Genomic DNA, 144,179 nt, shown 5'->3' with positions numbered 1-144,179 from the left:
TATTAGCATATAATTCAGTTGAGAATGAATTGACAAATTTAGATTCCCCTTCTACACTGTGAGCTACTTTTCCTGGAACTGTTCATAATTCAGGCATATTAGAAGAATTCTTAAATATGTTATTTCATGGACTGCTGAATATTCATAACTTAAACCATGCATTTTCTTAAGGAGCTCAAAGAAGCTACATAATGAAATTTCTATTCATTGACTGCTTAATTTTCATGAAGATTTGCTTGTGTTTGTAAAATCAGAAATAAGATTTTGTTAGTACTTTCTCATCACTTTTAAAACTTGCTTCAGGAAAGCACACTGTTTTACTTCAGGAAAGCATACTTTACCTGGATACATGCCACAATACTCTAGCCCTATACCTCAGGTGAAAAGAAATTCCTGATAGCAAGTTAAAATTCTTCGTCATGGCCACCTTGAAATTTTAGTGGTTTTTTTGTAGGTGCATAATTAATAAGAGTTTATAATTTTTTAATTGGATTTCTTTCAAAAAGTATGAAAGAAGTGAGTCATTGTGCTCAATGTTTAGTGGCCCAATGCCACTTCAGTCATCACACACAAATGGCACTGAAATCAGCAATGAGCAAAAGTTCAGACTCTTTAAAATTAAAAAAAAATTCACCTTGGCAAGAGAACTGGGTTTTGCAAAGATCTAGAATATTTAGTGATAATTAAATGCAGTAAGAGGAATAGTCTCAAAGTTAATTAAATAATCAAAAACACTGAAGAAAGCTGTGCCAGCTCTATTGCTCTGAACTATTTCTCTAAAGGAATTGTCTCTGCACCAAACTGGGGAATGTTTAAGGCTTGTGGCCACTTTACATTGCCTGTAGTATATGCAACCTCTTTAGAGACTAACGAACAGAGAGGTGGATGTCTGCAGTGGCTGAGCCATCATGAGTGTTACAGCACCAAACAGCTGCACTTCATTGTGGCACAGTTAGACAAGAATGCCCTCTTAGGGTCATTAGCCCTCCTTGTGCCCAGATGCTACATCAGCAACTGGGTGCCAGGTGTGAAAAGATTAATAATGCATCTTTCAAAATGCAAATAATAAAGGATCTGTCTCTGCAAGAGCATGGCATTATCATGAAATTGATCAGTTTGTGCTGTTTGTGTTCTTTCTTTGTGCTGCCTGCTCTGCCCTGAAAATCGACCTTCATGCAAGTGAGCACCAGGGCATGACAGAGGGAGGTGTGTGCTAAGTATTATCTTGTGGCACAGTCAGGCCCATTCTATGTTCCAGTAAGAGATTTTGAACTATTCTGCTAACCTTACAATAGGCTATCAAAGTACTGCATTCACTGAAGAAGGAGGATGAGAAGGGAGTAGTTCCAGACCTGGAATATTATTGTAATCCATATCTATCTGTACCCAAAATTGTTACCATCTCTTAAGACCCAGCAGCCGGAAACAGAACCACAATGTCAGCAAGAGGGTGATGCTCTTTTAATGTCAGTGTCGCTCAGGCAGGAGCTCTCTTGCCTTTCCCTCTCGTTCTTGCCAGGAGAGCTGAGGCAGAGCATGGCAGACAAGCAGCTGCAGCACCAAGTAGAGGAAAATGAAAGAGTCCCGCTCCATACAGCCACCCCAGCCCGCCAGCAGTGCCCGGTTGAAGCGGGAGGGCAGGGAGTCCAAGTTACCCCAGCCAGCTGCATGCCACTCTTGCCGAGGAGAAAATGAAGTCCCTCCAAAAGTTCCAGCTGCTGACCCAGCTCAGGCTGCCAGAGAGATAAGAGGGGCATTTGGCTGGTTTTGGACTCCAGGTTTTCTTTTTGTTTTGTCCTTGTTCATCAAGGTTGGTTGTTTTTAGAGGAGAAGAATGAGTTTTTGTAATCGTGGAGGTTCATGGGTTGTGTTGTTTTTCTCTCTTTTTTCTCTCCCACTCTACACAGTCACATGTGGAGGGCACCATCTTCAGGGGAGCGTTTGTCCGTCATTTTTGTTTCTCCTTGTTCTGAAAATGAAGTCCCTCCAAAAGTTCCAGCTGCTGACCCAGCTCAGGCTGCCAGAGAGATAAGAGGGGCATTTGGCTGGTTTTGGACTCCAGGTTTTCTTTTTGTTTTGTCCTTGTTCATCAAGGTTGGTTGTTTTTAGAGGAGAAGAATGAGTTTTTGTAATCGTGGAGGTTCATGGGTTGTGTTGTTTTTCTCTCTTTTTTCTCTCCCACTCTACACAGTCACATGTGGAGGGCACCATCTTCAGGGGAGCGTTTGTCCGTCATTTTTGTTTCTCCTTGTTCTGAGTCTGTGAGATTCAGGAGCTTCGTAGCTAGTGTTTACCACTTTTCTTTTTCTCCTGTTGCTATTCCTTTTTTTTTACTAAACTGTTATTTTTTCATTTATATCTTCTCACATTTGTTTCTCCTTATTGGTGAAAAGGGAGGGGAGGTAAACTAAAAGGGGAGGTAACTCATTTGGGAGAGTCTGCCCCCTTAAATTGTCTTAAACCAAGACAGTCCAAAAGGTAAAAAAATATTTTAATTAACACTTTGCTTAAATACAGACCACATTCATGTTTCTCCTGGGTGTGATCACAGCCAAATAATACATATGTCACCATCTTCATTTCATGCCTCTGCATTATTAGATATTCCATGAAATTCTAGCCCAACAGGTAAGGATCACAAAAAAAAAAGGTGAGAGCCTGGATACTGCTGTATCAAACTTTGCAGTTAAATTCCTTACTATTGCCCTTGCCTGGCACTGACTTCTTTGGGGCAGTAGTATTTCATGTACCAAGTGGAACTATCTGCCAGCTGAAATACAACTTGTAATGCCTTGGGCCTTGATTTCTTTATATGCTATGAAAATATTAATTGTCTGGTAGCTATCTTCTTTCATTTTTTAATTAAACATTTTCCTAGGAACATTTTTATTCTTGCAGTGTGCCATGTATTGAATATTTTAAATAACCTTCTTCAACTAAAATTAATTGTCTTTCTGGCTTTTCCCCTTTTCTCTTATTTCTAAATTTTATTTCTCTGTTCTGCAATCTAGATAACACTGATGAACAAAAAAGAATTGTTGTAATGCTTTTCTGTCCAGCGTGATTTTTGGCTGAACCTTATTATGATGTTTAGAATGTTCATTCTTGTTCTAGTTATGTGAATATCTTCATATAGGCAAATTTTAATGAAAGCAAGACTGTTTCCAGTATCTCCATGAAGTCTTTGTTCTTTTATTCATTACACTGAGAGAAAAGAAAATGTTATCTAAAAAAACAAGTAAAGAGTGCAATGAACATGACAAAGTTTCCTGTGCAGGCTTTTCTGGTTTTGATAAGTGACACAAATAATTATAGAGTGCAGAACCCTCTCTACTCCCCTCAAAGTACAGGTGCTCCACTTTAACCAATTCAAATTTCAGAGAAGTCACTGCTGCTTTCAAGCTGCATGCAAAAATATAACCAAACCATACACATGTGCTCCAGGATGATTTTTGGTGTAACATATTCCTTTGGCATTTGGAAGTCTAATTATCCCAAGATTATGCACACAGACAATCATCCTGAAAAGTCAACTCATGCTACAGATGGAAAAAATTATGCCGTCATGTTCCTATGCAATAACCTACCCCAGAACAGGACCTGCATAGAAGATGAAGAATGACTTGCACTGGAAACAAAGTTCAAGACAGGAATTGCCAAGTTTCCTATGCCTTGCCCTTCCAGCAGCTCTCAAGAACTGCAGTGAAAAATGTGTTCACTAACATGTCACAGAAGTGGGAAAGAAACTGACATCTCAAGATTATCCCTAACCGCAGTATGTAGCAACAACAGACCAGTTCAGTTCCACAGAATTAATGAGTTTAAGGAGAAAAGGCACTTTCCTCTTGTATATAATTACAAAGACCTAACTTAATATCTTCGTGATCATATTGTGATCATATTGTAAGTTTTAATAAAGTAACAGAAGTAATTACAGCTGATTAGTGGTCTTGATGTAATGTTCTTAGACTACTGTAAGGCCTTTGACTCAATACATTTTGCTTACAAAATTAGATCAACAGAAAGCGAATATGAAATCTACCAAAGGATTAAAACTGATAATTTCACAAATGGGTATGAGCAGCTCCCACCTTCAGGAATCCACCTCACCTGCTAGTTGTTTGGTTCCCTTGGTTCCTTCTGTAGGTATCAGAGAAAATGAAAGAGAAACTTCTTCAGAGGGAAAAATGTGATTTACATGCTCAGAAACAGCCTTGGAAAGAATTACCTCAATTCCATTAGGAACTCTGGGAGATTGATAACTGAGATCACTAAAGATTCAATCCCCCAGACAGAGAAGGTAAAATAAATATCATTATTTGCTCAAGAGTGGACAGCAGCTATTATTTTAATATATGCTGCGTGATATATCTGTGATTACACAGAAGTAAGGACTTAGAGAGGACATAAAATAAGGTACTGTATTTCTAGAAGACATAACAGTGTGTGAAAGGCAAACAATAAGAACAGGTAACTAACACTAAGGGTAGATCACATGCTAAAATGAGCACCAGTGCACACATCCAGTATGGCTTTGAGTATTTTTTAATGCATTTAGTACATCCAAATGTAGCCAGTGCTTGCAAAACAGAAGAATTTGTCTCTTATTTTTTATCTGAAGACATAGGTATTAAAAGACCTATTCAGCTAATAGCTAATTCAACCTCCAAATGCAACAGCAAGATCAAAACCAGTCACATAAATCCTGTTTCACTAAACAGGATATTTATCGGGAATAGATAAGGTATCTGTATTTCTGTACTTGGCAGTGGTGCAAGACCTTCCAGCTCCAAGGTCTGCAATATTAGAAGGATGTTCATCATGTAGAAAATGTTTATACAAGTTCTATTGATCAGAAACTACCTCTCACAATACATATCCTTCAGTAGCTAATTCATTCAGTCTTCCTTAATAAAGGGAGGGTTGGGTTATTGCATGCCTTAAGTCTCTGTACCCACATGACAAACAGATACTTCATAATAGCAGATTCAGCAGTGCAGCAGGTAATTCTCTAATGAGATCAAATGATCTAGATGAAGTAAGCCAAATTTGGATCAACTGTAAAGCACTATAGACTAATAAAACATTAAAATAATTTGCTACTGATTATGGCAGACATCTCTGGAAACACTTTCAAGATTGGCTATTTTTCTAAATGGAACACTTTAGTTCATATGGGAATTAATTCAAAAATCTCCAATGGACTGTGTTATGCAGGAGGTCACAGAAAATGATCACAATGGTTCCTTCTGGCTTTTATGATCTATGAATCTCTGAACTTGGTTCAATAAAATGAGTACAGCTGCCTAGCTGCAGGCACACCAGATAATGGACTGAGCTTTCTCCTCACCACTGATATGTAAGCTCACATTTAGAACTCCCAGCAAGAAGTCCACTGAAATATATTAATATTCCTCTTGATACAGGTGGCTGGTGCATAATTCCAAAAAATATGTGTTGACTGTTTTATATTTAGACAACTTGGGCCTGAATTAAAAGAAAATTTAAGTACCTAGAAGAGGCAGTCTCCAGGGATGGGAAATGGTTCAGCAATGACTTGTAGTCAGTTCCAAACCCAAGAAATTCATGTAACCTTTCTCTGTAATGAGATGAGAGGTGTAGGCAGCCCAGAGAGGTGACTCCAAATCCAAGTTAGATGTCCAGGAGAGTTGGAATGAGTGAGGCCTGATGGCACCTTTCTCCCTTGCTGACTATGGTGTACCACAAATGCCTTGCATAGACTAAATAGCCAACGTGCAGACAGCTAGGTAGGTGAAACCTGAGAATATGTGATTACAGGTAGAATTCTCTGTCACACTCTCAGTGACTGCCTGACAACTGCAAGTATGGGAGAGTGTATATATATGTACACACACCAGTCATAAAATTAGAGATCACCATGACAGAAATATTTAAGGGACTGATAAGCCATGCCAGTTTCAAATTTCAAAACAAGGCTTGACTAGATTGCTGCTCATTAACAACACACAGTCACAGTGGTTGCTTCACAATCACTATGAATCATTATCAGGACATAGTCACAACTTTCAATCCTTACCAATCATATCTTCAATTAACTGTGCCTACAGAGTGCAGCTGAACTGACACAGTACAGTTACCTGGCTGACAGCTATGGGCCTTGACAGCCCATCTGGCTGTCAGACCAGGATGGCCATATCTAAGAGCTCCTCAATAAATCACAGAATCAAAGTCATAGAATGTTAAGGGTTGGAAGAGACTGTAAAGATCATCCAGTCCCAACCACCTCTACATGGGCAGGGACACCTCTCCCTAGACCAGGTTGCCCAAGGCCTTATCCAACCTGGCCTTGAACACTTTTAGGGTTGGGGCAACCACAATATCCCTGCACAACCTGTTCTATACAGTATCTCACCACCCTCATAATGATGACTTATGGCTCTAAATAGTCAACAAGTATCTACTGGGATTTCAATATACATAAAATCTTGCAAAAGCACTATATTGGAAGCATTTAACCTAGAATTTGCATAAAATAATAACTGCTATTTATTATAATTTCAGTTTTACTTATGTATAGTCAAAATATCCATATGAGCAAAAATGAGACATCCCTTGCACATGGAGGCAGAAATTTCTTTTTGGGCTAAATAAAATCTTAAGTTTGTTTGTGGTGACAGGGACTCCTTCTTCCTCAGATGTCCCAAGGTAGGTATAATTTTACCGTTCCTAATACATAACCAAGAGGTTATTTAAGCAGATGTTTCAGTTTTCTGCATTTACTAGATGGTATTGCTTTATGTTGAACCATGTAAGAAAAAGCTTTCCAAATAGATAGGTGGCTTCCATGTACCAGCACAGGTGCTATTGCCAATCCATTCTTGCTCACTGAAAGAGCTTGACTGTAGGGATGAAATTCCTTCTAGATACAGTTTGCTTGTCAGCAATCACGACAGCTCTCCTGCTGAACAGAAAGATGCTTCATTTCTTCAATACCTGTGAGAGTCAGGGAAGATAAACCTTAGAGAGCAATGAAAATTGTGGTGTACTAAACACTTTAAATCCAAACCCATAAAACTCCAATCAAAAGAGAATTCAAGAGTGACTGTTTCAAGGTTGTGGAAGGACAACAGCGTATGATTACAGATATGTGCGGCAACTTTTCTGCTGAGTTAAAAGAGAGTTGCTCACTGGCTTGATGAAGGAAAGGAGCAGGTGAGCTAGAGCAAAAGGAAGAATGCACTCAGTATTTAACATATCGACATCACAATGACAGCTCATACTGATGGACTCTGTATCTGCATCTGGTTATCACAAGAAAGCAAGCATAACACCAGATAAGGAACATGGTAAAGACACATCCCCTCAAAATGGTACACCTTCAGTTATAACACTGAGGTTCAGTTTTGAGTACAAATGACCTGAGAAATCATAGAATCACTTTGGCAGCCAGCTGAATAAACCCCTCTGGGCACTAATTCAAAATGTAAATAACATAGTGTGACTAATTCCTTTCAGTTTAGTCACTTTTCCTATACTTACTTAATAAAGAAGCAAAATCAGCCTTTCACATTCACTTTTCTGATGTGCTTGGGTCACTGACGAGAAAAAGTTAAAGATGAAAACCTTGCAAGGTCTATTGTTTATCCTGTATTATAAGAAATTGCTCTTAAACTGGATGGGTGAATGGATGTGTGGATGGATAAATGGAAGGAAGAATGGAAAGAGAAATGATGTATATGTGAACATACTTATGCGCACACTGCTTTCATGTGAATAGAAATGTGTGTACACATACACCAAAAAGTGAATTTGCTACAGACAAAGCTTAGTTCAGGCAGACCCTGAGGGAATGTATTCAAAAAGAAAAAAAATAAAAGGCTCTCAGTGAAGTTAGCTGACAAACATCCATTCCAAACAGATTCAAACACTGTGGCAGACATTTGTGTAAAATAGAGCAGTTTTCAGTAGTAAGGAAATCTGATGCTATGCAGTAGCTAAGGTAACACTTTTGAATTTAACAATCAAAAACAAAGAACTTAAAAAACCCAGAAGTTAAATAGATGCAGTATAGCATATACAGCTTATTAAGTCAGTCACAACGTTTCTGGTTTGTGCTGCTGTTTTAACCACAGACTTCTGATTTTTAAACAAAGCTCCTGATCTCATGCAGGGTTAGCCTAGATTTTAAATTCTGATAGGAGCACTTTCATATGTTAGAGAACACTCACTGGATGGAAAATAGATTGTTTTTCTTCTGTGATTATTTTGTTCCACAGATCACGGAGTTGCTTAAGGCAGTGGGACGCTCCCCTGTGGTGCTTTTTGCTTGGTGTTTGTCAAATGAGTTGCAGAATTGTTCATCCGGTACTAATAAACAATCTCATTAATGCTGTCAGAGCCCTGCTGCCTGTTCCAGCAAATCTGTCCAAACCTACATAGACTAGTCACCTTTACTGAAACACACTCTCTCCCTTGTGTGCAGGGAGAGCTCCTCCTCCCTGCTGCATTCCTTATCTCCCCAACTGTCTCTCTATGGTCTAGTGATTAAATTAAAATTTTAAAAAATGATGTAGCAAAACTAACGTACCAATTTAACAGGTGTGTATTGCTTTCACAGTTTACAATACAGTAAGGAATACAAACAATATGATCCAGGGGACTGATCATTTTTCATCCCTCTATTATTCATGGACCTTTTTTATTCACTGCAAACAGTCCATTAAAACTGTAGAGAAATACGATTAACCAGCAAAATTTCAAATCTCATTTAAGGGTACCTTGGATCTCAGTCCTCCAGGAAAATCATATTCGTTTGCTCTGCTAGAGCTTAAAGTCCCTCAAAAAGCAAATAAGTGTCAGGATTCATTCCTATTGTCTGGTTAGACACTCCTCAAAATTCCTAAACTTTGCCCATGAGGACATTTGTGTGGTGGATCCCTGGGAATTTCCACAGGTAGAAGGAAGGTGAAATAATAAACTACACTTAACCACACTTAACTACCGAAGCATCCAAGGTTTTTTGTTTCACTAAATAAAGATGTGGGTAGATAGTTCTGTTTTTCTAAGAGCAACATTTTTGAAAAGTTTAATTTGGGTTTTTCTTATTTGGTTATTGGTTTTGTCCCATGTAGAGTCTTTATATTGTATTTGTGCAATAGGCTTACAGTTCAAAAATATATTTCTCTGAGTTATGAGAAGAGGAACCATTAACGACAAAATGACAAGTCAGACTATCCTTATAAGAGAAGGTCTGCAGAAGTAAAAGTATCAAAAAAAGATGTACAGAGCATCTATACAATGCAAATATGAGATCTGAAGGCTCTTAAGCCTCCAGAGTGAACAAACTCAATGGAAGAAACATGAAAATAACAAAAGGTCGTTACAAAGAATGTTTCTGAACTGCCAGAAATATCAGCTGCTGTACTGAGGGCAGACCTACTACACAAAACATCCACATGACAGATTTCTTTGGGATCAGAGGAAAGCATTCATGTGTGTACATGTCAATATCATCCTTCTGCTTAGTCCATTCAGGTAGTGAAACATCAGGACCTTGCTCTTACAAAATTTTGATGAGAGTCGTTCCTTTCTGACTATGCTAGAGTGAATTCACAAAAAGTGATAGTTCTTTCCAAAGGATCAGGAAAATAAATGCTTAATGAGCAGTCAGGTAGCCTAGTTAGCCCTTCAGAACTTGCTCAGGGCAATAAGGGCATCTGGATTTTTGCAGGCTGCCTCAGAATTATTCATGTACATTGAAAAATCTCATTTATTTTATTCTTGTAAAATACGCTTGGCAATTTACTCATGTCAGACTGGCGTAAGAAAAATGATTCCTTACCTTTAGATTCAGATGCTGCTTCAGAACTGAAAAGCAGAGATTTAAAACTGGGCTGAGTTTCACTAATGATGTTTCATAAACTTTCCTCACGTTCTCATCTGAAACTGCATCCTGCCTGGCACAGCAAACCAAGGAGCTGTCATAGGACACCTAGTCACTGCCATGCCTAGATCCACCATTGCAAGATGGATTATTACTGTCCCTGCCTGGCTCTGTGGGGCATATGCATGTACCCACAGAAGCACGGGTGGGTTCAGTGTTACAGTCGGTAGCAAAGAGTCGAGAAGGGCATTTGCGTGCGTTCTGCCAGGAGCATTTATTGCTGCTACACTGTCAAAGGGTGCAGAGGCAAATACCAACATGATCCCGAAACTCACAGTTTTATCTGGGGGCGGGGAAAAGGCAGGACCAGGGAATGGGGACCAATGGGGAGCTCTGGGGGAGTGACGAGGGGTAGAGGCTGACAGCCAACCGGGGAATCAAAACTGGGATAGATTAACAGAACAGAACAAGCATCCTGGGAGAAGCCTTTTTGGTCACCCTAACATAAAGTGGTTCTTGTAGTACTAGGGACTTGTCTTACTGAGAACTCTCTGTCCCTTGTATGTTCACCAGCCACCACAATGGATGAAATAGGAAAGGCCTCATATTCTGCTGTCTCTGTTTTCTAACATGTTTTTTTTACTAAAAATATATTAAACATAGAGAGGTTTTCAATATTGCTATGTTTTAAAGGAGCGATAACAAGTGTAAACATTTTTACTAATTAGTTCTTAGTGAATACGTCTGCTTGAGATAAGAGAGAGATTTTGACTAAACCTAAAATATTTCTTCAGTGCCTTCATGAGTGGAATTCATGAGGGGAATTCATCTGCGTAAAAAGTCCATGAAACACAGGATGAACCCCAGGAAAACAATCCAATAAATCCCGTGTTCTTAACTGAATCAGATACTTCTGATATAATTTGGTGATTAGTTGATCGCCTTGTTTGCTACACACATGCAGTTTCTATCAGCTATCAGGATGAAATAATCCCAGTGCATGACTCTGCTGAATATTCACTCAGCTAAGCTATTTCAATACAGCCTAATACATAACAATTTACCAAAAGGAGTCAGAAATTAAGAAACAGACTTACCATCAAATAAAACCAATTTATTCCTCACCGATTTTCTTTTTATTGCCATTGTCCATGTTCTCTCTCACCATTCCTGCTCATTTTGCCAAATCCAATTTTGGTTTTTTTAATCTCTTCTTCCATTTCTATGTTTTGTCTTTTCTAGTTTTCACCCTTTTTTCATCGTCTCTATTTTCTTTTTTGCTTTTGCAATTCTAGTTTAAAGGCCTTCCTACACTCTTCATTTCTTTTCTATATAGTGATTAATTCAGTGTCTGCAATCTCCTGCCTAAATTTTCTACACAATCTTATGTTTAGACCATGCAGTTCAAGTATTTATTTTTCACTTTTTTATACTGAAATACATTCACCCATGCTCATGCTACATTTTTATGCTTTCTACCTTTTAATTGCTATAGACATTAGCAATGTACTGCAGATTTGTTGTTAAGATCACACAATCGCAGAATATTTTGAGTTGGAAAGGACTCACAAGGATCATCAAGTTCAACTCATAGGTAAATGGCCCATATGAGTATCAAACCCATGACCTTGGCATGATTAGCACAATGCCAACCATTTCATAACTAAAGAAAAAACCCAAAAACCAAACCAAACCAAAACATATTCAGATAAGGAAGTCTAATGTTTGATATGAATGTTTGGTAATTAATATTAATATTTTCAGCATAATTAAACAACAGAGGGGAAGACCTCAAACTTAACCTAATCATCACCTATAACCTAAAAAAAGATTGCATTCTCTATTAATACACATGTGCAACTGCATTTCTTTCAGTTCTGGACTGCACACACATGGCCTTGACAACTTTGAAATATGCAGGACTCCACAGCATGTCAGAGCCCAACACGAAGCTCTCTGCTTTTGCAGTGACTGCCACATTTCAGTGAGGGGACGTGCAAATAAAACAGCCTAGGTCTGGAAGCAGTAAAACAACTGGTCGGTTCTTCATCTGACTAACTGAAACCCATCTGCCCTTGCATGACTGAGCTAGAGAATAATGCAGCTACACTTCACTCCTTCTGGGTCCCAGGATCCCCTCTTCCACACTGCCACAAGTCTTACCTAAGCCAAATGTCTCTGTACTCACAATGAAGTTGGGGTCTTAAAAGGACAAGGGACATGCTCTTCTATAGCAGTATGGCTGATGGCTTTTGTAACCTGAAAAGAAGAAAAGTTGAACCCATATCAATAGCATTGATGCAATTTTGCAATATTTTATTAATATATATTTAGGTGTTAAGTATATTTATTTATTTATTTATTTATACCATTGAATTAATTTTGAGGGACCCTGAGAAATATGTCCCTAAATAAAGATGTCAGTGTGATGAGGAACATACCAGAACTGTATTGAATTCCACCTGGATAAATATCACTGAGGTGCCAAGAATTGGAAAATATCTTAAAATATCTGTCTCTGAAGAAAATTCACTAAGTTATCCTCATAAATACCTAAAAAGCTTTAGCTGCCTATGGAGGGTTATCCACAGCCAAGGCATCACAGCATATCACATTAACACAAGCAGGAATCTTTGACAGCAAAACCAACTATTTTGACAGTGTAGATGAAATCACCTCTGAGTTACATATGCAGGACTGTAGCAAACACTGCAGAAATTTGTAGGTACCCCTTCTCTTCAAAACTACTGTGCAGAATTGTTTAGTGTTATGTGAGGTAGGGTACCGCTGCTTATGTTAGGTATTACTGTATCATGGAGGGAAAATCTAAGTCTCATGTTTTGGTCTCCACTTTATGTTCAGTCAGTCTGATTCTGTCCTTGAGATTTAGACATAAAATTTTGATGCAGAAGATTGATCCATTTCTGGATAATATGTAAACTTCTGTGCCTCAGCCTCAAGACTCATCAACCCCATTCAAAAAAAGGCAGTATAATTTGCAACATCCTTCTATGTCAGGAAGCTACTCTAGCACATCAAGCACAGGACTACCTCCCAGGCTTGTGCTTCACCACAGTGCTGACTATCGCGTAATGCCTATCCAAGCATAGTATGTATGTCAACACAGCACTGCCCCACGGGACAGGAGAATATCCCTAATTCAGCACTGACTCATATAACAGCTGTATCTTTATTCACATAGAAGAAGCACAATCACAGAAATATTCCTCTGTGTGGCAGACAACGGGCAGCCCTGATAGGAGTGTATCTGTGTGACTCCACCACTCCGGCACCTGCAGCACTTGGCAGCCTCTGCTGTGTTTTTGCAGTGGGCTGACCTTGTCCATCTGCTGCTCCCTGCCCACCCAGCTGCACTCTCACTGCTCTCTCACTGCCTTTCCTCAACAGGATGGGGAGAAATAGGATGAGAATGCTCATAGGACGAGATAAATACAGGGAGGTCACTTACCAGGTACTGTCATGGGGAAAATAGACCTACCTTGGAGAAAACTAATTTAATTTATTGACAACTGAAATAGATTCGGAAGTGAGAAACAATGATTAAAACAACAACACCCCAGCCCTTGAGCAGCACCAGGGGACGGGGAATGGGGACTGTGGTCAGAACAGAACAGCTCCTTTCTGATGATCCTTCCTCCTCACGCTTCTCCCTTGCTCCTGAGTGGATTATTCCATGGGCTGCAGTCTTGCAGGATAAACCCCGCTCCAGCAGGGTCTCTCCAGCAGAGTGTCTGATGGAGCACCGGGGGCACCTCACCCTACTCCTTCTTGTCTGACCTTGCTGTGGCATTTCTTTCAGTGCTGAGGAATTGACCTTTGTGGCATTTCTTTGCCGTCCTTTAAACGCTTTTTCACCACGCGGCCGTGCCCTGGGGTGCGTGGGCCGGGACGGGCACGGCCCGCCTGGGCACCGACAGCTGCCACGGGAGGCCTGAGGGGCCGCAATGGCCATTTGCTGGCCTGTGGATCTGAACACTAAGGCACTGACAGGGTAAATGAGTTGTCCCAGCTCCTGACTTCGGCGTGTGATGGAGCAGCCTCAGCCGGGCTTTTGCCGCTCGCTCTGTGCCTCTGCCAGAGGATGAGCAGCCACCGCCGTAGCTCACGGTTATGCACGAATGCAGCTGAGCAGAATTTTCTTGACATTTATTTAAGCATCTTTAGACGTTTTTGTCACTTTGTCCATGACCAGAGAGATATACTTATTTCATGAAATGTTGCATGTTTTACATTTTGATTCCTTTGATCTGTTTAGCTCGCTACAAGGTCAGCAGCATGTTTTAGCTCAGTGCAGTGTCTTAGATCAAAAATACACCCTGGCGTATTCTGACAAATGTGCCACCAAAACTCTTGCAGCTTTCCTTACTGTAACAGCCAAATGGCTTGCAGTAGTGATGGCATTTACACCATTTTATACTTTAGGCCATACAGATTTCTATGTTTTTAGGAGCTGTATTGTGTAGCTTCTGAAGGATCAGATCTGTATGGGTTAAGATGTATCTTTAGGGAGTCCATGCATATCAATGCATTCTTCAGCAGCTCTTCAGTAAGTGTTTTGCTTCATATGTTCCCATGAAGAATTAACATAATAAGTCAAAGACAAAAAAAGTTACAGGAAAAAAATAAGAATGGAAATACATTTAAATGAAGGAGGGGAGGGGAGGGGAGGGGAGGGGAGGGGAGGGGAGGGGAGGGGAGGGGAGGGGAGGAGAGGAGAGGAGAGGAGAGGAGAGGAGAGGAGAGGAGAGGAGAGAGGAGAGGAGAGGAGAGGAGAGGAGAGGAGAGGAGAGGAGAGGAGAGGAGAGGAGAGGAGAGGAGAGGAGAGGAGAGGAGAGGAGAGGAGAGGAGAGGAGAGGAGAGGAGAGGAGAGGAGAGGAGAGGAGAGGAGAGGAGAGGAGAGGAGAGGAGAGGAGAGGAGAGGAGAGGAGAGGAGAGGAGAGGAGAGGAGAGGAGAGGAGAGGAGAGGAGAGGAGAGGAGAGGAGAGGAGAGGAGAGGAGAGGAGAGGAGAGGAGAGGAGAGGAGAGGAGAGGAGAGGAGAGGAGAGGAGAGGAGAGGAGAGGAGAGGAGAGGAGAGGAGAGGAGAGGAGAGGAGAGGAGAGGAGAGGAGAGGAGAGGAGAGGAGAGGAGAGGAGAGGAGAGGAGAGGAGAGGAGAGGAGAGGCAAAATATAAAATAGTTGCTGACTACGTTGGTAATTCACACAGATAAGGGAGAGAAATGCCCTCTTACCCAACCAGAAGAGAATCCTCAAATTTTATCATATTTTTATATATTAAAAATAAAACATCATTCATTATTTATATTTACATCTGTTATGTGTAGGTGTATCAGGTGAAAGGTGAGTTAGGTGTACAAGAGATGGCCACAGTGGTCCCTGGCCTTCACTGAAGAAGGCAGGACCAGGATGGCTTTAGATCTCTGCAAGCCTCCTTAAGCAATGCTGCCCCAGGGACATGAAGAAGTTAATACAATGTAAAGCAATTTTAGCCCTAATTTCCACCATTTGGTGCCAGCCCATCCCCTGGATTGTAAGACCATACCCCCTCAACATAGCTTCTTTGTACTCCATCAGATCACCTCTGCCACAGAAAACTCTTAGGTACTTGGAGAAGGAGGTATTTTGTCCCTTTGAACCACTCTGAGAGAAGATCAGAAACTAATCTAGACTATTCAAAAATGTGCATTTGTTTGCCCTCTGAAACTAGCACCAGACACTTGAAGTCATTTAGCTGAGAGAGGTATTTCCATGGCACTAGAATGGTTCAGAAATGTATTGTAGTTGAAATAAGTCATAAACTGTTATTGAATATATTCAAGAATGATATGCTATGGATTCTTCAGTGGACTGTACTGATAATAACAATGATTTTGAATGTAGAAATTATAGCTTTCTGCAGATGTAGGAGTTATACCTTTCTGCATCTTTACAGATTTCAAATATTTTCATTTATTTTCCTCATCTAAGATTTACACAAATCCTCCAAAAACTCAAACAGAATCCTTGAGTTGGTTTTCCACTGCTGACATTCTTTGACTAAATCTGTATATTGGATAAGACGCCATTCACTGCCAAAGGATTGCAAAAGGTCTTCTCTGAATATAGCAACCTTCAAATGTCTGTATAATACTTTAACTGCCCTTAATTTAGTAGCTGGACTGAACTAATTATCATGAACATCAAAAGGTTTCCAGAAATACAGTCATTAAATATTTTTTCTTTTTCATAGCATTAAAGAGCAACTCCTGGCTTTATTAGCATAAGTTTTCTCTATAATTGGGTGCTAATGATGGTGCTTTTTCAAGGATTTTCACAGCTAGTACCTTGGGGTGAGTAAACATATAAATAGCTCTGGTAAGCTTAGGGGCTGAAATCTCAGGTTAACAGCATCATTATAGAGAGGATATACAATTACAATTAGAAGTACTTCCTGAAATTATTGCTGGGGCTTTACATTTCCAAATGACTCTTAACATGACTGAAGTCATTAATATATGCCCAACCACTAAATAAATAAAAGTTATTTTCTTGCAGCTTCAGTAAAATTTTAAGTAACTATTTACTGAATTTCAGTGATCCTTTTTTTTTTTCTTTACAGTGAACATAAAATTGGAAGGACTCCTCCAGCAGCAGCATCCTCTCAAACAATTGGAATGTGAAGAAACAGGATCTCAGAGGAACATTCTTAAATACACACTTTCGTTTTCCATGTGTTTAATTAAAGACCATTTGCTCACTATAGTCACAGCTGATGCTTATTGGTGTCTTGAGTCCTATAATTTACATTGCATTCTACTTTGTACCCAAAGATTTCAGGGAGGTGATCAAGCTCCTGCTCTTCTTCATGACTTAAATGCATTGAGGGTAAGGCTCTTTCTTGTGACTTTTCATTCTGGTAGTGCAGGAGGGTATGGAGGAGTGAGGGCTGTCATTGATGACATTTAATGTGCAAGGTTTGTCAGTGATGGACCACTGTAAGCACTGGTCCTACCCTCCCTCAGTCTAATGGTAACACAAGCCATTATTCTTTAGGAAACCCATAACAGCCTGCTGTCACCGACCTCCAGTGTGCAAAGCACTGTCTTACACCAGAGACTCTCTCTGTCCTTGTTCTCAAAACATAATGACTTCTGCTTTGAGATTTTGGGAGAAGAACAAATCAAAATGTTATTAATGTGTTTTATGCACTGACCTTAACAGCAGTGACTTCAGCTGGGAAAACATTACTTTTTAGTATACATTCTTTCCTACAAAAATGCTTCATTCTCTGTAGCAGACTTCCCCCCACTCAGATAAGGAAGAAAAGAAGCAGCAAGTGACCTACAATTCAGCTATTCTCCAGACATCATAGGTCAGATTTCCGTTTATAACGGAATTTTAAATGCAAAATAACTGCCATTCATGTGAACTAGAAACTCTCTATTCTTCAGGAACTCTAACTTTTTTATCTAGATAATTAACTGGTTAGCCTATGAAATAGGAACAGTGGAAAAAGTAAATTAGAAAAGTTAATACTTAAAAAGTTCACCTTCAGATTTTCTATCTGTTTAGAGCATTTTATAGTGTACTTAAAATTCTTAACATTTTCTTCATTAAATGAAAACCTGAGAATGATTCTTTTATTTCTCATCAAAAACATCACTGAAAGGAATAAGTTCAAAGGAAACATCTGACAGGTGACTTGGTGACTTGTTTCTCAACACATCATGAGGTGTTGGCAGGTAGGGGAGTACTCAGCATGTACATGGACTGACATTAAGGCAGCCTTCACCAGAAAAAAACAATGATACTTTCTTTGCACTGTGGAGTCTTGGCATTTCCAAGGTTGCTGCAGAATGTTTCCTGTGGTATTGAATCACAAATAAAGCGTGCAAACTTATACTTAGTCCCATGCAACTGTTTTAATAAGCCATATAAATATATAATTTTTGCAGGTCATTTTCTTAACATTACCATAAAACTACTAACTTCTACCTCCCAATGCTGAAAATCTCAACATTCTAAAGCTTTTCTAGGGACCAAAAAAAAAAAAAAAAAAAAAAAAAAAAATCACAAATTTTAATTATTTTACTAAGCAAACTCATGTTGTGCTTTTTTTTTATTTTCAGTGTTTAAACAAAGCAACATTTCATTGTGACTGAAAAAAAAACCCCTACTTCAAACCAATTGCCCTCTATCTTTGAATAAGGTGCAATGATAACAATTTGTCAGACTGAGACCTGAACCTCACTCTTTACAAAAGAAAAGTTTGCTCATTAGAGTCTTTGTGCTTTTAGCTATAGGAATGCATCACCTTCTTTAACAATGCCCTCTGGTCAGCTGGCTTTCTGCACTAGGCATTCTGCTCCAGACAGATGTGGGGAATATTAATCATGACAGTGTTTTACCTCCTACTGCCCTGACCTTCACTGGGCAAAGTGAAGATCTCAGAAACAGAATAGCTGAAAAAGTAGATTAATTTGGGATGAGTCCTTACCATTTTGGGCCAGACCCCAAACCAGAATCAATCTAAAACCTCTGCTGAAGGCAACAGAATTGAATGTCTTCTGCCACAGCAGTCTCTGCAGGAGAAATTTACTTTTCAGTTGATTCTAGGATGCCTAAAGTATTAAAACCACTAAAGCTAGTGTATCAATATTATATGTAAATGCTACAATTTAGATTCTTTGGGAGTCAAACTATAACTATCATGATTGGCACCTTGCAAATTTGTCTGTAAATAAGGATTAATTTGATTCTTGCAGGCTAGTTCTCAGATAATTTGCAAACTCTCTTCTTCCTACAATTGCTGGATTTTTTCAGCACCGTACTAGTAAATATTGTGAATATATGAAAATATCCAGTCTTGATTTTTATTTTCAAGGAAGGTTCTAACTACAGCAAAAAGCACAAAAATATGTCTCCAATATTTAATGACATAAAAAATGAATACAGCAACTTAAAAAGAAAACAAAACCAAACCTACAAGAGTCCCCACAAAACCCCTGAATATTGAAAACAAACTAATGCTCTGGAATGCTCTTCATCATATTTCAGTTTTTGAGGCTGGCAATGCAGCTGCTAGTCCCATTTCACAAATGAAGAAACTGAAGCAGAGTTTTGGATTGATCGTGGTGAGGTGCTTTGAAAATGAGCCAAGTGCTAGGGTTCAGAGGCAGGAGAGACCACTGAGGTTCCCAAAAGCCCCAGATAAAAGTTCCAATTACATTCATTTACCTTTCAGACTTTATCATCATGTAATGAGCTATTGCATCAGAGAAAACTAATCAACTCTTGTCCTTTCAGGGTGAAAGGACAAGTAGTCACATTGTAGTGACAGGCTCAGTTTTGGAAAGCCAGAAACCCTCACTCTAAGCTAGCATGCAGTTCTACATGCCTTGTAACTCAGTGGAAAATCTCAGCAACAGATGATTGGCCAAATTCACGTGAAAGTAATATAATTTATGCCAGTGTAAATAATACAACAAAATCTCACAGATTATTTAAATAAATATGGTACTGGAAGTTGGCAAGAAGCCTTTCAGACAGGAGAAAAGAAATTTAATTGGAAAGTGTATTAATGACCTCTATTTTTGACAAGGAATAAGTCTTCATAAGACTCATCTCATCAATAGTTTGTGACTTCCTCAAAAAGCAGCCATGGCTGGGGCAGGAGCAGAACAAGCTGCCTCACTGATGAGCCTGAGCTCCTATTTGAAGGAAGAGCGATGCCCGTGACAGGAGGTCCGTGAAACTCTGACACAGAGGAGGAAAGAGGGGCTGCATGACTAACCAACTGTAGTCACTGCTCAAGACCGAGGAGCAGCTCCCCTCTGGGACACACTCCTGCATTGGCCATCGGGGGCTCTCCAGTGTGCCTGGGAGCTCAGGGCCCCAGATCAGCGCCCACCCTGCCTGGGAGCAAAAGGAGTGCCAGCTTCCATCCTCCCTGTCTGATGAGATCCTGTCACCAGATCCTGACTCCCCCATGGCCCTGAAAGCGAGATGCTCCACTAGTTTGTGTGCAGTGTACAAGTCACATTTACAATCTCCAGGTTTTTCTTATTGTAAGAAGCCAGAATCCCACACCTGTGTGGGAGTAAGGCAACTCTTCCCACAGGGGTGGTTCACCTCTGCAGGACGAGGACAATTTCAGAAAACTTGGAAGACCAGAAGCACCACAGCCCCTCAAGGTGCACGTGCTGCCGTGGCTGCCACCATGGGGGGCGAGGACCTTCCCAGCAAAATGGCACATGCACACGGTCCCTGTGTGCTCAGCTACTTCCCCAACTTCAAAAGAAAAAAAAAAATCTTTTGCTAAATGTTATTTTTTTCCCTTTCCTCCTTGTCTACAGAAACCTCCCACAGTTTAACAGCAGGAACCAAGGCCCCATATGGAAGAACTGCCAAGAGACTCTTTGGAGCAGCAGTGCAGTAGGAACATCCAACTGCACCCAACTCTGCATTTCCCTCAAAGTAAAACAAAGCAGTACTGCTGTTTGGGTTTAGAAGAACAAATGCTTTCCATGGTGTTGTTATACAAATCTCAGTTTGCAATACAATGGGTTTTTTACACAGTAATTAATTTTAGAAAACTGTTTTTAAATTATAGTACTTTTTATAATAGTTTCCCTGTGATAACCTAAAAATCCCAACAGTCAGTTTCATGCCTCTGAAGTGATTTCTCTTTTAGTTTGCTTTTATTTTAAGCATAATTTATCTTGTACTTCTTAGTGTATGCAATAAATAAAGGATAATATTGATCATGCATGTGTTTACTGCAGAGAAACAGTCTCATTTTAATAATTCTGCAAATAATACAGCTCTAAATGTAGAAATATAAGCCAGCAGTGTAGGCAAAGTTATAAGAAATGGTAAAAGAAGAGAAGAAACTGCTCATGTATACACACTATTATGTTTCTTCAGGCAGTTTGAACTAAAAAAGAGTTCCTGCTGGGGCTTTTTAAGAATAGAAGCAATTAACACAAATAATTCTTGACTGTTTACATTCTCAAGACCTTATCTCTCTCTCTTATTAAAAGCAATTGAAAAACTCCCCATTACATCACAAGACTTAAACAAGACCTTTAATTTTTCTATCAACTTTCTAGACTGTTATGTAGGTGTGTTGCTTTCCTGGCATTTGAGATAAAAAGAGAAATTATGTGGGTAGGTTTTCTCAGTATTTAGATTACCTTTTTTATGAACTTTTATATACACAGTTATGGGGATCAGGTCTAATCTTCCTATTAGCATTTCTGAATCAGACCTTTCTTTAATAAGATTGAGATACTAAGGGAAAATTATTGTAGCCTTCTCTAAATTTATCTCACAATCAGCTCTGTCAGTGGAAGACACTATAATTCAGTAATATTGCATTCTGGTAAGCTCTTCTTTTTTCCCAGAAATACTAGCTGAAATGTGCAAAATACAATTTTTCTTATACATTCTTAACCAAAAAATATTGCAGGTGATGAATAAAGGTAAGATATAGTTATTAAAATGCTTTGTCTAATGTCTCATAAAATCTTAGTATCTCCAAAATTTATTTCAATTGGAATAGTAATTGTACAAATCGTACAAAGTGGAAACTATTCAAATAGCCATAAATACACAACAGTGATAAATATAAAGGTTTTGATTTGTGGGAAGAAGTGTTGAAGATTCAGTTTTGTTTTAAGCTCCTCTGTCAAATCTGGAAAACAGAAGGAAATTTTGGAAAAAAAAAGATATCTTGAGAAATTTGGAGCTTGAAGTTTGAAATTTGATATCAAAAAGTGGTACAGTTTAAGGCACTTCAGTTTCATCCCTCTGCGTAAGACTCATGTAGATCAAAACATGAAAAAAATATGAAACCAGGAAAGCATTTACATCAGAACAGGTCAGGCTGATGGCACTGTCCTGCCACCATGTGACAGTATCCACTCCTGCCAGTCTGCAACACCTCCTTTTTCTGGCAGTGCCAAGCCTACAGCTGCCCAGAGGAGCTCTTGGCTGTTTGCACAGAGGTCGAGCACGGGATCAAACCACGGCTTCAGCCTATACTGTTCTCTGTGGCTACTGTAGCTTTTGTCCCCTTTTCTGAAGGACATGGAAGAATGTGCTGGATTTCTTCATTTCTTTTCCACTAATCTTTATTCTTTTAACTAATCCTGGTGATACAAAAGTCACATGGCCTCGTCCACTTTATGCTTTAAGAAAGGTAATAGAACCTCTTTTTGATGCTCAGAAGCCTTCAGTAACTCAGAAAATATAACCAAGATCTAATGCAAGAAAATATAAAAATATTAATCTTGGCTTTGTTGGCTCTCTTTCAGATAATTTCCCTTTTGTATCTAATTATTGAATTTTGACATTTTCATATCCCAAATTCAAGCCTTGGAAAGATGAGATGCCCTGAATAGTAATGGGTAGGTGCAGCTTGCTCACTGAAAGAATACAGACAAATTACAATATTAGTTGTGATTTTTTTCCACTAAGACTAGCAAATGAGTGTTTGTCATTGTCCAGGTTTTGAAGTAATATTTTAAGCTGGAGGAAACAACTAGACAACCAGAATTCCAGGGCTGATACATGGCTGCGACACTCATGCTCTGCATGTCGTCCTCCAAACACCTTCCCAGGGCCTCCTGCCGCCCGTTTGTGAAACCATTCACAGGAAGGGGAATTTATGCCCTAGGACTACACTACCAACTACACCCTGCTAAACAGACAATTTTGAATTAGCATAATGCCTTCAAATCTTGGAGAGCCCAGGAGAGAGACAAGCAAATCCTTCTGGGGTGCGTGTACACCACAGTAGTAACGCTGAGTTCAGTGGAGACAGACGACTTCTCAAAGCTGAGAAGCTGAAGCTGTGGTGGCTTCTTAATGCTGAAGATCACATATTAGGTCAATATTTTCAAAAAGATTATCATAGGTTTTATTGCTCTGGTGGGGACAGGGTAAGGTAACGTGTATACTGAACAGATAATGTGCAATATGTGGTTATGCGTGAGGCTTTTGTTTGAATTAAACAAACAGAAGCCATTAAGAGGTGTTCCTACTCCTAAATAGCCTCTATACTTTTAAAAAGATTGTTTCAAAACTAGCTGCCTGAATGATAGTAGCTGAGAACTGATTATATCAAAGGAATGTGTTTCTGCACTACTGGAGCTGCCAGTTTTGAGGGTACTGGGGCCCATCAGAACATGCCTTAGGGTCGCTCGCAGTGCAGCCCCAGACACGAGCACAGCACCACAGGCTTCAAACCTGCTCCCAAAGTTGGAAACAGCAGCAAAACTAGCAGAATAATTTGTGGAGACACTTTCAGTCCAAGATTGCCATCTTGTGGACAGCAATTGCAGAAGAAAATTTTTAAAACCTCGACTTGCCATCCTGTCATCAGCAGTCACAAATTTGACAAATTTATTGCACTCTAAAAAAAAATAACTATTTTTCAGTGAATCTTTAAGATCAAAATAAGGATGTTCAGCTCTCCCAAAACAATCAGAGAAATTTCAGTTTACAAAAAATTAATAATATTTGATGATACATTTTTTGCAGCATCAACATTTTACAATTACAAGGAACAGTTTTACATGCAAGAATTATCAATCCATACAGGCTGGGGAATCAAGGGACTGAAAACAGCCCTTATGAGAAGGACTTGGGGGTGCTGGTGGATGAGAGGCTGGACATGACCCAGCCATGTGCGCTTGCAGCACAGAAAGCCAAACATGGCTTTGGCTGTGTCCAAAGCAACATGACCAGCAGGGCGAGGGAGAGGGTTCTGCCCCTGCTCAGATGAGACCCCACTTGGAATACTGTGTCCAGTTCTGGGGTCCCCAGCACAGGAAGTACATTGACCTGTTGGAGCAAGTCCAGAGAGCCACAGAGATGGTCAGAGGGCAGAGAGCACCTCTGCTCTCAAGAAAGGCTGAGAGAGTTGGGGTTGTTCAGCCTGGAGACCTGATGTCCCTGATCATTGCAGGAGATTTGGACTAGATGACCTTTAGTGGTCCCTTCCAACCCATAATATTCTATTCTAGGACTATGATTAATGGTTTATAAATTTAGACATAAAAATTTAATTAAACCTTTTAGAAGGTGACTTGGTAAAGTAATATTGTCTCTCAACAGACTTTAGCTAGCAAAGCAGCTTTAATACAGGGAAACTGCTCACCTATCAAGTTACACAGGTAACAGATTCCTTTAAAAAGGTTAGTGGGCAGAAATTATTTTATTTACTCAATATTTGGATCTAAAATATTTTAATAGATCTGCATCCTACTTAAATATATTTTAGAATGCTGATTTAAAAAACCCTCCAAAAACAGTCTGTTCTCAAGGAAAGATGTGTGTAATAAGGAAAGATTTTAAACACAATTATCTGGACCGAACAGCATATATCCGATATACATGCATGATGCATATATGTATGTTTGATTTACTTAGGTTTGCCATTGCCATGCTTTTGAAACTGCCCTCCTGGACTCAGATTGCTGGGCTTGGAAATCTCAGGCACGCAGACATTCCCTACAACAGGGCACATCTGGAGAATGCAGGTTCATTGTGGGGAGCGCTGAGCCCCGCTCCCTGCTCTGTCATCTGCTACCAACGAGACTATTTCATCCAAAGATAAAAGCTAAGAGCACTGTTTCCTGTTTTCCAAGACCCTGCAGTGTGTGTGGCTCCTTCTTTGTACTGTTAATATGTAGCTTACAATGAGACCTCAAAGTGCCACATTTCACTTGAGAAGCCAATGAGCCTGTGTTGAAAGGGACCCTTGGTCAATAATAACCATATATTGGGGATACATGATATAGAGGGTATCAAACTGGGACATTATTGAAGATATACTACTTTTCTTTAAACATTTTGCATTTTATTTCAGAACTACAAAGGAGAAACAATAACAAGTTTGAAATCTAATCACATTGTAGCAATCCAGTAACAATCAATTACTATCAGCCGCATTTGCATTTTATTTACAGCTTCATTTTCGTAAATGGAAGCTTTCTTTTAATATTTTATACTGTACTGCAGTCACTTTAAACTGTGTATTAAATATATAATATCAGCTATTTAACTGTAAGAGATTTCTAGTGCAATTTTCCATAATATTTTATATAATGATCACTCATTCTCACTTAACTTTGTCTCAGCTCTATTTACTCTGTTATTTATTTGGTGTACTAATACACAGAGGAGATTCTAAGTAAACACACACAACTTCTATAGCAGAAGTTGAAAAACTGCAAATATATTCAACAATTTGTGTCCATAATAATCAGATTAATTTTAACAGTGAACATTCATTTTAACTTTCCAAGTTGAAATTATTCATACCTGATGTTCAGAAGCTTTAAAATTCCTCCTGTCTAAATTAAATGAAGAGAAATACTGTTCCACTTTTGAAAAAGAACCATGAATGTCTTGAATGGGCCATGTACCAAAGATTGTTGCATTTGAGAACATGCAACATAATGCCTCAGTGAACATCAATGCACGTCTGAAAAGCTCAGGTCTGTAATACAGCACACGTGGCACAGTCTAGAGCAAAGAGCGTGGTAGAATATATCAGTCCTTTAAAACAAGAAAGGCAAGCAAACAGGCTGGCTCCCTTCCACCAGGCACTAAGGTGTGGATTTGGCTGAAAAAAGGCACTGCCATGCTAACACACTCACACCTCAGCAGAATGACAATCACAGACTCCATTCAGCTGTTATCAAGGCTGTAAACATAGAAGAAGAGACTGCCAAAAGCAAAGACCAAACAAAAAAATCCGTCTCTTCTTGGTATGTGCTGTTGCAGTAAGCTTTGTCAGTTTTATTGCTTTATCTTATCAAAAGATTTTATAAGATAAAAACAAAATTATTGCTTTATCTTTATCAAAATTTATTCAAAAAATTTGCAACTTTTCATTATTATAAAATTCTCATACAAAGCACATGAGTAGGAGCAGATGTTATGTCACAACAATAACAAATATACATAAACTCATGTGATGTGTTTTGACATGTTTACATTATCACCTTTCTGTTAAATCACAGTTTTGAAGAAAACATCAGATGTGACATCAAACATCATAAAACAGAAAATAAATTGTACCTATAGAGAATAACTTAATATGGATATCTAAAAAGGCCATCTGCTCTCATTGTCCCTGTATATATCAGCTGAGTAAATCCAAAATTCTGAAAGTGGCTTCTGACACTAAAGACACAATCATTTAATTTTCTCCGGTTCTAATTCCTATTGTATCCCAATGTTTCTTCCAGCATGAAACATTAAGTGGGTCTATTTTTAAAGAGCTATCTAATGCAATACTAATGGCGTGAAGACCAGTGTTTCCACTGAAAAGAACATAAAGGAATAAAACCAATGAGCTCCTGAGATAAGCTACTTCTAGCTTGTACTTCATGTTACCACCCAGAGAGACACGTGGTGACAGAAAATTCCACACTAAATGGAAATTCCATTTCTGCCTGGTGCTGCAAAGAGAAATATGTAAAGAATCCTGCTGTGGACCACAGCTAATAATTCCTCAATGAAATTAATAGGAATATGAGGGCAGAATCACTGTTTGCACATTTGAGTAGTAATCTGCAAATGTCAAAATTTTAAACTCTTACTAGAAAACAACTTACGTGGAGTTTGCTCCTTTGGGAAACATGAAACATCATCATTAGAAATGTTTTGGACTTGTGTCTTGGTCAGCAGCAACACCTTTTATGCAAGGACTAAGCATCTTCAGACTGACTACAGCTAACACACTTTATTCATGCAAAGTAATTTTTTAAATTATTTTTTTAGCACAGAATAGAACCTGGTGCTTACTGGGAGTCATTTTCATCTATCAAAACAATAGAGATTTCTTGGGAGATTCTGTGTACACACATTAATCATCTTCTGGTCCATGTGTTTGCTGCAGGCACGTGCTGAAATTCACTTTAAAACCTCCATTGATTTAAAAATGTCACAGCTGTTTCTCAGAAATATGTTTTTCTGTAAAGACAAACATGATCTGCTTCACTCAGTTTAACAGAGCCTCTGTATTTATAAGGACACTAAACCATCATTGTGCAGAAGCTGACAGAGCAAAATTTCTTTGCAAACCAGCTCTAAGTTTTAGTGGGTTTAGAACAGGCTTGAAAAGACATTTCTGTAGCAGAGTACAGGACTTAAGACCCAAAGGCTCAGATTATCCACTCTTGCCTGGGAAGGAACACATTTTTAATCTCTCTGAATATTAAGCCTAGACATTTTTGTACACTCTACCTGTACAAGCAGATAATCTTGGCAGAAATACAGCAATAATTTTAAGCAGTGTCACAGCATGAGCCTTGCCTTTATCCCACAGGTCTATCACGTTATGGGAATTGTCTGTAACCCAAAGATGAAAATATATTAATACTGCATCACTACATATATTCTTCATACTTTTTATAGACATTTTTATGACTCATGTGCTGGGTTATTCGAGTGCAACAACATTCTGAGCTCCTCTCAGTTGCTAGTCAGTTCATGGAGGAAAAAAGTTAAAGCTGTGGGTGTTATCTTCCACGGTCATTTTGGGGCCAACAATACAAGCAAGTTGACCAGAACCCTACAGCAAATGCTTTCTGTCATAGCAATGATACCAGCTGCATTCCACAGAACTGACCAGCACAGGCAGCCTTGGGCTGCTCTCACAGAGCCTGTTCCTGATGAAGGGAGCAGGTGAAGGATGAGAAGCTGCTGCAGTGACCACGAAAGGCTGCATGACCCAGCACTGTGTGGTCACAGCAAGATGTGTGCTGCTGCCAGAGAAACACAGGTGACACAGAGGGATTCCCTGTCCCTGGGTCAGTGCTGCTGCGCAAGAGAGGTGTCCTCTGTATTCTGTTCAGGATGGACAAATACCCAAATTATACACTGTCCTCAAACAGCAGCGACTTTGAAGGAGAACAAATGTACCCCAGTACCCCAGTTGTCTTAAAAAAAATTATGGCAATAGAGCATAATGCAATGTAATTAATCTCTGCTGTTTTATTCCTAAATAACCCATGTTCTGTCCTCAGTACTTTTGTATTTGTTTATTCATGAAAAGGAAATTAATTTCAAAGTCCCAAGTAAGCTATCTTTGAAAGGTGGATAGTGGTTTTGCGCCCAAAGAACCCATAGTTCCATCTTAGAATCATGTAAATATCTTAAATGAACATATTCAGGATCTCTGAGAAGAGCTGACCATCTGTCAGGAATAAGGAGAAATCCCTCCAGATCTTGTTTTGGACAGGAGGCTGCATTAACCACCTGTCTGTGCATATGCCTTTAGGGACATTTGGGACCAGCTCAGTGTGACCTCTGTGCTCATTTAGATTTATTTTAACAGGCAATATGTTATGTTGAAACAAAACTGTCCCTGTGGCATCACCCATCAAAGAGAGTATCTGCAGCATAAAGAGCAGGCCTTCGTGGGGGAAAACACACAATTCTTTTCAAAGTTGTCAATATTCCTGAGGTTTTATTCAAATCATAGCTGGAATTTTCTCTGGGTAAAAGCTGGGTGCAATTAAAAAGGGCATGTTCATTGGAAAGATTAACATAGGATTTGGATGTGAAGTTAAATCAAGACTGACATAAGAAAATCCCCACAAAATACTATATTCTGCTAATTTCTGGTAGAAAACATAGGAATCTCCTGGGTTTAAGATACAGATGTTCAGATGTAAGAAACTTTCTATGAAGAAAGAGGTTTGATAAGGTTTTAGTGACAGCTAAACTAGATTTGTAGGACATTTTGCCTTTCCTTTCTGTAAGCCTCCAAAATGTTTCCAGGCACATTTTTTATCAGATTGATAATAAGAATTACAGTGTCACGCTAGGGTAAAAGATTTATATTTCAACCACACACAGCTTTCCTGTTCAGGGTACATTTATCAGCTGATAGCAAATCCATAATAATGAAATAATTCCCTATTAAAATTATAATAAAGTGCTACACAATGTCATTGTAAGTATAAAGATGTTCTTAAAGTTTCCACTACTCTATTAATTTCAGTATTAATTCTAATACTGATGTTACTTTAAATGTCAGTACTATCAAGTATTTCACAATTAAAATACTAAGAAATATGATGAGACTTGTTATAAATACCTATATCAACGTTATAAATATGGAGAGCACCAGGAACATGAAAATAGTGTTCAAACTAAAACATATTTGTGTTTAATAGATCGTGAGAAATGCCTTGAGCATGAGTAAGTGCAGTTTCCATGAAGTAATTTAGCTTTGATATTTTCCTTTTTATAACACAAACAAAAACCCCAGCAGAAGTAAGAAAATTACTATCTGTGTCACTTGCCACTGATTGAAGTATTGATGGTAATTCCATCTCATAAAACAGTTTGTCTTTTTATTTGAAAATCTGAAAAACCTTGGCCCTTTTTTAATGTGTGCCTTTTTAGTTTTCCACTTGGAAACATTTTACTTCAGAAATGGCCTATCTTTATTTTTAACTCCCTGCAAGAGGGAAAAAGTTAAAATGGTTCACATCAGATGTAAAAGTTTTAACCATAATGACATTTACAGAAAAAGAGGATTGAAATATTTTATACAAAAAAAAGGAAAAAACCCCAACATCCTGAAATAGTTTAATTAATTACTCTGTTAAGATAGAAAATTATAAAATTCCACAAAATCTGTCAGCCATCTAAACCTGAGCTGTGAAGGTATCAGCATTACAGAGCTTTTTCCCTAATGTCAAACCTAAAACATCTTGACAGCAATTGAAGCCTGTTATTTCTTCTCCTACACGAAAGTTGTTGCAGAAAAGAGTTCTTTTTTTTTTTCTTTAATCTACTTTTTATATGCTGCAGGCTCATTTTGGCTTCTCAGAATTAAACACCACCAGCGGGATGGACTATCAGATGTTCCTCTTTCTGTTGAAAATGAAATCTTTCCTGTTGCCTGAGAACAGAGCCAGCTTCACACTGCATGAAACCTCCAAACTGATGAAGATAGCAGGGCTGATGCTGCTTTGTCTTTTCCTGTTGCTACTGTTAGGAGAATTAAGAGCAAGAAAGGGACAGGAAGAACTGACTAGAAGAGTAACCTCATGAGGAGAAAATGGTCTTTGAATGTTTCTCACCCAGTTGTTATTAAAAATGTACGTGCTAAGTATATATGGTCTCTTTTTCTGCAAACCTCATTTATATAAGCCTGAACCTTGCAGTCAGACTTCTGTAATCACACTGCGAGAGTAGGACACGGCCATCATCCAGACCAGCAGTGTCAAAAAGCTGCAGTTGTCATGTTTCTGCAAAACCAGTAGTAGAGAATAAATCAACTAAACTATTCCTTGCTGGCTTTTCTCTATAGCTTTATGTCTTACCACACTGCTTTGTTTTACATCAATGTACAAGGGGGATGGGGAACAGAAGCAATGCTTTGGCCTCTTTAAGGGTCTTGGGAAATGGCTAGAGATTGCCTGAACCATTTGTTAGTTTTGATCCACTTCAGATGTTTGTCCAACATAAAGAGCACTCAGAATGAAGGAAAAGTCCCTGTGTGAACCCATTACATCATATGGGTTTACCTATACATGTAGACAGACATATAGAAACTGCATTATACAGGTGGAACTTATCAGAACGATGTTTTCTGTAATTATTAGATATACTTTCTTATTCCTAGACCTCAGCGAACTTTTTAAGTCTTTGCTTCAGACTCATATCAACAACAGAGTTGCAAATAATTGCAAAAAATTATATGCATAGATTCATTTGGTATATACTCTCAAGATACCTGAAATTGCTGCTTGTTCTGTTCCCTTTGAAGTAGGAATCCTTTTTACTCAACATATGTCCGTAGCCTTGTGATTCCAACTGACTATTTAAATATGAAAGCAAAGCTGTACTATTTTGAATCTGATAAAACAGTCACCACTAAGCCTTTGAGATCTGTTGTCACTTTAAAGTCTTCATTAACAGCAGAAGAGCAACTACCTTGAAATATCTGCTTTAGCATCAGATCCCTCCGAATTGTGCTGTGTTGGTCACACGTGCTCCAGACAAATGGACCTACAGCCCATCAGTCCAGTAAACACTGATTTAATGGAAAGTCGCTCAATATTCTCAGTAAATTTCAAAAGAAAACAGCAAATTCATTTTGATCTATGGGGCAGGTAGTGATGAATTAGCATGCAGAAACAGCAGCCCTCAGAATCAGGAAAAGTATGAAGTAAGCTCTAGCTGGTTGGATTGTGGACAGTGAAAATAATAGCACTCTGAAAATGGCCTAAACAAAACAAATTAGGATAACATAAATAAAAAGGTTAAAATGACATTCCCAAATTATGCTAATTCTGCAGCAGGAGTGATCTGGCAGTACATTTCAGCTCTACATTTAAAGTGTAACATCTTACAGCATTAGACTCTAATCCTTCCATGGGTAGACTTTTATGCTCATATGCTCATTCAGTAGATACCTGGATAGGACTTCTGTTGCAAGGAAATGACAGTTAGGAAAACAACATTTTTCAAATAAATTATTTTATTTGTTTCAGAAGACTATTCAAATCTTTAATCTGAGATAAAAAATGCCTTTTAGTTATTTACTTCAAGACTGTAAAAGTAAGAGAAATGAAAACAATGAAAATATCTACATGGTATGTCTAATTTAAACCCAAGCTTTTCACCAAAAGTTCTTTAAAATCTATAGAGTTAATTGCTTAACTGAGGGGCCCTTCACTCTGGAAAGTCTCAGAAGGTCTGCAAGGAAACCTGTCCATTCTCAGCATGCTTGAAGCCCTTCAGTACATAATATATTGCATAAAATATGGACTAAAAGACAGAAATGAACAGCCTTTGCCAGGTGAGTACATGATCTGTTTGGGTCAGCATAGTTTTCTTGTTCCAAAGCAAACTCGCAGAGATAAGCTTAAATCATCATGGTTAATTATTTTGCCTGTGATGAGAAAGGTCTTTATCACTGCTAAAGTTATTCCACTTTAAATAAGCAATTAAATATTTATCAAGCAATGAATCCAGACATTTTATATCTCGTGTTTGGCCTGCAGAGTGAGTCTTTGTGGAAACAGTTTAAAATTTGCCAGAGCTGAGCAGCTCCACCAAAAAATGAAACCATGAGTATCTGCTTGCACTGTAGACATGAGGGCAGCAGTGGAAATATTTGCCTGGCTGTGTTCGGATTCCTCGGCAAACTCAAGCAGGGCACAGAGTTGATCTCAGAGATCCATCCTGCATGGATACTGCCTACCAGGACCACAAGAGCTGCTTCCTTGAGAGGTGTGGGGGACTGACCCTGACTGGGAACAAGTGCCCACCAAAGCCACTTTGTCACTCACCTCCAGAACCGGACAGGAGAGAGAAAATGTAACAAAAGGCTCCTGGGTCGAGATAAAGACAGGGAGAGATCACTCAGCAGTTACAGGGAGAGATTACTCAGCTGTTTGGTCAGCAGATCCCGGGCAAAACAGACTCAGCTTGGAGAGATTAGTTTAGTTTCTTGCCAATCGAATCCAAGTAGGATCAGAAGAAATAAAATCTTTAAACACCTTCCCATCCTTCCCTTCTTCCCAGGCCCAATTTCACTCCCTATTACTCTACTTCCTCCCCACAGGCTGCACAGGAGGATGGGGAATGGGGGCTGTCATGTCAATCCATCACACATTGTCTCTTGTCACTCCCTCCTCCTCAGAGGGGGGGACTCCTCACACTCTGCCCCGGCTCCACCATGGGGTCCCTCCTCTGGGAGCCAGTCCTCCCTGCACTGCTCCAGCATGGACCCCTCACAAGGTCACAAGTCCTGCCCCCACACCTGCTCCAGCCTGGGCTCCTCTCCCCGTGAGCCCGCAGGTCCGGCCAGGAGCCTGCTCCAGTGTGGGCTTCCCACAGAACCACAGCCTCTTCTGGGCATCCACCTGCCCCGGCATCGGTCTCCTCCAAGGGCTGCAGGTGGATCTCTGCATCCCCACGGACTCCATGGGCTGCAGGGGCTCGGCTGCCTCACCATGGGCACCATGGGCTGCAGGGGAATCCCAGCTGCAGTTCCTGGAACATCTCCTCCAACTCCTTTTGTACTGCAGGGCTCTTTGGACTCTTTCACACATTCACACTCCTCTTTCCAGCTGTCGTGCACCAGTTTCCCCCCCCCGCCCCTTAAATCTGTTATCCCAGAGGCACCACCACCATCACTGATGGGCTCAGCCTTGGCCAGCACCGGGTCTGTCTTGGAACCAGAGGGCATTGGCTTCATTAGACATGGGGGAGCCTTCTGGAACCTTCTTACAGGAGATACCTCTGTAGCCCCTCTGCTACTAAAACCTTGCCACTCCAATCCAATGCAATGGATTAAATGGGCCCCAGAACATTCATTTTCAAAGCCAGTGTCAAAATTTCTCTATTTCATGCAAGCATGGGATTCAGCAAGTGACCTTTTTGATAAAACAAACTTTTTAAAACTGAAAAGTTGTTCAAAGCTTAATGACCTAGATTTATCCTTTGCCAGCAACTCTTCCTTAGAGAACAAGTCAGGATTTAATTATGTCCCACCCTAGAGATTGCCATGACCTTCTAAATAGTTAACTTTCATAATTTAGTCTTAGAACATTATAATCTTTCTCTGCCAAAGGCCTATTGATATTGCTATTGTCTACGTGATCCTGAGACATCACTAGCAGTAAGTCAACTCTGTGACTGCAGTTACAGTTGAAGGACACAGCAAACTCCATCTCAGTTGTGGACTGCATGAATCAAACCATGGCAAATAGTAAAAAATTGAGTGAAACCACTGATTTTATATAATATTTTTTGTACAAGTGCTCTATACTAAAAAAAGAGGTTTTTATCTAAAAAGCATTTTTTTACCAAAATAAATTGGACATGAGTCAGTTCTACTCTGCAGAATGCAGGCATATTTACTGAAGAATAAACTGTTTTAATTACCTTTACATTGTTTGTATATATTTCTTCTGTTTGATCTACTAGTTGAAGAATATTGTCTGGAAATCAGGACCTTCGAAGACTTGTATTTGTCTGTAATGTATATTGTTTTGAAATAGGTAATACAAGAAATCCAACCAAGCAGCTAATTTAAAATTTCATATTGAATACGTATTGTCACAAGTGTAAATGCTAGTTGTCAAAAATCCAGACTGCTTACTTCAGCAGGCCTGTTTGGGTGCACAGACCAGGATCCAGCTACACTGGTTCTTGTGCACCTTCCTACTCTCACATTGTGCAATGGTAAAAGCCCCATGCTGAAGATATCCTCAGTTAGTTCACCTCCTTCAGAGTTAACAATTTCATTTTCCCCCTCACAGCAGAGGAAGAGAAAGAAAATCAACTAAAGGGAAACCTGACAATGACTGTTAAAAACAGGCCCCTAAGAATTCTGAAAGATGAAGCAAGAGAGAAAATGGAAAGCAGGGCCACGTCCTCTTCATTTCTGTCTCCAGGCAGTTACTTTTACAGTTCCGCCCTTGGGAAAGATTATCAGAAATTATAAGGGATGAGCAGAGAGAGGGGGAGCAACAAAACACGAACAAGTGAACAAGTAAGCAAACAACCTTAACAGAGTAAGAGAGTTAGGTTTAGATTTTTGTTGCAAAAATTTTGGCCCGTGGCTGTAATTTTTCGCTGATGATATATGAATTTTAGCCCAAGCCTTAAGTTTGGGCAAAATTCAGCCCATTAAGGTATCTACACTTTGCTTCTGAAGGAAAACTATTTAACTAAGGTTGTACTCATTTAGTGAAAATGAATTCTGTTTGTGAAACATATATAAAGCAGTTTATGGTTTTACTGTGTTTTCACAATAAGCTGGTCTTCATGAGAAAAGCTTTCCACAAGAAAAATTATGCCTAAATTATGCCTAGTTCTCCTATCTCTTTGTAGTATATTTGTACTAAATGAGCAGCTCATCCATCAGAATGGAGTACTCAAATCCCTTAAAGACCTTGAGCTAATTCTGTGCTATCATTTGATTAAAACTCGGTGCCTCCACTTCTCCAAAATAAGGAATTTTTTTCTGTTTTAACTGCTTTAGCACGTATTTAGGGAATAATACTTAACAACCTTTTTGCCCGGAAATCTAGCAGTATGGAATTAACTTACACAAAATGTTAAAACATTCATATCTTTATCAGCACATAAAGAAATGGAAATGGATTTTCTAAATGAAGCAGAGACTGGTAAAACCCCATAACTTTAAAAACATTACAGATGAATTTAAACTCTTTAACTACACACACTATTTGCTTTGGTAGTCCCCAAAGGCATTTCCAGGATGCACAGTAGAACTTCTATTTATTTCAATCCTGTCATGGCATACATATACAGATTGGATACTGGGAACAACTGGTACCAGCAGTCAATATAGCAGTAAATAGATTAAGATCAATTAGCACCTGTTGTATAAGAAAAGGTTTTATATTGTGTTTCACATCTGCAGCACAGGAGTAGAAATTAGGTAGAATCAAGATTTATGGGTAGATGAGAGACCAAGATAAATAAATGTACTGAAGCAAAACTTTTTGATAAATTATTAATCTGGTTTTGGGAACAACTTTGATTTTCATTGAAGCATATTCATTTCAACAAGGCTTTTTTTAGAAGGCTTCCTATTTACAGAATGGATGGCTGGTTGGAGTAACAGCAGCCCAAGTTCAGTGTCCACAGGATGAAATGGGAATCTGAGTTTCCCATGTCCCATAGGGCTGCTCTGCCTACAGCACTATTGACTATTCTAACAAGTGGTTAGAGGACTACTGCCTTAAAATAAAAATTAAAAATTTACCATAACAAGACCATTGATGCTGATGCAAAATGAAAGCAAATTGAAAGAAATCTTAAACTTTTGTACTTTTTGCTGTCTAATCCCGACCCACAAGTTTTCTCCCTTTTGCTCTTCCTCTGCCCTCCCACATCCCACAGGCAGTGATGGAGTAGCTCTGCAGGTGTTTTGCTGCTAGCTGGGGTCAGCCCAACACACTCCTTTTCTAACAAAATTCACTGAGCAGCTAAGCCGGTGATTAAATCCCAAATCTATCAACTGACTAAAAAAGAAGATGTAATTTTGCCACTGAGGCAGAAATAAGTTCAGTTGGATTCCTAGGTCTGTCCCAGGCTTTCTCTGTGGCCCTGGACAATCTGAATTGCTACTGTCCTTGGTTAAGTCACTCAATTTCCAGCAATAGGAGTTTGACTGAAACTAATGTAATAGCAGCAGCACTAAGCCATGTACGGCTTTTGTCTGGATCTAGAACTGTTCTCCCTCTTGTTTGTAATCCAATTAATCAGTAAGAGGTTGTCTAAACTCATAGCCAAACAGCCTGTGGTTTTATGTTACAGAAAATCCCATGAATATCAGAAAAGATAGTGGTAATTGGATTATGTGTGCTTGAGAGGACCAACATCTACTGCAAAGGTTTCCTGTGTTCTCTTGCTCCAAATGCAACAGCTAAGGAGGCTCAGCTTCAGCTTTGCAACTGTGTTTGTTCTTTAGCTGGTAATTGTACACACACAGCTGACGTTAAAGAGACTTTTGAAAAAGCTAATACAAACTTCAGGCTGTCCCCAAAAGTAATTTTTAGAGAGACAGGTAATAAAACAGACTTGTGTAGTTCCTTAGCTACACCTAACCCGACTGAATGCGTCACTGTCAACTCTAGCAACCTTGGACACAGAAGACAGTGTCACACTAACCAAGATTAATAAAACTACTGAATACTAAATATAAAATAAGACCAGAGTTTTCAAAACTAAAACTTTTTGTTCCTGAGGTGTTAAAATGCTAATGGTTTATTTTTATGCAAGTAGCTTATATGAAGCATGGGAGATTTGATAGACACTTTGGACAATTGCAGTAATAAGCAGCATGAACAGTCTCTGGCATACAAGGCTCTGGAGGAGGTGTCATGTGAATATCTGCTGCTGTTACTGTCTTTGACCTTATTTGTTTTTTAATTCTAACTCTAAACTGAGAATCCTGCTCTCATTTTCTATGCAGCTTCCTTTTCCTTGCCTATAAATTAGGACTTTTAAAATAAAAACTATTTTCCTGTTGTCAGTTCTTTACCTCTTCCTTCAGTTTTCTTTACATTTTCCTTATATTTTCTGGTTGACAAGCATAATTTCTGATAAATCAAATAATTCAGTAACTTCTCTTAACTGCTAACAATTCTGTCTTAATCTTTATTTTGATGAGAAGTATTTTTCATTCCATTCCAGAAGGTCTTCTGAAAAACAGGAAAAAATTACAATATTGGATGACACATTTTATCTACATAAAATATCACTATCTTTATATAAACTAGAACTGTTATACCTTTTAATGATATGGCTTGTATAAACACCACCACAACAATTCAAAATATCATGAAGTAAATAATAAACAGAATGTGAGAGTAAGTAAACAAAAAGGAGAGCAAAAAACCACAGCGTGTTTGCTTTTCTCATCCTGGCAACCATTAATTCTGTTTACCTATTCTGACTTTATTTTAACATATGAACTGAGGGGAGAGAAAGGAAAATAATTCATAGTAGAATTAGACTTACAGAAATGAGGCAAGAAGTTTACCTGTCATGAGGCAGCTTAACAATTAAGAAGTAACAACACAGCATTGAAGAGACTTCTGGGCCATCAATGACCTGCTACTGCATTATTGCGTGATTCCTGTTGCAAAATTATGAAGTTTTTTGTTTTGTTTTCAATGCCCAGTTGCCTCTACCCCACTGCTTCAATGACCACGCGGGAGATCCATGCAGGAAGCTTGTTTGCTTGCTCCACCCATGAGTCCCCGCACTGTGTGATTCACGGAAGGGAGGCACTGATGAGCTGAGCACTGAGTGGGGATTGTCCAAATGTCTGCTCTTGTCTGTGCAGCATCTTGGGATGTTTTCTGTTTTGTGCTTCCTAGCAAGTGTTGGTTTGCTGCCACTCGTTCTCAGTGCAAGAGGAACAGCTGAGGAACAACAGACTTTTATTTAAGCAGCATTAAAAATCAGAACTATTAGAAAAGAAAACCTTGTGGTAAATTAAGCTGATCTCTTTGGTCTACAACATAAAAGAATATTATCTTAATTATTTTAAGATTATTATTTTAAATATTATATCAATATTATAAAGATTACATTATTAAATATTATTATGTTTCATGGTTATTTTTAATTAAGATAATTGTATTCTCTTATTTTCCTTATAAAATGGTTTCCTTATAAAATTTTCCTTGTAGAAATGCTAAACAGAAAACCTTATGCAGCAACACTTCATGAACACCTTAATCTTAAATTATTCCTTAAATGAGTCCAAAGAAAAGAAGAAATGACTGGTTTTCTTACAACTAAAGTAATTTACAGTTTTACAATACCTTTGTGAACTCTGCACACTGAAAAATTAGTCTTCCAAGTCCCAAAATACTACTAGTTTCATGGTAAAAAATTGCTAATGTTTTTCAACAGTTCCCTATTAATTATTGACAAAAATTACTCATGTTCCTGTAGCTCTCCATCTATCTGAGCATGAGCATCAAGTTTCCATGGCCCTAAAGCAAAATTATGAAACAAGTGTATTATCAACTTTTTTTAACAAGGGCTAGGGGTCAGAAAAAACAAACTGTCACAATCCAAAAAACACTGACAAATAAAGCCCAAAAATCAATCAACACAACTCCAATCCTTCATCATCTTTGTACCATCTATTAGCAACTCTGTTTTCCCATTAAAATGACAGGTGTAGATTCTTCTTTGTCCTCCTTGTACTTTCCATGTATTTAGATAAGCTTTTTCTGTGGTATTTTGGGGTTTTTTTATAAGGATGTAAAAATTCCTATCCTCATAAAGCCAAGTATGGAGGAGTGAAGGACCCAGTAACTGACCACAGGAGAGGAAGATATGTGAGCATTCCTAACCCATCATTGTAGGCCAAACCTACCTGGGACTGTTGCCAGGGAAGCTGAGCAGAGAATGCAGTTATATCTCCCTAGAATTCACAAAGTGAAGCCCTTCACAGCAGAGAATGGCTCCAAACAGCTGAGACAAGACCAAAAATGCAGTTTAATAGGGGAGATGAGAAACGTAGTTATCAATACATAAAGCTTCATATAAAGAGGAGCAACCAAAGACTGGACATGGAAACTATTCAAATCAACCCACACCTCACTGTATAGCCAGACATCAGCCCAGTAAGCTGAGACCTCCCAGGTTTGCTGACAGTGCTGCAGTGAAGGCTTCAAAACAGATGATCAAAAACTGAGCTGAGCTTGGAGGAACTGTGAAAATAAAAAGGCAGCAGAGCAGCACAAAGGCAGCAGAGCCGCAGTGTGATGAGAAGATACATGGTATCACAGGGATTAATTTTAAAAATTTAAAGAGTATTTTAAATTATTAAAAGAAAAATAAAATTCTTATTCTGTCATCTCTCTCCACGTAGTATAAGCAGAAAATAGAACAGGGTGACTACAATCACTGCAGTGTTAGTTTAACATGTGGAAACAATTGAAAAAGCTCATGAATAAAGTACAGCTGCTGAGATCTTGTATTTTCTTTCCTGACCATCAGAAATTTGATAGCAGTTTCTGTGCACAGCCAATAAAGTTGAATAAGTAGGCAGGTAAAAAAAAAAATTACAGCCCCTCCCCATCAAATGCCAATTCCCAAAAGTTTAAAAAGAGTTTATCATCTTCATGTTATTCCAAAATACTACTTTTCAAACTGTCATTACCTTGAATTTACTCTTTTTCTACATTAAAAGTTTTAGAGGACACAAATCTTCCAAGGAAGGATTGATAAAACAGGTAAGTCATAGCAACTGAATGATGTTAAACAAAAATCTAAACAAGGTAACCCAAAGGTGCAAAACAGGATGTGGACAGCAAATGTGTCCTCCATTTACATTTCATTTCTGTATTTTTTGTTACAGACATACCAGGGGTGAGAAAGTTTTTTCTCACATAGACAACAACCTTTACCTATGCAATCACACAACTGAAATGAATTTATTTGATTCCCTTACGCATATCCTCAAAACAATCTCCCCTTGCCAGCCTGCAGGACAGAGCAACTGTCTCATCTGGAACCTTCACCTCCTGGAGTATTTCTGTTAATTGACATGTTTGACTTGCACTGTGCTACCAGCAGCAACCACCTCTGAGTCCTCTTCTAGCACTACAGAAGGCAACTCCGAAAATAAAATCAACAATAAAAGTGTAAGAAGTTACTCACCTGTCATCTGCAATTAGACATGAGAGCCAGAAAATCCAGAGCTATCTGTCCTTTGTACTAGCTCTAGTTAAAACTAAGCATTCCCAAACCGCCCCACTTGCAGCAAGAACAGAGAAAGCTACTTTTGATGGACTAGAAATACTAGAAGCAAAAAAGACTTTTTGTTAGCTGGAAGTTTTAATAGCAGGATTTTGAAAAGGAAAAACTGAGTACTTCATTTGTGGGTGTGATAGTCTGTGTGCATTGCTCCCTCTAGTGTAAAAGATAAAAAATCACAACAAACATTCCCCAAAAAATCACTGGGGTTGGTAACAAACTTTTTTAAGAAAACATTATTCTCTAGTCACATTTTTGCCCTAAATATTTGTAACATAATTGCTCATATTTTGATACAAGAAAAGAAATTTTCACAACGTTTCAATTGACGATGTGGATCTCTCATGCTTCTATTAACAGGAAATGATCACACCAGAACTGAGCAGTGAATGCACAAACTTACACCTTATACTTACAACTGTAACACTCCCCAAGAAGTTGGCAAGCCAGAATGTGGTGTTCCTTTTTTTCTCTCCACTAGAATAGTGATTTCCACTCTATGTTGTTATTATTACTATCACAGAACCTGGTCTAAAATATAGTGAAGCACTCTCCGATGTGCACGTGTTCATCCCACTACTGTATCTGGTTAGGCCACAGAATTAGGAAATAAAGCAGCTTTGGAGCTCAGATTTCCTTTCCTGAGTAGGTATGAAATCCCTTAAAAGCACCCAAGTCACACCAAAGATTGGCAAGTCTGAGAAATTGTCTTAGATTTTAACCCAATCTCAAGAGCCACTGGATGACACTGGACTTCATCACAAGAGAATATGGGAACAGCAACTGACACTGCTGCAACCTCCTCTCAGACAGGATCTGGGGAGAATTCCTGGGACAGTTTCAATCACATTTCCAGAACAAAAATAAACTAGCCTTTCATGCCAGTTTAATCAGAAGAAGATGCAATATGCTTTGTCAGGATACTTAACAGGCTTCTTTTAATCAGTAAAGTTTTCCAGCTTAAAATTCTCCTAGGTGCATGCAGTCCCCTGTAAGACAAAGGCAGAACATTTTCCTTCTCCAAGGAACTGATGAAACAACCTCTGAACAGAAAAGCCATAAAAGAAAACTTGGAAGTCTGAGCAAAATTCAAACTAAAGTGAAGATCACTGAAGATGTGATTAAAAAAAATCATTCCAAAACAATTAAATTAATGCTGTGCTTTTGCTTACATAAGACGAGCTCTTTCCTTTGATGTTGCTAGCGTGAGAAGAAACTGAGAATGTAGGAAGCCTTCTAAAGAATCATTTTGCAACTGTATGTATACTTTTACTGGCACTTCATATTTCACAGGTATTAACATTCTTATCATACAGGTACCATCACCTTCCAACTTCTGTTGTAACTGCATTTCAGCTTTCCAAGGTCCAAGACAGAGAAAACGCCCATTTCTCTGTGCGCCAAAATGAGGCTGTGAATCATTATCTAGTTTTACCCACACAAAATTTGAGTGTATTTTCTGGAATCAGCCTGAAATAAAATCTGATGCAGAGTACTTTTTTGAAAACCCTTTAACAGAGTCCTAACAACAACAAGTGGTTCTACTGTCTCAACATTGCCCCAGTTAAGCTCCATTGCCTTTAAAGAATGGTTATATGGCAGATCCTTGAAGTCATTATACAGTTTTACTTAATGCAAGCAACCAGAGTTTTGTTTTTCTAACTGATGTGGCTGCTGTGGCCATGAGAGCAGCACATCTCAACGATGCTCCTTCCAGGGTACCTGCCATCACTATTCTCCCTAAAGCTGTGTTTGCTGTCAAGTCTGAGAAAACTATTTGCTTGACCATTTGTGAAATTTATCCAACTTATCCTTAATTATCAGAGTCCACCACAGGCAACTGGTCTCAGCTAACTGGAATACCTCCTATGCCAAGGGGTCAGTAAGGACAATGCTGGGTGCCACAGGAGAACATTCAGCTTCTTGGCCTAGTGCCTCTGGAACAGCTCAGTCATGGAGTAAGAAAACGGGCACTGCAGCAAAATCCCAGGGGCTAAATTCAGGACAAAATTTACAGTTGAGAAAGAAATTTTATTTCAAGCTTCTACGGGGGTATTACAAACAATAGAGAATAAAAACATTAAAAACTATTTAAAAATTAATTGTCCCTTTAAAATAAAGATTCAAGCAGGTTTAACAATGAAGTATGCTATTCAATGAAGTTTAAAAAAAAAAAGATTTAAAAAGTATTGGTTTTGCTGTATTTGCTAATCCTTTATAAAAAAGCTGGGCATAAATACTTCGTGCATTCATATGCATTATTTGGTGTTTCATATTATATAACTTGGTACAGTATTTACGATATCACTGCAAAAGAGTTCAAACACAGTGCATTTATAAATAATGGAGCCATTATAAATCACATTGCAAACATACCTTGCCATTTTCATTGTTACAAATTCAGTATCTCAGTGAAGGTAGGAATAAAGTAGCTACAACAATCAATATCTTGACTTTATTTTTTTTCTTTTTAATATAAAAATGCAGTTCTGGAAACCCACCCTCCTTCTTCCCCCTGCCCAAACATAATGCTTTACTTCTTAAAAATAAAAATAAAGTACTAATTCTATATACATCACATGTACCATACAAAAATGTATCCAAAGTTTCTATTGCTACCAAAGTGTTCTAAATTAAAAGTTACATAAATCCCCTCATTGGAAACGAAAGATTACAAGTTACCAAAAAACCAAATTACACACAAACCATCGAGTTATTTTATACAATTTCCAATACATTTTTCTCCCAAAGCAAGTTGTCTTCTCATGTGCCTGTATAAAAATGCATATCAATATATTTGTCAATTTTATTTTTCATTATAAAGCAAATTAATACATTTTCTACAATAAATAAAACACAGGGAGGCACACATATCAACAAAATTAAACCAATGGGAGATAAATGGGATATGGTTTTGACAGAAAGAATGTGCTTGCAGGCTTTAAGCCAGGTTTGTTTAAAACAATAACAACCTTAATTCATTTTGGGCAACAATGGAGTGTTTTTGGTGATTTGCAAGTGATGTACATAGTATAATTTTTATTGATGTCTTTCTCACAAAGTACCCTCCAAAATAACTCAACTTCCTTTCTTAAAATACATATTTGTAATTGTAAATTTACATCAATCTTAAATATGTGGTACTTTGTGCAAAGAGCAACAATTTACACAAACATTCAGAAGTCTTTTTCAGAAGCTACAGACCACGGAAGAAATGATACAAGCAGCACCATACTGTATATGATTTAGGCAAACATATATTTGATGCCATTTTGATATTAGGCTTTAATATCCACTAAACACCTTAAGCTGGAAGATGGTGCTTAGGTAACTTAACCTCAGAAAGAAAGAAAGAAAGAAAAGTAAAAAGCATGGAAAGAAACAAAACCCAATTCCCTCCCCAGCAAAATTATAAAAGGAATTAAGGAGCTACTTCTAAAATCAGAATAAGTTAAGTGTTGAATATACATTTATGTACAATTATGAACACTATGAACAAGACATTTTAACAGGTTTAGTGGAAAATCCTCCATCTACAACACAATAAAATAATTAATCAATATGGCAATGGTGATTTAGAAGAATTGCTCAACCATTTCAAGTTTGCAGAACTCAGCCACTGAATCAACAAGTAAGGGGTTGTATCTTCAATACATTCTTTTAGACAAAGAGGTTCATTATTAGAGTTCAAGTCTCTGTGGTATTTTTCATGCCTTGCTAGAGAATCTCTGTTAGTCAATATCACTGAAGTCACTGACTGGTTCTCCATGGACTCGACTCAGGTGATTCATAGCACGATCAAAAGCAATTCTTACTGCTTTTCGTATGCTCGAGTTACGTCCTTCCATCATTTTTAACTTGTCTATGGTCTCATCTATCCCAAGGGGAACCATTTTGGATTTGGGAAGCCACTGCCTGTAACAAAAGGGCAAAAAATAAATCTGTTAAATATAGAATAAAATCAAGAGGCTTGTCCAGAAATGTCAGGGCTACTATGCCGTATTTCTCATATTGCAGATCAGTTTTACCATCTTGAACAAAACAATAAAACACCTTTTAAGGTAGTGCTTACTTGCCTTAAATACTTAAAGAACATGAAATATTAAGAAAATCTCTTCCATAAAACAGAGGCTACATTCCAATTCAGTGGTATTTAGTGATTAAGTATCAACAGAAAAAAATTAGCCTGAAATACTGATGCAGTTAAATAGGCAGCAGCAACTAACAATGGGCATGGCTCAAGAGTCACCTGACACAGTATTGTTTGTCTTCATTCTTTCCCTTCCAGTATCACCAGGAGTTTTCAGATGATGGATTTTTGCCTTACACTTCAGGCATCTCAATTTGTTCCTTATGGGGAAAGCTGAACTGGCAAGGAAGTTCTGATTAGCATGCTTTTACCCTGCAGTATGAAATCCCACTAGCTCCATATTCAGGGTACTTTTCTGTTCTAAGCTCCATAAATATCTTCAAATTCTGGGCATAGAGGAGTGATAATGGAAAAATCTCTACATCCCATTCTAATTAAAGCATTCTAAATATTTACTTTAAAAGTATAAATTAAATTTACATTATTTTCATAAATGTTGATTGCAATCCTGTTTTCTTAAATTACACACACTAAGGAAAACAAAAATCAGGTAAATTAATAAATATCTATCAAGGTATGTTACTGTAGTCTGCAATCCCAATCCTACAAAAGGCAGAAGCCCTCCTGTTCAAAAACATTAGTTTGGGAAACCATTTGGAACCGAACCAATAGGAAATCAGACAGTCAAATCTGCAAAAATTTTCTTTTAAATGAGTAAAATTGAAATATTGAAATATTTTCATTCTCTTAAAGCACTCTAAACTACAGCCCTATTGTAGTGAGCATACACACTGAAATAAAATGTGAAGAGTCAGTACAAGGACAGAGACAGTATGGTAACAGCATGAAAAGCAGCAGTCTAACCACTATCAGTTTTACTACAGATCAGAGGAAGTTTTAAGAAGGTATTTTTAAAAGAAAGCTTTCCAAGTCCTCCAGATATAAGCGGTGAAGACGAAGAAACACATATGAAAATCCATAGATACTCGTATCACAGACTGAAGGTGACACACACCCTGCAAATGAATGAAAATCACAGACAGCAGTTCAAGACTGAAAGAGACACAACACAGGGAGAATTCTGAGTGCCAGAATAATCATAATAAAAGGATCATTACAAAAACAAGTTGGTGGGGTCAGGGTAGAGGGGAGGAAAGGGGATGGAAAAGGTACTGAGTTTTTTCCCGTCCATCTATGCAGAGTTCCCATTAGAGACAACTTTACACAGTATTTACAAGATTTAGGACCACCTGCATATAGAGACTAATCTGAAAAGTTTAAGCTGCAGAGGACTCCCCAGATCAAGAAGCAATTACAGCAATTACTAAGAAAGTGGCCAGGAAGAACATGCATTACACTGGTGACACCAGTAAGAGAAAAAAATGAGAAACAGAACGCTGAGTATGTTTAAATGCAGATGTTCTCTGCCAACAGAGGCATAAGAAGGCAGGATCTTATGGAATTCTGTGCAACCGAACAAAGACAATTATGAAGAAGTACCAATTAATTAAAAAATAATTGAAGAACACAGAAATTATGCTGAAAGATCTAAGGGGCAGAAGAGCAAACATCACTTATAAGATTACGCAGGAAGTTATTTAAGTGATAGTGTACTGGCACAGAGAAAGTCAGGAGAATGGCAGCATCACCAGACACCAAATACAATCACCTAAAGAGGAAACTGATACCTAAAAGTAAGCAAATTCAAGAGAAAAACTGAGATATGGACAGATTTACAGTTAGCTTGACCTGTATGGAAACTTGGAGAGGAGAGGGTCTACAGAGAACACAGAAAAGAAATACACAGTTTGATGAGAGGTAGATGAGAAGCTTCCATGTCTAGGAAAAATCCACCAAAACCAAAAACTACCCTAACAAAGAAAAGAACACCAAAAAACCTAGTATGTCTCCCCATATTCTCACAGAAAAACCCCACCAGCCCTAAAACCAAAGACCACCCGGGAGGGAAAGAGAATGTTTTGTTGGGTGAATTATCCTCCTTCAGGCTCTACAGAGCATATTGCTAATACCAAAATAAATGGAAAAAGGGAAGGTTTCATGAAAAAATTTAGAAAAGGCTAAGAACTTTAAACAAAAATGTTAATAATGCATTTAACTGAAGACAGGTTAAAAATTCAAAGAAAATGCACTTGAGTAGACTGGGGGGAGAAGTGTTGTAATTTGGAAAGCAACAATGAAGGATGATAGAGATGTATGTTAGACTGTTGCTTTTAAAAAACCTATGAAGCAATTTTATCGGTCAATAAACAAAAGCAGCTTGCAAATAGAAAAGACTATTTAATGACTTCTATTATTTTCTTCCAAACTGACCATAAAAAGATATCTTTCAGTGATGATATATACACCTTGGTCCAAAATGATATATACCTTGGTCCAAAACCAGACTCAAATATGAAATTTTAACCTTATAATTTATACTTCCATAGGAATGATATCCATGGAAAAATAATGTTTCAGTTTTCTTCTGGACCAAAGGTATGTTTTTAAAATTTTAAGTCACTGCATCAAACAATACATTTCAGTAACATACCAACTTCTTTTATTGTCAAAAAATAGTACTAAGAATAGTTTCTCATCTGATTTGGTCTGCATTTGTTCTCCAATTTTCAGTACATCCAGAGGTGGCACTGGTATAGTAACACCATTGTGATGGCCAGCAACACGAGGCATCTTAGGGTCAATAATCTGTAAGAGAGAAGAAAGGACAGTTCCTCATATTTAAAATGATGTAATTTAAGAAGGTATTACAAATTAAGTTAACAAGAAAATAGTAAAGTAAACAGCCACTGGATATAAACTGACTTCATGTTACACACAACTTTTTGACATAAGCTGAACAGGCATAGTGGAGACCTAGTGGCAGACTTCAATGAAAACACTGAAAAAAGCATTTTTCACCCATATCAGTTCTTCTTAAAAGTCCCATCTGAATTTTACTTAATACAATCGAGACTGACAAGCAGGTTTTAGAATGAAAAAGTCAAACCAGAATTTCTAAAAGTTGTAACTGACCTCAAATTTTGGGGTTTGAAATTCATATACCTTAAAGAAACAACCTATTTTAAGGTAGAAGTATTTCTGTAAAATACATGCTCCATACTCAAACTCTGCAGCAAAAATCTTAAAAGGAAAAAAAAAGGGTATCACTTTCAAATATCTTGCATATCCAATTTAATAACTCAGTCTTCAGCAAAACATGCAGTTACAGTCACAAAGTCTTTCTAAACAGAACTTGAGGGAGAGAGGGAATATGCTGCTAACATTAAACTAACCACCCTGATGGAAAAATTCCTTGGTATGCAGATCACAGCATTATGAAGTGCTTAGCTTCCACCCAAAGAAGGGTCTTTACTCCATGCCTGTTCTACCCATCTCCTACTCTACAAACTCCTGTTGTTTTTCTAGCATCCACACTGGCACCAATCTTAATCCACAGTAAACTGACTTTGGGAATTGAACACAAAGCTAATACTGTGGGGAGTTTGTAGAAATCAGAACAATTTTCTTCTCTTGATGAAGGTTTAACTCCTCAATCAACTTATCCCACTCTCAGAAACACCAATGCTGACATAAAAAAGAAGGCAGAAAAAGAACCCTTTGGTCTTCATCAGCTTATATCTAGTGCTAACACCTTTCAAGAGACAATCAAATCATCAAATTTTCAGCATCTGAGCCAAGTTAGCCACTGAGAGCACTCAAGCGCTCTGAATGTCACCTCCAGAGTTTTTAACCTGACTCCGTATGATTACATTTCATGTTGTCCTTAGAACACACATATTAAAAGTCAGGATTGTCCAGACTCATATATAAATCAAGCCAGTGTATGAACTGTTCATATAACCCCAAAGGCCTAAAGCCAAACACCTTATCAACATTTTCTCTTGCAAGCCTTGATGTAAGTAGAACTGCATCTATTTCTCCCATATTAACAGAAGCATATACATCTCCTATATTAACAACAGCTTTAAGTTTCCAGTACATCACTCACAATTGTCTGCAATCAGTCAGTTCATTCCAACTATTGAGTTTTTTGTTTCTTTAATGAGCTGTAGAATCAGAAGTATTTTTATACTCATCTTGCAGCAGAAATAATATATAATGCAGAAACAAAGACTACTGAGACAAGTATGCTGGTTTTAGCAGGGATAGAGGCAATTTTCTTTGCAGTAGGTGGTATGGCTATTTTATGGTATAGGTGGCATGGGGCTATGTTTTGGATTTGGGCTGAAAACTGCACTGACAATATAGAGATGTTTTTGTTAACGCTGAGCCATGCTTACACAGAGTCAAAGCCTCTTCCCCTTCTCATACTGCCCCACCAGTGAGGAGGCTGGGGGTGGACAAGGAGTTGGAGGTGACACAGCTGACCCCAACTGACCCTAGGGATATTCCATCCCATATGGCATCATGCTCATTCTACAGAGCTGGGGGAAGAAGGTGGGGACATTCAGCGTGATGGTGTTTGTCTTCCCAAGCCACATATGACGGAGCCCTGTGTTCCTGGGGATGACTGAACACCTGCTGCCCATGGGAAGTGGTTGGGAATGAATTTGCTTTGCTTGTATGCATAGCTTTTGCTTTCCCTATTAAACTGTCTTTATCGCAACCCACGAGTTTCCTCACTTCCAACTCTCCCCCACCCATGGGGAGTGAGCAAGCAGCTGCAGGAAGCTTAGCTGCCATCAGGGGTTAAACCATGACACAGGAGTATAGCACATCTCCAAGGACAGGCAGGGTAGCAGAGATTATTGACTTAAAATCTGATACTGCAGTAACTTTACAAACTCAATGCACAGTAAAGAAGGCAGAATAAGCTACCTTTATTCAACCTGAATGGGAAATTACCAATTACCTTAAGTTTGCACATGGTGTTTTCAGACCAGAAACAGTATCATTACTCTACTTCTGGGAAGGTGGGCACTTACCAGAGCTGGGTAAGAGGGATATCCACTGCATTTGGCCCATACTACTTTTAGAGGCTCAAGAACAGATGTTGCAGCATCCGTTGAAATCCACATACTGCTATGCCCAACTTCTAAGAACAAAGAGATACAAAATTAAAATGTTCCAGAACGAAACCTCAGACAAATCTTCTGCAGTTCTTGGTTTCCTAATCAATAGCTCATGATCATTAGAATCCAAATACTAATACCAACTTTCACACACATACCAATAAAAAACAGGTGGTGTTCATAACAGCTCTTTACATGACACTACTACTTTATTCCAAGCCTACTGATAAAGAACAAGGGTTTAGACACTTCTAGAAATAGTGTATCTTAGAACATCTTAGTTCTTAGGAAGTGTTTGCCAAATTCCAATAATTCTTTCCCTTTGAAAAAGCTCCAAAGAAAACATAAAATTATGGTACTTCAAATAATAGTTTCTTTTACAACTGTGATGACAATCCTGTCAAATAGGTGATTTTGAAGATGCAAGTTGCATGGTATATGTTTCCACGTGCTGGATACCTGGATACTCATATAGCACCTGGTAACTCAACAATATTTGTTTGGTACACCTTTCTATTCTTATGCCTAAGTTCTAACCCGCATTTTCATTTCTATTTATTTTTAACAAGTTCTCTTGGTCTCTCTGCCCTGCCCTTTCCTGCAGTCAAGTTCAAAAACATCAGCAGGTTTCCAGGCAGCAGCAGTAATGTTTTATTTCTTCTCAGAACAAATATTTGAGTTTATGTTACTGTGCACTTATGTTGCAGTGCACGAGACAGTGGCCACTGCAGCAGAGCATTCAGAGGACTGGTGGCCAGGCCTCCAGAACACCAAGGTCTAATCCTCACCCCTTGGTTACGGTGAGTTCCCACGTTCCTAGTGGTTCTTAGTTTACATGTTTTAAGTTTATTGGTTCAGGAATTCACCACCCAGTTTTATGTATAAGTTCATGTTTGTGTATTTCCCTTAATTGCCTATGTATTAGTTCTGGAAAGTTCTCCCTTCTTCGACACCCCATTGGTCTACTCATGTAATTCCCTCCCTTAAGTTATCCCTATTGGTTATTCCCCTGTTAGCTCCTCCTCCTCAGTCGATCCCCATTGGTTGTTTCCCTTTGTTCCACCCCCATATAAAATACTTCGTTCTCGCTCACTCCCTTGTCTTTTGTCCCTGGACCCTCCACAAGCAGTAAACCAGCTGGAACCTACACAGAGACCCCTCTCTCATCCTTTGCTTCTGCCGACGCTTTTGCACCACCTTTGGGACTCGCTCCTTGGGAAGGAGCCAGCTTTCCCTGCAAGCTGCAGCCAACCCCTGCCTGTTGCAGCTGACAGCTTTCCCTGCCTGCTGCAGCTGACACCAAGGACTTCTGCAGCTGGATGCTGTGCTGCCTCGGGCAGCCCCAACAGTGTCACACTTCTACCAGAATCCTCCATTTTCTTCTCTGTTGCTGACCAATGGATTGAAGCCTGAGACAGGTTTAAACCTTTCAGTCGACCAAAACCACAACTGGTCCCCTAGATACAGTCCAGAGACTGGTCAGAATACAGTGAGTTATACCCTCAAGGTGGAACTGCGGGTGGTGATTGAAGGGGGAAAAGTTATCCGAGTTCATATGCGGTAAAGGTGAGGCAGCATTTCCTGTATGAGGAAATGTGGTACCAAAATACAGTTCAGGGGCTGCAGCTGCACTTTCTCTCAGCAGTAAGGCAATACTTGATAGAAGTAGCTCACTACTTGCCAAAATACAACTTAACTCCTCAATTATTCTCAGTCCACTCCCATTTCAAATGGGCACTGCTTATTTATAATAAAAGGTTCTATCTCAACATTACAAAAACATACTAGGGGAAAGAAGTGGTTTAAGACCTTTTAAAAGTAGAAATAGCAAGCAAAAAGTGTTTAAAGTGATCACATAAAAAAAATTAGTTCAATCATTCTGCACAGTAAGTTCTATTTCTCAGCTCTGTTAATAACAGTTTGTAAAGTATTCACATGACAGTTAGAAAGAGCCATGAGGGTTTCAATTAATGCATCCTTCCTTTACAGACTGTTTCTAAAAATATGTACATAGAACTGTATCTGGTACATAAAAACAGTACAAGTCCTCTTGTTCAGGGCAGCTATCAAGAAAGAAACCTATACTATTCTCAGCCACAAAGAAAATGGTATTTTAATCCTGAATAAAAAATCATACACAAGCTGACAGGATGCATGCAGCCAGATTCAGAGACTTCACAGGCGTATATACAAATAAGAGCCTCGGAATTCTTCCTAGTCAGAATTCATTCCACATGGGAGTAAGGGGTTACTAGTCTAGCACATATGACTACTAATTTTCTTTTACAAGATCTGTAAAAGAAAGCTCATTTTCTCTTTTTCTTTCAAAACATCTTTATTTCGTCAAGCTAGGAGAGACAATCAAAATCCGAGTCAGATACTATTCTTTTAAAAGTCTTTAGATCATCAAAAGCAGAATCCAGTAGTTTCTCAAAGGATATCAACAACAACTTCAGAACGCTTAATGTATTTAAGCAGTTAAAATAAGAATGTTAGAACCTGTCAAATAAATGGACAAAATTATAGTTATACAATACTATTAAGAATACAATTATTTATAGTTACCAGCTGCAATTCTTGCTGCTTTGGCATAGTTTCCATTTTCAATGCATGATATCAATTCACTTCGGTCTTCCAGTGTGTGTCTCCGTATGAGGGCAGGTTTACCTTTACCACACTTCGGTAGACTGAAACTATGAAAGTATTAATATTAAAACCATTACTTGATAATTTACATTGTTCACTATAAATCAAAACTTTGGACAAGAATTTAAATTTCATCAGTATAGAGTAAAATCAGTAGAGCAAACTCCAAAACTATTTTGTGTAATGAATACAAATAACAACATAAAAGCCAAACCCCTGACTATTTTCATGCACAGAATTGCCTGGTTATCAGCAGAAGACAGTTCCACTGCTCCAACACTAATACTACACAGAAAACACAATTATTCTCTCTTTAATTTTTCACTACAAATTCCAGTCTTTCAATTGTGAAATGACTATACTCAAAATGGGAACTTTGTTCTCTGCACACTTTTCTTCAAGAAATCATAGAATCTGAACAACAATTGCATTAACAATTTGATTTAGAATATCACATTTAAAACAGATGCAATATTAAATCCCTTTGTTTCTGAAAGCCTGTTTGACATGAGTACATTAACACCATTCCCTTAACGTGAACACATGAATAAAGTCCTCTTTTTTTTTTGTTAACAGATTCACCCTATACTCTCCTGTATGCCTCATCCTAGCCCAGGACTGGAGACAGCTACCTTTTACCCAGAGATCAGTGTTCTTTCAGAAGATACACCATTGGTGATGGAGACATACTTATCAAAGGTGGCAGAGGTGTTCATTCTGATGGTCCTGCCTTTAACGACAGACTCCATGGAGAGAAAGTCAATAGCTGGTACACAGTTACTATCATCACTGGAGGACCTAGACAGCAATCCATAGACTGACAACCTACAGTTCCAAACCCATTGAACTACTACCTTTTCTGTATACAAGACTCTGCTTTTTAAGTTGCTTCTCTCTCGCCCTCACAAAAATAAACACACACATTTTTAGTGTTCCAGATTAGGAAGGTAATTAAACCAAGATACTATATGCACAAACATATCTGTATCTTTACAGAGCAAGAGAAGAACAGTCAGTTTGAAAGTGTAACTGCCTGGATATACAATAATCTGAATTCAACAGAAGAATGCCAGCAATCCTGAAAGGTATCTCAGATCTGACATAAATGAGAAAATTAAAATACACACTTTTTTCCAAAATTTATGCAATCCTCCAATGTGGGTCACAAGCAGTATAGAAAACTGATATATGCAGTCTCAAATTTGTATTTCAGATTTACAGTTTTACCTTGAGTTACACAAGAGACTGTTACTAGATGAAATACTAGATTCTGATGCACAGCGACGACGAGGTTCAACTTTTCTTCCTGGAGTATCATCTAATGCTCTGTCTTTACTTTCATCTCCAAAACCATTTGATAGACCTGCAGCATAACACAAAAAATACACGGCATCAAACTGGAAACCACACCATTTTCATTAACAACTTTTTGAATTCACACAATGTATCATTATTGTTTTGTTCTTCAAGTATTTTGGTGTGATGAAAAAGAACATGAATATTAACAAAGTATTTCATTTCAAAAAAGTATTATAAATAGAAAGTTCCTGTTGTCCAGATTTTAAAGAGAGGATGAACATTTAGGTAAGGTACAAAAAAACGAAAGCAGGGGTTGTAATATGCAAAATTCCAAATGGAGTATAAATCAGTTTTTGCATGTAATGTTTCCAACTATTAAAATAATCAGCCTGCAGAAGCTGAGTAGAAAAAAGCCCAAGAAAATAAAAAGTTACAAATCAGGCAGATTACCAAGGTAATGAAAGACTCATCTGAATGCAAAGCTGTAATCATTAAAATCCTTTTCAAACACTGGAAGTAAGACTGGTATGGATTTCTTTGTGACACTATAGAGTTCTTCCTGGTAGTCCTTCTATTTTAGTGAATTCAGACTGATTGACATGATGATGACTGTTTTCTGTCACCAGTAATCAATAATATACATGTTACTGTTTTTAATACTGTTTTGTAACACAAGTTTATATACATCGAAGAAAGTTACATTTTAATTCCACAATTGTAATGAAAACAGTAAAAAGGCTTTTTTATTACAAGCTACTTATTTGACTGGCTGTTGCAAATCCTGCTCTGGGTTTGCTATACAAACAGTATTGTCCTTATTAAACCATTTCTGTACTTGATTAAAGAGACAAATGAAGAGTTTTAAGATAGCATTCTGAAGACCTTCCAGGGTGTGTGGGAGTGGGGGGGGGGGGGGTGGACATTAGGACTAACAAGGAAAGAACCCAACAGAGACCCTACAATACTATCAGAAATGCACTCACTGAAGGCAATGGTACCAGCCTGCAGTCAGCTACCGCAAACTGTAGGCTACAAAGAGAACAAAATTTTAATACAAATTCTATTCTGAGCATGCCACTCACAACACAAGGAAAAGCTACCCATCTCAGCCATCCTACCACTACCAGAGACTTGAAGGCCATCATGATCATTGTACATTCAGACACAGTCAAACTAGGTTATGTAACTATGTAACTTCACATGCCCCTCCACAGAGCAGTGTAGTATAAAACAACCATGGCAGAACTCCTTTTATTAAGTTTAATTCTTCCAGTCTGTTTGCTATGAAGACCTCTGCCAAGAAGGCTGACAACTAAGGAACTTGAGCTAAACAAGTTACTTTGTACAATCCAGTAATTTGTCAAGCATTTCCATACAGTGACTTATGGGATTTTTCCCTCCACCCCAGGAGACCTTCCATTTGGATTATCAAAACAATTTAGATTTGAAGAGAAAAAGGAGAATTTACTCAATGTTCTGAAAGATTTACATATAAGCATTCTCTTTCATTGTCGTTTAGTTGACACTGTAAATATTCATGAGTGTTTGCTTTGTAACTCCTATATTTGTCTTTGATTTCCTACAGAAGAAAAATGATAAAGGTAGCATTGTCCTGAGTGTCAAGCACCAAGCTATTGAACAGTGCTATTGATTAATATTGTTGTCATTCTCAGCAAGTTGATAAAAATATCTGCAGATTAAGGAGGAGTTGGGTCCTAGACTGTGCTGAAACAGAGCATACTTCACGAGAAAGTATACAGGGGAATTTAAGTTATCACAGTACACTTCACTTGGCACTTGAAATGAAAAGCTGAAAAAACCATTCTGCAAAGGACATCTCCTAGGCCTCTGCAAAAACTATTTTTTATATCCTGTCAGACTTATCTTTCAAGTGAGGTGTATAAACTGTTTTGTTTTTATCTTGCCACAAGCTGGAGACACATTACTCAAGTTATTGCTCAGGCATCTAGCTAATGTGAATCAGCCCTCAGCAGAAACAAGTCAGATCACAGACTGAATTTTAAACAGAAAGACAGATCAAGTAACGATTGCTGCCAGAACAAGACCACAGGTTCAGGTTTCCCAATGGACTGTGAAAGTGGAAAGAAGTACCTGTATTATAAGAGCATGTGTAGAACATTTAACCATGTATGAGCCAAATGTGACTTGGGTACTTATCTCTGCATACACTGGTTTTGTACATATATGCACACCCAGGGGAAAAAGGCTTCATATTTTTATTATGTCCATCAGTTTATGACTGTGCTGTCACCAAAATGGACATTTTGGCACTCTCAGTCCCTGGCAATGATGTCTTCTCATTGTCACCATGTCAGTACCAAGAAATATGTGGTCATGGTAAGGAGCCAGTTTTCAGCAATGCACTGGACAAAGCAACCATATCGCCTGATTGCTGATGCTAAGAAACAAGGGATACAACAGAAACATTCAACTACAGCAATGGAGACAGCTCTGTGCAGTGGCAGTCCAGCTTTATTCTAGTTTAAATATAACTTGAGAGTTTAATGACTCATTTAATTCACTTACAATTACAGTAAGAATGTTTTATCAATCTGTAGAATTGGTTACTAACAGTGGTGTTCTGGTTTCTACTGAGATAGAGCAAATTTTGTTCCGAGTAGCTGGTACAGTGCTGTATTTTGATTTAGTATAATGTTGATAACACACTAATGTTTGAGTTGATGACTGTGCAGACAGTAAGTCAAGGACTTTTCAGTGTCTCATGCTCTGCCAGTGAGCAGCTGCACAAGAAGCTAGGAGGGAGCACGGCCAAGACAGCTGATCCAAACTGGCCAAAAGGATATTCTGTACCATGGAGTGCCACGCCCCGTAGATAAACTGAAGGCAGTTGGCTGGGAGGCGCTGATCACTGCTGGGGGATGGGGCTGGGCATTGGTCAGTGGGTGCAAAGCAACAATATTGTGCATCACTTGTTTCTCTTGCGTTTTATTCCTCTTTTTCCTATTATTATGACTATTATATTTTACTTTGTTTCAATTATTAAACTGTTCTTATCTCAACCCACAGGTTGCACCTTTTTTTGATTCTCATCCTCATCCTACTGCGGGGAGGGAGGAGCGGGAAAGTGAGGGGGTGGCTGGGTGGTACTTGGTTGTCAGCTGGGGTTAAACTACAGTAAGTGGGAAAAAACCCCAAAACATTTTTGACAAATTAGGAATACTACCATGCAAAAGAATTTAGAGCTTCCTTTAGACATATTTCTCTCTTGCTTGTGGAAGTATGAAAAACAAAGAACTTGCAAGCTATCAGCAGTAGTTTTCCTGACCATCAAGCCCCAAATGACAGGAGCTTACACAATCCATGACACTCAACTTCATACAATTCACATTTCAGAAGTTATAGGGAATAGGCATTATTTTAAGAAAGGAAAACCTCAATGCTTAGTTTAAACAAAACACACTCATATCTAGTCATAGATGCAGCAGTTTTCAAGTGACCTTGTAACTTGCCAGAAAAAACCTAGGCAATAAAATCTAAGTGCTTTATGGCAGTAGCACTGATACGCAAAAAAAATAAATTGCTTATACTACAGAATTTGGTTTCTGTTCTATCATTACAAAACTATTTTCTACCATGAATCATGAAACACACAATGTCCTGTAGCTGCTAGAATAAGTGAAATTAAAGATCTCCATTTGCATTGAGGAACTTGCATTTCATTGCATCAGTAGATATAACTAAGAAGGTCAAATAAAGAACATCCGTGAGAGACGTAACTCATCCTGCTTGCAACTTTCCAAAAGCTCATTATTTTGTTAGATCAAATGAGCTTTCTCTACAGTCAGGAGTGAAACTTTATGTCAGGTACTGATCTTACACATACTGCCTCACCAACACCACTGAATGACAACCCTCCCCTTCCCGCCAAAAGTCCTAAAGATCAAACTTAAAGCCTTTCATTAGTGGTTCATTTCTTTCACTTTTCCCCTCTGTTCTTGAGTTTCTTCAAAAAATAAGTCCACTCTCAAGAGGCAGAACTTAACCTTTTTCTCTTAAAAAGGGAATTCTCAAACAATAAAGTCTGCTATCAATCTTAAATGCAGGGTTACTGCCATTTCTAATCTTCAGCTCAACTTCAAATTACATGGAAAATTTACTGCTTGTCAATCATAGCATACAACACAACCATTTTGAAAATAAATAAATGCTAACTAAGAAGAAAAAAAAGTAAGGCAAAGATGTTCAGCCTGATACTTTTGACAGGTCCCTCACTGCACTGAAAATTTTATTTATCAGGCAAAGTTTTAACTTTTTCTCAACAGTGCCAATTTGTTCTTAAGCTGCAATTAAAACTTTCATTGACTACCTACATCAAGCAAGTTAGAATCTTGTTGCCCATAGCAAATTAATGGAAGGAGGAACAGGTAATTCCCAAAAGAGAGCAGAAGTTTGGAAAAAAGGTAGAGGAACAAAGCTCAGTATAGTCTGAAAAGCAGCACAGCATGTCCATGAATGTAAAAAATGCTGCCCCAGAATACAGAATTGTGCATTTCAGACTGTAATCACATCTTACAGTTCTGCTGAAACAAAAAGAAAGAAGCACAACTCATGCAAAATTACTTTAAAGCACTTAAAACTGTACTATGAATAGCTTGATGCAAAACCAAGCACATCCAAATGTAAGATGAAGTGCTCTGCTAAAACTAGACCTGAAGGGCTGAGATTCAACCCGGGAGCTAAAAAAACTGGGAGCATTCAAAAAGTGACTGCACATAGTGCACTTATATAATACTATTTAGTCTCATTTTCAGTCGCGACTTGGGCACTTACCCAGAACCAGTGACGTTACTCTTCATTAAAATATATATACAGTAGAGGAAAATGTCTATTGTACTTAAAAACCCCATCTTTTTCTTGGTAGGTTTCATTTCTCCAAGGAAGATGAGACTTTTTGGGGGGAAGGGGGAAGGGAAAAGGATGGAGATGTAGCATTTTTAACTAATCTGCTCTCACAGAACATGTTCTGGGAATAAGAATGCTGGGACTGGTAAAACTCTGCGACCAATCTGTGTCACATATACTACAACACGTACAACTTTGTAACTTACGGAAATGGGGCAATATATTGAATGAAGAACATAGTTTCATATATGTCAAAGACTTCCTCCAAGAGTGTTCATTTCTATTTGTTTTTTGTTTTAAGGATGGCTGGTGTCTCCAACATGATCCAAATTAATTACTTCAAATGTAATTGTCTTTCTGCGTTCCAAAATGATCATTTAATTGAATTCCATTCCATGTTGAGGATAATAGAAAATAATTAGGATCCAAAGAGATAAATACCCAGCATGATATTAGTTAATATGAGAACCTGGAAGACAGTGAAAAAGCCATTAAGTCTCTCTGAAAGGAAACAGAGCTTTCAAATAAATAAGCCATCCTTACAGCAGCGTCCAGAGACAGTGAGAATGACAGAAGTGTCCCACATATTCTATCACTAATAACTAAGGTTTCTAAATGGACAATCTAAATAAATTTCACTTTGCTTCAGGCCTTTTTCTTGAAAAAGAAAATACTGAAAGTCATTGAAAGCACAGAATACAACCCCACGTGCATGATATGCACCAAGAACACAGTTTAGAAACGTATCTAAAAATACCTCCAGTAAGAGTAAGAAAGGGGATGTCACTGATTTAGGGGAATTTATAGATACAGGTATGCACACACAGGATAAAGGAATACTTTAAGGCAATAAATCATCAAAAGTTACTGTATTCTTAAAAATGTGAAACTTGAAAATGGGCAGACTGCAGAAATAGGAAGGTATCTACTAAGTCTTTTTTTAAGAGTGACCCTAAGAGTAACCCTTTAAATGTTACTTCAAACAGTAAATTCTGGAGTGCAGTAGGTGTATTAAACACAATTCTTCTTTTCCGAATACACAGATGAATATCAGAGCACATCAAAGTTTCCAGTGCTTAAAACAGTCTTCAGTATGCAGACGAAATGGAAGCCAGTTACTCAAAGACTACAAAGCCTGGTGTGAAGAATCCCCTTGGAAATAAAGCTTTTAAAACTTGCTTAAAACTTGGACATGGCTAAAGATAGCAAAGACAGCTCAGTATGAGCCCATGATGTGGCACCTACACACCAAACAGTGGCACCTTTGAAGATCCTAACCAGAAAATTTTAACCTTTAAAGGTTTAAGTGACACAGAACAAATACAGTTTGGTGGCTCAATGAATAGCCTATTTGATGCGTTCCAAAAGAATGCCAAAGAATTCATCTTGTAACTACTAATTTTCTTCAAATCTGAGAATTAAGATGCGTCTCTGGCTAATCAGATGAGACTCTGCTACAAGAGCAAAATCTGATTTGCACAACAGAAAGGAAAACTAACCAACATTTAGTAACTACAGCTTCCATAAGAGAAGGATCGTATGTTGCTCTGCACTACAACAGGATCTCTATACTGTAGGATGATTGTTCAAGGCATTTTAAAATATGCAAGTGGGAGGCAACCTTAGTGGAGGAGTTTGAAAACACTCCAGAAAACTCTGAAACGAAAAAAGAGCATACAAGCAGAAACATTTCTCAAAAAAAAAAAGTTACGACTTCTCCTAACACAGTATCAGCTGTTCCACTGGTACAGACTGATGAGGCAGTAGAGTAGAAAATGTCATTAAAAAGTGCATACACAAAATCTGAAAAATTCAAAACTAACTTTACAAACTGAATTCTTGAATCAGCTTTGGTTTATGTAATTTATGACACGTGAAACACACAGAGATGATTGTAAAATACAAGCTTTAAATGCCTGAATCACATACAGACCAATGGTATGTCATTCAGGATCCAAGAAATTACTACAGAAATTTAGTAATATTTAGGACCATTTACTTCTAATTACCTTGGCAAAAACTACTTAAGAGGATTTAAGATCAGAATCTTTTTTCCAAACAGTAAAGATCCCTTAGAAAGGAACAAATTTTTTTACACATTTTCCATTTGAAGATTTTTACTTTCTCGCCTACAAAATCCTGATATAAATGAAAAAAAACTTTAGAGATTTCTTAAATACTTCAATTAATTAAGATGATCTTAATTCTTAACTTATATAATGAAAAAGCAGGATAATTATTTATCAACATACTGAAATGAAAATTCTAGTGCCTAGCAGTCTTTCAGAGCAGCCCAGCAGGACGGACCTACACGTACAAAGAGAGGCTATTTCATTCCTGAATCAAGCTGTTCCTAAATGGAACTAACTTTTGCAAATTAGTATCTACAGGATTTTATACAGAGCTTTTATCAACACTTTTTTTTTTTCTTCATTTAAAGTAAGGGTTTCCCTGTAATTCTGAAAACACAACTTTTGGATATGGTATCCAAAGAAAAGAGAACAGATGGACAGAGAACTCCAGAGCTCTCATACATAAGCAGCTCCAGCAATCCTGTTCTATTAAAAATAAGTAATTTAGCATTTATTTGCCTTCTACAGCTATTTAGGAAAACTGGTCCTTAATTTGTACCTCTTTCTAGGACAGGGATCAGAAAACAAAACTGAAGTTGCTACTTGAAAGAAAGATCAAGGCAGAGATCTGCCACTCCTGAGATAACACAAGGACACCACAGTAAACTGCAAATCTTTGAATTACTTCAGTAAGTTACACAGCTGCATTCCCAGCCCTAATTTTCCAGGCCTTTTTTACCTTGAGAGGTACCTTATGCAGGGAGATTAAAACTTCATGTGATTCAGTATAAAAGATCCAGTGCTTTACAGCCTCCTTCTATGATAGCTTGCAGCATACTTGAGGAAGTGCACGACCTGAAACCTTTGAGACTGAAACATCATACTAAAAAATTATTGCAGCCTAGCAAAAATTAACAGTGCTTCCTATCCTAAGATTGTCTTCCTGGCTTCATCGACAGGAGCTGCAAAGACCAAACGAGATGTTTCACTGCTCATGCAGTTAACCTGACAGTGCTTGAAGCATCGTCAAGAGAAAATAATCAAGAGCTATTAAATACCAGCTCAGCTTTGCTATTTTCAGGCAACACTGAACAAATGAGTTAAAATAAGGCTGACTTGCATGTTCATATCTGTGTCTAGTCAGATGAATCTGTAGTTGCTTTTTTCCCCTCAGACCTAAAGTACTTTTATCGTCAACACAGAATTTTTTTAGAGAACTCAGGAGTTAGCCATGCATATCAGATGAAGGTTAGTTCTCAGCATCTGCTTTTCTCTCCACTTTTTTCCAGTGACATGCTGTTAGGAAGTAATTTCTGAGCATTATTACAACTTTGGAGGGAAGAGAAAAAGGAAAAGTCAAGGAAGGAAATAAAAATAAAAGGAAGGAGAAGAGAAAACAAAATCAAAGTGGGAGCATTACCACATTAGGATAGCATGGCCTGTCAAAGTGACAGCATGACCAATGACTGCTGTTTTGGTAGCAACAAGAAAAAGCAACTTTGCTTCAATTTTACCCATTCTCGAGTACTACACGTTTCTTTGTATGGGATAGCTTCTTAATGTGCACACTTCCCCTGTGCATGCCAAAGGACCTACATCTGGGTACTACAATGGGAAACATAGAAGAGAGCTATTCAATTGAAACCATCCCAAAATACTAGACTGCATCTACGATACAGTGAACGAGTACATGATACCATAATTACTCTTCATGGAGGACATCCCTTGTGCATGCAAATACATAATCTAGTCTCTTCTCACTGAGTGGAAAAAGGGGAAAAGAAAAAAACCCCACAAACCACAAATCCACACACAAACCTTCTCTGAGAGACATTAATTTGCACTCAACCATACTGTGTAACCTGTACCACTCTCTCCACTCACAGCAGAATGGGCCTTAAGTGACTGGTACTTTCGCCTGCCAGGTTCAGTGCCTGACACTACTGTTGGAGTCACTGCATTAACCTTTTCTATTGTCCACCTCTTAAATCAGACCTGTAGGTCAGTATGTGGGGTTTGGACTAGATAACCTTTGAAGGCCCCTTCCAACCCAAACTATTCTACGATGTTCCAAATAGTCAGCTGACTTGATCCACTTTGGTACCTTCTGTGTCTGGTACAAGGGGACTTCACGATATCTAAGCCTGTGAATTTGAAGGTAGATCATCTATACTCAGCCCCAACACCATGGCAAGTGTCTTCTTAAATAAATTAAGAACACACTTATAAAAAGCATGTGTGAATCTCCAAATTCACTAGCTTTTTAAATATCTTCAATAAACCCCACAGTTCTGTTTACCATCTGCACCACACAGAAAAAAATAGTCTTAAATGTCACAGATGAAGCACATAGGGGACTATGACATTTAATTTTTTAGAAAGCCAAACCTGGGCCAAGAAATGAGCTAAGTATCAAAAAAAAAAAAAAAAAAAAAAAAAAAAAAAAAAAAAAAAAAGAAAAAGAAGGCAATACCCAAACACAGCAAAATGCTCCACAATTCGTACAGCATCAAGAAAAACAGAGGGGCTTCTACAAATATTTATTGCAGAAGATTTGGTTATAATCATCTTAGAAAACACAGCAATTGTTGGGTTAATAATTAAGTTAACTGGATTAGTGATGTCCAAGAACTTTAAGTTGGGTGTTAATAATTAATATCTTAAAAATACCCCAAAAGACAACACTTTCAAAGAAATTAAGATGTTTAAGACCCAAGAAAAATTTCGAGAATACTAGTGTATAATGTATCTTACACATGCACACATGTCACAAGCCTTGAAAAAAGCACAAACTTGCCATTTATCCAAGTGTTCATCAATCCCCACCATTCTAAACTATGTTGCTCCAACTCCCTCTATTTTAGTAATATAAATCAAGAAAAAAGAAAAGGATTTTTCACAGTCAGGAAGTTAACACTACGATTATTTATATGAAATAAAACCAAAAGGAACATTTATTTTCTTAAAAGTCATTGCGAGTTTTGATTGGCATAAATAATTTCCTACCCCTTCTTTCTGCCTTATGCACTTATTTTATTCTACGTGTATTACAAAAACCCTCCCCTACCTCCCAAAATGTTCCCAGAAATTCAGTTGGCAGAAATTTTCCTAAGGCTGCCAGAACTCCTGTCCAAACTTTGAGTGAGTCAAAAACAAATGAAGAAATGCAGCAAGGTTCTTTTTTTTTTCCCCCTAATTTCTCTCCTTAATTTGCTTTATTTTCTGAGCAAATGGTCCTACGTTTCCCAGTGGCCTATCAACCCGTTAGAAAACCAATCAATCAAACTCATCCTGACAACTCAGCAGTCAGACTCCTGTAGTTCCCATATCTCAACACTGACAAATTTAACAATCCTGGGAATAATTCCTTTTAGGCCTTCCCAATGTCTAATACTTTGCTTGCAAATGCACCTTAAAATATTTTATGTTTTCAAACCTCCTTAAGTCAGGCAGCTAAAGTTCTTAGACATCACTAAGTGCTCAAATAACTAAATTTCACATCAGACTTCACATGAAACAATCACTATGCACTTAAAGACAACAAATCAGGACTGTGGATCTGTCAATAGATCGAGTGAAATTGCTGCACTTGACTCATGAATAGAGATTATAGATAGATAGATAAACATGCACATGTACTATCTTTCCTGTATAGGCTAACCAGAAGAGCAACTATACCAATTTGTTTGGGTTTTTTGGCTGAGGAACCTTTATTTTAGTTTTTTAATTTATTTCGAGGACGTAAATTTCTTAGATGTGCATGGTTTAGTTTCACTTCCTCCATTTAGTGAATGGTAACTGAATGCTGCGCACATAAAGCCTGACTTTTAGCCAAACTGGGCTGTGTTCCAGAGAGGCAAAGATTTATTAGAAATCAAGTACTCAAGAATTAAAAAAATAAACTGTGTTCCATTTCACTCCAGGCATAATCTCTACTCTTACATCAAATTAAGTAATAGTGGTCATCACTACATTACATCACATCATTAAATTCTATCAAATGCAAATGGCATTCATATTCAGGTTATTTGCAGGCAGTTCTTAAGTGCCATCATTTTGTAGTAGTCAAGCAGAAACAAAGTCAGCCCAACATTTACTAATAGACTTAATAAGGAATCTTTGTTGTATACTGATAACTGTATGTGAAGTATATATTAAGAAATGATAAATTCCCCCACTCTATGCTTTTCACTGTGTGAAGTATTCTGTTTCAGCGATCCACATTCTAGATATTTATTTACATCTGCTTCAGTACCCTGAGAAAATCTGTATAGCTGGAAGCAAGAATATGAAGTAAATTACATACTTCATTGAAATCTTCTATTACTGCTATTTGGCCAAGAAATAATAGAAACACAACATACTGCACTATAATAATCACTATTTGAAATCCTGATTCTGTGATAAGTTACAGTGGTTGTTTTAGGATAGTGTATTTTAAATACTTAGTTTCTAATTAAAACAGAGAGTACTATAACAGTTAACTCTGAATTATTAACCCAAATTTACGAAAGCTTAGAGATGATTGATAACACCAAATACACATGCAAATTTCATCTGATCATAATCTAGCATTTTACAATGTTAAAAAAGGTTTCTTAAAACAATACTTTGTTCCATCTGCTATCTTACATAACTGATACAGGCAGATTTTTTAATGGCCAGTAAATCTGCCTTCTATTCATTAATCAGTTTCATTTTTCTCTGATGTAATAACTGCACCAACTATTTCCCCGACAAAAACGATTTAAGTATACAATGGCTATTTAGAAAAGGTCATTGAACTTGGTCACAGTTGACTTGACATGCCCAACCTTCAAGAATCACACATCAATCTCTGATGTCACCAAAATTTCCTAAGTAAAACCAACAATTTTTTTTTTTAAATTGTTGCTAGATACCATGTGAAGCAAACCCAAAATACATCAAGTATGTATGGGAAATTTTTAAACACGTTTCCACTATGTAGCTGTCAGCTTCCACATAGCAACTACGAAGACAGATGTGCTCTGTGATAATGCCCTAGCAGAGCACTAGAAAATTTAAATTTAAGATTACACTACACTACTGCTTCATGTATTTTAAAGATTCAAATATAAAAGGTCAGAGTATTGAAAGGAACTGTTTTCAGTCCTCTTTGAAGGTTAAGTCATATTGTTCAATATGACTGAAAAAGAGCTGGCATTTCAGTAATCTTGTGTATGAAAACCAACAACACTTACAAAGGAGTGTGTCAGTGGATCCTGTGTGTGTCCTTGAAAATAACTGGCAAAAACGCCAACCCCAAATGTAAGTCAAAAGAGCACAATAAAAGCACTCTATAATAGTAGTGAAACAACCAAGTAGGTATGGTTTTACTCAACTAAATAAACTTTAGAGTCTTCCTTTGAACTTCATCATGTAAGAATACAGGAGTGACAAGAAAGGAGCAAACACTGAAGAGACTGTACAGTACAGGACAGAAAAGACAAGACATCCTTAAATAATGCCAAAAACCCTCACACTGGCTATGAGTAGGTAAGAAGGAAAAGAAGATGTGACAGTGCTGCTCTCGACCACTTAAAATGTCAATGCTTTGCATATTAAGCAAAGTTCTTTTTAATGACTTTTTCTATATCCACTAAAATTAAGGATTTTTAACATTCACACCATTCAAAAAACTGTGCAACAATAATTCATTTTCAACTGCAGGGACTTCCCACAAAGCTGCTAACTCATGTCAACGCACATAAGAAGCCTGTGGCATGCCTTTTCCTATGATTGGGTGGCTTTGGAAAAAGCTCTGCTGGATTCTACTGAATAAAAACATTTTTACCTACAGCATGAGATTAAATTTTGTAAAAAATAAATAGAAATAATGTATTACTGTATACATGATCTGATGCATTTTTATCATAATACAGACATCTGCATGAATCAACATAGCTGCATACACAAAAAATCTTAACTGTTTTTGAATTTTGGTAAGTATCTGACGTTTGTGCTAGTTTCCTGCTGAACTGTAGCTCAAGATAGCTGCCAACTGCAAATTGCTTGAATTAGTATGGAGACACGAATTTGAAAATAACATGAGGAATAAAATTTCCTTTGTGAAAGCAAAATGTTTGGTTGCAAACAGGAAACCTAATAAAAGGAGTAAGATCTGATAAGCTGCCACACCTGTATGAACCATATATGTTTAAAAAACAAGATGCTATTAAAGAATAACTAGAACATTTTCAGGTGAATATTAACTGGCTAAATTGTTTCAATTCATTCTTCTTGAACAAGTAGAAATTCTAACTATGAATGCCCCCTAAGTATTTGTTCTACATAGATTTAATTCTGTTTATATCTTTACTAGCTTCAGGAAGAGACTACATAATTTAGTTTTAAAATAACAACAGAAAAATCTCGGAGCTTCTGGATTTTATTCCTGGAACTGGGTTGTTTGTTTTGAAGCTAATCAAAAGCACATTTGCTCCACATACACCTAACTCCAAGAGAAAAAGAAGCAAAATAGCTGAATTTAAACATATTCAGAAATCTGGTGGGTTTTGGTTTTGTTGCTGCCTTTTTTTTTCCCTTTAAGAATTAAGTTAGCTTTCTTACAAAATAAAAACCTTTTCTTTCCCCCAAAGAAAAAATTCACAATGTTCAATATAAAAATTTCAAGGAATTAGTACTAATTCCTGGTGTAATCTAGCACAAAATGATTCACTGTGTGTGATAAAATGCAATCTATATACAGGTACATAATGAAATTATCTAGATTATAAACTGGCAAATTAGGATATTTGGAAACCAAAGCTTTTTATATTATTAATAAACATTAACTTATTTCTATAATCACACTACCTTCACTTGGCTCTTACTTCAGAACCAAAGTACCAGACCAAATCTGCATTCTCTTTCCAAGGTGTCAGGAAAAGGAATGGAATTTGAGGCTTTCCAAAGAAGAAAACCAAACAGAACCCCAAAAATACAAATGAAAGAGACTTCCCCCCACTAAATCTTACATAACATCTTCTCATGCCATGATTCCAGCATTAGAATCATTAGTGTCTCCACCTGATCATTCAAAAAACCCCAGCTAACCAACTAACTAAAAAAAAAGCACCACCCCCCACCCCAAAAAATCCCACAATTCAAAACAAAAAAATTCCCACCAAACAAACAAAAAAGAAACAACATAAAAATCGACAATGCTCCCCTTTTCCCTCCAGATATAAGCCCCTCTCCTTCCTCAGCTTTTGGAGCACATCTTCACACAATGTTAAACTCCTATCTCTTTCATTCAAAGACAACTCCCCACACGCTGTTTTCATATCTGCTAAGGGTTCCCAACATGACAATGAAAGAGTACTTATTTCATCCATAGCAATAGCCACGGATGACAGGGAGATATCCGTAAGTAATTTCCTTATGCTCCTTTTATTCCTCAAAGGTTTTATACAAACTTCTCAAATTAGTAGAACTAAGGTGTGCTAAGTAAAAGATGTGATTAATGTCTTGAGCTGTTCTGCACTAATGTATCAAGATAACATTTTCTTTAAAATATCCTTTAGAGAAGTCTCTTTAAGAGCATAATCTTCCACTCAGATCCTTCAATTTCACTTAAAGTGAACAGACTAAAGAAAAAAAAACCACATGAAGTGTCATTTTACTTTGGGATTTTAACACTTCCATAAAATACATAGATATATAAAGTGCCTCATACACAGTCATCAGTTTCATAATGTTAAAATATGCTTGGAGTAACACTTGGCAAAATGAAATCATACATGGCACAAGTATTTTTCATGCTCCTGCTTACAAGCCTTCTCTTTTTGGCACCGTATGTCAAGTTTCCATGGAATTTAACAGGAAAAAAAGCAGCTGATTAATCTTTCCTACAGGTTTCAACTAAAGAAAAAAAAAATCACGCACCCGTATGTGTAATCTTAAAAACTGCATCATGAAACCAAAGAACCCAAACTTGGTTCAGTAGGTGTTACTGTCAAGGGCCAACACAAAAATGAGTAACCATTTTCTCAACTATAACTACTCAACTGTGAGGACAGCCTGTTTCAAGTCCTAAAATCCGAAGATTAACAACCACACGTACGTAAAAATTAACAGGTATATTAACTTTCCAGATGCATCCATTCAAATAAGTTTTGTAAACATTTACCTGTATCCAAGCGCTTTACAGGGGACTCATCATCAACCTCAGAATCTCCACATGCACTCCTTGATCTTTTCCTTGGGTGCAGAAGTGTCTCCAACCTTGGAAGGACTACAGACAAAAAGGTTTTGGTCCCTAGCTGTGGAGAAGTTGGCTGGGTTTCAGTGTTCTTTGCAGACTTTTGGGGGCTTATACTTTTCGATTTGCAGAAGAGAATGGATGTACGTCTGTTTACATCAGTTGATGACTCAGCTACAGCAGAAACAGTCGACTCATTGAGATTACTGTCAAGTAAGTGTTCTGGAGTGTGTCCATTTATTTCTTTCTGAATGGAAGTGCTATATAATTCATTATCAAATTTTACTCTTTTGTAAAGCTTACTCTGCTCTGGATTGAGTTCTACTGGTTTGAGGGTTGGTGGTTCTGAATTAGTCTCCAAGTTTGAAGGAAGAGGTAATGCATCTGATGGTTCAAGTTTAGGGGGAGATTTATCTCCTGAAAAAATTATAAATAGAGTGTGATTTTTGAAAACCTGTAGTTATAAAGTCTATTATAAAACTCACTATAAATGTGCAGCCCACCAAATAAATTGTTGTCTGGAAACAAAGCATAACATTTTAAAAACAAAACTTGTCTAGCAACAATCTGTCCTAGTTAGTAGTTCCTACTTTTATACTGGGAATGTAACAGGGGTAGAGAAGAAGATGTTTATAGTTGGTGTTAACAATTTATACCTGGATAAGTACTTTTTTCCTCTCATGCAGTTATGTTAGTTTCATTAACTAAAAACTACAAAACCTATTTTTTCATTAGAAAGTTGGGGTGGTGGATCATTATCTGTTAAATGCAATTATACTGCCATTCAAGTAAAATTTTTGATAATATACATTTTAATCTATTTCATCTTATCAATATTCACCTTATCTGCCTATGAAAAATTTTATCAGATAACCAGTAAAAAAAAAATAAAAATTTTGTAACCTATTCTACTTCAGTGAACTAAAATGTGTTACAAAATCTACACAAGGGTATGATTTGTAAAGCTGTTTTACAGTTGTGACCAGAAGTTTTATCTACCAAAAGGAAAAAGTAATAAAAAATGGGGGAGAAAAACCCAACACCCCCAAAACCTTGCATCTTGATTAGCCACTAGTTGACAAGTAACACACTTCACAATGCAGACTTGATAGGAGAAATCAGAAAAACCACCCTCTACCGTTTCTCTCCAGGCCCCTTCCCCCTGCCCCATATTTTAATTTTTTTTAATATGATCATGTCCCACTCAGTTTCCCTAAATCCATGCTGGGAAAAGACAATAGAGATATGACAGTGGGTGTATAAAAGTAGTTTCAGTTTTTCATTGCAAGTAATTGGAAAGAAAATAAACATTCTACCATTGCAGCATACCCTGATACGAACAGAAGGATGTCCTAACCCATAATTATCAACTCAAAAAGATGTTAAAACCCTTCTAGCTTCCAAAATAGAAGACAATACTTATTCTAGAGTAACTGTATAATACCAATGTATTATTTATGTTATCACATAAAATATTTAAACTTAGTTAAATTTTCTATGCCACCTGAAGAAAGGCATAAAATCCCCAAGCATTTAAAGTTCTCTATTTGCAGTCTGTTGTTTGGTTTTGGCCCAGCAATGTTCACTTGGAAATCAATGACTTCTAAGTGCAGAAAAATCTCTACCCTGTTGTTTAAGGTTTAATCAAATAATAGCATAGTTCATATTAAAAATACCTATTTTTACAATACAGTGGGACTGTGCTCACATCATTTGAAGGCATGCAGGTATTAGAATTGGTAACTAATATTTCAGGAAAACAGAAGAATGAAATGTACAGTCAGATAAGCACATTTAAACTACCAGCAATCAAAAAATGCTATAGTTTAGAATCTCCAAGGTGACTTTCTTTGTGAACAAATTCTGATTTTCTTACAAGTAATTAGAAAATATTCAAAAAAATATTTAAGAACATAAAACCACTTGAGAATTATTTAGAAATAAAACCTAAATTTCATGGGGTTATTCTGGTACCGTATTTTTCAGATGATCCGAGACTGGAAACTGAATTGCAAGGAGGGGTAGTTCACAGCTCTACCAAAGTCACCGCCTGTAGAGATCCTGGGCACAGGATTCTAATACTTTTCTTATCTTTTTTTGGGCAATTTGTTTTCTTTACTCGTCTATGTACCTTCCATTTGAGAACTGAAATTTGAACTAATTATTATTACTCTTCACTAGATCAGAACCGTAACAACAATGCCAATCAGCCCTGGATCATGCCTTTCATTACACTTTATTTAAAAAGCTGTAATATACTGTAAATATAAGAAAAGAGCTACTGCTCACTTTGGACTATTTTTTTCACAAAAAATAGCTGAAGTGAAAGGCTGTGGCACAAAAAGGTTAAGCTACAAGTAAGTTGTGGATTCATTCACTGCCAAAACTCACATTCCTAAAGGACTATTTTAATACCATCATCACTTGAAAATTAAAAACAACACCCAAATTAAAAAAAACCAATCCATTAAACATTTTGAGAACACTTAAAAGCCTCAGAACAAGATAATGCGCTGATTCATGTATGCTTTTTCTAACGATGCTCAAATCTCCAGCAAGTTCTATGTTTGCAATTAAACACTAAGTTGCTGTTTGAATGGCAGTTAAGGACAATCATTTTATTGACTTCACCTTCCAAAAATTTTGAGAGCATCAAGCTGCAACAGAGAGAGACCATTTTATTTATTACCGTGCTTCCACTTTCCCTTGAGCTCTTTCCTCCTCCTATTCAATGCACTTATTCAAAAATGAAACCCATCTCTAACTGTCCTAAAGAAAAAGTTTAGTTTCTTAGAGCTAATCATGAAACAAAGTCAACAGAATTCTTATTTGAGTGACAGATTTTTTCTGCATCATTTAAAAATGAGCAATAAAAACCTCCGAAACTCATTTAGAAGTTAAAAATGCAAATAAGATATTCAAATATGAAATACGAAGTTAGTCCTAGCACACTGCTCTCACTGAAATCAATGGCAATTAGCCAAGAGTAGATGCAGTTCTGAGACAAATGTTTTGAGGAGGAAGAGAAGAAAAAGGGGAAGAGCTGGGTAGATACAGCTGACTTGATACATGAAATTTGTTAGGTCTTATCAATAGTTAGCTTTATTTAAAATAAATAAATAAATAAATAAATAAACAACCCCAAAACCTACCCATCCTCCTCCCCAGAGTCTAGAGCAGAGAATAAAAAAGGCTAAAAACACAGTACAACAGCCAGAGTCTTCATTACCATTGACCAAGGCTCACATGATCCCTAATACATATTTCGACATTTAAGTGTATTTCCGAAAGTACAAAGATATTTTTCACTCAGCCATTTCCAACTGCTTTTCCTATGAGATTGTTTGCACTTTCACTTTGTAACACTTAAATTTTTAAAGCCTTGCTACCATGAAAAATAACGGATGGAGGTTTTTTTAAGAAGATCATTCTATTCTTAAAATATTTGTTGTGATTAAGCAGCTATTTGCATATTTCAAAACTAATATTTTAATTTTAAAATCAGTATTTTAAACGTAACGAATATTAATTTATCAAACTCTTTAATTCACATTATTATTCACATTACAGCACCTGACTAAAATGGTTCAGAACAGTACTCATTTAAACATGGTTTACAATCTTACCTTCTTCTTCTCCATCTTGTTCTAATGCTGCACTTTCTTCTTCGAAACTTCCAATACCTGATTCTATTTGGGGAGCCTGGTTGTGTTGCTGACTTAGTTTGTTGCGAATAATGCTGATTTCTTTCTTTAACAGCTTTGCTCTTTTGCTCCTTGACCCACTGGATTTCATTGCACAGGTGAGATCAAGTTTTTCTAGCAGCTCTCTCAGCTGTTCTTCCAAGGACATATGTGCTCTGTTTGCAGGATTCAGTAACCTATCCACTGAAGTCAAAACACGTACAATTGAAAACATGTTAGCATTTCCCAGAATATTTCTCAGAATAATAATACCAAGAGGAGGAAAAAAAATCACATGCGAAAATAAAAAAATACTGTCAAAAACCTGTTTAGATTAGAGTCAGAAATGGTGAAATATTTCCTACTATATATTTACTATTTTTCTTAACCAGCATTTTGCTCAAAAAAACTACATAGTAGAGCAAAGAAGTAAAAGGTCAGAAGGAAGACATAATTAATCCTTCCCACTCTAATAGATTAATTCCTTCTTGCTAAAGAAAAGGACAAAATTACAGTTATAAAAGAAATGTGTTAATTATTCTCCTCCACTGCCCAACCTTAGAAAACTCATGTGTATGTCAAAAGAATAAATTTTAATTCCTAGCATTACAAACGTGCTCAATTTTTTAATATAGTAGGTTATTTAAAAATATACTGAGCTTTATGAACACTGGTAGTCATTTTCCATGTCTTACATCATGTGAAAGAAAGCAATCAACTTAAAAACCTTTTCTGTGTAAGTTGTTACATTAGGCTCTGACTGTGCCAAAATCAGAATCCAGATGGCACTGATGTCTAACGACAGATCTGGTAGAACAGAAACACCATAATCTTTCAAGCAGTGTTTTTAATGGGGGATGGGGAATCTAGTTAGCAAACTGAACAGCAACAATCCTAAACATCTGTATGGAACATACGCTCTGTGCGCAATGAAAAATGCAACTTCCAAAAATAATCGAAAAACATCTTACCATCTTCCCAGGAGAAAGGCTGGGGTGACTCAAGTTTAGGCCTTTCCGGTAAGTGCATTCCAGTTTCATTGTTATAGCCAATTCCTTCAGCATCTCGCCTGGCTTGCCTGAGAACTACACCTCCTTGATCTCGTAACCGCACTGCAGCTCTATAAAATATTGTATCTTTTGCATTGTATTTCATACAGTTATCTATGATAAGATTGAAGTCTTCTTCAAACTCAGCGAGGTTTTTATAGCCTTGCGCTTCTAACCGTTTTCGCATGGTAGAGAAATCCATAGGATGTTTAATATGATCCAAATAGTCTGGAACCTTTGAATAAATATTTAAAACACAAATGGGTAAAACTGTCTTGTTACAGCCAAAGCAGCATTAGTTACTAACTGATCCACTTAAATGTATTTTGTAATACCTCAATACAAGAAATTAAAAATGTAACTTAGAATTGCACATCTTGATGTTGCAAACATTTGCCTGCCAACAGAAGTTTACATATTACAATATTCTGCATCTTGGGTAACAAGTTTGAGCTCTCCTGAGAGACGCTGAAACTACTTTTTTTTTTTTTTTTTTTTTTTTTTTTTTTTTTTTTTTTTTAGTTCTGTGGTTTTGTGTACTCCTACTTCCAGGCAACTAGTGACAGGACAAGGGGACATGGCCTCAAGTTGTGCCAGGGGCAGTTCAGGTTGAATATCAGGAAAAATTTCTACACTGAAAGAGGGCGGTTAAGAATTGAACAGGCTCCCCAGGAAGTGGTGGAGTTGCCATTCATGAAGTGTTCAAAACAAATGATGTGGCACTTTGTGATATGGTTTAGTTGGCATAGTGGTATTAGGTTGAAGACTGGACTTGATGATCTTGGAGATCTTTTTCAATCTTAATGATTCTATGCATAATAAACAGATGTGCATGCAGTATATGCACACACACACACACACGCACGTATAGCTAAGTCTGTCTAGTTTCACCTTCAAGTACGAACATAGTATCTGCATTTCAATTTTTGATACCCTTCAAATTTGCTTTACCAAAATCATCTTATTGAAAAATATCAATATGTACCAAACATTCCATAGAAGTATTTCCCAGAAACTATTTTGGTATGTAAACATGCAAAGGCTTTCATAGCAGTAAACCGTAACTCATAATGTTAATTATCAGAATAAAGATTAAAAGGTAACACTGTTTCTAACTCTGCATGTAATGACTCATTTCTTGTACTTAAGTGCCACCAAGCCATACATAAACACCAGGAAACACAGCTGCAAACGTACCTCTTTAAGGTTCACTGGCTGAGCAAATATTCGAGCAGAATCCTTTTCCTGCAGCTGATCCAGAACCGATCGCAGAAGGACAGTGAATGGAATAAGCTGAAGTTCCATTGTAACCTGCTCAATCTTGACCTAAAGAAGTAACAGTCATCCAATTGAGCATTTTTCATTAACAATCTGTATTAAAGTTGTTTTGCAGCAATAGTATAGTATTTTAGATAAGAAATAAAATACAAATACATTTAAATAAATTAGTTCAGTACTACTTTCAGTATCATCAGCTGGCATTTGTCTGACATAGGTTTTCAGCTAATGATTTTATAAGAAAAAAATCATTCTCATTCCTACAACTCCAGCTTCCCAGAACTCAAAATTTGTATTTTATAGGTAAGAATTCTGTTACACTTTTACATGTATTTTTTTGAAAAGATGTTACAAAATAACAGCTTCACAATTCACCAACAATGTGAAAATAGTAAGAATTTAAAAGTAACATGTTTCAAATTAAATTTCAGTTATACTGCTAAGTTCAAAGTTTAAAAAGAGAATCTGATTTACAGGCTACATAAGACCAAAACAAAGAGTAATTGGAAAGACAATGTTCTACATAAATTCCAAGAAAATAATTTCAAAAAACAGAATCAACATCTTCAAATAGTTGAACATCCTTCAGAATTTTCGTTATTTTTGACACTATTTCAATTCCTCTGTAGCTTAATTTTCAGGCCATCTAAAGAGTTATCAGTAATGCAACAGTCTTGCTATGACAAAAGTAAATTCTTAATGAAAAATTAAAGCTGTGTGTATATACATATAATATAAAAATGTCAATAATGTATAAGCAAACACACATACATAAAATACATGTATATAAATAATAATACATGTGTATAGTAAGCGATATGTGAATGAACATGAATGATGCATAGAATTCCAGAAAACACTCCAGAATGACAAATTTTATAAGCTTGAAATGAATGTTCACAGTTTGCGAAAGTCAAAACAAAATGGTGTTTTCATAAATAAGGACCATTAAAAACTCCTAAGTGCAAACATTTTGCTTTCACAGTTTCATATAAAAGTTTATCTTTCTGCATTACCATTTCCTCAAATCTCTTCTCCTGGCAGTGTTAACTGTAGAATGTCGTAGGACTTCAGATACAGCTTTTTTTTTTTTTTTTTTTTTTTTTGGGACAGAAGGATTTCAGTACATGGATCTGTATTGGGAAAACCTGAATAGATCAAATCTTCTACAGTTCTTCAGAAACCAATCGTTTTTCCAAGTCTAACAGAATGTCTTGTTAAATAATTTCTCTATACCAATGCACACAGCATGTGCAACAAACAGAAGGAGCTGGAGGTCACAGTGCTGCTCGAGAGCTCTGCCCTAATTTCTATTACTGAAATTTGGTGGGATGAATACCATGACTAGAGTGTGACTACGGATGGCTACAAGCTGGTCAGAAGAGCAAAGAGGGGAGAAAGGAGTAGCAGGGTTGCCCTTTACATTGAGAAACTAATATATTGTGAAGAGCTGTCTCAAGAAAAGCCATGAGCAGGTTGAAAGCCTGAACACTGAGGTGAGTGAGGGAACTATATTGTTGGCATTTATTTCAGATCTAGGGGAGCCTACTGACAAAGCCTTCTTGCTCCAGCTACAGCAGGCGTTACTTTCACAGGCTATTGTCCTACTGGGGATTTCAACCACTCTGACATCTGGAAAAGTAGCATGACAAGCTGTAGGAATGCATTATACTCTTGGAATGCATTATACAGATAATTTTGCATGGCAAGTAATAGACAGCCCTACCAGATGGAATGTGATAGAGGATCTGGTGGTCACCAATGCAAGTGAGCTAATCTGAGACGTCAGGACTGGAGGCAGCCAGGGCTGCAGTTATCAAACATGGATGGAGTTCATACTCCTCAGAGATACAGGTCAGGTGAAGAGTAAAATTAGCATCCTTAATTTTAGGAAAGCAAACTTCCAGCTGTACAAGGCATTTGGCCATAGGATGCCATGGGAGACTGCCCTCAGAGAGAAAGGAGCAAAACAGAGCTGGCGGCAGATCTTGAATGTGTCTTAAATAAAACACAAAAGCTCTTGATACCTAGGTTTAAGAAATCAGGAAATTAAGGCAAGAGACTGGCAGGGGTAAGTTGAAACTTGACTGAGCAAACTAACAGGCAAGAAGTGCACAAGCAGTGAAAGCAGGGACAGGTACTCTGGAAAGACTAGAGGGATGCTGTCTGGTAGCCAAGCCACCCTGCATGATATTTGCAAAGTCATGGCAATGAAGTGAAGACCCAGGTGACTGGAAAAAGAGAAACATTGCACCCATTTTTTAAAAGGCTAAAAGGATGACCGTGGGAACTACCAACCTGTCAACCTCACATCTGCTCCTGCAAACATCATGGAACAGACCCTCCTAGAAGCTATGCAAAGCTTCCATGTGGGGGACAAGGAGATGATTTGAGACAACCTGCACAACTTTACCAAGGGCAAGTCCTGCCCAACCAACCTAGTGGCTTTCTATGATGGAGTAACTCTATCAGCAGACAATGGAAGAGCTATGGATGTCATCTATCTGGACTTCTCTAAGGCCTCTCACATGGTCCCCAACAACATCCTTCTCTCTAAACTGAAGAGAGATGAAGATTCTCTAAACTGAAACTGATGAAGATTCAATGGGTGGACTGTTCCATAGATAAGGAATTGGCTGGATGGCTGCATCCAGAGAGCAGTGATCAACAGCTCAGACTTAGGATGGAGATCAGTAATAGCTGGTGTCCCTCAGGGGTCTGTACTGGAACCAGAAATGTTTAAGACCACAGGATCAAGTGCACCCTCAACAAATCTGCAGATGACACCAAGCTGAATTGTGCAGTTGACACATCTGAAGGACAGGATGCCATCCAGATGGACCTGAACAAGCTCAAGAAGTGGGCCCCATGGGAATCTCATGGGGGTCAACACCGTCAAGTTCCAGGTCCTCCTGCACCTGGGTTGTGGCAACCCCAAGTATCAATCCCGGCTGGGGAATGAACAGATCCAGCCCTGTCAAGAACTTGAGAGCAACGGTGGATGAAAACCTCAATATGAGCCAGCAGTGTGCGCCTGCAGCCCAGAAAGTCAAAGGTATCCAGGGCTATATCAAAAGAAGTGTGGCCAGCAGGTCAAGGGAGGTGATTCTGTCCCTCTATTCTGCCCTCGTTTGACCCCACCTGGACTGCTGCATCCAGCTCTGCAGCCCCCAACACAAGGGCATAAAGCTGTTGGAGTGAATCCAGAGGAGGGCCACAAATATGATCAGAGAGAGGACTGGAGCTCTCTTCTGAAGAAAGGCTGAGAGAAATGGGGTTGTTCACCCTGGAGAAGAGAAAGCCCAAAGGAGACTTTATTGCAGCTTCTCAGTGGTTAAAGGGGGTTTATAAGACAGATGGGGACAAACTGATTAGTAAGGCCTGTAGTGACAGGACAAGGAGTAATAGTTTTAAACTAAAAGAGGGTAGATTCAGACTACATATAAAGAATAATTTTTTTAAAGTGAGGGTGAAGCATTGGAACCACAGGTTGCCCAGAGAGGTGGTAGATGCCTCATTCCTGGAAAAATTAAAGGTTAAGTTGGATGGGGCTTTGAACAACCTCATATAGTTGAAGATGTCCCTGTTCATTGAAGAAGAGTTGGACTACATGATCCTTAATGTTCCTTTGAACTCAAGCCATTCTATGATTCTATGAAAATTTTACATATTTTCAATAGTTTGAACGCACAGCATGCATGTATATTACTTGACCCTATGTGAGGATTAAAATACAGCAGTCCTTCTGCTGAAAAAACTGTGTGTGAGAATACTTAAATTATCTTTCCTTCAGAAAAGTTTCACCAAATTAAAAGGTGCTCCATTTACCTGTTCTCTTTTTAATTTTTCACGTTTACGTATAAGTTCTATCAATAAACGTGCTCTTTCAAGATCGTGGCGCAGCCTTTGCCAGTACTTTAATTTTTCTTTTAAGGCCTGCATTTCTTCATCATCTTCTCTCTAAAAAAAGAATCAAAATGTTTTCATGAAATGAAAAATGCATGCCTCTTTTTATACAATACATACAATATATTATATTATACAATATAATACAATATACAATGTAATACAATATACAATATATATACTATATATATATTATATACAATAATATACAATATTATACAATTGTTCTATACAATTATAGAACGTATGCATGTGAAGGGAAAAACTACTGTCTTGTAGTTATGGCACTTGGTCATAAGCTTCATGCTGCAAGAAGAGAAAACTTGTGGTCAGGGTATTTTCCAGAGTTACTCAAGGGTCTAATTGAAAATAAAATCTAAACTGGACAGCAATCCTGTGGCAAAGGCTACTGACATCAGAAGAAGCAACATAGCAAACAGCAACCTAGAAATCCAACAAGCTGCAAAACACAATACAACTTTTGCATCAAAATCCAAACTAGGTGAACACCATCAGTTTCTTCAGGAACTCCAGCCTGGTAGAAACAAATTATTCATATGGTCATCACAGTCCATGTCCCCCACACCCAGCAGAACTAGGACACACTTGTAACAAAACAAAGTAATTATGGCTTGTGAGGACGGGAGATGAAAAGCTGTTTATTAGATAATACAGTAACTTCAAATGGTACTGCAGGTGAATAATGCAGCAATACACCCTTTTGGAAAATGGATGGAAGAATTTAATTTACGCATTTTTCAGAGTAAGTAATGTTTGAACATTTGCATTATTTAGATTGATTTGTACATACAAAACCCAGTGATTGTTTCCCTTTACTATTTTTCATATGGAAAAGGGAGGATACTGGAATTCTACTTATAGGATTCAAATGGTATTCGTAATTCACCAGAAAAGAGGCCATAAAGAAACAGAAGTCCTGATATTAGCACCAAGTACACAAAAGAAACATCTGCTTTGGAAAATTATTACATTTGAAAAATGAGTATTTTATAAAAGCATCTCTGAGAGATATCCAAAACTTTGCATGCTTGCCCGTAACTAGCATAATGCAATATACACTTGATAAGTCATCTTGGAGGGAGGGTGTTCTAAAAGCTAAAATTAAAACAGTAAATTCCATAAGCTATAAAATATAGAAGACAGAGGTATTAAGCAAAGTGCCTAAGCAGATGAACAACAAACAACACCACAAATTATTACACTGAAAGCCATAAATTCCTTAAGAAAAGGATAATTTAGAAGTACCACAGGTCCACTAAAAGAAGCTTGTCCAATTTTTCAGACAGCTGGCTCTAAAAAGAAAACTACAAAACCTGGAAGTTTAAAAACATTATCTAATAGATTTGCCAGTGCTATAATTCTATCATCTGCGTTGTATTTTATTGCTTTATATATTTTGCAGAGATAAAGCTTAGTTCATTTGAATCTCTGACTTCACTGAAGTTGGAAATACTTAAAATATCAACTATCTCTGTACTAGAATATAGCAGTCTGGAAATAGCAGTTTGCTCCTCTTTTCAATGAGAAAAAAAAAACAAACCAAAAAGAAAAACAACCTAAAAACTGGAGCTAGAAACTTCTAGTTCCCTTTCCCAATGACTATTACAACTGACAGTCATAATTTCTTTTAAAGAGTTAAATCTTGACATAAACAGAACATAATTTAACTGCTGGGGTCAAAATAGTTCAAAGTAAACTCTGACATAAAAGAATATTAATATTTTCAATTCCATAAAATTCTCAAGAGACTAACTGAAATAGGAAGTCTACACTGCCACTAATTGCTGCTCTCCTACACCCCTTCATCTCTGAGTATAGACCCCATGTGTGGAAAAGCAACCTAACTCTTAACTGACTTAGCTGTACTATTTTTTCACTTCTACTGTTTTTCAGAACCAAAATTAAATTGTGGTGACTGCCAAAAGTAGAAGGCTTGTCATCCCTTTGCTTGCAACCATTCAGAGTCTGCTCTTTTGCCCTATGTAAGGCAATTTAAGAAACTGGGGAACCGAGCCTGATGAAAGCTAAGTCAACAAAGCCATACTAGTTTTAGGGTGGGTCAGGAAACTTAAATACAGCAAGAAAAAATGATGGTACAGCAGGCTTTAGGGTAGTTTATTAGAGACTTAAGTATTTGGCTAAACCTCAAGGTGCAGTTGCACTCAAATAAAATAAAAATCTTTTACCTGAATCAGTTGTTTCACCAATTTCATTCCACAGAATAGGTACATACTTGTCAATCTGCGGATGTGACTCAAAATATCAAGAGCACCCTGTTTGGCCTTTATTTTTTTGTACACATACACTACCTTTCTAAATGGCACTTTAGCTTGGGGATCAATAGCAAGCCTCCAATCTTTTGACACTTCTGTGCAAAGTAATGTTGGCAGACAGTTTACAGCTTAATAGCTAAGATAACCCTCCTCTGCCCTAATCTATTTACTACGTGACATACAATAGATACCTTAATTAGATTAAAAGATCCAGGCAAGTTGAAGAGAGTGTGGAGTGGTTTTCAACAACCAACCAGTAAAAACTTAAGACAGAAAGAGTTCCTTTCAAAATTTTTAGCTTTCTGATAAAAATTTTATTAACTTTCTGGTAGGAAAGTTCTTCTTCTTCCAAGTCTTTCTTTCTCTATAACTGTCCTGAGAGCCACCAAGTTTCATTTGGCTGATGACACAAGAAAATTTCATAAAGAAACTCTTGTTTGGAGAGGGACTCTTCATCAGGAACTGTACTAATAGGACAAGGAGCAATGAGTTCAAACTGAAAGAAGGGGAATTTAGATTAGATATTAGGAAGAAATTCTTTACTCTGAGGGTGGTGAGACACTGAAACAGGTTATCCAGAGAAGCTGTGAATGCCCCATCCCTGACAGCGTTCAAGGCCAGGTTGGGTGGGGCATTGAGCAACCTGGTCTAGTGGAAGCTGTCCCTGCCCATGGCAGCAGGGTGGGAACTAGATGATCTTTAAGGCCCCTTCCACTCCAAACCATTCTGTAAGTCTATGATTTTCCAATGTACTTAGTTCTTGCCGAACATAGTATTACCTGGAAAAGCTAAAACTTACACATTTATTATGATGCCATGATGATTTTTCGCCTTTTCTTCAATATACCTTTTATTTATCCTCAGTGCTCTTAGCATGTATACTTGTAATTCCGTAAGTCCGATAACTTAGCGTAGTCCTAGTATTCTGTTAAGCCAGGAGACCAAACATCCTGGAAGCGTCACAGATGGAGGCTGGAAAGCCCTAGACTGTCCTGAGAAACCAAGGTCCTCTCTAGAACACATCCTGTAAACTAAGATTAGGCCCATCCAGGGGGGAATTCCTTGGGATGGGGGGATACCACACTAATCACTCAAGCCTCTCATTAGAGAATCTTTGACAGATATGCTCATTTGCAAGGTCTATAAATTGTATACACGATCTATCGAGTGGGTGCATGTCAGTGCATTCCACCTTGGCGAAGTGGTGTACCATAAGGATCCTTATTAAATACCGAGCTAAAAACCCTTTTTTCCCTTAACCATGTCTGGCTCTCAATTTTTAAGACCAGGGAAAGGCATCAATCAATACTGAGGGAAGAGGAAAACATTTTTAAGTCTACACAAAGAACATGCAGCAACTGAGAACTAGTCTCACCATTAGCACGCTACCAGTCTCTCCATATTAGCAGGAACACTGCCAGTGTAGCACCATATCCCTCCTTATTCTGGATGTGAATGTGTGAGAACAGCCTCACTCCTTACAGAGACTGTAACTTAATAGGATACAAACAAAAACAGAATGACAGTGATGAAATTGGAACTTGAGCAATACAATTAAGTTTTATTAGCATGCTCTGCTGGACTTGTATGACAGTCAGACAAAGCCATTTAGTGGCTGCAACTTGTGTTCTTAATGAAATCTTCAGTGCAGGTGTGACCTTAAGTCATCGGCACCTTCTTCTGTATTTCTTCTAACAGGGGCTTTAAACTAACTTCACTACAGCAGCGACAAGCTTCTACATTTAAATTTCACACCTTATTTTCATTCAAGCGTTCTTAAAGTTCAGGGAAAAAAAACTAAAATAATGAGGATGTAAATTTATTAGAGTATTCCAATAACCTTCCTTAATTTCTAGGTGGAGAGAGAAGTGAGAGTATAAACCATTCTCTTAGACAGTTCCTTGTTCCTGCAGATTGTGAGGCAGTCCAGGTCTTTTTGCCTCATTTAGAACTCTTGGACCTTCACAATCATACCATAACTGAACTCTGAAACACATTTATTAGGAAGTAAATCTAGGTCATGAAGACCTCTCCCTTTGCCAAATTTGTTCTAGTAACCAGAGAGGGATCAAAATCACATTCTACTACGCATCCTGAAACCATTTTCAGGGTTTTGGTTCCTCCTTATAACAGTTCTTTTCTGTTTAAGTAACAGTAAAAAAAAAAATCTGAATCTGCATTACATCACTGTTTATGCTTCTTTGACTAACTGAAAAATCTATGTAGGTTTCTTGATATTCTGACCCCCTCACATAAAATAAAAATAATTTTCCTACCTGGACTGAAATTAACAAAATAATCATGCCTATCTAAAAATTTTTGTGAGATTTTTCTCACAACAGCTATGCCATAGCTGTTTATTAATGTCTTGATCATAACTTGGTTTATACTTGGTAGTAACAAAATACATTAAATGCCTTGCAGTTATGACTACTTTAATAAATAGATATTGAAGGTGCTATGGAGAAGACACAATGTCATACACAGGACACTTGCTACTCACTGAAAAGCACTAACTACACATTTTTCATCAACAGAATCATTTAACACTCAGCCTGCCTTGAAACCAGATTTTACTTTTCAAAGAACAAACGTTTTAACAGACCAATATAAATAGCTTCCAATTTATTTAGAATATATTTTTATTATTTCCTTATTTAAGAATCATTCTCAAATTAGAAAAGAAAATTAAGAAATACTGTTTGTACCAAAGTGTAAATAGGCAACTGAATTTTAAAATGCTGATATCAAAGGGCCTATTTTATTTAAATCAAACATCAGTTACAATTACAGTTTTATTGTCACAGTCATTATTTAAATACATAGAAATGTTGCAGCCTTATCATGCCATCCCAGAAGAAAACTGGCACGTTAATTTTTCAGACACTAACAGTGGTCTAGTTCTATACTGCCACAATAGCATCACACTTCTGTGCTTCACTTCAGTATTTCATAAGGACTCAAGCTCATTTAAAAAAAAAGTTTATTATCTGAATAAATGAATTTCAATTATTATTAGGTAACACTAATTAGATACACTGCCAGGCATCACTCTTCAGAACTTCTGAGGCAAAAGTAAAAGATTAATCAAATTTCAAAATGGAGCAATATAGAAACAATAAAAACAAGATGAACAAGTGGTCAATTTATATTCAAAGCTGACTCCACCTGAAAGGAATCCTGTAACTGGAATTTGAGAATCTCAGCTATGAGAAAAGGCTGAGAGAGCTCCAACTGTTTAGCCTGGAGGAGAAAAGGCTCAGGGGCAGAAGTCTCACCAATGCACATAAATACCTGAAGGGAGGAGGCAAGAAGATAAGAGCCAGGCTCCTTTCAGTGGTGCCCAGTGACAGTAAAAGAGGCAATGGGCACAAAGTAAGAATGCACATCAGAAGAATGCTGGGGTTTTTTTAAATTGTAAGGGTGACCAAGCACTGGCACAGGCTGCCCAGAGAGGCTGCAGTTTCCACCCTTGGAGATATTCAATAGCCAACTGGACATGGTGCTGGACAACCTGTTCTAAGTGGCCCTGCTTGAGCAGTGGGGTTGTACCAGGTGACCTCCAGAGGTCCTTTCCAATCTCAATTATTCTGGAAATTATTAATTATTTTTCCAGAGGAAAAGCTAAAAAAATAAACACACACACGACAGAACAAATAATTAGGAAGCAGTGTTGATCGTGGTATTTTTATGACTACTTCAATCAATGACTTAATTCACCAAACAGAAATACAACTCTAACAAAAATAATAGTTCCACTTTAGAGGGGGAAAAAAATTCAATTTAATACAAGTAAATTATTATAAAATTAATTCCTAAGTTTAGAAGCTGTTTTACAGGAAGTCAAACATCTGGGGAACGGAAAGAACACAGCCAACTACATATTCCGTTCAATTAAAAAAAGGTAATTGGGATGCAGTAAGAATTTCCACATCGTGACGCTTCACAGCATTTCAAAGTCTGTACACATGGATCCACACAACTCAGAAGTTTTAATTATTTATCCATTAACTTGAAGCCAAAACAGACCATGTGGAGTCACTGTTTTGCTGTTTTTCAGCAACTTAACTCGTAGGAGTGTACAACTTAACTTAGGCATGTCTACAATCCCACTTAACTGTGTCAAAAGCGAAACCAGAAGTTGAAACAGGTCTTTGAACTTCAACAACTTGTCTTTTGTTCTGTTATTACTGAACAAGGTGGGAAATACAGATCTGAATTTGAAAACTGTAAACTAGCTGTCTTATCCTTTACCCAGTTAGAATCTACTTTTTTTTCAAGTGTCAAATAAGACATCTGCTTTGCATCTTTTGATCAATTCAAAAAATTTTTATTTTTTATCTAACTCACAGAACACTGAAGAAAGAGTTCCCAAAAACTCCAACACTAACCAAAGAAAAATGGCGTTATGGTATTTGTGATGATAGTATTTTTGTGAAACATTTAAGCAAAACAAAAGAAAAAGATGCAGAATTTTTTTTTTTTTAGTATCTCACATATTAAAAAGTATTAGATAATTCCCGACTGCCAGTATAGGTAATATCACTTCAGAATATGGTAAAGAATTTATTCAGTCCTGAGTAAAAGAAAGTTTTTACTTTGTGCTAGGTTTCCTAGTTTATTTTTTACTCAATAAAATAGAAAATTTCTGATTTCTTCTTGTAAGTAAAAAGTGTATCACATACCTGTTGTGTGTTTCTTTGTGACTGTAAACTGGACTGCAGCCTTCTCAACAGTGGAACACCATTCCTAGACAGTCTTTTAAGCAACCAGTAACTGTGCACTCGTTCAACAAAATGCTTCTTTCGCTGAATGGCCACCTGATTCATAATCTTATTTAATCTAAAACATGGAAAAACTGATATTGTATTTTGCACAGCAAAGCATACAACATATTTATCTATGGAAGTTAAACATCACATATATATGAATGCATACTGTAAAAACAAAAGTAATCACTATGTTACAAATTTCTTTCAGTAAGATCCCTTCCGGTACAAGTATTTCTGAGCAGTAAATTACAACCAAGTACATCTGCTTGACACTGCAGTTTCTACTAAATACATTTAAATACTTTATAAAGCTAAAGGGAATAAATTTTTTCATAATCATTATTGGAAGAGCAATCCCAGACTAGGGCCGAAAATAAAGCTCTATGTGCATTTCATAATAATTTTCCTATTGAAAATGAAATCAGATAAAAAGCTCCAAATCACTTTGAAATCATCAGATCATTTGTTGCCATCTACAGAAAGAATCAGTAGTTTATTTTACAGACAATACATCTTCAAACTTTTTGCATAAAAGCATGCAATGGAAGCCTTGTATTACCCTATTAATATTAAACTTTTGACAAATAAACCAACCAAAAAATATAAAACACAGGAACAATTATTATTTTACCCCAGACATATAATGAAAATAACCAAACAGAGAAGACACAAGTGAGGATGATATAAACAGTTAAACAAATTCTCTCAACCAAAATCAAACAGTATTTTCTCCAAAGTTGCTATTTAACAAATGCAAATACTCTATGCATACACTCATTTGCAAATACTCTAGGAAAGTGCTGCACGAATATCATACACAACAATACTGATTCCTATTTTTCAAATAATGACATGTTAGATAGATGTCCAAGTCTGAAGCACAACACTGGCCTCTCAAAATTTATATTCAAAAGGAAGTTTATCTGAAACAAATCTTCAGCTCTCTGAGCCTACAGTTTGAAATTACAGCAAAATAAAAGTTAGAAGAATTTAATGGTTACAGAATTAAAATATTTTCTCTTTGCATGATAATGCTGGTATTTTTAACTGGTGGCAGCCCTTGTATAATTAACACAAGATGCCCCAAGGTACCAACCACCTGTATTGCTAGAGAGATTGTTCCTTCATTTGGGGGCAGGGGTAAATTGAAAAGAGAGCTGGACGTAAAACAGTTACAGAAAGGTTAATAACAATGAAAAGAACTCTGTTAATTCTTCACTCAGAATATTACCACCCATAGCAAAACTCTACCATCGATAGTAGGGGGTTTATCAGATATTCTCCAAAATTTAATTCTAAACCAGGCAGATATTTATCCAAGAAGTGTCTGATTTGTAGAGCAGTACCATGAGACATTTAAACAAAAATCATGACTGTATATACATACTAATATTTTTCTGCTTTTTCCCTTTTAGAATTAGGAAGAAAGCAGTTTTGCAGTTAAGTGATAAAAGCTAAGTAGTCAAAACACCTAAAGAAAATCTAAAGTTAGAAGTAAGCCTTGGGTAAAATTATTTTTAAGAATATCTGGGAAAAATAAATATTTTTCAGACTAACATACAAGCAAATGTACCCTGAGTTCACCAAAGGTCATCTATCCCTGGGGTTTTTTTGGGATGTGAAGAAGATAAGCTGCAATACTACTCAGTGCTACAGTAACTATAGCTAAAGTTTTCAATCATCACCAGGCAAAGGCAGAGCAAACCCAGGTTTTCTTCAAAATACAGCACCATTGTGTCCTTTGGTTCCTCAATGACACTTTTTAAAATAAATAACTTAAGCTAGTTAGGCATTCTTGAAGAATTCTAGCTTAACCTAAAGCTTAGAAGGTCTGCAGATGGACTTCAGACTGTCTTGTACATCTTTCACTGGAGGGCAGACACAGGCTCCAAAAACATTTACTCAACGCAGAACAGATGTGACCCTACTAAACTTCAAACAACCTAATTACAAATAATTATAGAACACAATCAAAATCAAATAATTACTCTCACAAATCTCTTGGAAACAGTAAAACCTACTGAACCAAGTCAAAAAAAGCACAGCCAAATACACACCTATTTGGAAAGACCAGAGAATCATAACATGAAGAAAGGTGCCTTGGCTTCATGCCCATCAGATGTGGCAAGACTAGGCAAACAACTTTAACTACAGCTTTAAGTACATTTGCCAATTCACATAACAAACCATTCTATTAATATATAATTACAATAGTAAAGTGCTAAAATAAGCTTAAGAAAAATGTTCACAGAAGACATTCTTCAACTTCCAAAATAGAAATAAACAGACGGTAATTTGCATGCAGAAACTACTTAACAAGGGGTTGGAAACTACTCATCTCTGCTTTCCCCTCCAAATTAAACCAAGTATTTAATTTAAACACCACACATGGGTAGCAGCAATATACTTCTCAAAATACAGAGGTCTGAAATGCTTCATGTGGCAGGTATCTACAGAGCCTCTACACTATGAACTTAGTGCTAGGAGGATGTTACATCTGCTGCTAGACTCTAGCAACCCACAACCTGTATCACAGCTCTTTAACCATCCTTTTGCTTAGTCTGATACTTCCAGGTAGACTTTTACTGTCCCAAACACTTTAAATTTTGACAGGCAATACAACCATTTTGGGGAAATGAGACAACACTGCTGTAGAACCCCAGAAGTCGCACAGACCGGGTACTGATTTAGAAGCTCCCACCACTTAAAGAAATTTGCCATGGATTCCACTTTCCTTCTTTTTTTTTTTTCCCCAACAAAGATATTATAAAAAAAATACTGAAGAATAAAAAAAAAGGCATGCATTTGGGCCACGTAAGGGAGAGCCATTTAAAGACTTCATCATTTTGCAATGCAGGATCTGACTTGGACATGACAGGATTAATTGCTACACTGCACTGACAAATCCCCAGAGCAGAGGCAAGGCTTACAGAACTTAAGGCACCTCCCGGAACAACAGAAAACAGCTCAATGAAGGCATTTTTTTGCTAAGGTATCTGTCCACACTGTAACTTTTTCCAGTATAAGCACATCAAAAAAGAACAGCTTTCTGTATCATTTTCTAATGGCAAGTCAACCATACCAACAACTGGGAGAAAAAATCATAATTTTCCCTCAACTTACCAGTTATTGAAAACAAAGTACATTGATAGAGGAATTTGAAAATTCCTTAAAAGGCGCCTGTGTTCCAATGGTATTCAGTGACTGCTGCTATCTAACTGGTCTCATAAAAGAAGCATTACGTTTCAAGCTGACGACCACTGCAGCCTTTTGGCACCAGCAGTCATACTGATTCTTGTTTTTGTTTTTTTAGAGCTACATGCCAAAACTACACAGATGACAAAAACATTTTTTAGAACTGTTTTAATTGTGTCACAGCCAACTGAGTGAGCCAGTACTACTTCCTTTCCCCAGCCCCACACTGTAAAACACTATGCACTACAAACAGGGGTATCATATAACTCCCAGCTTGTCCTTAAATAAGGCAAGGTCCCTTTTGAACTGAACCTTTGAAGCAACACCTACAGTCTCGTCCTGACATGGAGACATTTGATGGATATCTACTCTGTAAAGGGTGATACACTTAATTCACTGGTCAATGCATTCAGAGAGCTGAGCGTGTTGCTCCGTCCTTGTTTCCTCACCTTTTAGATGCATTTTAAATGCATAAAATAAACTTTGTCAATGTAAGAGATGTGCTTTTAACATATTGGAAAATCTCACAGCTACCTTCTTTGACTCATGACTTCCTTCCTTTCCCAGTTTCAGTTATATATCACTGTGGCAACTATGGCAACTGGTTACAGGGAAAAGTGAAACCAGTATTTTTGGTAACCAACAATGTGGCAGTTTAACCTAAGAAAGCCAATGAGAGATAATCAGCCACTTTTTTATCCATCATCACTAACCACTGCACAGACACTTTTTTTTTAACCCCACAGGTATTATTTTCGTATTACAATACCTCAAGATTATTAAGTTTTTGAAATATAAACTAGAAAGAACATTTTCTTAAGTATGTCATTTTGACAACATTACTAGAGTAACTCGAGCACAAAGAACTTACTACAAAAATCTGTATTAATCAAATACCCAAAGGAAGATCAAATACCCATTAAAACCAAGGAATTTTTAAACATGAACAAACGCTAGTATTTTAATTACCATACTTCTCCTGAGTCCCCAGTTTTATCAGTTTATTATTTTGCATCGTCCTTTATCCAGCACAGCAGTACTAAAGGTACACACAACACAGGAAAACTGTATTATACTCTGTAAAATTTCATTCAGTATCGCTAACATACGAGTTTCTCTTGACCTATGGTAATATCCATTAACAATCAAATTATGTTCCACTTTACTGAGCAAATAAAACATCCCTATTTTCCCACACAAAGATTGCAGATACTTTTCTAAAACCTGTCAGAAGAAAATGTAAAAAAATCTGTATTGAACAAGTCAAAACAAAGTAAACCAAGTTTCCAGAACACTTGAATTTTCACGCCTTGTTAGCGAACTTCCACAAAATATACTGAGACTTGTAGGAAGCAGGAAAGACACAAGACTTCCCTACAGATAATTATAGTAATTCCAATGACACTTACTAGAAGACAATTCACATAGAACTAGAATAAAAGCTATGGAAGAATTTATGTGGGGAATTGGAATTAATTCTGGAGCCTTACCAACTATTCCTCCTAGCTCCATATAAAAAAATTTAAAGCTTTTGAAGATCAGAATGCCCACCTGGACAGATGAAACTCTCCCTACTCTTCCCATGGAAAACCTTTGGCAGCAGCTGCTTATCAAAGTGTTTGTAAAACTCGTCTTTCAATATACTTTTTTTTTTTAAACAGTGAAGAAACACAACTTTGTTATCCCATTCCTCAATGAAAGATAAAACTTACTACATGACTTATTAACTTAAAATTTAAAAAAAACACCTCAAACTGTTCTGACTTGAAAAACAACACAGGTAAATGAATAACTATGTAAAAATCAGAATCCATCTGCTTGTCTTTACTTCCTTTTGAAAAAGGGTAACATTCCTTTAATACCAAGCAGAAGTCAGCTACATGCCTAACAGAGTACATACCAAATCCTGGAAAGACTGAAAAGGATTTCATTTAAACTTCTCTGCAACACAAATCTGCAGAATCCCCACGTAATAAATACATACTTTCCTAATTAGGACTGCTTTCCAGATTTTATTCCTTTTTGTCTGTTATGTTCTAAAAGTCTAGCTACTGAATTTCCCTTTCCTAGGTTGAGAGTCCAACAGTATATATTTTATCTACTGTTAAATAGATAAATTTTCTGAAGCCTGAAAGTCTCTCCAGGTTCCTATTCTTTATTCAACATTTACTGGTATTTAAATAGTATTTCATTTTGAATGCACATGTAGGAAGCACTTTGTGTTGCCTACATGACTGTGAAATTCCCATTTTTCTATTCGAGCAAACAGCTTGTAAAATTTTGCTTTGACAAAGTAGAACCGTGAACTTAAGAGGCAAGAAAACACTATTATGCCAGCTAATTCTCTGTTAGCTATAACAGGTTATCTTCTTCCTATTCTAACAACTAAGTCTGTGATATTCCAAAACTTCGGTTAAGGAAAAAAACCCAAAACAATAAATAAAATAAGAAAACAAATCCAAAACCAAACCAAACAATGAAAACCCCCCACTTTGCCACACTGGAAAAACTCTTCTCAGATAAATCATATGCACATATTTACTTCTGCCAGCTCCTGTACATACGTAATGACCACATGACTTCGAAATCTAATATCAAAAGGCTAAATTCACATCAGATTAATCAAAAATCACCTTTCAATCTGTAATAAGAAGAAATCTCAGTATTTATCTTCTAATCTTTTGTGCACTCTGTAACTAGATCATTGAATTAAAAAAAACTGCCAGGAGACAGTTCTTCAGACAATGCATTCTTTAGATGTTTTGCTATGGCACAAGTCACAACACCCCTCTAATTGCCACAAAAGCAAAAAAATTAATGGAAGTTCACATAACTGGTGAAACTCAGAAGTTCTGAAAAACAAAATCACACAAATCTTGGTCTTCATAATTGCGTTATCACATATATTATCATTATGGACCAAACCCCTTAGAAAGCACACAGAATACTAATGATACGCCTTAAACAGAGGTAACATGTTAATTTGTTTTAAGCTTCTTTGCCTTGTACACATAAAATACACAAAAGAAAAAAAGTATTATTTTTATTCAAAATCTACTTTTACAATTTACTAAATAAGTTACACTTCTTCAAACACATTAATTAATCCTTATTTAATCAGCCAACCAGTGTCAAGATGAACTACCTTCAAAATAAGGCTCTAAAGTTGCCTTTACTTTTTTAAAATACTGCTGAGGCAAAACTAGTGAACACCACAGTAGCTTTTGTTTCTAATTTAGGGAAAATTACTTTTTTTATTTAAGCAAAATGATCAGGATGACATCAGCAGTAGTTTCTACATGTAACAGAAAGGTTTCAAACTCAAACAATGTGACAAGAAACATCAGCGGTCGATGCCTTCCGGCATCGCCTTCACTTAGGTGATTCTATGATCCAAGTATTAGGTACAGTCACAAGGCACACCTACATAATGCTCCCCTGGAATTAAAAGAAGCATTTTCACATAATTCTGTGAATTATACATACATGTATATTCAAGGATAAAGAGCTAACACACATTAGTCTGGATTTATTCAGCTTCCAAGTTCTTTGCAATGCCGGCCCTAGCAGTATTTTTCAACGGCTTTTTTATATTGAATTTTAAGCCAAATTTCTTATTCTTTCCCCCCACCTTAAAAACTTTCTAAATGTATTAAAAAAACCCCCCACAGGACCCTAAAAAACATTTTTAAAAATTCCCAGAAGAATTCCACAAGCTACATATATGAATAAGAAGCATTATCTGTAAATGCAGGCTAACAGTGTCTCAAAGGCTTTGTAAATGTTCCTTTCCCCTTAATATTGCATTTCAACACTTTCTGTTTATTTATTATTTATTTTTCTGCTCCATACTTCCTTTCAGAGACAACAAGATTCCTATGTTAAGATAACAAGATTACATTTAATTACTTGGCAAGAAAGTTCAGGATAGCTCAAGTGGGTAAATTATAAACCAAAAGAAAATATTGGTTCTGCCTTGAGACACAGTAACAGAAATCCAGCTTTATTTCCAGGCACAGTATTCTTCCTAATAAAAGCAAAGATCAACATAGAGAAATCAATTAATGTGGGGCACATAAATGCTGATCCGTAAGAAGAGCTGAAAACGCTTTTGTAAGAGTCTCAGCAATTTTTGCTCTCAGTTGTTGGCTACTACTCACCTACTTTCACAACGATCTTTTAATATTAATGACACAACACACCTCATGCAACAACAGTGTTCCTACTTCTAATAAAAGTGGGGCTTTTTTATTTATTCTTTGCTCTCTATACAAGTGTTCCATTTTAAATGTTTTCTTAATTTCAGACATAACAAACATGCCATGTTTGTAGAAAGAGAAACTGAAGTTGAAAGCAAATATTTATATACTTTTAATGTCAGCTTCCATTTAATAGAGTAGTACTTGAATGAATGGCATTTTAATAAAGCAGATTACACTGTATCTCAGTGCATACTTTAAAAATACTGAAGATTAAATATTTTATATCACATTATATTTCCCTCCAAGTATATAGCTACAATATCATAGTTTCACAGCATTTTTAAAGAACAATGAATATTGACACAATGCAAACAAGCAAACATATTTTAAATGCCTCTTTTGACACATAAGATCAAGAGACTACACAAAAACAATGCCATTTGTACTAAAGAATCAAGCACTCAAAAAAAAGTGAAACCATGTAGTTTTCCCAGCTAACATTGTAACTCTTCTGCTTCACGTACTCATCCTGCTTGCTGAATAAGGCAACAGTTATAAAGGACAAGGACAAACAGCAGCAGATAAAAAAAAATCCACAAGGAATTGAGGAGAGTCAACACAAGATAACTAACAGAGAGAAGCACCTCGATTTAGATTGCCAAGCTAACCCTAAAAGTTAGGATTTCTTAACTTGAAAATTCTGGACCTGCAGTCTAAACAAAATCCTTCTAGTACTTTTTTAGGGCAGGGGGCAAATCTCTCTACCATTACACATCCCCAGTGGCAATACTACACTTCAAGAACAAATTTGTCATTTTCTTCAGCCAAACTAGCTGGTGGCAGTGGGAGGCTACTTTTTGACTACCATTTGACAAGAGGAGCAGATACTGTCTGTCCCTCCCATACAGTGGGACAGTTTTAGAGTGTCCTTTCCCACTCCCCTCCCCACACAGCACAGCTGCTCTGGCACTTCCCAGAAACACAACTTTTAGATGAAGCTCATTTCTACTTTTAAACAATCAAAAAATGCAAAAAACAAACAAACAAAAAAAACCCACCAAAAACAGACAAACAAAAAAAGCTGATGAGTACAAACAGTACAGTGTAAGCAAGCACATTCAGGAGTTTTGTATTTCAATAAAAAATGAATGGAATTTCCTACTCAAGAAACAACACATCTCTATAGCCAGAAGGTCTGACGTACATCCTCCACGCATAAGAGTTCCCTGGTGGTCCCATACATTACTACAAGTGCTAAGCAAGTTACAAGTCAGCATCGACAGCACTGAAAACTGAAACCACCTTAAGGCTCTAAGATGAACTACTGCACCTTTGGAAGTAGATACCCAGGTATAGACTTTCCAAAATACCCAGGCAACAGGACAGATATAGGCCCAGCATTAAAAATAAATAACAAAACAAAACAAAACAAAAAACCAAAACAAACAAAAAAAAAAACAAAGGAAAGAAAAAGAAAAGAGACGGGAGGTAAGCATTCATCTCCTATCATCACTGGATCAATGGTTAGCAACTTCTGATCCCTCACCCTCAAATCAGTAGTTCACAGATGAAAGTCTGAGATGTCATACAATTAGATTATAAACAACCTAGAGAATGACACTATCTACATAAGTTAACAGCAAAAAGCTCAGAGTATGACATCTGTGTAAGAAATTCTGGTCATGGTCATGCAAGGAAGTAGCATAGAAACCTGACCTAAGGTAAGCTGATCCAGAAATTGATGAACTACAAAAGTTGTGCAGAAATTGTGAAGTATGCTGTTCCACACCCAGTCTTTTAAAAATATTACGAACGTTAAGATAATTGTTTTGGAAAATAGAATGATCAAAAACTGTGTTATTAAAATGCTCAGTCCTTCACATACTCTCACCATCCATGAAAGGATATAAATCCTTCCCCCTAAACAGAATGTAAATTGCAAGATGCTTTTCAACTCAAGCTTCACCAGATGAACTCAGGGGCTGCATCTAGCAAGTACTTTCCTCCTCACTATGATCTTCATATTTGTACACTCTTCCAACTACTAACTCTGAAGAGCCAGCAATATGCCAAGGAGGTGTATTGTCTAGTTATTAAGAAAGCAATCCAAACCAAGCATCTCCACGTGTGCCTCAATTTCCAGAGATGTTAAAAACATATTAAAATCAAATTCTTCAGGTAAAAAGGCACGAGTGTTTAAACACAGAGTGTATATATTTATTCAACTTAAATAGCTTAATTGCTCTTCCTCAAGAACTCCGAAAAATCATGCTTCAGCTCCAAGGGAATAAAAGCATACAAAAAAACAGATGAGAGAAAAAGAATAATTTAAATGAAGATTGCTGTGAAATGATCCAAATAATTTTTTAATACTTTATGGGTATGTACTTAACTCCTACAGAAACATGAGAGCGTTTCCAGAACAGAAAAAAACCTGAAGAATAGCCAAAGACAACTAGACAATTTTCGGTCTAAAACTAGAGATTTGGGTCTGCAGTGTAACCACTTTTCCTTTCAATATGCCCATTTCTGTTTCACTTTTAATTCAGGGATCAGTTTTCTAGGACTGAACACGTTCACATTACAAAGAGTACTTAAGCAAGAGTCTCCCTCAGCTGACGACAAGCAATTTATAATAAAGCCCAACCTTAAAATAGCTTTACACTGTGCACATTTTTTACATTTATGACATACAGTACAGGAACTGTACTTGTTTCTTCTGAAAAGAAGCATAAATAGAAGCAAGCTGAATTTCTCTGCAGTCTTGAAAAGAAATTCAATCATTAACACAAAAAAAAAAGAAAGAAGAAAATGTCTTTTGTATTTTTGCTCCTGGTATCTAATGACCATTAAAAAAAACGCCATCTGATGATAACATCTTTTTAGGATCTGGCTTTTTTTAAAGCTGCCAATGGAATGAGCTGCCAGAGGGACAACTGAGAACATACTTACTTATCCTCAACTCTTAGTTCATGTTCTTTCTTACACGGTCTTAAAAAAAGCAAAACAAAACCACACTACACTACCAACTGGGATTGTCCTAACTAACACAAAGCCAAATTATTTTACACCAACTTCCCCCTTCCACGGACACGCTCCCATTTAAATAGCAGTATTAGTTGCCTGCTGTCAACTTAAGTTTTTCTGCAGTGCATCACTAAACAAAAATACCATTTTACCAAGGAAATCGTAACAGAAAACAGAGCAATTAATCTGATGTTTGTAAACACCACATGGGAGCTGAAGGCTGTTTGTCAAAGTCAGTCAATAAGCAGCTTCTTACATTAACGAAACTTACTACAGGAAAGAACTGCAGTCTCAAAACACGTATTTATTTAGGTTAATTTAACCAGCTTTAATTGCTCACTACCTGAGACTTGTGAGTCAGCTATTTAAAAGGCATCCTATTATTTTAAAAGCCCTCACTTGTCTGTGCAGTCTGAGTTCAGTCACAGTACAGGCAATGAACCTGCACATGGAAGTGGTGCCTGCTCTGAGAAACTTTCCAAACTACTGCTCTTAAATTAGTAAGAATTTCAGTCAAGGGGTAAACAAACATATTGGTGTTGAAAACACACAAATATAAATTTTGGAAATAGCTCCTGAGAAGTTATTCTGCCCCATAAGGAAAACACTTCCTTGAAGGTTTTTTGTTAAACTGACATAGATCTTACACGACAAGTTTATTCTTAATTTAAAAAAGGTGAGATGGACAAGATTCAAAACTTATATAAACAAACGTAATTTTCATCCCGGATCTCTTAAAATTAGAAAAAGAAGCTCAGAATCCAAAATTAGAAATAAAGTTGACTTTTAGCTTGGCTTTTTTTTTTTAGTATGAAGATCAACTGCAGCTACTATTCCAAATTCAGCAGTTAATTCTCAAAAGTACAGTGAATGACAAATGAACACACAACATAACTTAGTCTGACAAAAAAAACCCCAAACCAAACGTTCTGAGGACAAGACAGACCACTTGATCACTTCATAATTTCTCTGAAGTAGTTACTGCATTTTTAATGCAACTCCACAAAAGTACAATATACACATTAACAGTAATTCTCTGAGAAAGGCCTTCAAAGAAAGCATGTAAAAAACATAAAGAACTTGAAGGAGGCATCTAAAAGCACTGGTTTAAAATTAAACAGATAATAAAGTAAAGGTTTCTCACACTTTGATGGTTTGCTTACCTCTGGGGGGGAATATAAGGAGCAGATACTGTTGGCATAACTGTACAGGGTTCAACCACTGTTTTCTTGGCTTTTTTTGTCTTTTTTCTGATTTTTGATGTAGACCTAGCAGTTCTGACTGATCCCTCCTTTCTACAAACACCGTTTTTGATTTCAGCTTCTCCATATATATTCAGAGGTCTCCGTGTGCAACCTGGTGGAGTATGTACATCGCAATAGGCAGTCTTTTTCACAGAGAATGTTGTTCCACTGCCAGTTAGTTCTTTCACAGGTTCCATTTTCATATATAGACCAGCCTTTTGAGCACATGTCACATGGAATGCAGTATAGCAGTTTGCTTTGTGGCACTGGATGCAGGCACCAACACCTTTCTGTTTACAGAGGTAGCATGTTAACTTCCATCTGGCTGGGGGAATGTTCCTGACACCATCAATTGGCTCAATAAAAACCGTATTGGCAAATCCAACTTCTGGAATCCACAAAGCACACACCACGTGTCCCCAACGATCATCATCTGTCTTTTTAAAGGCACCTCCCTTGTTTGGGCACAGCACACAGTCTACAGGCCGAGAGCGGGACTGCAAACAGTGTCTGCAGAGCCACTGGCCCTCAGGTATATATGGCACCCCATAGCATTCCTGATGTACTGCTAAATTACACATATCACAAAACAGGATCACATTGCTGTTCTGACATTCACCATCCATGCATATACAACACACTGCATCTTCATCAATTAAAGACTGATGATCACCCTGTTTTTGGTTCTCACAATAAGACTCTTTCTCAAACCTATCCATAAGGAATTCAAACATATTCTGTGAAACAACTGACACTCCATCACTTTTCCGCTTATCATTTATCAATTCTAACCACGCATAATCTTCTTCATCCATGTCATACTCAACTTCATTATCAAGTTCTTCTGCTGACTTTTCAATGAATTTGTAATAAATTGGAGGTCTCCGAGGAGCTGAAGGGGGACTGTATTCAACAATCCGTACTTTTGGTTCTGGAAGAGGAGCTGTTGTAGCAGGTATACCATGTGAGCTCGGAAGAGCTTCATTTTTCTTTTTCACTTTGTTATTTTTATGGCGTTTGCTTCTTAGACAAACTGGTGGTCTTTCACTGTTTTCTTTATTGCTGTTGCATTCACTCATTTCCTGGGCAGTAAGATCATCTTCTAATATAATTTCTAAAGGATCAAAGATACTGATCCTATGCAGGCGACCTTCAATTTCTATTTCAACCATCCTTTGAGCTTGAGCGTATGTCAAGGTTTCTCGTGTCGGGGAGTGCTTAATACTGCATGGGGACGAAGAATGCCTTGCTGCCGATACTCGATGGCATCTTCCTTTTCTCCTCATTTGGTAATGTTTACCTAAAATTAGAGCAACAGTTAATACTATGAACTCCCAACAATCGTATTAAAATATTAGTTTTTAAAATACTGCAGTAAGGAAAAAACCCTTCAGTTCTACTGCCCTCTATGTATATATTTAACTAAAAATAAACAAAACCTGTCACTCTTACTCAACAGGACTGCTCAGTTTCGTACAAGTTTAACCTAAAGATCAATAGATCTTCTAAGTAACAGCTTCACTGAGTAAACACAGCTATACAAAATCCTTGCTACAAAAACCCTCTAGAAGCACTTTTTGCAAGACCACTGCATGAGAACAAAAACTCTTCAGAAGTGTCACAGATTAAAAAAACTGCATTTGTTACCTTGTAAGAAAACCTTTAATAGAATACTTCGTAACACCTTAGGGGTGCCTGCAGTTTGAAAATCTTTGCAACAGCTACAGATTATGCCCTCTAGACCTCTCTTCAGAAGAACTAATGCAATTGTGAGAGAAAAACAAGTTTTCTCTGAATGTTTTTCCAGCACTCACATTATCAACTCAATTACTATAGCTATATTTAAAAGCTAGAAAAGCACACATACTTCCACATTTGGCAAGTGGGCAGTTTGACAGCCCCTACTTTTTTTACTTTCCTCAATCCTTAGTGAGCCCATTATTCTTCACAACACGACAAGAAAAAACAGAACTCGCAGTACCCAATATGGTGCAGTACAGACTGCAACTAGTAAATATTCCACCTGTAAAGTAGGTTTGACTTAGAGCCAAAACATGTTCCCTGCTTTTAAGTATGCATGTACACACACCCTTCTCCTTCAACAGATTCTTCAGGAGCTGATAGATAAAGATCTCACTGTTTTTAAACCCAGTCCCAAGCTCTTTAAAACAATTTTTAAGTTTACCACCTACTACAAAAAGATCACATACCACATAAAAAGATAGCTTTCTTCCCACCATTCCAAAGCGCCAGGGCTAGGATGAGCATGCATTTTGGTCACAAAATTTCTAAGTTAAAAGCTTCCATACATACTTATGCCTTTTGACATCTTCATGCTGGGTAGGGCTTTTGTCCCATAAGGGTTGAAAATATTAGAAACCTGACTGACATTGTCAAGTTTAAAATTCTATTCCCCTCCTTCCTTCTTCCCAATAAATCATTAATAAATTTCACCATTCAACCTCAGCTACATAAAAAACCCTCTATCTTTAATCACTGCTTAAAGTATTATTAGGACCTCACCATTTCAACTCCGTATTTCTAGTCAGTGTTGCTCACTATAACACAACTAGTGTTAGCATGTATTGCCAAAATAGCAGAGAAATAGAGAGATCAAAGCACAACTACTGTTAAAGACCAGTATATCTATTTCAGGAAGAAAACAGCAAGCACTGAACAACTACATTAACTACTCCATGCCACTTGCCTTTTCCATAAGTCTATGACAACTTCTAAATGCACACCCTCAGAGTACTGAAGGAACTCCTTTTACAGGAAGACTAAATCACTCAGGCAACTAACCCTAAGACTAGCTCCTGAAAGGCTCTGATCTGTCTGCTCTCACAAACTGACCCTGCTTTCATAATCTAAACTAATTTTATTATTCATATGAGAATTGTGCTTTTCACAGATCTTTCACACAACTTATTTTTAACTCTTATTACTTGTTTCTATACCGTATAACCAGACAACAGTCAGTGTTTAACCATGACAGATCTCTGATCTGCTCTTTATAAACAACAGAATAATATAAAAGGTTCCAACTCTTCAAACAACTTTGGACGAAGCATTTAATAATTTAATTCTGTAAAACAACACAGGATTCGATCACACTAGTTTCTTAACTGCAGAAAACTGTTTAAACAACTAATACTGCCACAGAAGGTCCAACGACTAAAACGAAAAACATACCAGTAATATAACCAAAATGAAGTTAGTTCCCAGTTTCAATACAGATTTTGTAATTCAGAGGCCCAAAGGTAATACAGTAGTCCTGATTTCTGTTTATTACTGTGAACAAGTAATGATGGATTCTTCAGCTAAAACACACTGACATGTCAATGTACAGCACTTATTACAGATCAGAATGGACTCAATTTACTCATCAATGAAGAAACACAATTTACAACATGTTTACCTCATATAATTGCATTTCAATTCTGCCTATATGTAAAAGTCTGTTTAGGTATTTTTAATGCCCCTTCCTACATTTTAGCTGGTTGTGTATCTGTTCATATTGGCTCCTGAGGACAGAGACTGTTTCAGAAAAAATACAGAGGGAAAGATGAGAGGCGACCTTCAGAAATCAAAAACATGTGTAACCTGTCCACACTACCTTAACCCAGTACCACAGTAAAACACATTAATGCTGTTTCCAAGCTCTCCATCCCACTCCATTCCCAAGATTCTCGAGCATGGCTTCAGGCAGGCATAAGAATAGGAAGAAAATACTCAAAAGCACAAGATCTTTAATCTTGCTTAAAGATTTAGGATGGCTGTTGCAAAAGTCAAATGAACTGTATGAACCAGAGTGATAAAAAAATTACTGAGTTGACATCTAAGTATACTGTAATACTCAACAGTAAATACAGCTGAATTAGGAAGGAAGTTACAGTCTCAAACACAGAATGGACGCCCTATAAATACAATGTAATGCACACAGAATCGACACGGGTAGTACTCTGGCCTAATTTCATGCAAATTTAGCGTGAATAACTTAAATGCCCCAGAGGACAAAGCAGTGTTTTGTTTCTCCAAGATTCTTCTATTTGCAAATGTTCTATAAATACTCCGGATGAAGACCAGATTTCTGCATAGCAAATTCATGATCTACAACTGGTTTGCTTTTCCTAGGCAACTATCAGCTAGTTTTTTCCCTGCCACCCCTCCAACCCCCTTCCCAGTATCCTGTAGATCGACAGGAATGAGAATCAAGACCTAAATTTGAAAAACAGTAAACTAAGACAAGTTTCCATTCAATGCTCACAAAGATACTGCACTAACCGCACACGAAATTATTTTAATGTACTTCTCTTAGCACTGTCCTGCCCTCAAAGACTGCGGGATATAAACCAGGAAAGTTATCCATAGCTCTCCTCTCCCAGAATTGCATCAGCTACTTAGGAAGAAAATCACCAGCAGACGTTTTTCCTCACCACAACAGAAGTAGACGGAGACAGCTGTTTCTGTGAAATACACGATATGAGGCAAAAAAAAAAAAAAAAGCTATTTATCAAGGTGTAGGATAGCTAAAACCAATACGAAAAGTACAAGAGCATATAGTTCTAAATTACTATCTCTGCCCTAGTTACCCTCCTCCTCTTCAAATAAACTGCCTCTGGTCCCTGGATTCCCTGCCCAATAGACTAGGGAATTCCATTCTCAATGGCACTTTCGTGTAGACCATTAAAAAGAGAAAGACACAGGAATCCTCTTTAGTCCTAGACAATGAGGGACTGTAAGCAAACAGTGCTTACACGGGGCGGACACCACCCGCCGCTTCAGCCGCACAGCAGCAGAGATCCCCTCGGGGGACGGCCCAGAGCGGGGGCTCACGGAGCCCAGCGAACGGGCGCGGGCACGGCCGAGACACGCGAGACCACCAGAGCCGCTCTCCACCGGCCCAGCGGAAAGAGCCCACCGACGCCAGATCCCGCACGCCGCCCGATCCGGCAGCCATCCCGGGATCCTGCCTCCCGCGCGCGGCTGCCCACGCCCCCGGGCCCGCCCCCGCCGGTGCCGCGCCAACACTTCCTGCCCACGCCCAGGGAGCCTCCAACGCGCTCCCTCCCCTCCCGCCGATGGTTCCTGCCCGGCGCGGCGCTCCCCCCTCCCGGCCCCCGGCAGGATGGTTCCTGCCCGGGCCCATCATCTCCAGCCCTTCCCAACAGTCACTCCCTCCCCGCCGCGAAAATACTCGGCCCACAAATATGGCGGCTGACAAAACAGCTCCAGCGGCGCCCTCCCTCCCTCCCTCCCCCAGACCTCCGCGCTCGCCTCGCCTCCCCGCTCGCCCGCTGCTGCCCCCTCCCCCGCAGGCTGCCGTGCCCGGTCCGCCCTGCTCTTTCCCCCATGCCGGTCTCCCGTCCCGCTGCGGCGGGACCAGCCGGCTCCCGGCCCTGCAGCCCCCGCCCGCCGGCCCCCGCCGCCCGCCCGGCCGTACTCACGCTGTGGGAGCCGCCGAGGAGCGGCTGACAGACCTCCCGCTCCGCCGCTGCGGCCGACGCTCGGCCGGGTTAATGGCGGAGGCCCCGCCGGTGCTGCCGCTTGGCCCCGCGTCCGGCAGCCGCGGGCAGGCGAGCGGGCGCTACGAGGGCCGCGCTGCCCGCGGCGGTCACCCGGCGTTGGGTGCGGGGCTGCTGCTGCCGCCGGGCGCGGCGCATTCGTGAAGCGCGGCGCGCGTCGCCGTCCGGCTGCGGGCTCGGCGCTCGGCTCCCGGGGCTGAGCGGCTCCCCTCCCCCCGTGGCACAAACAATGCGGCTTCACCACAGCGCTGCGCCGACGGGGGGGAGGAGGAGAGACGGGCGGGGAGGGAGGGAGCGAGCGAAGGAAGGGACGTGAGGGCGCCAGGCACCGCCCAGCCCCGCCGCTGCCACCGCCGCGGGGCGGGGCCTGCGCGCCGCCGCTCCCCGCGCCCCGGGCCGGCACCGGCCGCGCTCGGGGCGGGAACGCGCTGCCCCCGCGACCGACGCGCTCCCGCCCGGACCGGCCGGGCCCGAGCCCGAGCCCGCCGCCCGTCCTTAGTAGAACGTTCGACCGGCCCAGCGCGGGCGCCAGGGAACGGACGGGGGCGGGACGCGGCTCGTTACAAAACCGAGGCTCAAAAGTTGAAGCGAGTGGTATTTATTATCTCTTTGGGGGGAAGCCCAAGCTCAAGAGTCCTTACGTAGAAAATGTGCTTGAAAGTCGGCTCTTGCGTGGTCTCCAGGTCAAGCTGGTGCTTGTGGATTAACTTGTGGTAATAGCCTTACATTTTGACAGAGCAAAAGCAGGTTATTTCTGGCTCCCTCTGTGAAGGACACCCTTTGTTAGGTATTATTTTTAGACAGCCATTACAGCCATATTCGAGAACTGAAGGATTTTACTGCAATACATTTCTGCAAGGCAGCTGAACCCACATCCTTGAAAGACAACGTTTAGCTGGCCCAGCCTTACACAAACACTTGCCTGCGCCGATCATCCAGAACAAGTCCTGCATATAGTAAAAAGCAAGTGGTTGAGAGTAGGTGTGATTCTCTTTACCCAATCATTATTTAGCATCCACTCAGCTAAATTGCTGCAAAACAATTCATTTTTATGTTTTCTCTAGCAGTAAGATGTCTGCTTGCCTCAAAAACCAGTTGGTCCTACAATAAATATATGACATGGGAATCAGAAATAGATACACCTGCTATTACTTGCAGAAAGTTAATTAAGGTCCAGAGAGTTTAAGCAACTTGGCTAAGGAAATCTCGTAGAATAGGGAAAGTACTTTCCAAATCCTTTTTTCCTCATCAGGGACCATTCAGCACACTGATCTCTGAACAAAACACAAGCTATTAAAGCAGCTAACACTTGTGCAGAGCACTCAGTGTAGGAATAGATCCTTAGGCTCAGACAGACACAGTACCTTCAATTTCCAGTATAAGAAAGTTTGTATGAACTATGGGGGCCATCTGGTCATTTGTGTACTTGCCTGTGAGGAACTACTCTCCAGTTAAACAGTTTCAGTGATCCTACCATCAGTCTCAGAAGTCTTACAACATGCTGATATAAGTTAATGTTGTTGGACTGGAATTCAACCTGTGATAGAAAGATATTAAAGAGGGAGCATCACACCAAATCATATACATTAGTGTGCAGAGTATAAAAATGAATAGAAACAACGTTGTCAAGAACCTAATAATATTATGATAAGGAAATACGTTGGTTTATCTTTTAAGGGATAATTCACATGTGTATACGCTGTGCAGCTGGACAAATGTTTTTTAAGTGGAGACAAGCTTTCCACAGAAACCTTGATGATGTCCACATTCTAATGTGTCTGACACACAGCAAGTCTGGCTTTTTTCCAGTTTCTTTTTTCTGCCAGGTGGACTACAGCATTCCACAGTCCCTGGACATCCCTTTGATAATGTGGTATTCCTTATTGGTATTTGCACCATTTGACCACTTTTCTGTAATTTAAACTCATGCTTCTAGATTCTCCCAATTACTCTCAGTAAGATGGCATGTGGAGTTTTTCACTCTGGACCATCCAGGTAAGGACACGGAACTCATGTCATTTCTTGATATGGTATTTCAGAGCAATGGTACAAAGATCAGGGCACACTCAACACAAAACTCTGTGTTAGGAGTCTCAGACTTTGAAATAATTTCTCATTGACCTTATGACAGGCTACCAGAGCAGGATCCTCAAGCCTTCCATTGTAAGTATTAGTATATTAGCCCATGTATTTCAAAACAGAACAGTATGCAGTATTGTCTGGGGCATCCGACCCAGATGGGGCATGTCCTCAGCACATGTCCCTATAATCTCAAAGATCTGTTACCTTTGTCTTTTCCACCTCACAAGTGAGACTTGGTTACTCAAAAGAATACAATTCTATTAGCATACGGTTCAATTTCAAACAAAAAATAAGAGGCCCTCTGATCTATAGTTTAATGACAACAGACCCCTCACCACCTTTTTTCACACCAGTTCAACATGTGCAAGGGGCTCCAGTCCCAGTCCTTCAGAATCCTCACACCCCTACCTGGCAGCATCAAGTTGTTAACCAAGTTGCCAATGCTGACTCACTCTGCAGGAAAAACTTCACAGGAGGAGGATCTTCTGCCTACCAGCTTTCACCTCCACTAGTCAAATTCTCAACAGTATCACTGAAAGAAAGATCATGTAAAGAAACACAGTCACTATTTATCTGCCTCAGCATCCTCCTCTCTTTCCTAGTAGAATCAAACTTCATGACACATTTCTATGTTTCTAAAGTGTATCACCTTTGTTTTCCAGATTAATAAAAGCCAACTCAGACTAGCTGCAGCACTAAATACTGGCAGGGGTACTGATCTTCCTTGGATGCAACTCTGTATCCCTCTCCTGGCCTGGACAGCTGGCTGGTGAAGGGACAAGCAAGAATCAGAACTCCACACCTTCTTTAGAACCCGCAAGAACCTGCATTTTGAGAAAGATTTTAGACTGCCAAAACATACATGTGTGGGTCTTCTTCCTATCATGACAAATCTGCCTAACCTTGCATGTGATGCTTCTGTATGATGCCAGAAGGCAATCTACCACTAGTAAGTTTTCAAGTTTGGTTTATTATACCATTTACACCTTCACACTCATCTATGAGATACAACATTACCATGGTCCTCTCATCCTACATGGGAATGCTTTTAGATCTCACTTACTTCATCAATCATGGTATGTGGCACTGGTAGAATACTCATGGGCATAACTTTGCAAGCTCACAAGAGAAAGGTTGTTCCCAAACCTCACAGAAGCCAGAACAGCATTCACTGTGGAAAAGATGCTGTAACCTTACCAATAAACAATTACAGCAGTGTGCTGACAAAATTTCAGCTGTTTATTTTCAGTCTGTGGGGTGGTGCAGGATCACTCCACATCTTCTGGGTGATCTTTCCAAATTACTGTATTTACAGAAAAACACATGTATCACTGATCCATCTTCTAGTTATCATTGATACCTTGTCAGAAAGACTGACATATCATACTAGACTGAGTGGGATATATGGTCCAAAGTCCTCAATGACCATTCTAGAATGAGGATCAAATTTTTGGCTTCGAATATACAAGGGAAGTATTGGTCCATTTTACTCCTACATGTTTACTGAATATATTCCTTGTTCTCTAGTTAGGAAGAATTGTCCTCCTCATTCCTCTATCTGGAAGTTTTAGCTGTATTATGACAAAAGGGCGAGGAAAAATGAGACAATATTGGTGCTCATAATGTTCACTAACTGCTATGGAATCAAAGATCTTTTGTTTCTTACAGCCTCAGTAACTCTTACTTCCTGCATGTACCACCCTTCTCATTCTCACAGTCGAAGTGGCTCTCTGTTTATAAAATTGGTAAGACCCTTAGTCTGACCGTTCAGAACAGTTCATGTCAATCCAAATGAACAGTCTTCACCAAAACACAAGTTTAAAACAGACTGGGAGCTGTGTCAGTGCCTTTTATGGTATTGATGAAGGTCCAGAGCCCTTTTATCATCAGAGCTCTGGCAGAATTCACACTTGATCAGTGTGCTTGCTAAGAAATATCTCTGTGAGCTGCATCTGCTAAGCAGTCTTATGGAATGTTATCTATAGATAAGCTTGAAGATCATTTGACAGAGTGGTCTTCAAGTAGTAAAGCAGCTATGCAAAGGCCCTCACCCCACTTCCATTTAAGCATTTTTTGGAACTACTGCTTGGGGTCGCCTACTGCAAGAAGAGGTATGTGTCCTGTCACTTGCTGACAGAGAGATACACCAAGCACTTTGCTGAGATACACAGCTGACAGGGAAACCTATTGCCTGCTTTACTTATCCACTATCTTGAATCCTTTAACATCATGCACCTTTAGGATTTTGCAGTTTTAAGATGCTCTCTACAATATGTGCTCATAACCTTTGCATGGTGGACGGTGAGGATTGAGCTCATTCCTCTGGACACTGCAAAGATGCAAAACCAAACTTCCCGATCAGGATATACATGAAAACATATGTAAACTATGCCTCAATAATACAAAATAAAAAACCACACCCAAATTACAACATGCTGCAGCACAAGCACAAAGCTTGCCCGTGTACTGACCTGTACGTCTGCCAAACAGCAAAACTACCATCTACTATTTTAGAGACTATTTTATCAAGAACAAACCCTTGGAACAGAGCACTCTTACATATAATGATATTGCTGTTTCCAAGAGTAGACAGAGCCATAATCAAGAGAATAATATTCCCCTTCTCTTTCGTCATTGTCTCTTCAGCATTAATTATTCAGTTCCTAGTGTTTATGTAGTGGTTTGGTCCAAAATACTCATTACTTCCTTATTTACCTTCTGTGAGATAAGTTTACAGTCTGGCACCTTTATTATGTTCTGCATAGTAACTCCTCCTGCAAAGGTCTATACGGGAAGCTATTCCTGCCACAGGGTAACTGCCATCAGAACAACCCCTTCATAAACAAGTCACCTATTTTCTGTTTAGCTCCCAGGAGTGCCTCCCTTCATGACCAGATGAAAATGATTTCCAGCACAAGAGAGCAGCAGTAAAGTAAATCCAGGATTTGGGAGTGCCCCTTCAGCACCCCCAGTTAATTAGCCATCATTAGTTTATCTTACAAAAGCAACTGCACGTTTAGAATTGGAGCGTCCATCAATTCACATAGCATAACTAACTGAGCCAAGTTATGGGCAAAGACAGAACGTCAGTGGTAATGGGTAGGAATCAAAAAAACAAAACAGTAATTGCTATGCAAAAAGTTCTAAAAATATCATACTTGCACAGCAAAGAATTACAAAACAGCATGGCTAAACAATCTACATTGAATTTTGACCTCTTTTTTTTTTTGCAAGATATATCTGCTACTGAGGTTTCCTCAGTGTAAGACAGAATTTATAGAAAGTTAACACACAAAAAAAGGACCTATTTGAATTGAACAGTTTTGTCAAATGCAGCCATAGCAAAGGGAAAACAAAGTGTGCTCCATACCTATATGTTATATACAATTATTTTTGAGAAATACAATTTCTTTTACTTCTAATTTCTGTGGTTGTTCTCCTGATCAGGTTCAGATTTCATAAGATACCTGATTTTGTGATAAATGAAGTAACTTCTTAAGATAGCATAACCCATGTAAACAATATTAATGCAAACACACTGTTACCTTCTCCCTTTCCTACTTCCTGATCCTTTCCTCTAGACTGGAAAGGATTCTCTATACAGCATACATCCAAGCAAAGACAAGTTGTTCACTGCCTTCATAAAGTTTAATAATACATAAAGTTGATTTTATTTATTGAAGCCCTTATCCTTAGTGACTTCCCTATTCTCGCTTCCTCTGGTGTCAGTATGAAAACTTGCAAATGTAATACAAGATGAGGTATAAGCTCTGAGGGAAGTTCTTCTCCTAGTTAGGTCACTCACAAACATGTATCTCTAAGAAACAATCTCCAATGTTTACAATGAGTTAATACTTCAGCCTCAGCATAATTAAGTTAAAATTCAATTAAAAATGAGACCCAAATCCAGTCTTAATTACTTTACTATCTCTTCCTCATTCATTCTAAAGGACAAACCTGGTCTGCACATGATTAAGATGGTTTGCAATGGAGGAAGCTTGACTGTCAGAATCCCTAGTCATTTGTCCCAGAAGAAACCCAAAAATAGATGGGCTCATTCAGAATTAATACCTTGCCTCTTCGTTTACATGAGGAAGGACTACAAGAAGGTGACATCAAAATCTGGGAAGGAAAAATCAAGTGAAAAGTAAGTCAGAAGTAAGACTCAACATGTAACATCCACAAAAAAACATGAACCACCAAGTGCAACCAACATGGCCTGTAGCTTCCTCTGTTCAGAGAAATGCAACTCATGCGTATCATTTAACAAGTAGTAATTGAGTCCTACACAACTTTGTCCCAGACTTGCTACTGCCTCAGCCAGGGCCTGATGCTGACTAATAAAGAGTGTTTCCAAACTCATGTATATATAAATCAGTTTTGATAGTGATGGCTTCATGATGCAGACAAAATCTCCACAGGTCCAATAAAAATGCTAGAACAGGAACTTCAAACTGAGCACTCCTGAAAGACATACTCTAGCACCATGCTCACTTCACATAAAGGGTAAGTATGAGTAAATCCTGTCCATATGCTCAACTCCAAGTTAAAAATCAGTGACATACACCTCTGATGTGCTATAGAATGAGGATGATAGCGATTAAACAGTTGTGTTTGTAAAAAATGAGGTAATTAATATAAATGCACAAGGGCACCATGGTTTGGGCAGTGAATGCTTGCTCATAACTACTGTGTGATTGCTCATTCCTTATTTCCTCAGTACCCACCTTGACACCTTGGATCGCATGAGCAGAGCCAAGTGCCCACTGAAATAAATGGGCACGTATGCTAAATATATAAGTACTTTCCTGTGTTACATGTTCTTAGAAATCATACCCTTGTGATAGATACTAAATTGGACATCCAAATTTAGTACTTCTGACCTCTATTTTAAGGTTTTGATCATTAAGTTGACTTTGCCTAGATAGTTTCCTGGAACAGGCTGGAGTCTATACAAGGAGGAAAGGAGATAATTTTATTAAATGCATTACCTCAGTGCATACAAAAATCCACAATTCTTTGTGCTTTATTTAAGAACTGTTATGGCTTGATGTAGTTTTAGCGGTCATGACTTCATATGGAAACTGCATCACTGATGCAGAAGTTACTAGAGGTGAAGCCAAAGATTTGAATGAAAATAAGCTTATCATAGCAGGTTTGGAGATAAATATTAGCTACTCAATTTTGCTAAAATAAGGTAATGGCATCAAAATGGTTACTACTCACTACACAGTTATTACCAACATTTAGTGTTTCCAAATGTATACAAATGCAGAAAGACAGAACTACATCAATTATCACTGCAGTATCAACATTATGTTTACTGCCAAGAAAAAATGGAAGGAAGGAAACAATAAAACTAGATTAAGATGAACAGCCCAGTGACTGCAGAGACCCTGGGACCACAAATCACAAAACTGTCTGCAGCACTAAACATCCACATTTGGCTAATAACACAATATTGAAGTAGGTGTATTTAAGGCATATTTTAAGTTCTGTCACAGTAGGATAGGATGTAAGAATTTAATTTAGTTTCTAACTGGTCTTAGGCTCTTGCTATAGCCTCCCTGAAAGCCTTCCAAGTTCAAGGTGCACCCCAGTACTGACAATGACAGAGAGCTGGTTACTTACAGCTACATCAATGATGTTTCCTTCTTCTCTCAACCTGTAATACCTATCTTCCAGAGAACCCGAACTATTTATTTGGGAGCATGGTCTCCTAGCTTTCCACTATTCTACAGAACATAATGGGGAGCCAGCTACTTGCAGTTTGCTTCAGGGACTAGAGTGAGAAATTACTTTTTAATATTCATTTAATAAGATATCACTTTTAATTCATGCCAGGTTCAGTTAACCATGCAAATAAAGATGTTTACTCACAATATCTGAAACAGATAACAAGATTATAAACGCATAAATGGAGAAAAAAAATCAAAGAAAAAAATTACTCTTCTGAAGTTAAATACTAGAAGCTTTGGGTTCTTCCTGTCAGGATGCCTTGCAGATTTTCCTAATTATCTGTCTTCCTAAATGACTACGTTCTTTCAGATGTTTACACCTCAGACTGAAACCTTCATGGAAAATCTGAATCTTTAGACTATCACCACACCAGTACTGCTACATTCACCACAAGCCGGCAGTCTGGAGCCTTCTCTAGGAATTGTAGTTACTCTTTCTTTTGCCTGTCACCAGCTCACCATCTCTTTGTTTTATTCATCACATTACTTGGGTGTTTGTGAGAAAACTTTCCGGATCCGGCTTTGCTCAGATTTTTAAGACCTAATTTCTTGAGTTTCCAGTGTATTTTTATAAAACAACAAGAACAGAGAAATTCCAGCTATTTCACTCAATCTGTGATGCACACCTGTAGATTATATACAGAATCACTGATTGGTTCTCAAGCCACCTAAAAGATAATTTAAAGAAATAATTAACTTTCATTAATCTCAACTTCCCTAACCCTCAAGGAAGTTTTCAGAATAGGACATAGGATAAAATGAAGAAGTACAGAGAGGTGATTACAGAAAGAGCATCATTAGTGCAAAAGTGCAAAATTAATTTCCAGTCTTTTTTAATTTACTGTAAAATTTTCAACTATGAATTGTGAAACTCTCCAAAATCACAGCTGCTAAAAAAGGCAGTTAACAAAGCCACATACTCTAATATTAAATCTTTCCATATTGTGATAAGCATAACTATGTCATTCCAACTGTTGCAATTTCATAGTTCTCTAGAAGACGCTTCATGAGATGACATATTTCAATACTACTACTACTACTAATAATAATAGTTGTTGTTATCATCACCACCATAATTTCCTGTCAACAGACTGGTGATAGAGACTTCTTAACCAAGCTCTCATACCTCTATTACTGTGTCTAGTTGGCAGATCTAGCCAAGACAAAACTTCATTTTTAAGCAGTTCTATTCATATAACTGCACTTTGTAACAATGGAAACAGAGCAACTCCAAGATTCACCTCAAATCACTTTGGCTTCAGTTGCTTATATAGTAACTGACATATACAGAATATATATATAATATTGTCTGTATATACATATATACACACACCGATACAGTTGAAGTCTATCAATAAAAAGAAATTGTAAATTAAAAAGTAATAAGAAACAAAGGACTGCCTGCACACAGTGTAATAACTACTTTGTTGGGACTTTGAGTAGTGCATGAATTAAAAAAAACCAACTTAACATGAGCTTTCCAAAGGAAGTATTAACCATAACAGATCATTTACTGTATGTTGACTGGCAGAATCCATTTAGAAAAAATCACACCAGTACTTAAGTACAAACATACAACTATTATGGAAGAATATTGAAGGCCTCCAATACTTCAAATCAAAAAGCTATCAACTGATTTCTTCGTATACTGTCATAAAGCCAACCAAAACATTATTTACTAAATCTGTTAAAATTAAAAAGAATATTAACTGATGAAAATAACTCAGATCAAAAAACAAGGACTTGCTTAAGCACCGTCTCTCTAAACACTGTCTTAATCTAAAATTTAACACTGTTTCGAAACCAGTACTGTTTACAGTACTCGAAATGTTTTTCTCCTGTTTTCACTCCCAAAGGTAAGCAGCGAGTTATGACTAGCAACACTTAAGGCAAAGAAGGTGAGACCTATGACTGCCACTGGGAATTTGACAACAAATGTCACAATCACACCAGATCATATCTCACATAGAAATTACATACATCAAAAGGACCCAACAAACCACCCTTCTTCACCCTCACCCCCTCCTCCCCCGAAAGGCCTGGATCACTCGGCCCATTGATGACCTCAGCTAAGGTTTCTCAATCGGAGAAGACAATCACCGACCTACAGCCGAACACCGGAACCTTATCCGGAGGAGCTTTATCCATGTAGCTTTAAGCATATAGCGGGCCACTGTTTCTCTGAACCGGCGCAGTGCATTCCCTTCAGCCCTAAACATCCTTCCCTGGGATGGCTGCTCAGGTAAGACTCAAACGCCACACCAAGGGCTCCTCCCGAGGCAGACTGAGTATACTAAAACAGCGCCCAGAACCAAACCCGCTGTGCATTAGACAACGAATACAGATCAAGGTGGGTTTCTTTAACTGCAGATACGAACAACGGAGGTTAAATTCCTGACAAGGGCTAAGCTCGGAACAGCAGGTCCGTGCCCGCTCCAGCGGAACGATGCCCAGGAAGGCCTCTCCGCGGCCAGCCCATGGGGAATGCGAGGCGCCCGCCCGCGGCCTCCCGGGAAAGCGCAGCCAACCAGGCAGAGGCCCCGGCGGTCCCCCCAGGCCTGAAACTCCGCAGGAACCGCCCCGACCCCGGCTGGCCGCCCCCAGAACCACCGCAGCCACCGCCCTTAGCCCCCCCAGGAACGAAGTGCGGTGCAGTGACCAGCGGCCGCGCCCTTGCGGAGAAGGCCGGTGTCGGGGCACCGCCCGGACACGGATGCGAAAGGACCCCGCAGCCCCCGAGCACCGCAGCCCAGAGCGGCCATTTTGCGGCCCGGCCCGCTGACATGTCGCGCGCCGTGCGTGGCGCCGCCCCCCGCGCCTGCGCCCCGCGCCCCGCGGCGGCCGAGCCGGGGCAGCTGCTCAGCGCCGCGGCGGCGGCGGAGACAAAGCGCCGGGTAATGAATGGGACGGGCCCGCCCGGCCCTTCCTCTTAACTCCTTCGGGCCCGGCCGGGTGGCGGCAGCGGCGATCTCTGGCTTCCCCCGCGGCGGCCGCCCGGGGAGGTGAGTAGCACCGTTCCGGCACCGGGAGGGCGCCGGGCTGGGCGGTCCGGCTCTCTGCTCCTATGGTCCCTCACCCCTTTCCCCCCCCCCCCCCCGTGCCCGCCACCGCGGCGTTTGGCCTCAGCGGCCTCGGTGCCTTGTGCGGCCGGGGACCTGCGTCCCGGGCCCGGCGGCGCCCTGTCCCTCCCGGGAGCGCCCGCGGGACAGCGTCGCTAGGCCGGGGAGGGGGCGTGTGGCGGCGGGGCAGTGCAGGAAGCCGGGAACCAGGCCCGCGGTGCCGGCTCTATTGTCTGCGGGGCCCCGCGGGGGGCCCAGACGGCCCGGTGAACGGAGGTCGACGGTGCCTAGGGGTTTGGTGCTGTCCCGGGCCGCCCGGCGGGCCCCACCGCCCCTCGCCCGGGGAGGGGTGTCCGCCGCGGCGCTGGGCGCGCCTCGAGCACCCCCGGCATTGTGCGCAGCGCGGCCGGGCCGGGCCGGTGGGACCCGCCGGGGCTGAGCGCCCGCGCCCACCTGGCGGGGCCGCAGGAGCCGGGCCCGCGGAGGGAGCGGTGACCATGTGGCCGCTGCTATCCCGACCCAAGATGGCCCAGGCAGCCCCGGGGTGGAAAGCCCGCTGCCCCCCTCAGGGTGCGAACCGGGGACCGCCTTGGGTACAGGCTCCCGAGTCGGGTGCCGGGACCGGAAAGCCCGGGAAATCCTAAAAAGCGTTTCCCCCCGAGAAACAGGACACGAGGTGGGCAGGCGCCCGCCAGGGGCTTCGGCCGCGGCGTAAGCACCGCGTCTGTGCTTGTTTGCGGTGAAGTTTCAGCCATCCCTCCTGGGCAGAGTCGCTTAAGAAAAGTGTCTCGGAAAAGCGCAGAATTTAGTTTCCATGTAGTGCTGCTCTCGTTTTCTACTTGGGGCGAGGTAATTTTGCTTAAAAATGTCTTCTGTAGCTTCTAGGTCTACACTGAGACAGCTGCTGTTGTTAGTGGTTGTGTTAGAACGCTTACCGGATTTCTCAGGGTGTCCAGTACACTTAAAGTTGTCTGCTGTGTATACAGCCTACTAAAAGTGTAAAAACATTTATTATTATATTGAAAGGTTAAAGCCTCTTTTGCATTAATAGTGTTTCTATTTATCATTTCTAACTTTAGTAGGGTTGGGCTTTGCAGTGTAAAGACTTTTCTCCCTAGTGCTTATGTGTTAGAAGCAGTCCTGTCTTGTTTCTGGGGGGTTCATTTGAGAAATTTCAGTAATTTAGCATGAGCTGTCATATAATACTAAGCAGAGAAAACTTTTCAAGCCCCTGTAACATGAATGTACTTTCCAGATTTTTCCTCACGTGTTGTTGACTTTATGGCCCGCTATACATATGTATCTGTTTTGCCTTTCAAGAGCATGAGCACAGCACTTTTCTTCTAAAGGTTATCTTCAGTAATGCAGTGTTTCACTTTAAGAGCAGACGAACACCCTTGGGAGGACATTTGTGGAGTACATACTGGGGGGAGTGAAGTCTGGAAGACTTTATCAACTATCCTCAAGATACTATGCTGCTACTAGGAAGCTGTGTTTGTGCAAATACTGGGCAGGGGCATTCTAGTTATTATTCACTATGGAGACAGGTCTTGCAGAGGAAAAAATTCTGTTAGAAACAACATAAATTCTTTTGTGGACTATTAGAAATTTGAATGCTGTCCACTAGATATAAGACCAAAGGCAAGATGCTGACAGTTTTTGTACAGTTGGATGTGTGTCTACTTTGGTACTTTATGTTGCTAGGACCTTGCAGCTATTGAGGAATTTATTCCATAAGAGTTCTCCAGAGCAGTCATATATAAGAATTGATTGAGAATAAGTAAAACGAAATACCTAAACTAAGCATCTCAGAGAAGAGTTTTCTGAACATTCGTACTGTTGCGTAACAACAACTCTTTTACTTCTGGCGATGTAACACCCCCCATCCTTGTGACTGCTCTGCCTTCTTGGAAGCTCCTGGTAAGCATCACCAAACCAGCTGAGTGTTGAAGTGTCCCTTGACTGTACCACTTAGGCCATGAGGCAGTCCCTGATCGTACCAGGAGCTCTGGCGTGGTAAAGGTGGGAAACAAAGGATAAGCAATTACCTCTTGTAGCCTTGGTAAACCATTTACCTGCATGTAGCCCGAGTGGAACGGTACCATTGTTACTGCACTTTGGGGAAAAATGCTTAGTAGTTACTGACTTGATTTATGGTCAGGAAGGAAGCCTACTGATGATCAAAGTCAATCAATGATCTTCTGACCCTATAAACAGCAATCCTACGTGAGGCTGTTTGAGCTTGCCTGGACCGCAGCAGGCTGTGCCAGCGCCTCCCAGAGCTCACAAACCCTCAAGCTGGTGGTACTCAATGACTGTCAGCCCCTCACCCTCCATCTCCATGTTCCTCAAGGTGCAAACATTGCCTATTGGGAAATGCAAAGGGATTTGACATATTTTAGTGAATTTGAGGGGAGTTTTTCATAGGTACCTTGACACACATAGAAATAGGTGTACACATCGTTTTACCTGTGCGTATGTTAATTGACTGTGGTACAAATGTTACTATTTTGAATCCACAGTTAAATCATTGTTACAATTGTTGTGAAAACTATCAAATCACTTTGTATATGTTAAAGTACTCAAGTATTAAGTGCTGCTAAACCCTTCTACACTGTTATCTTTGCACCCATATCCTTCGCAGTCTTATTGCTTTAGCATTCACAGCTTTTGTGTAAATCATTCCAAACTGCTTATTTGATCTTCCTTTGTATGCTTTAGTATGTGCAGTAAGTAGTAAAGTGAACCTCGCCACTGAACTCTGTAAAGTTGCATTTTCACATATCCATATTAAACCCTGCTTTTGCCAGTACCTTTGACAGTTTCTTTAAGCAGCCAAACCACTCATTCATTACATCTACATAAGGCAAAATTGTGACAGGTACAGCATCCTCGTTGATAATGTGAGAGGCAAAGTACAGAACAGCAGAAGGCTAGACAGGTGATGAGCTTAGAGTAATGTTTGCTATCTTTCTGTTACCTTGCCTCCTGCAGCTTCTCTCTCTGGTGTTTCCACCACCTATGGCTTGTTTTAAACCAAGATGCTAAATGTCCAAAGCAAGAATTGTGTTTGTAGAACAGCCAGTGTAACAGGTGCTTAGTGCAGAGGGGGTCTTCTTCAATAAACATAACACATCACTAAAACTTATAACAGGGCCTTGGAAAATACAGGAGGGCAACAGAATTTTACACATTTATTTAAAATTGTCCGTCCATTAAAGTAGACTATCCTACCAAGTACTTGTAAAAACTAGGTATTACAGAAGGAAGTGGCCTTTGAACCTGCTGGGTTTTTCTGTTTTCTTCTCCCTTTTTTCTTGGAATTCGTCTTCTTCGCGTTTTTAGAATCCTAAATACATTAACTTCTGAGAGATTTGGTTTTTCCTCTGCAAAAGTTTGAGTTAAAGAATGTGCATGTTGTGTTTTCCAACAGCTTGTTTCATTTTGCTGCCATTCACAGTGAAGAATATATACAGGGGGTTTTGTAAGTCCTGTTTTTTGCAGCTTGCTTTTAATTTTTAGGAGTTTCATCTTCAAAGTGAGCAGGTTTTGCTATGGGGTTGCCACTGTAATGAGCAGTTAAAATAATCAGCCATATGCAAATAGCATGATGATACATGTATATTGGCTTAGTGTTATATAGAAAAGAATATTATAGTTTAGTGGGGAATTTTGCACCATATAGAGCAGACTGTTTAACTCATCATGACTGACATTTTCTCCTGAAGTAGGGATGATCTATGTATTTCAGTAGTATCAAAGTAAATTAATGTAATTTACATAATACCTGTTGTAGTGTATACTTTCAAAACAGACTTCACAAAGAAAGTGTTCTTATATGGCAGATGTGCCTTGTTTTCTGCACATCTTTGGCTGTTTATTTTGTATTTGTTACTGGCATCCTCAGTATTATTCAATTTACAACTATGGCATTGTTTGATTTCACCCAATTAGTGAAAAAATTGAGTAGTTTCTGTGGCCTAACGGTAGCTTTCAAGTGAAATCTAGAGTTTAAAGCTCTCTGGTCAAGAAGTAAGAAAAACTAAAGTTTTTATTGTAATTTTTAAGTGGGTTTTTTTGTTTTGGTTTGGTTTTTTTGTTTTTTTCTGAAGCAAAGGAACTTCTGTCCTAAATTAGTGTGATACATAGTTTAACCATGGTAGTATTGGTTTAGGTTTGGGGTTGTGGTTTGGTTTTGGGGCTTTTTTTGTGATGAGATAGAACTCAATGTGATGGGTTGTTAAAGCAACAACAGGGAAATAGCTTGATTTTTAAGGCCCTTATTTTCATTCAAGTGTGATGATTCAGAATAAATAGTGATTTTTTTTTTTTTTTTATATTGGACAACATACTGGAAAGTGAGGTATGAGTCTTTTCTATAGTGTGACTGGTTTCCAGTGGATGTTGACATAAGAAATATTATTATATTACTATAATCTTTATGTAAACTCAAAACCTGTGTGCTCTCTTTAACAATTACCACGCAGTTGCGTCCCCTCCATCTCTCACCTCTTTCCTTCCTCCTTTGTTGTTTAAGGACATGTAGATTGGGACGATCAGTCTCTAAACGTTTAGAAGGTTACTAGTTTGTTGTTACAGCTGTGTGAAAGGTTGTTGGATTTTTTTTTTTTAATGTCATGTTTTTTAGTTTGCATTCACTAGTGTCATACAGATATGTTTTTCCTGTGATGTGTTAGTGTAAGTTTTGCAGTGACTGTTCACATTTTCTGTATATTTAATATAAAAGCCAGGTCTGGGGTTCAGTACTCACTAGCTTGAAAATCATGGCTGAAAATAGGCTTTTTTTAACAGCTGAACATTTTAGCAATGCTTTTTTGCAATTATTTGCAAACTATATGGGAAAATATATTTAATAATAGATTTCTCTTGTGTGACAATGATCAAAGAATTTGTGCCTATTTCAGCCCAAATAAGTTAAGTGGCTTTTCAATAATTATGCTGCTTACCTGTTGCTGTAATTCTGTATGCTATTTTCTGAATCAGTGTTTACCTCTAAAGAAAATAATCTGCAATCCAGCTAAAATTACTTTTTCTTTGTTATTCTTCTCACAAAAATAAACAATCAAGAAAACCCAAACATTAATTTGAATTGAACAAAATGTTTGGCCTGGCTTGAAACTATAGTCATCTTTAACAAATCAGAGAGGGGGGAAAATGGGAATGGAAGGGTTGAGGGGTTCTGGTGGGGTCTTTTTTTTTTTTTAAAGACATCAGGGAGTGTAAAGATGCATATTTGTACTTTATCTTGCCTGTAGTCTGATGGCTCTGGCACTTGCAAGGAATGTGGGAGAGCCAGGTTCACTTCCCTGCTTTGCCTGAGGAGCTGAATCCACATCTGAGGAGAGTTCCCTAACTGCTCCACTGAGCACCCTGCTTCGGGTGGGTCTGTGTCTCCTTGGCTGACACCTTCCTCTCTGCATACATTATTTAAATGTTGCTTTAATAGGGATAGCTAAAGTATCTCAGCAGTCAAATTAGCCAGCCGCACAGCTCTGGAGGTGTTTCAATTGCTTAAGAGGCACTATAGGAATGTTTTTAAGTATAAAATGTTGGTAAGAAAAGTGATATGTAGTTTATTTCATAATGCACACTAAGCCAGTCATCAGAACTGTCTGCCCTCTAAGAGGTGATCTCCGTCCTAAGGAAAAAAACACTAAGTGTGGGTATGTGTGTGTGTGTGTGTGTGCATATATATATATATATATACAGTTAAACATCTCAGTCTGTTTAAGAAGAGTAATCACTGCAATATAAGAGGGAATGCTTTGCAGCTTATGGATTTTCTAAGGTGGCAAAATGTTTTCTTGGTTTGTTGGGTTGGGTTTTTTTCAGTGTGCTGGGGCAGTGTCACAGCTATGGCCTCTGCACAATGACACTCATGTCTGTATAATGGTCAGTGGGACTGAAGTTGCAAAACTCAAAAAATGTGTCCTGCAATAGACTGTTTCGTTGCTAAGTCAAAATATGTGATCTAATATGCTCCACTTGCAATCGCTCCTTTCTCATACATGAGGAATGATAATCTTGTGTTGTTCCTATGCTATTGCATGTTGATTAATACATGTGGTTGGTGCAGTGTGTAAGCAATATGTTTAGCTTATGAAGAGAAAGTGTAACAAGGTGAATCCTGTAGTGCATGGAAAGGTGTCAGCAACCTTCTTTCAAATCTTGCATGTAATATAGACTCTGCTTCATTCAGCATAAGCATAAAAAAATGGAGCAGTGCTAAAATAAGTACAAAAATTTGACTTTTAAATTTTATTTTAGCAATCATCTGAGGGGCATATACTGGTTTTCTATTATTATTTTTATTTGAAGTGAAAATGTCTAATTTTTCTTGATAATTGTGAGGGCTGGAGATTTGAAAAAAGGTGAGAGTTACTCATGTAAGTGCAACTCCTGGAGCTGTCACCTAAAGAGAAATTTGAAACATCTCATGAGTTGCCACTGTGACAGTTAATGTGTTTAAAACATACTAAAAGTAATTACTTTCTTCTTTTCCTTAGATACAATCATCTCATTAAGTTTGAGTAGCAAGTATTTAACCTCAAATGAAGCCGCCTGCCTGCAGTGGAACAGATGTGTAAGTTTGTTTGGTTTTCTCAATAAACTAGTGGGCAGCTTGTTTGGTTTGGGTCTTGTATCATTGTTTTTATTAATTTAAAGGAAGACAATGGATAAAAGTAATGAATAATTGTATGCCTGTGCATTGACTTGTATGGAGCTTCATAATTTAGCAGGAGGTTTGTATGAGTGCCTGACCCTTAAAAATTAAGTTTGGAAGCCTGGATATCTTTAGAGTGGTACAGAAATAGTAACTATTTTATGATTTATGGGGCATCTCTTACTCTGTGGTATCAGCTGGCATATATACATCCTTAGCTTGAATTATACTGCTTAAATAGGGGAAGTAACTTAGATGCTGCATTTGTCCTGTACTCAAGTTACAGGTGTCTCAATCAGATTTCATGTCTTCACTGAGAGACTTAGTTTTAATAGTTTCTTTTAGGATTTTTGTCTGAAAAATATTAAAACTTTATATATTCTGTTTGAGCTTTTGAGTACAGGTGTTATGGAAGCCTGAAATTCCTGAGTAAGATGCACTAGAAAAAAAATTCTTCATATGAAGATTAGCACTTACATGTAGAGTAACAATAAATGTTGTTCTTGTACAGTATTTCAGAGCTTTGTGTTTATTTCTTATCCCATCCCCTCTGTGCCCTGAATAAAATAGTTAAATTTTTAAGCTGTCTGTATTATTGGTTAACTTGCATGTTAGCAACAGATGGACAAAATATTTAAGACAGAGAAAATGTTGAGCTAGGAAATCATGGTGGGGGTCATAGAATCAGAAGAAGGGACCTCTAAAGGCCACCTAGTCAAACCCCTTGCCATGAGGAGGGACATGTTAAACTAGACCGCATCTCTCAGAGCCCCATCCAACCTGGCCTTGAATGTTTCCAGAGACAGGACATCTACCACATCTCTGGAAAATCTGTTTCAGCATTTCACCATCCTCATTGTAAAAAATCTATTCCTTATATCTAGTTTGGCTCTACCCTCTTTTTGTTTAAAACATTACCCCTTTTCCTATCATTGCAGGCCCTACTAAAAAGTTTGTCCCCATCCTTCATTACAAACTGCTCTTCCTGAAAGGCTAGTCTAAAGTCTTGCTGGAGCCTTCTCTTCTGAACAACCCCAACTTTCACAGCCTTTCCCTGTAAGACTGTGGTCTCTGTAGGAAGAGAAAATTAAAAGCATGATTCAGATTCATTCCTTGAAGAAAAGTTTTCCTAGGTGACCCTTACAGAAGATGTGTGAGATTTTGTTACATACTAAATCTGTCTGTGGATTGTTCTTCATCAGAGTCTTAAGCAAAAATGAACTGCTAGTGCTTTCCAAACCCAGAGCAGAGCTGAAGAGCAGGAGAGAGTAGCTGTCATTTGCACCAGCCTCTCAGGTCAGTTTTAGAGCACTAGCAGTTTTCTTTCTATAAAGAAATCTGATAAAAGGGACAATGTTGTTTTTCCAGAATATCCAGAAGTTCACTCTCCATGTAGTTAATGCTGTATTTTAATATACTCATCTCAAGGTCACTGAATGCTTTGCACCGTTTCATTACATGATGTCAAGCACTGTGGTATATTATACTTGAAGTGCTTTTCTATTGTGACTCTCAAGGTTAAAAGCCTTCAATAAAAATAATCCACTTAGTACTGCCTGTCTAATGAAAGTGAGTATTTGGTCTTGGTACCTTCAAGAACTATTTCTTGATTTATAGTCCCATATGAAATAATTGTTGACTGCAAGCTCACTGTTCTGCTTGATGCTTTCTTCATTTGTGATTAAGGCAGCTCTCTTGACAGTGGGTACCCTAAAAACAGATACTTAAAAAGAGCTGCTGTCTCCTGAGAACAAAGATTCTGCTGTCCAGATGTTACCTTCTCTGTTAAAATTTTTAATTTTGGTAGGTCAGCAGTTGTTACAGGTCTACATTCTTTAGCATCCATTGTAAGAGTTCATCTTCCAGTGCATATGCTATACAGTAATTTTTGTGTAGTTTAGATCATTTAAGAAAATCTAGTTCCTGATTAAAAGGATCTAGTTGTGTTAGATGTGCCATGAGAAGGTGGGAGAGAACAAAGCAATGTGAAAGCTGCTGCCTGTTTGTCTCACACCCAACTACTGGCTTCTAGCTCATGACAGCTTTTCTTAAATTAAGATTTGAGTCTGAAAATCCCAGTGCTACAATGTGGCATACCTCATGGCAATCATATAATATTTTCTGGTTTTTACTCTGTGGTTCCCTTTCTTTATTCTGCATTAAAGGTGGAAACATGATATGCATGATATGGGAGCATGTGTACCGATGGGAGGAAAAAAACAACCAAAAGACAACAGTGTAAAACTCATTTCATGGGAGGTTGTCACTTGCTGTGACTTGCATTAATAGCTGCTGAAACAGTGAGAAGAGTGGGTCAGCTTTCAGGGAGCCAAACAGTGTGCAGACCGTGCTGTCAGCAGCATCCTTGCTTTTGATACTGGGAAATGGGAGGAATTGAGGTAATGTTTGTTTCCTTTCCTAGTGATTTTGAGTTGTCTTCTGTGGCTTACTGAACTGTATGGGCGGACCATAATCCATTTATGACAGGAAATAAAATGATGCTCATAAAGAGCAGGAAGATTCCTCTTCCTTTTCTCTAAATGTTTTTATTTCCCTTTTCTATATCTCACAAAAGATTAGGTTTATTAAAATAATTATTTATAATAATAAAAATCAAGTGAATGGGAAGGGTTATCCATTTCTTTACCTGTTCTTTACTAATAGTGCTGTTCTGAATAGGACACCCATGTAGTCGTACTATGTAAAACTTACTTAAAAACCAAGTTGCATTATATGAATTAAAGCTCATGAACTGCATGGGTTGGAATACGTACTACAAAAAGCTTTATTCTTAATTTAAAATTTATTGTATTTTTTGCTCCTTGAGCAAAACCTTATTTGGTCAAATTAAGATCTGTTTATGGCAGTAGGATGGTTCTTTTGGGAGAAGAAGCTATTAGAAGGAGCTGTTTGTTTGCCTGGGGTGGGAGAGTTTTCTTTGTACTTCCTGCTAGTGCTCAGTGGGGTGCTGGTGGAAGCAGTGTCAGCTTCCTTTAGCTTGGTTATGAATCAGTTAAGTCTTTGCAAAGTCTCACCTTCCCTTGAAGAAGGCAAAGAGAATATACCCCTAAAAGAGGTTAAGAGGAAAATACCTCTTGTCATGGAGGCTAGGAACTGGCTGGTTGACAAGTGAATACAGAGATAAGCATGCTTCTTTCTCCCTCCCTCTCCCCTGTTCCATGAATAGGAAGGTTTGTTTTGAGAGGGACAGAGATGTGATCATTGTTTTTTAAACTAGGATTTCAGGTGAAAATGTCAGATGCTACTGATGAATGTACAATTGACTTTGAAAATACAGAATGACAAAAAATTCTTGAAAGAGGAATAAGAAGTTCACCCCTATCACGGGCATGTGCATTATGCCTGTATGTGATATGAAAGCTTGGTTTTAAAGTTACTTCTTTGTTTTTGTTACAGTTCAGGTACTCACTGGCACAGTGGTGAAACCGAGGGTTTCTGAACTCTAAAAATTACCTTGGATAGCATTGTGAATTTTGCTTTCTGGTTTATTTAGTAGATTTAGTAAAGAGATGATCTTTTCCTTACTTCAAGAAAAATCTAGACATACTTCTATATATTTATTACATAAGGAAGAAAGAAGATACCCTCAGTTGCAAATGATTCTCCAAAGAAATATTTCTTCTCCATACCAGGTGTTTTCTGACTTGAAATAAAGTTTTTGTGACAAAAGAATGATTAAGCTTAGGTTTAAAAAATCCCTATGAAGTATTTAGACTACGGTTTATACTCTTGAAAAAATTCTTTTGTCTTTTTGGGTACTATGAATTACATTTTCTTTCTAACCTTCCTTTAAGTTCACAAGCGTTCCAGGACACAAATGTTTTAATACAAGTACAGTATTGTGTCATGTTACACATGTACAAATATAATGTATACAAATAATGAAAAACCTCTCAATAGCACTGTTGAAACTATCTGAGGACATATAACCAACTGGCATCAATATGAGCACAGAACTGGGTTGATGGGTAGCTGTGAAGGGTTTTTAAAACAGACATCTTCAGACTTCATCTGGTTAGCAGGCAAATAAATACTACTATATGGTAGTCTTAGTTCAACAGATACAGTTCCATTTTTTATATTAGAAAAGTTATGGTTGTAACAGGTTAATGTAATATATTCTGTAAAGGACTCCGTTTACATTCTGTGAGGTTTTTTCCCACTTTCTATTTACATGGATGTTTTCAGTAAGAGTTCCAAGAAGACTGACTACACAAAATATGGTGTGTCTTCCCTGTTTTTTTGTTCTTCATCATCCTGCCTATTCAGCTTTCTAAGCCTCAGCTTTCTTCTTTACAGGTGTCTCATTTCTTATTGTTTGAAATCATCCTTAAAGTGCTTGAAGTTTCACTCTTTCTGGATTTAAAGATAGACATTTAACAAAAAAAACACAAAAGTGGGTTTTTATTATGTTGTAAGCCAGGAAGGTAGAGTAGTCAGTAGAAAAATCACCTGTACTAATCCTATCCAATTTATTTTGTCAGTTGTGGGCTGCATGGGAGGAGAAAGAGAAGAGTCTAATGGGCTATTCAGAGAATTGATCACTTGGAGAGAAGAGTTGTTAGAGGAGCTTTGCTTTGAATTTTCTGATGCTTTTCTGAAAGCGGGCTGCTGTTCTCTAGCAATATGGAGTAAATCTTTAGTTTTTTGCTTCTCATTCTTTTCTAACTTACCTATTGTCACTGTGGTTTTGGTTGTGTGCTTTTCCTATTCTGTGATGATACTGATGCATCTTTCCTACTCTGTTCTTATTTTTATCTTCTCCATTTTACCCTTGTGTTGTGTTACTGCAACCTTCATTCATCTCCTGTCAGCCCCAAATTGTACAGCATGTGAAACTAAAAGCAGCTTTGATGTCCTGGTCTAAAAGTGCTCTAAGCCAAACAATACATACTTCACCTGTGTAAAAAAAAAATCTCTAAATTTTTTCTTAAGAAAACCATCTTATTTCTTGTAACATTAAGAATTTCCCCATCATATCAGCATATGATACTGGTTTGTCAAAAATTATAAAAGATAAAAATATCAAAATAAATGTATAATTTGCTGTAGCAACACTGAACTGATATGTAAGACATGGGAAAGTCCTGCTTAAAGTTTTAATGAAACTATTGCTTAAAACATTGGCATTTTAACAAATGAAAGATCTGACATTTGGTAGGTGTGAACAACAGCTCAGAAACATATCCTGCAAGTATTGCATGGCTGATAATAAGAAGTAACACTTCAACACTTGAGACAGTTTGGATACTAGACATGATTGACTTAGTGTGGTAGATCTGTTTTTTATGAGTAATTTCTTAGTAGAAGCTGGGACAGAAATTATTAGCATGTGTAGAACCTGCTTTTTTTGTCCTTCGTTACAGTGTGCTGCAATGGGAAGTTAACAAAGGACATGTGAAGGGATATAGTCCCATTTGAGAACTGATGGTATTTTTAGTGCACTAAGGAAAAAAAATAGCAACAATTAAAGGCTTATCAGGTGGTTGTAGGTGTGAATAGTGCTACTAATTCTAGTGGTACATAATGTTATGTATGGTGGTAATGCAACATGCTTCTTTTTTTACTAAAAGTTGGGAGTGTCATTGTTTTGACCAGGGTGATTGTTTTGTTGTTGTAGCTTTACATTTTTATTTTACTTATAAGATAAGCGCTGTTCAAAACCGTGTGGAATGGGGATTTCTGTGCTATGGGCTTTAGCATATTTACGGGTGTTACTTATAAAGTCTAGGTGGTGGAGGATGATGCTTCAAATAGATATATGCTTAATAAATTGGCAGATAAATTATGAAGATTGATTTCTCCAGAAATAAGGTTGAGCTTTGAACTTGATACCCTGTGTCAGACACCTTCTTTATTCTTACACATGCTGAACAGTTAGCCTGCATCACTGAGTCTGATGAAACATTTGGGTACTGAGCTTGTTTGCCAAATCCAGTGGGCAGAGTGGGAGCTTCAGACAAAGTTTGTTAAAGAAGCCCTCCTGTTCAGTCACAGGGTGCAGAAAGAACCTTCGTGCTTTCAAACTCCTTCTCAGAGAGGATCCAATCTTACCCCACACTTCGTCACACTTTGTTTTTGTTTAAAGGATTATACAGGTGTACTTGAACCTTTATACAACTTTATCCTGCAGGATTAAGGATGGCAAACCAGATATACTTATATAAATATATATGTGATGTATTATGATAATCATTAGATGCAAATGATTTACAGAATTATTTACTACACAGTATAGGAACTGTAACAACTATTACATAGTATAGTGCACTATGAAGCAGTATTCAAGCAGTTTTATTAAAGTAATTTTGTTAAAGCTGGCAAAACAATTAAGTAGATTGATGTTACTCATGCATAGGAACGACCTTGGGCAAATCTCTTTAGCTCAGCCTCAAGGAGTAAGAGGAGTAACCTTGAGGGATGTCTCCACTCAGGGAAGGAATCTCCATACATACACTGCAAGAAGGCTTATGGCAAAAGACCCTGCATTAAAATTTGGGACTCAGCTTTTAGAATGTGAAGTGACTGATGATGGTCAGATGTCTCCAGCTGTGTCAGCTCAGCAGCTTTGGATAAGTTATCAGTAGTATCACTTGTTTGTTCTTTTATCCAGGAACAGATCTACCAAACCTTCATCTCACTATCAGGATGTTTAGCTTTGGGACTGATGAGTCAGACTGGTTTGATCATTATTCAATGCCAAAAGCAGCATGATGCTCCCTTTTTCGTTTACCACTTGTAGGTTTGCAAATAGGGCATTGTTCAAGTTGGTTTTCACCCATTCCAGGCAGAGCATCCTGCTACACCACTAAACAGGGCTACCAGAACTAAATGTCAGCCCCGTGTAAATAATATACGTGCTAACATGAACATCCTTATTTATATCACGCTTTGATTAATACGAAATGTATAATATTGTATAATAGTAATGTATCATATTTTAAAAGCATTATCTCAATTCTTTTAAGAAGTGTTATGATTGAGGATATGAGTGTAAGAACTCAAGAACTGGATCCCCTTTTTTTAAAATAAACATTGCTTTAAAAATTACACCTTCATTTCCACTTTGTTCCAAAGTATTTTTTTAAATGGTGCTAATTTGGAAATCATATTGTTTCTCTTCACTTTGACCACTGTCATGAATTATTTTCAACCTTTTACACAATGGAGTAAGAGCCACTGTAGTTTTGTGCAGGGGGAGCTGGCATGCACACTGTGTTGCAGATGATTTAGGGTTTCAGATGGAGATACTGGTACAAAGCTGGAGCTTTTAGTTTTGAATCTTTTCTGAGGTTTCAGGGAATATCTGAAAATTATTAGTAAACAGCATCCCATTGACTTTTCATATCATACAGCAGCAAGAGAAGAAAACAGCTGTACAAATAAAAATATCTTTGAAGAGTGAGAGGCTAAATTTGAGGAGTTTGAGTGTGTACAATGTTAGGTGTTTTCTGTGTGCTGGTTAGATTTTAACTCAATGCTGTCCATTTAACAATAGTCTATGACAAACTTTCACTTCTGAGCTGTTACCTTCTTGAATTATTATTAATTTAGAGGTGGTGAGAAAAACAGAAAACATAGAGAAGAAAATGTAGGAAAATGTAACTTGACCCTATTTTACTGCTTAAAATCATGTGTGTTCACAGTAAAATTATTTGATATTTTGCGGGGCAAGAGGCAAGAAAGAGGGGAATATTTACATTTAGTGGCCATTTTTATCTTTTTTAGTCTCTGATTCAGGTAAATTACTGTATTTGTAATTAGAGTTGAATACTCAGAGTGTAATGGTGACTGTAATACTCAGCTCTCTATGCCTTGTTTTTTTTTTTTCTCTGCTTGCAATGACTGATTTAGACCCCAGCTTACACCAAGCCCTGAGTTTTCCAGCAACATGAAGGGGCATGAGCATCTTTATACTTCATCAAATTGGAGATCTCTGTGTTTTGTCCTGACAAGTAGCAGGAGCACACCAGGGAGCTCACAGAAGACTATTCATGTCAACAAGGAGCAGTGTTCAATATTGGTGGTGCCGTTTCCACTCTTCATTCCTTTGTGTCCAGATGGGGCATATGGGGTTGCGAATGTGAGAGGGTGTTTTACAAGTTGGAGAGAAAACCTTTGGGAAACCACAGCAGTTACTGGTTTTCGTAAGGTCTGCCCTTCAGGTGACTAAAAAGTAATGGAAGAGTAAAGGTGTCACCTCTTTTTTCTTCCAGCAGTTCTCTACTAATCATACCTCCCATGGAGTCCAGAACAACTTTTTTCTTCTATTAAGTGTGGCTTTCTGTACTTTATTCAAGATTAAACTATTGCATACCCCTAGTTCATGCTTGTACATCTGTGCCAATTCGTGTGAGCTTCTGTGGGACTTGAGAGTAGGACCCACCTTGTTTCAATGTAACTAACATGCCAGTTTTTCAGTTCTAATTCTGCATTTTGATTGATCAGTATCTTGCAGACCTCTGTAGTTCCTTATGGGTGAGCTAGTACTGATATTTTGTCACAGAAAATTTCTATAGAAAAAATGCACTCTTCTTAGTTTTCTTTCTTCAAGGGATTTACAACTTTGAAAATCACTAAGGTTCATTGGACTATAAATTTATACGAATACGTTCTGCTTATTTGTTTAGGATTTTGGATGTGTGTTCTGTTGGTTTTTGGAGGGGTTTTTTTGTGTGTGTGTTTCTGTTTTGTTTTGTTCGATTGTTTTGCTTTAGCAAATATTTCATAATTAGCATAGTACCTGCCATTGCAGTTGAAGCAAATAATAATTTCTTAAAGTATGTGTTTCTTCTTGCTCATATTGTTTGCTCTTAGGGTTTTTCTTTTTATTCGGTATTCTTAATGATGCCTGTACATTTCCAAAAGTAAACAAGATTAATGCTATTATAAAACTGACATTGGTTTGTACAAATTACTTTTAATGAGCTTTTATGTACATCTTATGCTCAAAATCTGTCACTACTTTTGATCTTTTTTCAAACTAGTAAATGCTTTTACTTTTACTGTCTCCACAGTTTGAATCTTTCTTGAAAAAACTTCTCTTGCATTTTGCAGGTGTATGTCTTTGTATTTACACTACTTCCTCTTCAATAATAATGTCAAGTTTTTTGTTTTTAGCTGCTTTTTCTACACCCTTATTTGCACCAAGATTCTGTGATATAATCAAGTTCAGGATTATTGCCTGACTATTCAATCTAAAATTGTTTAAAGCTTATAGGCTACTCTCTACTTTACAAAAAATAATCAGCTTATGGTTCAGTGTTCTTGCATACTTTTCATACTTCTCTCTGTGTTAATGTATGTCTCTGCAATTCTGAGACACCAGTGTCTCACTTTGTACCTCCTTCCTTCAGCAGTGATTTCTTCTGGTCGTGGCAGTTTGCTGTGGCACTCAGGACCAGTGACATTCTCCAGACGTTTCTTCTCAACCACTGTACTCTTTCAGTAATCCCATCTTGAATGGAAAATCCTATAAAATGTTTCTGCAGGCTTCTTACCACAGCAAGCCACTGACTACAGCTGCTCAGCAGCTAATAGGCCAGAGTAGCACATTTGAGTAGAGAGTTGTTCCTTAGTTACATTTATTTTCTTTGAAGTTTTTTTGTTGCAAGGTGACTCTGTATCTCATTGTGGAGATTTCAAAAGCATAAATCACTTTGAGCTGACTGCCTATAGCTTTTTATACCTTTGAGAACATTTTTCTTCTTGAATATTCTGTTCATTTAGCAGTAGTCCTTAATTTTGAGTTGCTTGGGTCCAAGAGTAAATAAGCTATGTAAACATGGTCATAACCAAATTCATACTTTGTTCCAGGTGACTTTAAAATTTTAAAACACTCCTGTCTTTTTTTGTTTCTTATTAAGACAGATTGACTCTTATATAGAGTTGGCATGGGAGGAGGAGATGAAAAGCATATCTATGTTTCTAACCCTGAGTATTCTGGGGACTGTATTCTAAAGAAAATTCGGTTGAAAGTGCAAGGGTGTTTGAAGGGAAGTAGATTGACTTAATTTTACAGCGTCATGTAACATCATAACACAGAATCAGAGAATGATGGCGGTTGGAAGGGACCTCTGGAGATCATCTAGTCCAGCTCCCCTGCTAAAGCAGGTTCAGCTGGAGCAGGTTGGAAAAGATCTTTGTCCAGTTGGGTTTCGAATATCTGCAAAGGAGACTCCACAACCTCTCTGGGAGCCGCTTCCAATGCTCTGTCACTGTCAAAAGAAAAGCTTTTCCTTGTATTCAGATGGACCCTCCTGTGTTTCAGGTTAGTTCTAGTTAGGTTTCCTCTAACTAGACTGCCCTGCTGATGGCAACCCTCTGAGCTCTGCCATTCAGGCACTTATCAAAGCAACAAAAATCATGCTTAGATGTTTGAAAGAAAATGGAAAAAAATACATTCAGAGTCTTCTATGGGGCATCCAACTTTGGGGATTTCCCAGGAAGTGATTGTCTCTTCTAATCTCAGCTATTTCTGCTAATTTCTTGAAGACAGCAAACAAGGCTGAGAAAAATACGTACTATGTAGCCAGAGACCTATAGCAGCCTTAAAGTGGGCAAGATACAAATAATTTTTTCTTGTCTTACACTCAGTCATAAGTACACTAAAGTACTGTAACTGACCACAGTCTGTAAGTGCTTTCTAACGCTGCTAATAGCATAATAACCCTGTTAACAGCATGGAGGCATTTTCATAAATGCTAAGCATAGATATATAAATAACATGTAGCTGCAAAGGGAAACCAAGGTTTAATTGCACAAAAGGGGGACAAAGACCATGTGAATCAACAGTTCAAGCAGTAAAAACTGCAGTCAAAAACTAAGGATACAGAATAATCAGGAAAGATTTCTGGTGGACTGAGAAAAACTTTTGGTCCAGAAGAAATAAAGGTAATAGGATCAGGAGCAGGTGAGATTGCATCCCACATTTTTTGGTGGAAGAGTGTGTGAATATTAAAAACACAGTGACAGCAAGGAGAAATAGGGAAGGAAGAAGACTACCACCATGGTTCCTGCTTCAAAGTCCAAATAGCTCCCTCACCTCTTCACCTCAGCTTCAGTAACTTAGGACTGTCAAGAACCACAGCCATCAGTATTTAACTTACATGGCATCCGCTCAGTGGTATTGGGTACTCAAAGCTAATTTAGGATAAGGTGATTAGGGCCTAAGTGTTTGAATATGTAGTGATAATGGCTGATAATGATTAAGAACTTAACCACTGGCAATGTGTTGTCAATGAATGTCAATCTAGTTAAGTGTGGTTGTGAAGTTTGCAACTGGTCATATTTATCAGATTTTCAAATCTTCCCATCACAGCTACCTTAAGCTTCACTGTGTTAAGCAGTCACTGCTTATCAGGACAGAGGCATTTGAAGCATCTCTGCAGGTTTTTCTGTTTAAAGCCTAGAATTGGTTTTGCATAGTTGAGAAATTACAGGAATTGAAGGATAAAGATGTGATTACCTGTTCGGAGCCAAAGAAATTGCACACAGCTTCATGAGAACCCGATGCCAGTAGATATGTGTTTATTTTATGCAAATCTAGCTAGGATTCTGTAATGTCCTTACTGTAACTTGGCACTTCCATGCATAATTTATGTCCTGTAAGCTCTGCATCAAGTCGCTTGTGAACCTTTCTGTTCTGTGATCCTAAATCACAACAGCTTATTATATTTTCTTGCTTTTCCTGTTTGCAGTACAAGCTCCAAATTCACAGATTAGATCAAAGTAAAGATGAAACAAAAATCCTCTTGAATTGATTGCTCTTAAAAAAGGTTGGCTATATTACACTCTCTCTTGTCCCAGATACACGTACTTCCGTATCATCAGTATGTGTGTGATCACTAATTTCTCTTTCATTCAATTTTATACTGAGTCATGTAAATTTAGTCTGGCAGCCAGAATTGTTCTCACATGAGATTTCACAAGACAGTGGAAAGTCCTTTGTACTGTAAATTTCTTCTAGAAATCTAAGGCTTTTCTTCAAGTCTTTCCCTTCATTGTTCTTGATGCTCAACCCTCATACCTTTTGGTATCTGAAAATATCTTTCTTTTTCTCCCCCCAAGAATGAGAGAGAAAGGCACGAATACTAAAACTCACACAGAAAGAAAAGCAGACTTGCTCCCTACCTCTTAGCAAGTTCTGACTGCTCCATCTCCCTTTTCTTAAAATAGCTGCAGTAAGATCATTGTCTTTCTTTTTCCCTGCCACTTCCTTTGCACTGGAAAAGAAAGGAAGTTATCACTATGCTAGGCTTTCCATAAATCAGAAGTTCACAGAAAGTGAGTGTTTCTAATTTCTCTTGTAAACAGACCTCAGAGAAAAATTAGTTAAAATAGGTTACAAAGCTAATATGACATTGATCTTGATACAGGGGGAAAATGTCGGTGTGAATAACAGCCTTTTTAATGTGTTTTGTGGCTATAGCTAATTGCACCATTGCTGAAATCATAGAATATGCTGATTTGGAAGGGACCCATGAGGATCATCAAGTCCAACTCCTGGCCCTGTGCAGGACACCCCAAGAATCAGCACAATTCTTCTTGTGTTTTAGTAACACGTAAAAGCTGTGAGAAGTTTTTAAAATAATAATTTTAAATTTGTGTTTTGGCTTCAGCTGTGGAGAGTTTAATGAAATTTAGTTTGCAAAAATTGCAATGCATAGTGTAGTATCACTAGTGTGGCCAAAAATGTTTATCTTGAATGAAGGCACCAGTAACTGCATTAATGACACAAAATAATAAATTGGAAAGGGTTTGGCAAAATTTAAAATTCTAATATAATAGTGGGGAAAAAAGTGACCGATAAATGCAGACAGCTTTTTCATGTTTGTAAGGGACTGCTGGGGGGTTCCAGTTTTTGAGGCTGCTGTTGCCCTTTTGTATGCAACTTTACATGCAACTTCAGAAACCTACTGCTTGTACTGGAATTGGTGGCGAAGAATCTTTACTCAACTGAAATTAGCTGTCATGTTATAAATGGGCTTTTTAGTGTAACTTTTGGGTATGTGAGGGACTTGAGCTGGCAGTGCTGCACTAGGCACCAGCATATGCGACTGTGTGTGTCTTTGCTTCTGAGTGATGTTGCTATGCTTTTGGAAGACTTCTCTGTCTGTACAGAATTTATACAGCCCAGTTGTCCTAAATTAAACATTTCAGTTTTTAATAATGAAACTCTAAAAGTAGCTTGTGTGGGAGTGTTATGGCATGAATACAGATGTGTGACTATGGTCAGAGGAAGAATGATTAGTGTGACAATGCTGGACACCCTTACAGAGGTTTCTTGTTTTCTTTTTAAAGACTGCTGTCAGTAATGAAGGGCTCACATGTACAGGACTGTGAAATAACATTTGATTTTAAGTACATAGTTCTGTGCTAATGGGATTAAATGCCTGCTTGTGTTCACATATATTGGTAGATATAGACACCTATATAGTATATGGGGTTAGGTATGTATGTGTGTGTGTATTTCAGTACATGTGTGTGCATGCAGTGGTTGAATTATGATGTAGGATGAGGCATAGGTATGTGCAAGCAAATACAAAAGTGATGCTTGGACTCTAGATTTTGTCAAAGTTGAACCAGAGCTGTCTGTATAGACACGTATTTGCCCACAATAAATGTATTGAGTAAATGTTGGGCTTTTTCTTTTTTTCAATAGTACATTGAATTGTTTTTATCTCAAAGGAGAAAAAATCCCAAACCTACAGAATACTTAGTGCCTGCTTTCATTTCGCCTTTACTGTAGTTCTTTAATGTGTGTTAGTCAACTTTGTCTTCTGATTTTTTTTTTCTAGACGGTGTAAAAGAATCTCAGTTGCCCAATCAAGATGAACAGAATGGCTTTCTTCAACAAGAAAATAGAACATTCATTTTTTAGGATTATATTTACAACATGAAGCATTTAGCAGTAGCTGTCTTTGAGAACATTCATCTATGACCTGAAATGTCCTGATCCTGGGAAAAAATGAGATTCCATTAATTAAGTTTATAATTTTAAAATGCATTTTCATGACTAATTATATTTGCTTATGCAGAACACGGATACAGAATTCATAAACCAGAGATTATTTTAGCACATGCACACGTTGTTTTACATTCAGTATACAAGATACATAATTTTTATCAAATTTTAAATAATCTTTTAAATTATCTATATTTATTAATAAATGAAGTCTTGGCAAGAATTTATCATCCATGGACATGAGTAAAGCAGATTCCCCCGGAATGGATGATAATTTTGTATTAAGTAAAATCAATAACTTGAAAGTAGAGCAAGAAGACGACAGCATTAACTGTACTCTAGAAAGAACGGATATAAAGACAGAACAAGATGATTTCAAACATGCAGACAGCAGTGATGAACAGGAAGACAAAGAAAAGAACTTCATTACGAACAACCCTGGCAAATATTTGTCTACAGAAAATGAAGATGATTATGGATCTCTTTTTTCTCAGTATAGTAATACGCTGTACGATGTAGCAATGGAAGCTGTGACACAAAGCCTCCTTTCTAGCAGAAACATAAGCTCCAGAAAAAAGTCACCTGCTTGGAACCATTTTTTTATATCTCCTAGAGATAGCACTAAAGCAATATGTATGTACTGTATGAAAGAATTTAGCAGAGGTAAAAATGAAAAGGACCTGAGTACAAGTTGTCTCATGAGACATGTGAGGAGAGCACATCCCACTGTACTAATTCAAGAAAATGGAACTATGCCAGGTATATCTTCGTTTTCTTCATCTACGTTATTGCTGCCACCTCAATCTGCAGATGTTGGAGATCTGAGTTCTATGTTATCCCCCATAAAACTGGTCAAGAAAATGGCTTCTAAAATACCGTCTCCAGATCGAATAATGGAGGAATCTGTTTCTATTGTTTCTTCTGAAGAAATACCAGATCTCTCAGTTTCTGAGAAGTGCAGCAAAGAAGAAGTCATGGTTGGTTCATCTCCGCAGCAAGCAAACAACCAATATGATGACACTGTTGAGAATGTAGCAGAAAAAACAGTTGTAATTCCAAAGAGTGCATCAGGTTCTAGAAGGAGATCTGCTGTCTGGAAACACTTTTATTTGTCACCTCTAGATAATTCTAAAGCTGTTTGTATCCACTGCATGAATGAATTCAGTAGAGGAAAAAATGGAAAAGACCTAGGAACGAGTTGTTTAATAAGACACATGTGGAGAGCCCATCGTTCCATTGTCCTGCAAGAGAATGGGGGTGGTACCAGCATACCACCTCTCTACACCGCACCTCCTACTCTCTTGCCTTCTTTATTACCATCAGATAGTGATCTGAATTCTATGTCATCCTCTCCTGGAAAACTAATGAAAGAACCAACTTCTGTTTCCTCTTCTCCAGACAGAATCTCTGAGGAGATCCATACTAATATCACTTCTGGAGATGCTCTAGTGGAAGACTCAATGCTGTCATCTTCTGAAGATATAGGTGAAGTCTCCTTTGTTTCGTCTCCTGAAAAACAGTGTGAGGGATTAGGTCCACTAATATTTGAACCTACTGCTGTGTTTCAGCAAAATAAAAGGATTATGAAAAGGCTTAAGTCAGAAGTCTGGCACCACTTTTCACTCTCACCTGCAGACAGTCTAAAAGCAGTATGTAGATACTGCAGTTGTATGATAAGTCGTGGTAAGAAAGGAGATGTGGGCACAAGCTGCTTAATGAGACATCTATATAGACGCCATCCTGATGTAATTGGAAACCAAAAAAGCTTTCTTGATGTGAGTTTGGCAAATTCTCCTTATGCCACTTTGGCTTCTGCAGAATGTTCATCTTCAAAGTTGACTGACTTGCCTACAATGGTTACACACGATAATCAAATTATATTTCCTGTTAATAGTAAGAAGACCTCAAAACTGTGGAATCACTTTTCAATTTGTTCTGCAGATTCAACAAAAGTAATATGTACACACTGTGGACGTATAATAAGTAGGGGGAAAAAGCCAACAAACCTAGGCACAAGTTGCCTTCTAAGACATTTGCAGCGGTTTCATAACAATGTATTGAAAACTGATGTCCCAGAGACAGTATTATCCTCATCTACGGATAATCACATGCCACTCCGCACAGAATTACTAGGATCTTCAAATTTTGATGAAACCAATGACAAGTTTTGTGACTCTCACCCAGTTGCCAAAAAAATCACAAGTCTTGTAGCCGAAATGATTGCACTTGACCTTCAGCCATATTCTTTTGTAGACAACATTGGCTTTAACAGGCTGCTTGAATATTTGCAACCTCAGTACTCTTTACCTTCTCCGTCTTACTTTTCTAGGACAGCAATTCCAGATATGTATGATAATGTAAAACAAATAATTATTTCACATCTTAAAGAAGCTGAAAGTGGAGTGATCCATTTTACATCTGGAATATGGATGAGTAACCAAACACGAGAGTATCTAACCCTGACTGCTCACTGGGTAACATTTGAGTCTTCATTTCGACCACAGTGTGAGGATTACCATTGTTCAGCACTATTAAATGTATCACAGATTGATTGCGACTACAATGGAATCAGCATTCAAAAGCAGTTAGAATACTGGTGGGAAACATGGATTACTTCCATTGGACTTCAGATTGGGATTACTGTTACTGATAATCAGAGTATAGAGAAAACTTTAAATGAAGGTGATCATTCAAGTGTACAATGTTTTAGTCACACTGTTAATGTAATTGTAAATGAGGCCATTAAAAGCCAGAGAATGGTTCAGAATTTGCTTAGTATTGCAAGGAAGATCTGTGAACGTGTCCATCGGTCAGCAAAAGCAAAAGAGAAGTTAGCTGAGTTGCAAAAGGAGTATGAGTTGCCTCAGCATCAGCTAATACAAGATGTTCCATCCAAGTGGAATACGTCATTTCATATGCTTGAACGTCTTATTGAACAGAAAAGAGCAATTGATGAAATGTCAATAGAGTGCAGCTTTCGGGAGCTGATAAGTTGTGATCAGTGGGAAGTCATGCAGTCAGTGTGTCATGCTCTCAAACCTTTCGAAGCTGCAAGTAGGGAGATGAGTACACACATGTCTACTCTAAGCCAAGTGATTCCAATGATTCATATACTTAACAGAAAAATAGAAATGCTGTTTGAGGAAACTATGGGCATAGATACTATGCTGAAATCTTTGAAAGAAGCTATGGTGAGTAGATTGTCCTCCACACTTCATGATCCAAGGTACATTTTTGCTACGCTTCTGGATCCCCGGTATAAAACGTCATTATTTACAGAAGAGGAGGCTGAACAATATAAACAAGACTTAATCAGGGAGCTGGAAATAATGAGTTCTACCTCAGATGATGATAAACCTGTTTCCAATGGATGTGATATAGGTTCACCATCTACAAATTCGTATGGGGAAGATAATCTTTGGTCACTCATGGGTGACATGAAGAAAACAAAAGACCTGAAAGAGAGAGCAAAGTTACCAGAGGAAATGGTGCTTTCTTACTTGGAGGAAGAAGTGCTTGAGCATAACTGTGATCCTCTAACTTACTGGAACTTTAAGAAGTCATCTTGGCCAGTACTGTCAAAATTGGCTGTCAGGTTCTTGGGTTGTCCACCAAGCATTGTTCCTTCAGAGAGATTGTTCAGTACATCCAATGAAAGCAACAACTTTAGTCAGTCAAGGTTAATGATTGAACACTTTGAAAAGCTTATCTTTTTGAAAGTGAATCTTCCTTTAATATACTTCCAGTATTGAAACTAATGAACAAACCGCTAGACTAAATCTATTGTTGCTCACTGGATATTAACTATCTATAACTCAGATTTTTAAATTGCTCCAGTAGGGGCCATGTATGACATCTAATCAGTGACTATAATTCCAAATTTTAGGTTCATTTTTTCAGCTTTCAATATGTCTACATGTGCCTTATTCATAGTACTTCAGGCCAGATATTGTATATATGTTTTTTAAAAGTTCACACTAGAGATAGCCTGTCTCGTCAAATTATACAAAATTATGTAGGTTTTAATCCATAATTGTAAATGAACTTTAAAAAGCTCAGTCATTTGTTTTAATAGAATGGCAAAAAAAAAAAAAAAGATGTAAACAGTTCTATTCTGTAGTTTTTTATTCAATTATGTAAAAACCATAAACCAGGTACTGTATTTTAGTTGAACATTGCTTTAATTACAAGAAAACAGGTTTTGTAGTTGTCAAAAGAAAGCTGTACATGAAAGATGGGGTTCAAGCTGTCTTTTTATCATATGGTGTTTTTAACTGCAAGCCCTAAAGTACTTAAAGGATTAAGAAGAGTTATTGAGGACGCTGTGTTTACAGGAGAATGTTGACTTAATAGCTGAAAATAAATCTTAAATTTAAGATGAGATGGAATGTGAGTTATACAGCAATCGGTAGTAAAACTTCCCGTTCTGGGTTCTCCTGTTCAGGTTTTACATTTTAAATGAATTACAGAAATATTCTGGGTATTTATAAAAGGTGTTTGGAAGTTCTCTCAAAGTTTGTGAATTAATGCTTGTTATTTAATGCCGCGTACAAAAAAGGCAAGAAACTTACCACAAAGACTCTAATGTCATTCTGAAGCCTTTTTTAATCTTTAGTGCATCAAAACTATAAGGTCCCTATTGTAAAAATTGAGCCCTTACTCCTAATGTAATTTCAATTGTGTAGAACAGCCTGTCTTAAAGCTCCTAGTACAGAAATAACTGATCTTCTGGTTTTCAGTAATAGCCTTATGGATATATATGGTGCACTGCTTAGAACTTTATGTAGTAGGGTTGATTCTTAACTGTTGGTGTCCATCAGGCAAATGGGATATAGAGCCCTTAAAACTTCAAATAAGATGGAAAAATAGCCAGCATTTTAATTTGAAAGGAACATGCTCCTTAGTTTAACTCTAGAAAGGTTCATCTTTTCATTTCAGTTTTCATTGAATACATTTTTGGGAAACAAGTCATCATTTGCCTATGACCTTTTAGAAAAGTTGTAGCTTTGTTAAAATACTCTACCTATGCCTAATCTAATTTTGCATTTATTATGTTTTAGTGTATTTATAAATGGTGAACTCCGTTTCTGAAATTAAACATTTTATTTGCAATTTTCCAGTGGTAGTCAACACTGCCTTTTATTTTCAGATGGATTTAAGACAACCATTGAATAAAAATTAATTCAAACAATTGTAATCATAAATATACCACAGAACAAGCTATGTGAAAATATGGGTTTTCCATTTGGCTCTTTGGACTTGAGCCTGGATTCTGGTTCTTTTCATTTTCCAAAAGCTGTTTTAACCTCAGGAAAATTTGTTGAATTACTTGCCAAGTGGCTCTGGTTTCCATGTTCCGTTTCTCTAAACATTTTACGGTTTCAGGTATTTCAAGTGTTATTCCATCATATTATGTTTATACCTGTACTATTTAAGTAAATCACTACATAATATACTTGGGAAAGACTAATACTGCTTTTTTCCCCCGCAGTATTTTAAAATACAATGTTTACTTCTATCAACAGTCAGGATCTCTTTGTTCTTCTAGGGTTAAATGAGAACGGCACACATTTTTTCTGCAGTAATAAAACAATGTTCTAGTTTATATATAGCTGGAAGTGAGTTTGAAGCAGCTTATTGGGAAACATGTTTAAATGGTTACTGGTTAATTATTATCTCAATTTTTTCCCCTACATTTTAACTGTGAATATAACCTTGACCCTTGTAAAGGAGATTTTTAATCTCCAAACCACGGGAGAGGAGAGAGCATTAAAAAATATTTTCTTTTTAAACAAGTGATGTAATTTTCACTCAAGGCTTGAATGTAAATACAGCCTGTGACTTAAAGCATTGTGGAGTCACATCAAATGAGGAGGAATGCTGGCAGTGAACAAGCTTACCTGGAAATCACGGTTCTCTGGACGCAAGCATCTTGGCTCCTCTGAAGGGAGTCTTTGCTGTAGCTCCTATCAAACTCCCCGTGTGGAAAGTGGGATGTGGGTAGTGATGGCATTTTGTAGCCCCAAATCTGCTTCTTACTCAAACAGATAGTTAATTGTATAGCCATACTTTTTGTCAAAACTTCCTGAGAACACAAAAACTAGTCACTATTTTCAAAAGCAAAATTTTATCAGTTGAAGTTAGTCTACTTTATTTATACATGCAATTTCCCTTGTTTGGTTTGGTTTTTTTAAGGGCTTAGTTCTTAAGACCACACTGTTTCAGTGTCAGCTTGGTTAAGAATTAATTAAAGGCTTATGTTAAAACTTTTTTAAAGATAATATGCAGGCCCAAAAGACCTTAAAATTGAAACACTTAATTCTTAAATAAAAATAAGGGAAACTGAGAACATAAAGATGCTATTTTCAGTTGTAAACCTTGATCCTTCTGTAGGAGTTACAGGAGCATCTCCTTCAGTTCAGGCACTGCTGCCTGTGAAAAAAGAATGACTCCAAAAGAAGGGCTGAAAACTTTCATTGAAGCTTAAGGTAAGTCATTGAGTGACTGTGTTTTGTGTTAGGTTTGCTTTATTATTTTTAATGTAAATTCTCAGTGATTGCTAAAATTCTAGGTTTTTACAAATCTTTACAAATTTTAGATTTTTAAAATTTTAGGTTTTTACAACCCTTTTCATATTTGTAATAGATAGGATCTCCCCTATTTTTACAGTGCTTTCCCTCAGACTAATAAAGCTGTAAACAGTGGGAGTTCTCATTAACCCGAGTTTGTGCTGCACCAATCCCCGTGGCAGCAGACAGTTCCCTAATGCATAATATGGTGACCCTGTAACAGTGATACTTAAACAGATAATTTCAGTACATTAGCAACTTCAGAAATAAATTTAGTAAGCAGACTTTTTTTCAGTGTTAGCATAGAAAGTAAAGTGTGGATGATAATTGGTCATCATAAAAATCTTAAAGCTTTTGCTTCTTTTAAAAGTAGGCAGGTGTAACAACTATAAACTGCAGCAAGAAATAGTTTGTAGTAATAAAGGTAGGAAGGGGAAGAAGTTGAGATCTTCAACAGCCTTTTCAAAGAACTCAGGTCTTGTGAAGGGTATATAATGGAAAGTATCTATTGAGATGTATATTATGCTCCAGAAACCTGAGATAATGCTTCCCCCACATTTGCCTCTTTATATGTGGTCTCTTTCCCTACCCACCAAGTCCAAGTCAAAGAAATGTGTTTGCAGAATTTAGTCAGTGAGCATTTACTAGGAATACTCATAGTTTCCCCTTGCTCCCCAAAAGTAGCTTCTGAATTTATAAAGAACTGAAATCTCAACTAGAGCAATTTCAACACCAGCATAAGGATGTAATTGATTAAATTGATGACAGCGCAGAGTAGGTGTTTATAGTTGTTAAGATCTCTCCCTTAAAGTAACTTTTTTTTCTGCCACTATGCAGAGCTGACAATATTAAACTTTCATTTTGGTACCTCCAATTTACGAAAACTAAATACACATATATATAATATACAATTAACAAATAACACTTTCTAGTTTCAGATTTAGATTTTATAAACTAAGCATTTTACTCTTTCACAAACATATTCATCTTTTGCTTCATTCTTAGCAACAAGAAAGTGATTCTTTACCTTCTTGGTTTCATTGCAAAGCTGACCCAAAAGTGATTTCATAAAATGAGTATGCCAACCAGAAATAGTAACCATGGTGATGTCCCCAACTCGAGTATCAGCTTAGGTTCTAAGGAGTGAATCTTTGTCTAAGCAGTCCCTGACTCTTACTTAATCTATGAAGCAATGCCTTCTTCCAGCTTCTTAAGTTGGCAGTTTTAAAGGAAAAGGGGGACTGCATTTCGGCAGCATTTTTACCTTACACTTGGCACAAACCAACAGATGACACCTTGGTACAGAACCAAGGGCAGTTGTAGCTGAAATAAAGCAGACTTGGTGAAAGACTGCCCATGACAGTAAGATGTAGAATTTCAGAGGAAACACTGACTGCCCTTTCGATCATAAACAAAAGTCTGAAATGAGCAACCAAAAGTAGTTGTAGTTGCTCATGTTTATCTAAAGATCTGATCTAAAATAAGTAGCTGCATACAAAATGGAAGAGTTACACTTAGAAATCATACATATTTAAATAGGAAATGAAAAAAACCTTTGCAGAGGTATTTTTTATTTAGCTTAAGGATTTTTGCAAATGCCCTTTTTTTTAGTCTTTGGTGTCCCATGTTAAGCAGATAGTGATACATTTCATGTATCACTGTTCAACAGCCTCTTAACATTAGTCTTGGTATAGTTGAGACTAATGTAACCAGCTCACTGAGCTAGCTGTGGCTAAACCCTCTTGCTTAAATCAGTGATAAACTCAGCTTGTTGACAAGTTTTCTTTTCCTGCAAACAGAAAGTGAAGTCACTTGTACAAGAAAGAGCCTTTGAACACTAAGAAGGAAAGCTCTTTGAGGGTGGTAGTAGAAAGGGAGTATTTAAGGTAGTAAAGGAAAGGAAGCAACACTAGGCTGTAATTTGTGGAATTTCTATATAAGTTATGAAAAAATGCTGTCAGATGCAAGGGAGACACTTTCTTGCATTGAAATTGATACAGCAAACCAATGCTAAGACCTTGTATCAGTTTTCAAGCTCCTTACCATTATGGGAAGAATTATAAGTATTCAGGAAAAAAAGAATGGTTCTGGAACAACTGTAACTGCAGGAGTAGCAGCACAATCTCAAGCTTGTTCTGTCTCACTAAGGGGATGTGTGAAATGGCCAGGGAGCAAGAAAAAAGAGTGTGCTCAGTGTTTCAGAATGTGTTATACAGATAGGTTGCACTGACGTGGTGTTCTGATGGACAGACAAGGGAAGAACCTGAGACATATTCTGGTTTTTCCTCAGTGGTAGCAGATAAATGTATTTGATGTCAGATCCAACACAACCATTCTCCATGTCTCCTCACCCCAGTTTAGCTCAAGAGAGAAGACCCATAGCAAGTACTTAGGCCAGGTATAAGGTAAATACACTCTGATTTTTTCCCAGTTCTTGATATTAGAGACTTTGTGAACTAGAGGTTGTTCCTTGATCTTTAGTTCTTTTGGTCCTTGATGTGAGAGCGATCAGTTTAACTTTATTTTGAAGCAGCTTTTACTTTCAGCATCTAGAAATGTCCTCTATTGGCCAAGTTCCACAGCTTTTTTCCCATGCAGTTACTTTTAGTTTTATAACAAGAATGTCCTGTATCTCAGGCTGTAAGACCATGATTTTCACCTTCTCCATGTAAAATGACATGGTGATGTGTTTTTGACCAAATAATCTGTTGGACTTTTTACAGGAACAAGCATTGCTTGCAAGAAATTAAGTGAAACTTGAAAGAGCAATGGATGATGCTACGCATTTGACCCTTGGAGATTTTAACAAGACACCCTAAAAAAAATCTCATTCTATAGCAGCATTATAGATGAACTGTACTATCTTTTTGCTTTATTTAGGTTAATTCAATCTTCAGTTAATTCAATATGCTCACCTTATTTCTGCTTTTGTTTAGAAAAGCTGAACTTTATGATAGGATTGTTTGTAATCATTCAAGTCAAAAGGTGTTTTTCTTTTAAGAATTTAAATAGGCATGAGAAATTTATTAAAGTCCCCTCAGAAATTCCCCCAAGTGTTCAGTTTCTGTCCTCCTACCTGTCCCATTCATTCTTCCTTCTATGTCCCCCAAATGCAGAAGAACTTGTAACACCCCACTTCAAGTTTGTAGGAGCAAGAGACTTCCTTCATGCCCTCTTATATCTAAGGGGACTTAAACTCACACTTCTTTCCTCCATGCAAGTACACTGAATATTAATTTATATTAAAGGAGAAAAGCTGTATTGTTTTTGTGGAGCTAAAGAACAGCAACACAAGATCTGGAGGTGACAAGATTCATTTAAGAAAAAGGAGAGATGGATTTAGTTTCTGTTCCAAGGATTTCTTGTTTTATTCAAAGCAGCCTTTAGGGAAAAACTTCATCCCAATTTGCCAGCTGCCCCTTATTCCAAGTGTGGGCCACCATAATATTCATGGCCTGTGCTTGAGGTGG

General features: G+C 38.0%; 2 protein-coding genes and 1 long non-coding RNA gene across 9 annotated transcripts; 1 reads left to right on the top strand and 2 right to left on the bottom strand.

Moving 5' to 3' along the window:
• Positions 1 to 42,176: 42,176 nt before the first annotated feature.
• On the bottom strand, positions 42,177 to 102,854 carry BRD1 (bromodomain containing 1). Of its 5 annotated transcripts, XM_032105537.1 has the most exons (13): positions 102,512 to 102,854; positions 96,984 to 98,364; positions 85,310 to 85,466; positions 78,253 to 78,384; positions 74,344 to 74,472; positions 73,069 to 73,381; positions 72,041 to 72,301; positions 68,343 to 68,831; positions 53,163 to 53,298; positions 51,855 to 51,982; positions 49,203 to 49,312; positions 46,808 to 46,962; positions 43,898 to 44,081 (listed from the first exon to the last, which is right to left on the bottom strand). In XM_032105537.1, the coding sequence occupies exons 2-13, from the start codon at positions 98,348 to 98,350 to the stop codon at positions 43,898 to 43,900; spliced, it is 3,561 nt and encodes a 1,186-aa protein (XP_031961428.1). In that variant the 5' UTR covers positions 98,351 to 98,364; positions 102,512 to 102,854. The 5 variants fall into 5 exon arrangements, with proteins under 5 accessions (XP_031961431.1, XP_031961430.1, XP_031961432.1 ...); XM_032105540.1 differs by lacking the exon at positions 102,512 to 102,854 and having other exon boundaries at positions 42,177 to 44,081; positions 68,343 to 68,447; positions 96,984 to 98,356; XM_032105539.1 differs by lacking the exon at positions 102,512 to 102,854 and having other exon boundaries at positions 42,435 to 44,081; positions 49,203 to 49,309; positions 96,984 to 98,350.
• A 317-nt stretch (positions 102,855 to 103,171) lies between these two features.
• Positions 103,172 to 113,213, bottom strand: LOC116442450. Its single transcript, XR_004239552.1, has 2 exons — positions 105,080 to 113,213; positions 103,172 to 104,126 (listed from the first exon to the last, which is right to left on the bottom strand). It is a non-coding gene; the product is annotated as an uncharacterized LOC116442450 (long non-coding RNA).
• A 23-nt stretch (positions 113,214 to 113,236) lies between these two features.
• Positions 113,237 to 139,747, top strand: ZBED4 (zinc finger BED-type containing 4). Of its 3 annotated transcripts, none has more exons than XM_032105431.1 (3): positions 113,237 to 113,411; positions 119,996 to 120,072; positions 133,974 to 139,747. In XM_032105431.1, the coding sequence occupies exon 3, from the start codon at positions 134,374 to 134,376 to the stop codon at positions 137,890 to 137,892; it is 3,519 nt and encodes a 1,172-aa protein (XP_031961322.1). In that variant the 5' UTR covers positions 113,237 to 113,411; positions 119,996 to 120,072; positions 133,974 to 134,373; the 3' UTR covers positions 137,893 to 139,747. The 3 variants fall into 3 exon arrangements, with proteins under 3 accessions (XP_031961322.1, XP_031961324.1, XP_031961323.1); XM_032105433.1 differs by lacking the exon at positions 113,237 to 113,411 and adding an exon at positions 114,026 to 114,317; XM_032105432.1 differs by lacking the exon at positions 113,237 to 113,411 and adding an exon at positions 118,779 to 118,868.
• Positions 139,748 to 144,179: the final 4,432 nt, after the last annotated feature.

The sequence above is a fragment of the Corvus moneduloides genome, chromosome 4, assembly GCF_009650955.1.
Source record: "Corvus moneduloides isolate bCorMon1 chromosome 4, bCorMon1.pri, whole genome shotgun sequence".
Classification (NCBI taxonomy): domain Eukaryota; kingdom Metazoa; phylum Chordata; class Aves; order Passeriformes; family Corvidae; genus Corvus; species Corvus moneduloides.
This window is presented reverse-complemented; position numbering and strand designations above follow the sequence as displayed.

Coding starts and splice junctions, on each gene's coding strand:
- BRD1 (XM_032105537.1), bottom strand. CDS start 98,350: ATGAGGAGAAAAGGAAGATGCCATCGAGTATCGGCAGCAAGGCATTCT. Junction 85,467..96,983: donor CCTTATATTCCCCCCCAGAG/GTAAGCAAACCA, acceptor TCCATGTTTTAG/ATTAAATAAGATTATGAATC. Junction 53,299..68,342: donor TGTAAAGCGCTTGGATACAG/GTAAATGTTTAC, acceptor GTTATGCTGCAG/GTCTATCAAATGGTTTTGGA.
- ZBED4 (XM_032105431.1), top strand. CDS start 134,374: ATGGACATGAGTAAAGCAGATTCCCCCGGAATGGATGATAATTTTGTA.